The sequence below is a fragment of the Eleutherodactylus coqui genome, chromosome 2 (assembly GCF_035609145.1).
Source record: "Eleutherodactylus coqui strain aEleCoq1 chromosome 2, aEleCoq1.hap1, whole genome shotgun sequence".
NCBI classification, from domain to species: Eukaryota; Metazoa; Chordata; class Amphibia; order Anura; family Eleutherodactylidae; genus Eleutherodactylus; species Eleutherodactylus coqui.
In genome coordinates this window covers 284292606-284436784 of record NC_089838.1, presented here as the reverse complement: position 1 = coordinate 284436784, position 144179 = coordinate 284292606, and the positions used below count along the sequence as shown (strand labels likewise).

Genomic DNA, 144179 nt, shown 5'->3' with positions numbered 1-144179 from the left:
CTTAATACATTAGGTACATCTTCCTTCAGCAGGCTTCAGATTAAAGATTAGAATAGGAGACACCGGTCATTACAAATTCCCCCCCCCATCCTAGTCTTCAATCTGTAATATGTATACATCATATGTAAAACGTGTCTTGAGAATTTTAGCTTTTTTTGTGCATTTTAAAACCCTTTGGCAGTAAATGTAGCGGGCACTGATTCTTCACAGGGAATATGTTGGAAGTTTTTGGCTTTGTACATTGCTTGGGTACACGTCAGAACTTGTGAATGTATAGTCAGGCTTCTACTAGTGACTTGGTTAGCAAATGTTATCTTCAGAACTCCTTGTTTACCTGTTAGCTCTATTGACGTCACATTTTCTTTGCCAATTTGGATAAGAATTGATACTACTTGTAACAACCGTACAAAATATTGACATTGTGTAGGCAGCCATGGCAGGTGCATAACTTTCCATGTGTTATGGAAACAATCCCATTGATGTCTATATGTAGCGAGCCAGGGCAGGAGGACTTATGTCACGGTGACTATTACAGTCCATAACCCCCACCTGACTGCACTACAGTGAAATAATTGGGGATTCAATGTTATGTGCTGGTCTCCGCTCCTGGGGGCGGTTTGTTGTGTAGCGTGGTGCAGGTCCTCCAGTAGGAAGGAGCTCCAGGAAGGGATTAGCAGCAAAACTTACTTTTATGGTTGCTTCAGGTGGCAAACAGGGTGACAATCCATGCAGTCCATTCTCATATATCCGGGTTCAGAGGCGGTGATTGGAGATACAAAATTCTCGTATCCAGGTTTCGCACTGCGGCCCTGGGAAAACTCAAACAACGTTACATCTGGCACATGGCTCTTTCCTCAGGCTCAGGGTCGTAAGTATAGGGGGTGCAGAGGGTATGGTTTGCACCTCGGTCCAGGAGCCCTAGGGGGCCCACAAAGTCCCTCTTCCTCATATTGCAAACCAATACTATCAATGAAGCTTTATAGTTGGGGGCCCAGTTCCAGATTTTACACTGGGGCCCAGCAGCTTCAAGTTACGCCTCTGGTCAGAAATATGGTTATAGAAGGCTTTCCCTTAACCAGCTGTCTGCACTTGTTGCTACACCTCATGTGCTCTCCTTTCTGAAACTTCTAGAACTGAACAGGGGCTTTTATAGACTTCTCCAGAAGTGTTGAGCTAGACAAATGCTGAATCAAAGGGGATACTCTGATCTAAACTCTTTGGTACCCCAATCACCAACTTCAACGTAGCCATCAATTCAGCCCATACAAAGAGGATATTTAACCATTAGAGCATGTAAAAACATATAAAACATAATTAGCCTATTTTCCCAGAGTAAGAGCAGCACTTCGTATTGACAATACTACATATACAGAGATGTAACTATAGGAAATGCAGAGGTTACGGGCATACCAGAGCCCTGGAGTTTGAGGGATCCCAAAAGTTTTCTGCTCCCGTAATATAAATGAAGTATGGTAGTTGGGGAACGTATTACAGATTTAGCATTAGAGCTCAAACACACATTACAAATCCAACAGCAAAAAAGTCATAGTATGCCCTAAGCATGGAGCTATTCTTCACTGGAAATACTGCGCCCTGGCGTACAGCTGACTCTGCCATATATATGAGCCTTTAGGACTAGGAGCGAGCAATCAATCTACCCATCTATCTAATCTCTTCCATATCCTCCTTTCACCATCCTTGGAGAAAAAAAATCATATATACACACACACACACACAAACGTACACACTGTATACACCATTACTCCTTAGCCACTGACATCTATGTGCTGTGACTGGATCAAGCTAGCATGACGAACCCTATATAAAAGTTGGGTGATCGTCACAATAAAAGCAGTCCCACATCAAGAACATGGGCCACCTAGTATGTCCCTAGATGGATAATGGGGAACCAATATTAAACGGATAGAACAGTTACCAAACCAGAAGATGATATGAAGCCCCAAGATTTACCAGAACAAACAATAGTGACTTACATGGCATAACACACTGCCTGTCAGGTTAATGACCAATGCCCGTAGAGGGGAGGGTCCGGAATAAATATACTTTCATAATGGCTGATTGGTCAGCTGAGGGAGCCACCTCCTTGTTAACCAATCAGACCCTACACAACTGGGAGATGTGTTTATGTTGGCGCCCAACGCCAATTGGCAAGGCTCATGTGCCCACACCATGGCTGCATGGGTCAGGGATGACACTGGGATGTCACCTCGGACCATCTTCTTGATTGCCGCCAGTACATATCAGACAGAGGGGATGTTTCAGACTACTTTATATTGGGCAAACATAACAAATAGTTAGAACACGGGGAAGGGGTTGTTCGGAGACGTTACAACTCAGGAAATATCAATTTTGAGCTCCTGGCTGGAGGGGCACTTTAATGGATCTTCAGAACTGTTTTCAAAAACTGCAGTTATTACTGATGTAAGATTACATAACCCTTTTTCCATGATATGTTTGCACACACCTGTGTTAGCTATTAGATAGCTGTGTTGGCACTCCTAGTCAATGGGAGGTTTCCTAATACACACCCCTCTGGCAGCTGTACTACTATATGAAAGTATCTAAACATACGCTGATCCTACTTCATGAGGCGTCCACCTGAGCGCTGGATGTTTGTATACAAAGTGTCACACTGCTGCTTATTGTCAGCATGGTTACATTACAGGCTCTGGACACCTTTGGGGGCATTTTTCTTTTACATTAATACATATATTTTAGACTGAAAATCATTTTTGCAATAGAGGTTTATGTACAAATCTTGCTTTTGACTGCAACATCTATTTGGTTAAACGGCCATGATCTCAGGTTTCTCTGACCCGGCCATTAGAGTAGGATCCCGGCTTTCAGTAGACAGACAAGCCCCTACTCTTCCCGTTATGAGACACCTGTGCTGGCCTTAGACATGGGTCGGTTTATGCAGCACAAGGCTCAGGATACGATGCAGCATATGGAGTAACCAGAATATACAGTATTTATTTAAGAAGAAAGAAATAAGAATAAACAAATGGGGTAATAATTAGAGATGAGCGAGTATACTCGTTTCGAGTAATTACTTGATCGAGCACCGCGATTTTCGAGTACTTCCGTACTCGGGTGAAAAGATTCGGGGGGCGCCGGGGGGGGGGGGGGGGGAGGTGTGGCGGAGCAGGGGGTAGCAGCGGGGAACAGGACGGAGCTCTCTCCCTCTCCCCCCCACAACCCCCCACTCACCCACGGCGCCCCCCGAATCTTTTCACCCAAGTACGGAAGTGCGCTCGGGCGAAAAAGGGGCGTGGCCTAGTAGGCTCGCTCATCTCTAGTGATAATTAATAAACAATTAGATTTCATCCCTCCAACTTTCTAGCCACTACCTGCAATGAACTATACTCCTCGGAGCATTAGCTATAGTATAAAGCTACGATCACTACAGTCTAACAGAAATCCAGGTTGACACACAAATTTTTTTTTTTTTATGGCTCAGAAACCTCCAGAGATGTCTTTTGATTCTTCCCCTGTAAAATATCTCAGTCCATAAACAAGAGTCTTGAGCAATATTCCAGTGTCTCTCACAGTCCGATCTCCCTAAAACAATTGAGGGATGATGCAGCAGGCCTGCTGACTATTCACTAACTCTCTCTCTTGTTGTGTTCACAGCTGTAGTCCTTTTCAGAGGCCAGCCTCACTTACGGTTCACCGCACATGACGTCCCACATGCACTGCTGCATGTTAGTCCGTTATTTTTTTCTGCCTCAGCAGCGCTTCACTCAACTCCCTGTCTAGTGTTTTTGTCTCTGCTGCCATGCGCTACTCACTCTGGGCCATGGTGTTACTGCAACTTCCCTGGCCATACAGGTTACAGCTTCCTAAATCCTTGGTCTACTACTCAGCAAAAACAATGATCAACAATTTTTCTTGTTTTATTTCACAGCATCAACCAATCACACAGCATGCAGTGAGCATGCTCAGTTCTGTGCACGCTACGATTTTGGTACAATTTTGGGCGCATCTCTCCCAGTCTATGTCAATATTACACATTGATATGGGACACTAGATAGTTGTATAAAAATATTGCTATCCATGAGATGCTTGCTTGATTATCATATATAAAGGCAAATACATGTGGTCCCTCAAAATTAATTTGTTCCAGGATGACCTTTGTAAATTGAAAACTTTGTAAGTTGGGAACATAACTTTCAGTTCATGTAAGTCAGCATTTGCAGACATCATTGACTACAACATTGAAAAAAAGAAGAGATGTCATCATACAGACATTAGCAGGTATATTATGTAATGCCGCCAAGAGGCTTACATCGTGAAGAACAATAGTCCCATCAAACAGTGATTGACGCTCCTGCGTTGTGGCAGTCACTATGACTCAGCATCTCATTTCTTAATCCCACACACACTGGTATATATCACCGTCTTTAATATCACTGCCAGCAGAGCATTAACGAGCGGCGCAGAGACGAGGATTAAGGCTATTTCTTCTGCCCAGTGAATATCCCCCTGCATGAACTCCATACTGCTGAATCATGTAATGCTGCCATATTCTCATAGTGACTCAGCACATTGCTGATCACAGACAAAGACAGTTCTTACTGTAGTCTGGCTCTATGCAGTGAGAGGGTGACATCCCAGAATACACAGCTTCCTGGATAATCTGGTACATGTCTTTAGTCCTTCAATAGGAAGAATGGAGAGTCAGCACTGAGGTCCAGCCCCACCGTGCAGAAGATCACCCAAGGAGTCTCGTCCCAAAGAATATAGAAGAGTCAAAAGAAGAACGCAACGTCTCAAGGAGTCCTTGGTGTGAAAATCCCTTTAATCCTTCCATAGATGACCAGGGAAGGCAATGGCAAACCACCCCGCAAAAACAGTCTGCCAAGAAAAATGAAGATGTGACATCACCCTAGGAGTCGGTGATGATTGGTGCTTCACCAGGGGACTTTACCTTTACCTTTACTTGTAATCCAGAAAACTGTAAACCTATTGGAGGCCCCTGTATACATTACATGGTCGTTCAGTCTTGTTGGGGTTGATTGAAGGTGTATTGGCACCTTTAGATGCATTGGCATCTGGAATTGTCGTGTGTTTCTTCGCATTATCTGTCTTCCATTAACCCTTTAAGTGGTCAAGATATTTTTCAAAAGAAAGGGGGTATGACTACCTGACATCAGTTTGGACCCACTGCAATGATTATTGGAATACCCCTTTGATAGCGACCATATATGTATGCACTCAAGGGTGCTCAGCACTGCCAGCTTTAGGGGTGCTGAAAGGCCGTTTGAAGGGGTTTTCCAGTGAAATACTATGGATGACCTATCATCAGGATAGGTCATCAATAGTTGATTGGCCGGGGTCCGCCGCTCGGGACTCTGACTGATCAGCTGAGCGGGCGTATGCTGTCAGTGCCACAATAACACATAGGTCGGAGCGGAAGCCTGCGGGCCGACCTCTGTGTAGTGGCCAGCACTTGTAACTGCAGGCACGTCTCTCATTGAAATCAATGGGAGCAGTGCCTGTAGTTACAATCGCCGGCCACTGTATGGGAGGTCAGCACGGAGGCTTCCGCTCCAAATACACAGAGCCTCCACGCCGGCCTCCTTATAGTGGCTAGCGCTTGTAACTGCAGGCACGGCTCTCATTATTTTCAGTGCCTGCAAGTACAAGCGCCGGCCACTCCACAGAGATCAGCCTGGAGGCTTCCGCCCCGACCTCTATGTATTTGCGGCGCTGACAGCAGGCGCCCGCTCAGCTGATCAGTCGGGGTCCTGGGCAACGGACTCCAGCCGATCAACTATTGATGACCTATCCTAATGATAGGTCATCAATAGTATTTCACTGGGGCCGTACACTTTAGATAGATGTACCTCCCCAATGTACTTATGTCGTGGGTAGTGTTGCTATGCAGGATTCAGGATACGATGCAGCCGATGGAGTAACCAGAATATACGATATTTATATAAAATAGGATTCAACAATAATGCAACAAAACTGAATATGTGGTTGAACTTTCATTTAAAAGAGGCACTACCTATCGCTAGCTAAAACATAGGCATGATTATACCCTACGAGCAATTCGTAATAACAGTAACACCTCGTTAGCAACATCAATAACACTAGACCACTAACTGTACTATTGAAAACAATGGGTGATGCGATAACACGCTTCAAGATAGGACATGTCGTGATTTGTTTCCCACATCTTGTTGCAATGTGAGAACAAATTGCTCACGTGTATAAGCTCATTCAAATGAGTGGGGTTCATATTTGTGGGGTTCAAATGAGTGGGGTTCATATTTGTGCATCTCGCAACGCACAATTCTCGAGTGATTTTCTCCCTCATGTGAAGCCGGCCTAATGAAAAACGATGACCTTCCAGACTGTACTCTATTATGCATATATATACAGAGTGTCCTAAAAATGTACACATACGTCAACACAAAACAATATCTGCATAAATAACCCTACTGCTAGATTTATATAGACATCAAGGATAGCTGTGAGTTATGTTTGACTCCTGCAATCACATCAGGTGCTCAAACTGGTCACCATTAACATCCAGACACTCCTGATTTAGGTGAGCAACATTGCGGCTCGAAAGTCAAGCCCTTTTAATTTAACTTTCCTGATGGCCATATAATGGATTTAGCAATCATACGACTACTGACATCGTTAGAGACAAGACAATACTAGACATTGCCAGCATATATTCAATTTGGATTTTAAAAAGGGCATAGATAACCAATAGTGAAGTGTGTATACACCCTGTATACTATATAGTCATTAAATAACCAGCTAGTTGTTGATCCGGGTCTTGGAGTCAGGTAGGAACTTTCAAACATTGATCCAGGGATTATTCTGACTGCCATTATGGAGTCAGGAAGGAATTCCCCCCCCCCCCAAATGGGCTAAATTTGGTTCTCCCTCGTTGAGAGTTTCTTGCCTTCCTCTGGATCAACAAGGGGGGATGGAAGCAGGCTGGACTAGATGGACATTGTCTTCTTTTGGCCTAACATACTATGTTACGACGTTACAGAATGGCAGATTTTGAAGTACATGGCACAGTGACACCACTTTTGCTTAGGGGTTAGCACTCTGATACATTGCTTTAGAAAAGCTGGGTGCTTTATACATGTGCAATTTCCCTTTAAATATCACAATTCATGAACGTGAGTCTTAAGAAACTTAGCAACAGTTCAGTATCCTTCATATAAGCACTATATTCTGCAACAGGACTTCCAACTAACTAGAGTTTAACTCTTCACATCTATAAACCTTTTAGAGGCCACTCTCACTTACAGTTCCTTGGGGGCGGGAATCGCCACTGCTCTCGACCTCGGCTTTTCTGAGATCAGGAGGATGACTCTATCATTGTGTCCTCTTCACTATCTACTGGTTAGCCTATTCTCCACTCAGTCATTTGTAGACCTTTGTTCTTAGAGGCAGCAGCTGCTGCCTCTCTGCTTGGTCCTTGTGCTCCCCAGTGCCCTGCAGCTCCATTCTCAGCACTCTGGTTTTCAGTGCAGCAGCACAGCTCACAACCTGCCAGGTTTCTAGTGAGCATGCGCACTTCTGTTGTGCCAAAATTTGGTGCACATTTGTGCAAATTTTGGCACAGGTGGTAATTCTAACACACTTTTTGGTGCATTCTCAGCCCATCTCCATAGCAGCATTTAGGATATTTTCTTACACATGCATGCTCAGATTAGCTAAACTAGGTGTACATATATTTTCAATGTGAAGAGAGGGAAAAAGCATTGCCAGATACCTCCAGCACAAGTTTGTCTCCCGTGAGCTGAAGGTAAACACACCTGATTCTTCTTCCATCAGGACTGTAGACACAACAGATGTAGGAATATGATGAAGCTATATCAATGATGCCAACAAGAGATTAGTTGTAAGGACAATTTTTAGTTCTTTCCATGGGAATTCTCCTTGAACTGGGGGTGAACTTAGCTGAAATGCACTAACGGAGAAGGCCATGATCAACAGAACTGGAAAGTATATCTGAGTTCTGTCTGGTTCACTATATATGAATACAAGAGTGCATACATGGGGCCCGGGGCCGAGTAGCAGTTTTATACCTCCTTCTCTTCAGATTTCCAGCCCCAGTGACCGCTGTCATTTTAGCATGTTTAAACACAATCTTTATCACTCTCTCTAGGCTCATTAATAGATCATAAATAGCCTATTTCTGCCAACATCAGTCTGTGCAAGTCGAAAAACTAAAGGGCGTACTGTGTTTCATAATGGAGCAGCTTCAAACAGAACTGAGCATGCTTCGTGGAAACTTTTTATTGAGATGTCAGCACTATTAAATAAATTCTGTTGCACCACGTAGAGAGTCCAGGGACTGCGTAAATGAGCTGAATTGCTGCTGCAGCCTGCTGCTGAAAGGGTGCAATGATCTGCAAAGATGCTGCTACTAGAAAGGTAAAGGTAGCGGGAGCCTGAACCCCTGGATGAGAGAGGGGCTGTTTGGAGAAGGCAGAGAGCACTGTGTAGACTGCCTGCTACCAGCGAAAGAGAGTGTAGAATTGCACTATGCAGCCACAGATCAAGACCATTAAAGGTATCAAAGACTGTGTTGGCAACAAGTTGTAAGTGAGGTCGGCCTCAGTAAAACGGCTAGGTGTGCACACCACTAGGAGCAATATGTTAACAAGGAAGGGCTAATATTACAGAAACTGAAATTGTGTTAATCCCCGGTGCTTGAATCTGTGTTATGGACTGATATTTAAAGGTTCATTGAATGACATCATTGAATGGCTGTGATTGGTTAATCCAGCGCCGGCTTTCATTGGCTGACGCAGCGCTCAATTAACCAATAAGATCATTACCTTGCTGGAAGTGGGGTATTCAAGCCCCACTACCAGGAAGAACTCCTCTGTCGGTATGAAGGAGGACACGGAAGCCAGCAGCAGTGACGGAGACCAGCATGAGGGACCCACACGCCGGCTGCTAGGTGAGTATTGTGTTTTTTTTACATGCAGCCAAGCTAGGGCTTATTTTCAGGGAAGGGCTTATATTTCAAGGGGAAACACGGTATGTATATCCCTTACCTCTCGCAAGAGTTTCTGTCAGCATCCTCTCCATGTGACGTTACTTAAACGGAACATGAATATGTTAGCCCAATTTTACATGGGAGGTAATGCATCTACTTGACTGAAATGTGGTGTCCTTCACATTTGTGGCTACGTTTCTTCCCTTAGCGCTTTCGTCTTGATATCTACAACCGCCTTGGCAGAACACTCAGCATTAATATGCTGTTGGTTTGCAGACCTAGAGGGCAAATATTTACCTTTCCATAATTGTGTTAGGTGAATGATGAAACCATAAGCCAAAAACTGCTGGTAAAATAAGACTATTGTTTCTCTGTATGTCACATATTCATTATTAGTAGCTGACCTTATCACTCACTATGGGTAGAGATAATAAAAGAGAACAGCCAGCTGGAACATAGACCGTCTATTGTCTGGCATTACACTGGGCACATAAGAACAAGACTTTTTCTCACCATCTCATGTGAAGATCCATTGACCGATGGGTGTCAATTTCACCTAAAGACTCGAGAGCTGCAACATATTAGTGCTAAGCATTAAACTACCATGCTGCCGATACCCTGTCTAGATATACATGGTAGGGGTGACGATTGCCGATGCCCGGTGATGGGATCAAAGGGGGAGTGGTGGCATAAATTTCTGAGATTTCCATGATTTGCACTGCTGGAATGGCAGTGCAGGTGTATTGTATAGCCTCCTTCCCACTCCTCATCACGAGTGGACATGGCTGATGCCCGAAAATTTGGGATCAGCCTTACTGGAGGGGAGGCAGAACGCTTATCACAGATCAACCCTTTGCTGCCGCTTACCGGGAGGAGCGGTAGTAGAATCTTGGTGGTAAGGCTACCAGGATGGGGTGTGATGAGGAGGAAGACTTCTAGGAGATGACCACATACATTTTTTAAGGTCCTGAAAAAAGGTGACACATGGCGACCTTACAGTTCTTGTTGTCAGACCGGGTGACAACAAGCGACCGACCAGAATTCTTTTCTTACAAATGTCTCACAGCGTCTCTCAGCCAGGCACAATCAATCCCATGGCTTACTATCTCAATTCTTTTCTGCATACTTCACGCACATATACGGTAGACCCTTTTTATATTTGGAGGCCACCCCATTTCTTGGTGGTCAAATGGTCGTTAGAACTTTGATTGCTGAATATTGGCTATAATGTTGCAGTGTTGGTAATATTGCCTTTATTTGCTTACTATACTACTGTGTGTGCCAAAATTAATAGACGGTTGGCAGCAAGACCGGCCTGTTCGTTGTCAACAGAGGTCGATTGGGAGGTTTGTAATGTTGCTAAAAAAATCCCCTAATAATAGGCTTAGAGGCGTTCACACAGCTGTTGGGCCCTGATATAGATATTCTGCGAAAATCCAATGCCCAAAAAGTACATAATACAATATCCCTTTCCATAAAAATAAAACCGGATTATTTATGACCGCATCCTCCTGACACATACAACCCATGCATTTTATGACAAGGCAGACATATAGACATACAGGGCAGATTTATGAGAGCTGTCAAAAATAAATCTGTCTTCATTGTCCAAAGCAACCAATCACAGTGCAGCTTTCATTTCATATCCTTCTCTTGAAAAATGAAAGCTGCCCTGTGATTGGTTGCTCTGGACAACAAAGACAGACTTCTTTTTGACAGTTACACGTTTGGCTGCACTGTAGGAGCCCGTTGAACAACCCTAGAGCTGAAACATTGTAGTCTAACCCATATACATTTAGTCGAGATATTTTGCTCTTGGGCCATGCAAATACTATAACAAAGCCAAACCCTCCAACTTCCAACAATGAAAGTATGACAAACTCTAGAGCCCCTTGTAGCGCACCGTGGCAATATTTTTTATGCATTAGCTCATGCCTTTTTTACACTAAGCCATGCCCTTTGTATCCCTTCACAGTAATAGTGCTTTTCAGTGGCCCTCCTTACAGTAATACTATACGTCTAAATAACAGTCAGATACCAATTATGCACATTGATAGTAATTACAGTGCAGTTAAGTCCAGTGATAGTGATTACAGTGCAGTTACCTCCACTGATTACAGGTGATGTCCTCCCTGATTGGTGATGTCCACTTTGGTTTGTTTTCTCTCTGGACCCAGACCACCATTAAGACTGCTTTTAGCCACGACTCATCTCTGTACAAACTCCCTATCCTGCCGCTACTCCATTGCCATTACCTCTCCATAGTAATAGTGCCCCCTCTGTGGCCCCTCCTATAGTTCACCCTGTAACCTCTTTTAATTATGGTGACTTCCTGGGGCCCTCTTAATTACACTGACCCCCTTATAGGCAGCCAAAGGGGATCCAACATGCTACTAGATGTGTGTTTCTAACAAATTGTCCATTCAGTATATTTTTGGCACACACTGGGGCTGATTTACTATTCAAATTTACTAATTTTCTGGTGCAAATTGCACCAAAAACTGCCTTACATGCTTTGTGCCACTTTTACTGTGCATGTTTATGCATGTTTAGACACTTTTGGACCCTTTTTCCAACTTGCCTAGAAAAAGGGTGTGGCTTCATGACAAGGGGTGTGTGCAAAATGACGCCATATTGCGCCAAAATTTCGGTGGTGTAAACTAAGCCAACTAACAGGTAGTATGAATGCAGTTTAGACAGCCTTAAAATTCAACAGCGTTAGCATCTAGTATGAGTCACTATGATAAATCTGGTGCATTTTAAGAGAGTTGGCACAGTCTAACTTTTAGACCGTATTAGTAAATGTGCCCCATGGCATACCATAAATGCACACTATTCTGTATGTTTGCCTTGTGAATTTATGAATTTTGAAGCTGGTTCAACATGGCTGTTATATGGCGACACGTTAATGTCCGTATCGCGTCCACGGAACCCAGAGCTCCTGATGTTCTACAGAACGGGACCTACATCACCAGAGATCGCAGTAGAAGTCACAACAGAAATACTCTCATAATACTAACCGAATGGTTGAATCTCCTAGCAAATGACCGTTTCTTTTCTATACGGAATAAAGGCAATTATTTAGGTAAGAGGCCTCTGGCACCTTCTCGGAGTCTCCAACCCATCGTCTGGTGACTGCTCTTTTAACTAGACACACACATCTAGTGTATCTAATTGCTTATATTAATTAGATAGAGCACCCCAGCAGGATTGTCTGGCTTTATTTGATTAGGTTAATAGATTCTTAACCTACTGGTGGTCACAGACAATGATCCCACATCAGCCCACCGTCATGTACCTATCACAGACACGTTCCTAACCAAGCATCATCAAATTCCCAGCTCCCTCCAATTGCACATCATCTCCCTTTCTTTTGCAAACCCACTCAGGCATTGGCTATCCAGTAATGATGGGGTTACAAGCTCGTCTCCCCCTCCTCTAATTCCCGCTTATCCCCTCTCTATTCTTCTACAAAGCATGAAGCGGATTCTTCCGCTGTAACTGATGCAAGGATGATGAAACCTCGCATGATGCAAGAGCTCCTAGTCATTTCTGGCATCGGTTTCCTATACAGTGCAGTGTGATGTACAGAGGCACGGGGTCACACATTGTGCAAGGATCAATTACAGTCCTACTATGCTAGTGGAATAGCAGCTGAGACAGTTTTTGTTTTTCTGAACCATACATGTATATTACGTTACGATAGATAGATAGATAGATAGATAGATAGATAGATAGATAGATAGATAGATAGATAGATAGATAGATAGATAGATAGATAGATAGATAGATCATGCCTCCCTGCAGCTTATTTAGTTAACATAGTATGTTAGGCTGAAGGAAAACAATGTCCATCTAGTTCAGCTTGTTTCCACCTCCAGACCCCTTGTTGATCCAGAGGAAGGCAAAAAAGAAAAACCCAATGAGGCAGAAGCCAATTTAGCTCATTTAGGGGAAAAAATTCCTTCCCGACTCCATAATGGTAGTCAGAATAATCCCTGCATCAACGCTTGAAAGTTCCTACCGGACTCAAAAACCTGGATCAACAACCCTGCTGGTTATTTAATGTCTTCCTGTAATGTCATAGCACTCTAGAAAAGCATCTAGTCCCCTCTAAAACTCCTCTATGGATTTTGCCATCACCACGTCCTTAGGCAGAGAGTTCCACAGTCTCACTGCTCTTACAGTAAAGAACCCCCTTCTGTGTTGGTAATGGAACCTTCTTTCCTCTAGACATAGAGGTTGCCCTCTTGTTACCGTTGCGGTCCTGGGTATAAACAGATCATGGGAGAGATCCTTGTATTGTCCCCTAATGTATTTATGTAGTGACTCAGTACTTCATCCTGGTCCCCTCCATAAATGTCATACATGTATGTCTTATGTTGATGCACTGTGCAAACCTGTCTTGCCATTTCCAGTATGTGTGTTGCACAGCTGCAGCGCTAAAAGGGTTAAGAGTTCAATAAAATCCAAAGCCTGCATGTAAATGTATCAAGTCTGTCATGTCATGTGGTATGAGAGAAGGTAGAAATAGGAGTCATTGAGAGCGAAAAAAGGTTCCATCTTCTGGAGTTGAGAGAGGCTAAAGTACAGAGCCACATGCAGGCACCGTCAGCCTCCCTGTGGTGAAGATGGAGGACGAAGAGAGATATCCCGGGCTGTTTAAATGTGGGATATAAGTGGAGTGAGCCCCTAAGAGAGAGAGAGCAATTGTAAGTAACTACTTCTTCTCAAGGCTAGTGCACATGTACTACTTCACTGTCTAACTTTCCTACGCTGCTGTAGAGCCTAGATCACCGTGAGGAGGTACACCCTTTAATTGACACACCCTTGCGTTTTCCAGACTGGGTGGAGGTACTGCAAGATAATAATCACTGTTTCACATATGTGCGTCTTTGACCTTGTGAGAGTCGTGTGGAGGTACAGCGTTCTTAAGACTAGCCTTTTACCTGCACTGTAAAGTTTATAAGTGAACTGCCTTGTAATAATTGTTCCAAGTTTTTCAAGTAGAGTTTGCTGGACTCTAACCATTCCTAGGGACCTGTGGTACTAAGAAACTGTCTGAGACTGAGTTTATTATCCGCTGAGGGTAATACAGGTATGTGAAGGAACGGTGGCATCACCCATGACAACTACAACCCCCATTACCCCATGTGATTGGCATTCCCTATCCTAGGGGTGTCCCAGGTGGCCTGCAGTGATACTCTGGCCTTGGCTGTGTGTGTCTCTCCGGGAAGCAGTCTGGAAAGTGCCACCGTGACACGTCAACACTATACCCTCCCAGCTCCCCATTTATGTCAGGTGTCTGGGGTCTTCCTATGGGACGCCGCATTTATACATGGCCACCCCTTAACCGTCTTTTTTCCAGGGTGAATAATCCCGATTTTGATAGCCTCTCTGGGTATTCCAGTCCTCCCATTCTGTTTATTAGTTTAGTTGCTCCTCTTTAAACCCCTCAAGTACTGCAACATTTTTCCTGAGCACCGGTGTCCAGAACTGTACGCAGTATTCCATGTGAGGCCTGACAAGTGCTTTATATAGTGGAAGAATAATGTTCTCGTCCCTCGCCCCTATACCTCTTTTAATGCACCCCAAGACTTTATTAGCTTTTGCAGTAGCTGACTGGCATTGGTTACTCCAGTTAAAGGGGTTGTTCCGCGGCGAAATGCAAATTTTTTTTTTCAACCTACCCCCGCATTCTGCCCCATTAAAATCAATACCGTTTGTAATTTAAAAAAAAAAAAATCGCTTACCTCCTTCCCAGTTCACGCAGCATCTTCTTTTCTTCTTTTAAAGATGGCCGCCGGTCCTTTCCCAATGATGCACCGCGGTTTTCTCCCATGGTGCACCGCAGGTCTTCTCCCATGGTGCACCATGGGCTCTGTGCGTTCCATTGCCGATTCCAGCCTCCTGATTGGCTGAAATCGGCAAACGTTACGGGGCGGAGCTACGCATTGACGCGTAGAAGGGGGCGGAGCCAGAACGCCGCTCGTGCCCGGACCGACCAGCAGGGAGAAGACCCTTCTGCGCAAGCGCGTCTAATCGGGCAATTAGATGCTGAAATTAGACGGAGCCATGGAGACGGGGACGCCAGCAACGGAGCAGGTAAGTGAATAACTTCTGTATGGTTCATATTTAATGCACGATGTATATTACAAAGTGCATTAATATGGCCATACAGAAGTGCTTAACCCCACTTGCTTTCGCGGGACAACCCCTTTAAGTCTACAATCCACTAGTACCCCCCAGGTCTTTTTCCATATCACTTTTCCCTAGCAGTACCCCATTTAGTGTATATTGGTGACATCCCTTTCTCCTGCCCATGCGCATAACCTTATATTTATCAATGTGGAACTTCATTTGCCCCTTTTTCTGCCCAAGCCCCCAGCTTATCTAGGTCTATTTGTAGCCGCACATTGTCCTCCATTGTATTAATTATCTAGTATAATTTTGTATCATCTGCAAATATTGATATTTTACTGCACAGCCCCTCTATCAGGTCATTGATAAATATATTGAACAGAATGGGGCCCAATACTGAACCCTGTGGCACCCCGCTAGCGATGGTGGCCCAATCTGAGTATGAACCATTTATTACTACCCTCTGTTTTCTATCTCTGAGCCAGTTCTTTACCCATATACACACGTTTTCAGCCCAGACTGAGCTCTCATTTTATATATCAGCCTATTATGTGTCACGGTGTCAAATGCTTTAGAGAAGTCCAGATATACGAGATCAATAGAGTCTCCCAGGTCCAGTCTAGAGTTTACTTCATCGCAGAGTTTATACAGCCAGCAGTGGGGTTTGGGGTTTGCCAAATGGGAGCAGCTCACAAAGATACAGGATATACTCTGTGGCCTTCTGTTCTCACATATCCTGCCTTTTAGGGATTGTGGCATATTTAGTTTGCTGTGTTTTTTTGTTGATATAAAACAAAAACAAACACCGGAAACAGTAAATACACACAGTGTGTGTCAGCAGCCTCTGACATCATTCAAAGTTGTCAGTCTAGTCCAGAGGCGTAACTTGAAGCTCCCGGGCCCCGATGCAAAACCTGTAACAGGGCCTCCAACTATAATGCTTTATTCATAGTACTGGGCTCCCTATATGGAGAAGAGAGGCCTTATGGGCCCCTAAGGCTCCTGGGCCCGGGTGCAACCGCATCCTCTGCATCCTCTATAGTTACGCCCCTGGTCTAGTCTCTACAAATTATTTGCAGGCCTTACGCAGCTGGCAGTGTAGCTAATAAGTTACATAAACCTACACTAAAAAGTGAACAGAAAAAAATTAAATGAGAAAAATGAAATAAAAAGCAGACCTGTAGAAAGCCAGGGGTAGGGAATGTGCCGATAGTAGAGATGATAAAGGATGGGCTAAGATAGCACTTCCCACTAAAGCAAGCCACTGCCATTCCTTAGAAGTGGTTCTGCCCATGCGTTACATCTGTAGCACACAGAACAGATCATAGAGTGGATGACACTGCATGCCTCAACTACCACCACCTCCTCTTCCTCCCAATGGCAGGTACACAGCTAAATGGGGAAAATTGGCTTCTATCTCATAGTTTTTTTTCCCTTCCTCTGGATCAACATTGAGGGGTAATAGGCTGAACTGGATGGATATGTCTTTTTCCAACCTTACACCCAAGAGTTGTGGTACATTGATCCTTGCCTGTACCCTCCTGCACCCCTTAAATATGCACTATACAGACTATGTCATGGCACACAATTGCTGTGGCTCACCTGCCACTGGAGCTGCAGTTCAGCACCCCATGCTCAGTTTCCTCTGCTGCCCATAGACTGCACATGTGCTCCAGCGCACACTCCCTAATTCCATTCTAGGTTTGTGTAGTGAAGTTTTTGACTACTGATCTGAATCTTGACTACTCTAACCTTGACTTTAGCCCTGATTGTTGGACTTTGCTATTGTTTGGCATTTCCCTGGACCTAGTTTCTGCACATGCTCAGTCCTCCACATGTCAAATTACTATTTAACTGTGCGCAGCCACACCGCTGGGACTATCTGTGTGATGACTCAAACCCAGGACTTCTTGCTCTCAGAGTGGCAGCTCTCCCTGCTGAGCCATCCAGGCCTTTGGACAAGTTCCCCTGCATACCTTGACCTTGTTTCCAGATGCTACTATCCAGCCACTGTTCTAGCTCTGCCTGTTCCTGATTAGGACTGATTAGGACTTCCTATAATCCTCAGCTTTGGTCAAACTCTACTTCTGCCTGCTCCTCTGCTATTGCTACAAGACCTCCTGATACCAACTTCTGACTTTGCTTCTGACAATGCTACCTGCCTCATCCAACTGTACTGCAAACTGAGACCTCCCCTTGCTGACCCCTGGCTTCCCTTCTGACTATGTTACTCGCCTCATCCCTCTGTACTACAAACCAAGACCTCCCGTTACTGACACTTGGCTATTCCCTTACTACTCTCCAAACCTGTGCCTGCTATACCCGAGGCTCCAACCCAGTGCCTGAAACCACTACATCCTGTTTGGAGAGATCATGGGTGAAAACCAGGGTTCATCAGGTGCAGCTTAAGCACATAGCCCAAAACCAAACGGTTGTGTGGTAAGACCAGTTCTCATCCACCTGCCTGACAAAATAATTAGATTCTGGAACTAAATCCAATATTGTTATAGTTTATTGATACTAGATAGATGGTTCATAAAGTGATGATCCATGATGTCAGTGACCTTGGTGATATTGCACTTACCTGGGTTGTTGATCCAGGGATTATTCCGATTACTAGATTGGAGTCAGGAAGGATTTTTTTCCCCCTTAAATGAGGAAAATCGGCTTCTACCTAATTGTTTTTTTTGCCTTCCTCTGGATCAACATTGGGGGGTAATAGGCTGAACTGGATGGACAGATGTCTTTTTTCGGCCTTACATACTATGTTACTATGCTCTGCTGCTGGTGAGCTCATGGGGTTGATATCACTGTGGAGGTATCATACATCCATCTGCATTGCATTTTCCTATCTCCCATTTGGGGGTTTGGGATTAGAAGAAATCTGAGTATTGCTCCTGTTCCCAGTCATACCCTGTGGGTGCTTTAGGTTAAACAACAGCCAAACGATATCGTGTTATTTGGGTCACACACTTGAGGCTTACTGATACATGATCTTTAATGAGGAAAACTGGTAGTTATGGCAAGTCCCAGTTGGGTTGACCGACATATAATTCTAGGCCAGTGCTCTATTTTTGGACTTTTGACCCACATTAATAAAGGCTAGTTGCATTCAGCTAGAAACTTGTCAGAATTCTGTTGCAAACGCGCCTCATGGCGTTAATAGTGAAGATTCACTTCAAGAACATGAAAAAATCACCTACAAGTTGTTGAGTTATCATTTTCTATCCACTTGCTATAATCAAGGGTTTCTTACTTGTAGCTCCTCTGAGAAAGCTGAATGACAACCAATATGACCACTACTACAACTCCACAGGATCTTGTCTCAGTAATATGGATCAGGCCTCCTGTTGCTGATTGATAGGTGTCCCTGTGCTACTGTGCATAGGGAGAAGCCTGTCAATCAGCAGCAGGGGGAGCAGTGAATAGATGAATATTAATGAGCCACATCGGACTTATCTCTGCCAGGCTCTGCAAACTTACAAACATAAGTATTACAAAACTCCCGGACCGTCCTGTATAGGTGACAGGTCACTGAAATCAGTGTGTCTGTCACTGTATTGTGCGGCCCGCAGCTAGAACACCATTATGGACCTACCAGGTTCCCTTTAAAGGGGTATTCTGGGACCACACTGTTGTTGATCCATCCTTAGGATAGGTCATCAATAGTGGAGGTTCACATTAGAATCAAAGTGATCAAAGAGGATACAGTGCTCGGATGAGAGCTGCAGCCTCCTCTCTGGCCTCTCTGTGATGTCATGTTCATCAGACGTGGTCTGAGAGCAACTTCGTCCCATTCCAGTGAATGGGATTGAGTTGCAATACCAGGCATAACCACTATACAATGCACGGCACTGTGCCTGGTAGAGACTGATGTGACAGTGCCACTCACCAGAAGGTCACCGTCAGTCTAATCAGCTGATCGTGGGGATCTTGAGCGGTGGATCCCACTGATCAACTATTGATGAACTATCCTGAAGATAGGTCATCATCACTACTATTTCCCTAGAATACCCCTTTAAGAAGCGGTCCGCCCGTATGAGGATTCCATGTTTCTGAACAACTTACTTTATAATGTATAGTTACAGGAAGTGCCATTTAAGAAATGTCACACCCTCAGTGCTCCCTCACAGGTATCTGTGTATTATGCGCATATTTTTGACGGGCATAAAATACGCAGTACACAGCAAATACGCATGTACATGCATATCTGCTGCGTATGGCAAATCTCCTTAGCCTATATTAGCGTGTAAACCACACACACAATAGAACATGCTGTGTTTTCTTCATGTACGCAGTACGCTCGTGAAAAAAAACCGTATGACACGGGCGATATACGCCTGTGTGAGTGAGCTCTAAGGCCTTGTACACACGGCAGGTCTGGATTCCGCCTGTGGAATCCCGCATGGAATCTGGCCCTGACTGCGGCGGGTGACCCTGCGTACCTGTGTGTGCAGGCGGCTTTCTTCACCAGCATCCGTGCGGACCTGTCTTCTTCCGGCTTCTGTGGACTGTGAATGGTCCGCACGGCTCGCCATCGGAAATACGCAGTATGGAAGCCGTCCGTGCGGGAACCGCTGTTAAATGGGGCATGCTGCGATTTTTCATCCGCGAGCGGAAACCGCAATTTGTTTCCACTCGTGTGCATAAAGAAACATTTTTCCATAGCATGCTATGGAGGATTATTGCTGTAGTGTAGTGTGATAATATTATGGACCCCATACATTATTCAGCATACAGGAAGATTTAACCCTTTGTGAACATCAGTTTTTCGGTTGGTATCCAAAGGTAAGTTACCACGATGTGACAATATAAGTTGATTGCATCATTATTACACACAGACATTTATTTTCTTTTTGTCGAAAATGTCTTTTATTAGAGACTTGTACAATACAATACAGACTGGAGTGAAAGCATCATCACAATGTTATTCCTCTCCATCTTATATTCATTACAATCTCCTGAACAGAATTTTAATGAATGATATAAACGAATATCTAATAAAATATTTCCTAAATAAGTCTCTCTATTTTCTTTATTCACTAGCCTCAAACTATGAAACATTCAGATAAACTATAGTAAGTGCTTAATCATTAATGGGAATATCTATTCCCTAACCTAGCTATTGATGATTCTAATATCAATACAGTCCCCAACTAGGGTTGGGGGAACGAGAGGGAAAAAGTGAGAACCAAAAGATGAGGGATTAAGAAAAGAGTAGAAGATAGAGAAGTAAGAAGATGCTTGCCTCCCCTCCCCGCCACCGACCCAGCCCCCCCCCCCCCCCATCATCACTGTGAAATATACCCATCCGCCAGCCACTGGTCCAGCCTGATAGACTTGCGAAATGTCATCCAAATCTCCCAGGTGGCAAAATAAGAAGAATATTGAGCGTCGTCTCTAGCCCTCATCTCCTCCATACTGCCGATTTCATCCATTGCTGTCACCCAATTTAGTCGAGTCGGCGGATCTTGTGATCTCCAGCACCTAGGGATCACTACCCTCATGGCCTGGATGAAGAATCTCAGAATATTATTTTTGTTAGTGCTAATTGGCCCCGGCAGAACGGATAATAAGACAATTTCCGGCGTTAGAGTTATAGCTCCCCTGTTCAGAGTGTTGTACCGACCCTCTATTTCCGACCACAGTCTGGAGAGTTGGGGACACGACCACCAGATGTGAGTGAGCGTATCTCTCTCTCCTGAGCACCTCCAGCATACATCCGAAAGTCCTGGGTAGAATCTAGCCAATCTAGCTGGAGTGCGATACCACCTCGTTATGATTTTATAGTTCAGCTCTTGGTGATTGCCTGATACACCTTGTCCTCCCCAGTGACCATAATGTCATAGACAGCGGAGATTTCACCCTTTGTCCGCTGAGGCTCCTCGCAGAGCACCTCGAAGGGCGTGAGTGGTACAATCAGATCCGAGATTGGCCCCAAGGCTCGTATAAAGTGGCCTATCTCGTGATATTGGAACCACGCGCCTGCTAGGGCCCCCCCCCCCCAGGAGTGTGTTCAATGGTAACAGACCGTCTACCCCCACTAGGTCCCTTACTCTGGGTGTCCGTAAACCCATTCTTTCCAGCAGACATTTATTTTCTAATGGCACACAATGCACAGGCATTAGATTGAATGCTAGACTAACCCTCCAGCTGGCAGGGGCATCATTTTTTGGTTGATTAGTAGTTAGCAAATAGCAAAAGTAGACGGGAAGATCTGCCCTGATGGAATTTGTCTTTCTGACATTTCTGACTATGGGGACACGTTGATGGAGGTCTTGATCTAGAGCTGGATTGGGAATCGGCAGATATGTTATCATTTTTTATACATTATACTCCCCAAAGTAATCAGATACCTGAGTAAGAGTTAAAAGTAGTATTTATTCCCATATGTTAATATTAGTGGAGCTCCTTTGGCCCTGATGATATTGGATAATAATTTCTACTAACATCTGATACACTTCAGCTGGTATTTTCCTCCATTCATCCTGCAAATGTCTGGTGAGTTCTCTCAAAGAAGAAGCCCGTCTACAGTGTTGCAAGGAACGTTGTCATTGGACAGTTGAGAAATGGAAGAATGTTCTATGGAGTGCCGAATCACGCTACTCCATCTTCACATTAGATGGATGTACCTGGGTGTGAAGGATCCTGTTGAACGCCTTTTTCTGAGTGTGTTGTGCCAACAGTTAGGTACAGCGGAGGTTCTGTTATGGTCTGGGGATGGGTTACGTGGCATGGTCTCAGATCGGTGGTTGTAGTAACAAGAATAATGAACACATTAACAGAAGGTCAAGGTGTACCCTGACATCCTAGACAATAGTGTCCTGCCAACAATGTGACAATACTCTGGGAATGGTCGGCCATACTTCCAACAAGACAACGCACCTTGTCACACATCCAACGCTGTTTTATGTTGGTTTGAGGATATGGATGTTCCACGATTGGACTGGCTGCACAGAATCCTGACTCGAACCCTATGGAACGTCAGGTCAGGAAATATGAACAGTGTCCATCTTCTTTGAAAGATCTTGCCAGACATTAGGAGGATGAATGGAGGGAAATACCAGCTGAAGTGTATCAGACGTTAGTGGAAAGTATGCCACAGAGTGTATCCGATGTCATTAGGGCCAAAGGAGCCCCACTAAGTATTAACATATGGAAATAAATACTACTTTTGATTCTTGCTCAGGTGTCCAGTTACTGTTGCTAGGATAGTGTGTGCCATAGTTAAGGCTCTTTTACATAGAATGATTATCATTTAAATGGGTGAAAATGAACAATAATTGTTTGGTGTAAACACGGCCAACGATTGAACAGCAATTCGTTCGCTTAACGTTCATCGTTCATTTAATGTAAGCATAAAGATCATTGTTGGCTCGTTCACTAATCGTTTAGTTTAAATACTGATCGCTCAGTAGTTTTCATTCACTTGTACAGTAAATTAAACAACTGAACAATGAAAATACTAACGACCACCTGTCCGTTCGCGAGTGCGTTACATGCTCCGCCCATAATCACATGACGGTGACGTCATCAAAGGTCCTAAAACATAAACATGCAGAGCTTGACAGCAGCCATGTGCTTACAGGACCTGTGATAATGTCACCAACATAAAAGAAGTCACCGAAGCTCTGACCTCCACCCCTGATCACATGACGGTGACATCATCACAGGTGCTTCACTTTATTAAAAACTCTCTGCTGTGCTGCTTGTGATCCTTGGCGTACGGGATGAAAAATGTATATAGCAGAGCTGTATGTGATCTACATGTAGCAAGTTGTATGTGTGTGACGTGCATGTAGCAGAGCTGTGTGTGTGACGCGCATGTAGCAGAGCTGTGTGTGTGACGCGCATGTAGCAGAGCTGTGTGTGTGTGACGTGCATGTAGCAGAGCTGTGTGTGTGTGACGTGCATGTAGCAGAGTTGTGTGTGTGTGACGTGCATGTAGCAGAGTTGTGTGTGTGACGTGCATGTAGCAGAGTTGTGTGTGTGTGACGTGCATGTAGCAGAGTTGTGTGTGACATGCATGTAGCAGAGCTGTGTGTGTGATGTGCATGTAGCAGAGTTGTGTGTGTGACGTGCATGTACCAGAGCTGTGTGTGTGTGACATGCATGTACCAGAGCTCTATGTGTGACGTGCATGTACCAGAACTGTGTGTGTGACGTGCATGTACCAGAGCTATCTGCATGTGTGACGTACATGTAACAGAGCTTTGTGTGTGTGACGTGCATGTACCAGAACTGTGTGTGATGTGCATGTACTAGAGCTGTGTGTGTGACGTGCATGTACCAGAGCTGTGTGTGTGTGACATGCATGTACCAGAGCTCTATGTGTGACGTGCATGTACCAGAGCTGTGTGTGTGACGTGCATGTACCAGAGCTATCTGCATGTGTGACGTACATGTAACAGAGCTTTGTGTGTGTGACGTGCATGTACCAGAACTGTGTGTGATGTGCATGTACTAGAGCTGTGTGTGTGACGTGCATGTACCAGAGCTGTGTGTGTGTGACGTGCATGTACCAGAGCTGTGTGTGTGTGACGTGCATGTACCAGAGCTGTGTGTGTGTGTTGTACACATACCAGAGCTGTGTATGTGATGTGCATGTACCAGAGCTGTGTATGTGATGTGCATGTACCAGAGCTGTGTGTGTGTGACATGCATGTGGCAGAGCTGTGTGTGTGTTACGTTCATGTACCAGAGCTTTGTGTGTGTGTGACGTGCTATAATTTCCTAATAATTACTAGTTCTGTTAAAAAAAATAATAAACTATTTATCTTTGTGTCTAAACTGCCTGCCCAAGCAAACTAGGACACTGTTTGCTTGGGCAAACGTCAATCATTCCATGTAAAAGCGCCCTCACTCTGCAATGATTGTTATTTACAGGCAATTTGTTAATGACTGTTGACAAATCTATGACCCACCCTAAGCCATGGCCTAATGATTTACCCACCGTTCATGCCTGTAGGGTAACTTTTCTATTTTCTTTTTTAACTCAAATGCTCTTAAAAGGGAACCTTCTAGAGATAGAGAACACAGCAGCACTCCCAGGTAGACACCACTGGTGTGAGGCAAATAAATATGCGCAGCCTAAATAAGGAGCTGACTCCAAAACTTCAAGCTATAGTCAAAAGTAAGAGAGGCAGGACAGCATCATAAATCGGTTTAGTAAAAATTAATGCATCACAGCCGATGCTCCTTTATTGATCCGGATAAAAGAGTACAAACAAGCAGCGTTTCAACTCTATGCAGTATCTTTGTCAAGCTCGGCCCTAAAGGGGTCACAGGAGGTTGTCAAGAATCGTTCTGGTGAACTGGCGATGCACAATTAAAGTGAACTGCAGTTAAATGCAATGCTGGTTCTCCAACTAATGTGTTGAAACACTATGCCATTACTTAGCATAGAGACACATAAAGACAAGACTCCAATGGGCAAAAGAGTGCAAAAATTGAATCACTGAGCAGTGGGAAAGCATCTCCTGGTGAGATGAATCCAGATTTCTGTTGCACTGCACTGATGGGAGGGTTAGAATTTGGTGCAAGCACCATGAATCAATGAACCCATTTTGTCAGCGGTTCAAAGTATGTCAGTACCTCCATCTAATTTGCAGCACTATACGAAGCTTCCTGTCCACATGGGCCAATATTCCTACAGAGTGATTTCAAAACCTAATAGGAATCTATGCCACAATTAACTGCTGCAGTACTGAAGGCCAAAATAGGTAAAACGCAATACTAGAAGGGGTCTCTAATAAAGTGGCCATTCATTGTATATGAAAATTAGAGATTTGTGCCACACTGTGGCCAAAAGTGGAACTGCAGTCTCTTTACCAATCAAGTAAAAAGGTATAATTATTTTCAGATGCTTGTGTAGCGCCAAAATATTCTGCTTTGGTATACAGATATTATCATTCATGGCAGTCCCTGTTCCCAGTGGGGCTCACAATCTAATTTCCCTATCACACCCAGAATGGGGCCAGTTTTCATATAAGGTCGATTAACTTACAAAGATCAGTTTAACTTCTTGGAACTTATTGGTATGTTTGGGAATGAACCCAGACAAACAAGGGAGGAACATAAAACTCTGTGCAGGGTTTATCCAGGACCCCAGTGCTGTAGAGCAATAGTGCTAGGCTCATAAATAATAAATAGTCCTTTGGAGGGGTTCTAAAAACTAGTGCAAAGAAAAGTATTGGGGTCCCTGCAGCTGAACTGGATATAAGGGCAGGCAAGCAATAAAATTAGCATCTACAGCAAGCAGGTTGTAGATATCATTTACAGTAATTTCTAGCAAATCTGGAGGAGGTGAGAAGCCTAACCCCTTTTGGTAACCTGCACCCAATTTTAGTAAAGTGCCATAGGTCAGCATAAAGAGGCTAAAATTTGCAGATTATGGCATGCGCCAAAGTTTAATAGATACGCCCCAAAGTGTTTCCTACAAATAATCTTTCTTGTTCCGGCATATTCACAGCTTGGCTTTGGTGGACATAGAGAAGAGATGGCGGTGTTATAAGATAGCAGGGTATAGCAGGGCAGTGCATTCTCTCTCTGACGTCTGGCGATTCACCAGGTTGAGTGGTTCATGCTGATAATGCTCAATCAGGTGGACAACACTGGGAAATACCTGAGGAGAGAGGAAGACATTTATCAATCCACAGTACTTGATGGGCAAAGTAGTAAATTAACTTGTTCCAATCCAATTTGTATCCTGGTTTTCCTAGGGGGCTTACTCTCTTTCTGCTGCTATACAACGGCGCTATCTGCTGGCTAATGCCAGTACTGCATGAAGTGACACGTTGGATAGGCTCCGACAGCATAGAGGCTGGCAGTATACAGTAAGAGAACCCTGACGGACGTGTTCGAACATCGGAGCTGTACAGCCTTAAATCATAATGTGTTAAGACGTCAGACAGTGGATTGGAAAGGGTTAAATAGTCTGGTTTCACACAAGTATAAAACATTTTGATTATGTCTACAAATACTGGTCTGACCATGAGACCAAAACTAACAGCATGATAGGGATCTAAGAACTTAAGACCTGACTAGCAAATGTGCTCAAGATCATAACTTTTCTAGCTCTGCAAGACATGAAGGAGGAATGGCGATCCCACAGGAGGAGCAAAAAACCCAACAAAGCTGTAAGAAGCCTCAATCGTGGCCAATCATTGTGCTCGTTAGTGGACAAAATGTAATTGTCCCCTTCCCCAATGCACACTAATTGGTTACCAAGTCTACTGAATGCACACAAATAAGTGCAAGCGGTCTTCCAGCGTATGGTTGTCGCACCAAGTGTTCCGTCGAATGCCAAACCAGCGACAGACTGCAGCAGCGAGGGTTCTTCTGCAGACCAGCAGGGATGGCCCAGTTGAGGATCATGCGCACGTATTAAATTGCTTTAGAGAACCAAGGAGCGTAGAGCAAAATATTGAAAAAAAAAAGGCTGGTGCCAATCAGCGTTCGGGGAGGGAGGCGCGCGCCAAACAAGCAGACGTCTCCTTAAAAGTTGTAAGCTAGTCGTCGAAAGACAACGATTATCTGTTTACACCTGCGACTATTTTTAGGTGAGCTGAAATGAAGAGACTGTAGTCCAGCTAACGAAGAGAATGGCACTGAATGTACCACTCCACCATTTGTGGTCAGAGATTGGCCATCTGTGATAAACGTCACTGGTGCCGGTTGTGTGATCGTCTCTGCTGACCGGAGGAGAGGACAAGTGGCCAATACCCAACCACAAGTGAATACCACCATTATAAGTTGCATTCTCTTTGAAGATCATGGTCCACCATGACAACCCACCTAGTGACGAACAAGAAATATTCCTCTATGGTTTTGTTTTTATAGTTTTTGGAACTTTCTAAAGCGAGTTGGATCAAGGCTCCAAAACTTTACAAAATTTGCAAACACAATGACGTGACTTGTAAGCTGAGGCACTTGTTGTGCATCTCTAGTGACTAGTTACATAATGTCTTGTGATATAGGAGGTGCTGTATATCCGCCGCATACATGGAGTTACTGCCCACCTCCTGTCACATAGAAGCCTTTAGGCCAGTGTATTCCCATCAAGGGGTGGAGTGGCACAGTGTGTTTACTATTATGAAGCGGATTGCACAATGTGGCATGGTTTAGCAATATACTGCTATACTACCTGGCAGCACACAGTGTACTCCATGATAATAACACTTTATTACAGTCACCTGTATTACGCAATCATAACTGCCAGTGACACTAAACCGAACGTCTGTGTTAAGGTACCTTTACACGGGGCGATTAGCACCCGAATTCTCATTAAAATTAGCAAGTTCGGGCAATAATCGATGCGTTTACAAATGCAACACATTTTACCTCGATTCTGATATCCAAGCACAGAACGTTGTCTTATTTTAAAGCTCCATTTACACTGATAGATGATTGCTCAAAGGTCGCTCAAACTAATCAGCTACTATAGAATATGCAATCTGATTGAGACACAGCTGTGGCCACTAATAGAACAATACAGCTGCTTTGTATATGCAAACAGCTTTAGTGTTCTCCACTCTGACTGCCAGTGTCCCTGCTGTGAATTCACAGCAGGACACAGGCAAAGAGAATCTTATCAGTGCAGCCAGCTGATAACAGCTGATCCCTTAGTTCTAGCAAGCCAAAATTCAGCGATCAGTGACTCGTACACAAAAACTGCACGATGTCCCTGCATTTAGACAGAACGAGAATCGCTCAAGAGCGATTGTCATTATGTCTAAAAGGGCCTTTACCTATTGAAATCTATCGTTCTCTGATCTGAACACAACAAAACCCATTGTAAAATAATTCAAAGTGCAAATAAACCACCCTGATAATACGGCACACCGCCATATCACGTCGTGTTAAGAGTTAAGCTGAAGAAAGTCCCATCCGTACACACGGCCGCCGACAGGGCACTCAGCGAGAAAATCGCTCATCTGTTGGAGTCACTTGGTTTAAAGCAGAACTAAAAAAAAGTGTTGCCCATGTAAACTGGAGCCGCTCAATGTTTGAGAATGATTGCTGTCGGTCCACCTCCATTCACATGAATGACTATCTCTCCAGTGTAAGGGTGCGGGCAGACGAGCGTAGGCGTATTTACGTTCGCACGAGCGCAACGTATAATCGCCCGAGCGATCGTTTTTCACCGATCACGACCAGAGCTAGAAAGCGTATTTTCGTTTGTTCCTACTTTGCAAACGGTCTTTTCGGCGATTGAATATGCGTTGGCGCGTATTTCGGTCGCATACGTTCCGTTTTTTTTCGAATTGCCGTTTTTACGCGCCGTAAAATCGCCCATGTGAACGAATACATTCGAAACCATTGCCTCAGATGGTCACGTATATACGTTTGGTCGCAAAAACGCGCCGTTTATGCGCTCGTCTGCCCGCACCCTCAAGCACAGGTGCTGCCCTATAATAGTACCTTAAGGGTGCATTCACACGAACGTATATCGGCTCGGTTTTCACGCCGAGCCGATATACAGTACGTTGTCCTCATGTGCAGGGGGGGGGGAGGCTGGAAGAGCCCAGGAGCAGGAACTGAGCTCCCGCCCCCTCTCTGCCTCCTCCCCACCCCCTCTCCGCCCCTCTGCACTATTTGCAATGAGAGGAGGTGAGATGGGGGCGGGGCTAAGTGCCGTGAATTAGCCCCGCCCCCGTCCCGCCTCTCCCCATTGCAAATAGTGCAGAGGGTCGGAGAGGAGGCAGAGAGGGGGGTCGGGAGCTCAGTTCCTGCTCCTGGGCTCTTCCAGCCTCCCCCCCCCTGCACACGAGGACGACGTATATCGGCTCGGCGTGAAAACCGAGCCGATATACGTTCGTGTAAATGCACCCTAACAGAGCGGAATTTTGCAGCAGATTTAATGTGGAATCTGTGGAGATGCCACGTCAAATCTGCGTCAAATCCATGTCCCATTACTTTCCATGGAAATGCACACCCATTCACAAGGGCATATTTTCTGTCTGTATTTAATCCGTATTTTTTGCTGACCGGATACAGATAAAACACGGACTGATTAAATTAAATTGGTGCATTTTGTGCGCAAAAAAATGTAAAAAAATTCACAGCATGCCTTATTTTGGTCTGTATCCACATGTTCACAGACTAGAAGTGCCCATTAACGTTTATGGGTGCCTAAAAAAAAATTGAAAGTTTATTGTGTTTCTCTTAGCGCACACTGTTTTCAGTTGGGTATGATAAAAATTACATCATTTGAGTCTTCTTGTATTTTTTCTTGCACGTGTGAAAAACGGATGATATGTGGAAACAAAAAAGGTAACATGTTGGACTCAGGAAATTACAGGCCTGTGAGCCTGACTTCTATACCGGGAAAGATCTTGGAACAAATTATTAAACAGCATGTATACAAGTACTTGGATGAAAATGAAGTAATTAAGTAGAGCCGGCATGGATATGTAACAAACAAGTCATGCCAAAATAATCTAATTTCCTTCCATGACAGAATCACCAACTGGGTTGATCAGGGAAATGTGGTGGATATAGTATATTTTGACTTTAGTAACGCATTTGACAAAGTATCTCATATAGAGATGAGCGAGCATCCTCGCTAAGGGAAAATAGTCGAGCGAGTATCGTCCTTTTTGAGTACCTGCCTGCTCGTCAGAAAAGATTTGGGTGCCGGCGGGGGTGAACGGTGGGTTGCGGGAGTGAGCAGGGGTGAGCGGGGGGAAAAGAGAGATCTCCCCTCCTGTCCCCCCCCCCCGCTCTCCCCCGTCCCCCACTGTCCCCCAAATCTTTTCTGACAAGCCGGCAGGTACTCGAAAAGGACGATACTTGCTTGAGTAAGGTCCCTCAACGAGTATGCTCGCTCATCTCTAATCTCATACCATACTTATTGAAAAAATGGCCAAATATGGGATCAACAGGGCAACTGTTAGGTGGATTCACAACAGTGATCGTACTCAAAGAGTGGTCATAAAAGATCTAGAAGAGCTTGCACAGTGGGCAGCGACTAACAGAATGGTGTTCAACAAGGAGAAATGCAAAGTCCTACATCTGGGCAAGAAAAATGAAAAAAGAACATACAGACCTATCGCACGGGATGGGATTGTCAGCAGGACACAGTGCAGATGCGGATTTTGTAGCACCTTTAACTGCGGAATGTGTTCTGTGAAACATCTTGCTGAATTTCTTAGTTTTTTTTTCCTGCGGACTTTGATTGGGGTTTATAACTCCTGTATGTTATAAATACGCAACAATAATTCTGCAAGAGGCCCCTAATTCCGCAGCAGAAAGTAAAGGAGGTGCAGAATTCCAGCTCCATAGGAATAACATTGTGACGCAGAAATGTCCCCATGGACTAACTCAGTCCTGTGTGAAAGGTCCCTTAAAGATACATAATGTAATTCATCTTCAAGAATAAAACTATGGGGATATAAATTAGTATTGCTCCCCAACACATACCTCCTCCTGTCACTTACCTCCTCATGCCGCTTGCCCTCTTTCCCCAGTGAAAACCCACTGCCGCCCACTGCTCTTATGGGAATATTGTAAATGTGGTCGTGGTAGAGAACCGCCAGAGTATACGGCTGCATCTGATTCTGTGAAGAGCTCAGGCGCACCAAGAAGCAGCCGTCCTGCATGATATACAGACAACAGGGTGTCACAGAAGCATCAACGGATACAAGACAAATACTCCAACTTACAGTAATGGTGCCCACACCTCCATTCCCACGGCAGTGGCCGGGATTGGTATTGCAGTCTAGGATCCACTGTAGTGGGAACGGAGCCGCCTGCATTCAGCAGCAATTAGCTCTGTGATTAACGGCAGAAGCCCAGTTAATAGTTGATCAGCGGCAGACCCCACCGATCCTGGGGATACGCCATGAATCATTCATAACTGGGCAACCCCTTTAAGGAGTTTTATGACTTCATAAAAATAGGAACTACAGCTACAATAGGGTCCCTTGTGCATGAATGTATGGACAACATACAGTTGCAAGAAAAAGTAAGTGAACCCTTTGGAATCACCTGGATTTCTGTGTTGATTGCTAATAATTGATGGTCTGATTGTTATCTAAATCCCAATGATAGATAAATACAATCTAACTAAAATAATAACACACAAAGCATTGTACCATTCATGTCTTCTGCTGAGCACACCGAGTAAAAATCCTAATGCAGGGAGAAAAAGTAAGTGAACCCTTCAATTTAATTTCCAATAAATCCCTCTTTAGCAGCAATCATCTCCAGAGAACTTTTCCTGGAGCTACAAGTAAAATTTGCACAATGTTGAGGAGGAATTATGGACCATTTTTCACTGCAAATGTGTTTCAGTTCATCAATATTTCTGGGATGCCTTGTGTGCATAGTCCTATTCACCTCATGCCGCAGCATCTCGATGGGGTTAAGGTCAGGACTCTGACTTGGACATTTCAATACACGAATCACCTTCTTTTCAACCAATCTGAGGGTGCGGGCAGACGAGCGTAGGCGTATTTACGTTCGCACGAGCGCAACGTATAATCGCCCGAGCGATCGTTTTTCACCGATCATGACCAGAGCTAGAAAGCGTATTTTCGTTTGTTCCTACTTTGCAAACGGTCTTTTCGGCGATCGAATATGCGTTGGCGCGTATTTTGGTCGCATATGTACCGTTTTTTTTCGAATTGCCGTTTTTACGCGCCGTAAAATCGCCCATGTGAACGAATACATTCGAAACCGTTGCCTCAGATGGTCACGTATATACGTTTGGTCGCAAAAACGCGCCGTTTATGCGCTCGTCTGCCCGCACCCTTAAGTTGATTCCCTCTTGTACTTTGTCCATAACTGTGACTCAAATAAGAATCACACTACATTTTATTACTAATCAACGCAGAAATCCAGGTCACTCCAAAGGACTTCCTTACTTGTTCATGCAACTGTACATAAGATATATCGATAGCATTAGCTAACCTACCATAGAGGAAGGGCACAAGGGCACAGGACCACTATGGCACTCCTAATGGGAGAGGGTCTGCACATAACTACTTAATCTCCTGACCGGGGTACTTTCACAATGAGAAGCTCACTGCATACAGATTTATACAACCTTCAATGAAGGCGTTGTCTAGTTGTAAACTATTGATGGCCTATCCTATTGATTGACCACGAATAGAAGATCATCGGGAGTGTGCTGCCCAAGATCCCTGTTGATGAGCTGATCAGCAAGGCAGTGTGCTCGTGGACTGAGCTGATTTCTGCAGGAAGCAGACAGCTCTGTTCCTACTGCAGTGTTCAGGTTTGGTATTACAGGCATTGTTCCCACTAAAGTGAATGGGTGTAATACCATGCCTGGCCACTGCAGTGGGAACAGAGCTGTCTGCTTCCTGTAGAAATCAGCTCAATTCATGAACACACGGCTCACCAAACAGCTGATCAGTAGGGGCAGTGGCCCCCCAGATCTACTATTGATGGCCTATCCTATGAATAGGTCATCGATATTTTACTACCAGACAACCCCTTTAAGCTAATTACTAGCTCTACTAATCTATATACAGTGATCTTCCCCTAGTGCTATGGATATGCAGGGACAATTATATTATTTAGCAATTCAGAAAAACAGAGGTAGAGATATATTAACATTAATCAGCGCTGAGTTGTGGCCCTTAGTTTTACTACACTGGCATTATCTTCAGTAGTGATATACACTAAGCCTTCACTTGACAATGTCACATATGCACCATGTTGTGCAATGGAAGCCAGTTATTAGGACTAGGTGGAGATACAAAGGGCGTGCCCGGACTCATAGCTCGTTTACAAGAATCTTTATGTAAGTCCTCAGTTGGTAATCTGTACCTTATTAATTCTGCGAAGAGCTTTCTCAGCTTCTTTCCGCTCCATCTCACCTCTGTACCAAGGTCTTCCCATCACTCCCTGATCCTGTATACAATGCAGCACAGCATTCATTAATAATAATGAGGCACAGAACAGTAAAGGCCCTTTTACACACAACGCTTATCGCTCAAAAGCCATCATTTGAGCGATAATCGTTGTGTGTAAATGTGCGCCCATCATGCACTTACCGTGCACTTTTCATCCATCGCTGAGTTCAGCTCAGCTTCAAATCTCTTGTTCCAGCTGCTGTCCCACTGGAGAACAATTGTGATGTATTTAGAGAACAGACCACCTGCTGTTCTCTAAATACATGCAAATGAAGCTAGTTAGCTACTAATGGGCTAATTAGCCCATTAGTAGCTAATGAAAAATGATCACTCAAAACTGTCATCTGTGTGTGTAAATGGGCCTTTAGAGAAGGGGAAGGACGTAACAAAGAACAGGCTTATTTATATACCATTCACAGTCTATGGAAAGACAGGGGACAACCCTTATGGGAGCTGTAAAAAATGACAGTAGTTGTTGTCACCTGCACACAATTTAAAGGGGAAATGATCTTTACCATTTCAGGTTATAAATGATATAATGAACAATTATACGAGTTTCTAATATACTTTCTGTACAGGTTGCTCACAGTTTGCTTACCTAAATCTAATAGAAACTTTCATTGTTTACTTATAGTGGATAATACTCTGTCCTGGTCTTGTGATGGGATCTGTCCCGGTCATGTGATGGGATCTGTCCCGGTCATGTGATGGGATCTGTCCTGGTCATGTGATGGGATCTGTCCCGGTCATGTGATGGGATCTGTCCCGGTCATGTGATGGGATCTGTCCCGGTCATGTGATGGGATCTGTCCCGGTCATGTGATGGGATCTGTCCCGGTCATGTGATGGGATCTGTCCCGGTCATGTGATGGGATCTGTCCCGGTCATGTGATGGAATCTGTCCCGGTCATGTGATGGAATCTGTCCCGGTCATGTGATGGAATCTGTCCCGGTCATGTGATGGAATCTGTCCCGGTCATGTGATGGAATCTGTCCCGGTCATGTGATGGAATCTGTCCCGGTCATGTGATGGAATCTGTCCCGGTCATGTGATGGGATCTGTCCCGGTCATGTGATGGGATCTGTCCCGGTCATGTGATGGGATCTGTCCTGGTCATGTGATGGGATCTGTCCTGGTCATGTGATGGGATCTGTCCTGGTCATGTGATGCAGGGTTGCAACATGTGACAAGACACAGTTCTGATGTGCACTTGGATGAACCTCTCACAGTCATGTAAAAATTGGAAAAGCCTTCCTGAAAATACCACTTTGTTATTACAGATTTTACATTTACGCCCCAAGTAAAAATATTTGGCGCATAACTCAGGAGCCATACGTGCATCCTAACACCTTTCTTACGTGACTGATCTTAGCCTATGGCTACATACAGTGGTATGTAGAAGCTGCAGAAGAGAAACAGCGCAACATTTTTAATTAAGCCCTATTGTAAAAATGATTGTCAGCCCTAAACACATACAAGTGAGTTGTGGTTTTTATGTTAATCCCTTTTGTATATGTATATATATATAAATTGTATTGAAGAATTTTTAGCACTTTTATTAGCTTTTTTTGGGGGGGGGGAGTCAGTAAGTTCTCTGTTTTTTGTGATTTTTTTTTCAACATTCTCCATGCAGTAAATATTATATGTTAACTTTGTTCTATGGGCTATTACTGTTAGGGCTTATTTAGACGACCGTATATCGACTCGGTTTTCACGCCAAGCCGATGTACGGTGTCCTTGTCTGCGGGGGGGGGGGGGGGGGGGGTGAAAGAGCCAAGAGCAGGAACTGAGCTCCCGCCCCCTCTCCACCCCTTGCCACTATTTGCAATAGGAGAGGGTGAGACGGGGGCGGAGCTAAGTCCCAGCTCAGTTCCTGCTCCTGGCTCTTCCATCCTTTCCCCCCCTGCAGACAAGGACACCGTACATTGGCTCGACGTAAAAACCGAGCCGATAAACGGTCGTCTAAATAAGCCCTTAGTGCGATACCACATTTATACACCTTTTGCTATATTTTACTATTAATACGTAATATAAACACTTTTTTTTACAAAATGCCTTCTTTTTGTGTCACAGCATTTTCATTTCACCATACCCATAACTGTAGGTTAGGCTTGTTAGCCCCATTGTAGTATTGATATGACTTCTGAATTACTCATTATTCCCGGGTTAGGCAAGGATGAACAGAAAGTCATTCCAGCGTTGTTTTTTAGTTGGTTCGTTATTCTTGCAGTATTGATCACAAGGGATAAATTATGGATTAATTTTACAGTACGGCTCATTACAGAGATTCCTAGGATTTTTTTTTCAAAAATAAAACTCTATAAGGGGAAAAAAGTTTTTGATTTCTTTTTTTTCTGTAAAACCATTTAGATGCTGTGATTAGCATTGACTGTGGCATCTGGGGGGTTAAACAGCTGAGTCGTGGAGTCAATAAACAGCCTAATTAGGTGCAAAGGAGTGAATTGATAGGCAAGTGCTCATCTTCTCACTCCTTTTCTGAAAAATTAGAAAAGAATCCATAAATCACTTTAAAGGGCTTGTCCAGTAGAAAACTACTCGTGGCCCATCCGCAGAAGAGGCGATCAATAGTAAATTAGTGGGGTCTGCCGCCCAGGATCCTTACCAATCAGCTGTTTTGTGAGTCAGTGTGCTTGTGTACTGAGATGATTTCTGCAGAAAGCAGGCAGCTCCATTCTCACTGCAGTGGCCAGGCTTGGTATTACACATAAAGTTCCCACTGAAGTGAATGAGACTTTGGCGTGTAATACCAGGCCTGGCCACTACAGTAAGAATGGAGTTGTCTACTTCCTGTAAAAATCAAAGTGTAAGAATGCATCGCCTTGTGACTAGCTGATTAGTAGCTGTCCTGGGCGGCATACCTCTACTGATGTACTATTCATGGCCTATCCTACGAACAGGCTATAATTAGTTTACAATTGGGACAATCCTTTTAATTCCTGTTATGAAACTTTTTGATACATTTAGATTTGTGTTGTAAGTTAATGGGAACATTCTTGATTACATGTAGAGGCAGTGAACCAGTTCTTACTTGACCCTGAGTTTGCTAGAATTGTATCTATTGTAGGAAATCCTGTGAGCTAAACAGTAAATTATCAGGACCAGTGGGAAATCTACTAGAGGGGCAAACAAGGCCATGGTTGTGGGGCACATGGTAGAGGGGGCTCCACATGTGAACTGTTTGACCTGCTTTCTTTCATGATAATATTCTGTATTCCTGCAGCAGCCACTAAGGGGGCGATTAGCATTTATACACCATATGCAGTGAGCTCCACCTAGTGGTGGGTGCATGCAGCCAGACGGTTGTCATTTGTAGGTCTATCACAGTATAAAGGGGAGCACAGGAATTGAATCTGTGTCTGAAAGGAAGCTGGAACACCCTGGAAGGTATGAGGTTATATTCACAGGACAGACGTTTCCAGCTATAAAACCGCAGTAGAAATCCGCAGCTATTCTGTCCAGGACTGAGGGCTACAGGACAGCAGTAGCAAAAGTTTCCCTCATCCCAATTTTTCCCTTTGAGGAGGGGGGTATTTTGAATTTAGCTATGGGACACTATGCTATCTAGTATACCCCACTGATCAGCGCAGGAGAGAGATTTGTGCTATAAATATTGTGAGGGACTAGCGTTTAGGATCGGTAGCAACCTGGGCATAAGCAGTCAGAGACAGTGACACATAGGATAAAGTCTTTAGTCCAGGCTTTGCCTGGGTTTATTTCCAAGCAAACAAAGCAAAATACAGGCCTTTACATCAGGCAAACATAAAGCAAATCCTGCTCGTCTGAGCACTTACTATACATGGAGCGTCCCTGTCTACATACTGGTAAACAAATGGCTCCTGCACACAGCCAGCCAGGACTCTCAGACCTGCAAAGGTCTCAGCTCTCCTCCTGGCCCTGTAGGCCCAGGCTTTATAAGGCCTGGTACCAGCCCCACCTGGTACGTGGGAGTGACCATCCCACCCTTCACTTTGGTCACTCCAGGAAAAGCCGGCCCGGATTATGCGGCTTGGAGCCACTTACTTGCTACCACGTGTCAGTAACTTAGTGTTACTGACACCATACTGCCGGCTTCCTCCACCGAGCCCAGGCTGCTCGGTGGCACGTATCTGTCCAAGCGCTCCCCAAAGCAGCATAGGAGAGCATCCTAGGCGAAATATACCTGCCCTCCAGCACCTTGCCGGTCACCGTCTCACAATATATATAGTTCACATAGAATGGTCTACAGTGCTGTATTCTTACTAAGTAAAATTATAGGAAAAATCTCAAAATTAGGATTGTCAAGTTTTGATCTTTGGGATCTGGATGCTAAGACCTCCGCTGATCGCTAGAACGAGGGGCTGCAGCACTCACCTGGCCGCTGTGCTCCTTTGGCTGACTTTACTGCCTGTTGTCTACTATTCGCAGTTAAAGATGGACGAATAGAGGTTTATAGAAGAAGAACGCGTGCAATACAAAACGTGGTGCCCCAATAACTGCTTTAAATGCATCACGGGTAAGGATGAGCGAGTATACTCGCTAAGGCACTACTCGTTCGAGTAATGTGCCTTAGCCGAGTATCTCCCCGCTCGTCCTTAAAGATTCGGGGGCCGCCGCAGGGCGGGGAGCTGCGGGGGAGAGCAGGGAGGAACGGAGAGGAGATCTCTCTCTCCTGCCCGCTCTCCCCTGCTCCCCGCCGCAACTCACCTGTCAGCCGCGGCGGTCCCCGAATCTTTATGGACGAGCAGGGAGATACTCGGCTAAGGCACATTACTCGAGCTAGTAGTGCCTTAGCGAGTATATTCGCTCATCCTTAATCACGGGGCATTTGCTGTAGCGCTGATTTAAAACTACGAACATATCTGTTATTCTCGTGCAGCAATAAGACAATATCTTCCCTAGTGGCTGGGATGTTCGTCGGTCGGTTTGCTGCTGTTCGGCCCCCATAAGGCCCAATACTCACGGACGGATTTTCGCAGCATAATTCGAGGCCAGACTCCCGCCACGAATTCTGCAGCAATGTCTATCCATAAACATGATATATGAAAAGATTCTTCCCTGCCCATGAGCGGAAATCAATTGTGATATTCCGCTTGCGGGGGAGAATCACAGCATGCTCTATTTGGTGTGAAAAATCGCATGGACGTCTTCCATTGCAGTCAATGGAAGCCGTCCATCCCACGGCACTTCTACAGAAGTATCACGGGAATCCGCGTCATAGCCCAGCGCCGGTACGTCAGGAACTGCACATGCGTGTCGGCCGAGACACTGGTGGCGGATCCGGACAGATGAGTATGGGTCCTTGGGAGCCTCTGCCAGGGCACCGGGTCTGATTCCGATGCGAGATTTCGCAGTCAGAATCTGACCCGGCTGTGGGCATGAGGCCTAAAGTAGATCAGCAGGAACTTGTGTTCCTCATTTGATTCAGGTAGTAGCGAACCAACACAATGATAAATTTTCCTTTGGACTTTAAACTTCGACAAAAATTTGCCGTCGCTCAGTTCCTTTGTCACACCAAAGAATTTCCAAGCTGTTTGAATTGTACAAACTGGCGAAGTGAAGCATGCCCGACATTCTTCAGACTGAGAGACACTCAAGTTTGACAAGAACAGCTTGGAAACTCTTGGAGGAGGGGAAGCTTTTAGATACAATGCAAACAACAACTCTGAGTGTCATCCCCAGCTTTCTATTGGCCAAATGAACAAACCAGGTTCATATTGCAATGCTCTAAAGTGACCACAGGAGACCCCTGCACTATAAAGTGGTCCCAGGAGACCCCTGGACTATAAAGTAGCCCCAGGAGACCCCTTAAATATAAAGTTGTCCCAGGAGACCCATGGACTGTAAAGTGGCCCCAGGAGACCCCTGGACTATGTTGCTTTGGCGGAAAGGTTTTACTATCAACGTTTAGAACTTCCCATAAACCACTAGAGACTCTTATGTCAGGGTCATCTTCCGCATCTAAACATTTCCTGGAAAATATGAGAAAGTACAACTCATGTTTTCAAATAACATCATTTGGTGTGACAAAGGAATTGAGCGATGGCGGATTGTGGTCGACGTTTATCATTGTGTTGGTTCAATACTACCTGAATTACATGAGGAACACAAGTTCCTACAGATCTACTTTATGGGGGACGAACAGCTATATTTGTAATTTTAAATCAGCGCTACAGCGAATGCTCCGTGACGCATTTAAAGTAGTTATTCGGGCGGCACGCTTTGTATTGCACGCGTTCTATATCGGATACCCGGGCTAGTAATATATAAATGTAATTGATACTTTAAATGAAATAAATCACGTAATAACCCACACCCTCACCTCTGACCGCTGCCTCGGTTTTCCTTCACTCCCTATAAGAAAGCAATAGGTTGTTGTTTAGAGCTCTGACCACAATCACAGCCCTCTCTAGTGAGGGGATCACCCTGTACAGTATATTTGTGGTCACAGGTGTATTGTGCATGCGGCATCTAGGATCCATTAATTAAAAGCTTCTGCACTGCTGGGGACTTTATATGTAGATCAGTCATCAAGGGGTGATTGCCCCTCACCTGTACATATATACGACTGGTGCTGCACCATGATAGAGGGATCTTTAAAGGGGTATTCTGGGTATTTAGTATTGATGACCTATCCTCAGGATCCCGGCCAATTAGCTGATCCTCTGGCCTGCTGTCAGTGCAGTGGAGCCAGATTTCCAGATCAGTGGTCAAAGCTAGAAGTGTAATAAAAAGGCTTTGCTTCCATTGAAATCAATCAGAATGATGCCTTACATTGCACTTCTGGCTCTGACCACAATGAGGAGCTGGATGTGTAATAGAAGGTATTGCTCCCATTGACTTCAATAGGAGCAAACATTTCCTGCTCCGACCACCAATGTGGACTGGCAGCTCAGCTGATCGGCAGGGATCCTGAGTCACAGACCCTTGAGGATAGGTCATCAATGCTAAATACCCAGAAACCCCCTTTTACTTGAAACTTCAAAAGCATTCACAGTGATATTATTACTTCCAGCTAATGGCAAGAGAGTCACTAGTCGCGTTGGCACATATCATAATCGGGCACAAAATGTTATAATAGTCTCAGTTGTGTCCTCAAGGTTGTAGGACCTTTCAAGTGTGGCATTGGGCACTTGGAAGGTCCTACAACCTTGAGGACACAACTGACACTATTGGAAGGTCCTGAAACTGAGTGGTAGAGGGGCCTACACTTATGAAGGCACTTAGGTCTCTGAATTGCACTTACAAGAACTGTAGATGGCACTTTTGGGGCAGCAAGTGAGACTTAAAGGGGCTTTGGCTTGCACTTATGGCAGCTGTTTGGTTGGCATCTATGGGGCACTGATTCTTTCTCATTGTAGGGCTGTGGCTGCTGTTATTATGGGAACTCTCTAGCTGTGTTATATGGACACTTGAAAAGGGGAAACATCTGGTTGGCAGTTATAAAGCACTGTATCTAGGGTGAACTAAGGCCGATACTTACAAAAGCACCATGGCTGGCATTTATCAGGTCAGTGTAGCTGTCACTTATAGTTCACTGTGGATGGCACTTATGAGAGAATTGTAGCACTGATGGACAGTAGGTGAGCCATATAGAAATTTTGGCTTGTACTTAAGAGAGCTGTTTGGTTGGCATCCATGTGGCATAGACTGAGCTGCCAGCTATGATATGTGTAAATGGATCATACATAAAATACGATGCAACATGCATTTGCGCACGCCAGGGTGGTATTACAAATATCATCAACAATACCACTATGTCCACCATCATCAACCCTCTTGTACAGTATATTGTGTGCCACTACTGTGGATGTCTTACTGGTTGCTGGAACTGGGTATACTGGTGTGTGTGTCCTTCTAGTTATTACTCCACTATACTCCCAGTCTGACGGAGAAGCATATTATTTATTGTCCATGAAGAATAAAAAACCTGTGTTTTATGGATGTGGACAATCCAGGATGAGATGCTAAACGTACTTTCTGTCTTCTTACCTGTAGGGACATCGCTGTGTGTGCTGGACTGTTGAGAAGAAAACAAGGAAGCATTTTTTGCCTGGATGCCATGCATTCTACAGACCTCCTACCCAAGCCAGCATTTCCCATCATCTTCTATTCTTCACATGCATCTGTCTTCTGTTGATTCTCCAAAACCCACTGATAGCCAGGATTCACCTAAAAGTCCTTTTACACAGATGATCTGCTTGTGCTAACGACCACTGACCAACAAATAACACGTCAGCCAGCGCTTCTTACTTGTTACTGTGTACATGGGCAGATCATCTACTCTGTGGGGACAGGATCGGTCGTCCCCATACAGCTGTCATTGATCGTCTGTACGTCTCCTTGCTTACATAGAGAGTTGTGCAGCCGATCAATGAGCGCTTCTATGCTCACATATTCCTTATTTGCATATATTTCCCAGAGGAGCACGCATGGCCTTATAAGTCTCCTCACTCACTCTCTAGGTGCTCTCCTTAAGGAGTGGTAATATTCCTCCTGACTATGCTCACATAAACATGCTCATTAGCCAATGAAGAAGAGTTTACTCATTCGTCGGCTGATCGATGGTCCCTTTGCATGGCCTGATTGTCGAGGGAATGAGCATTTGGAGGATCAATCTGATCCAATAATTGGTCTATGTTAAAGGCTCAACATGGGCCTTTTGCAAGGGCAGATAATCTGCCTGTGCTAACAACCACTGACTGACAATGAGCGTGTCAGTCAGCGCTTGCTCCCTCTGTGTACATGGGTAGATTATCTGCACTATGGAGATAAATTGATGGGTAACAGGATCACTTATCCCCGTACAGCTGTCACTGATAGGCTGCACATTTTCCCTTTTACATGAGGGCTCTTTCCTACGAGCGTAGGCGTTTTTTTACGTGCACCCGCTGGCTCTGTAAAAAAGCGTGAACGGGCGCACAAATCTAACATTTGTGCGTACGTTCAGACGGCACAGGCCTGACACATATACACCGAGGCCGCAATGCCATTGCCTCTCCTTCCCTCCCCCTCACCGGCTCACCTCCTCTCTCCTTCCTCCGGCTATTTGCAATGGAATTGGGGCAGGGCGGAAGCAGAGCTAAGCGGCTGCCCCCTACCCTTGTATGCAGCTAGCAATTGGAGGGAGCGGAGCAGGACAGAGCTTAGCTTCACCCCCATCCCGCCCCTCCAATCGCAAACAGACGGAGGGGAGGAGAGAGGGGGAGAGAGTTTAGCCGTCACGCCACTAAACTCCCTCCCACTTCCCTTCTCCGGCCGCTGTCATTGGCTCCCATAGGAGTCTATGCAGCGGCTGACATATTCAGGGCACAAAGACAGTTCCAGGACTATCTTTGCTGCCCGGCGTAAAAACGCCCAGCGCTATATTTGCCGGCCGGGTGCTTTTATGCCACGGGAATACGCCTGTGTGATCTGATGCATTGGAATCCAATGCATCAGATGGGAGCGTAAATCGTCCGGCCGTGAAAACGACGGCTGATATACACTTGTGTAAATAAGCCCTCAGATATGAAGTTTGACCAGCAAGCATTTTCATACTTGCACAAGCAAGGGATCAGCTGATGAATGAGAGTTTGCATATTCATCAGCAGATCATTGGTCCATTTACACAGCCCAATTGTTAGGTGAACTAGCGTCATGTTTTCGCTGGTCAACCTCTTTATGGGCATTTTGTCTAAGTGTACACCTGTCTTCTGACAGCTACATTATAATGGTGGCTACAAGTGCCTCCAAATAAAAAGAGGACATCTCAAAATACTAGATTTGCACACACACAAGGCCAATCTGAATATTTTCTATAATAGATAACAATTTACCGCCATTGATCTTATTATTAGTCCATTACATATATTTCACTTTTCATACCGTTGTATCCAATAACGTCAAGTAGAGATCTGCAGGGAAGGATAAAACAATCTCGTCAATTACTAGAGGTGACTTTAAATAAGATCTAAACGTTTGATTCATGGTGTCGCAGTCATAGGGATACACCTTGGGTGCAAAATAAGAGCGAAGAATGCTGGCACACCTATAACAGTTCAGTGGGCTTAGAGGTAGAAGGTGCTGAGCGGCTGAATCACAGAGTCAAACATCTGCGGCATTCAGCTTTTGTAGACTTGTAAAAAACTTCTTTATTGAGTCATAAAAATAACAACTGAGGTGGATACATTCCAGCCAAACAGGCGACAGCAGGTTCAATATATGTGAAACGGCTTTATGCCATCGTACTCAGTGATGGGGTCACTGAGCTACAATGGTCCACATGATACTGCAATTACAAACCTACTTCAAAGGGGTTGTTCCACAATTGACGTTTATCACCTATCCATAGGTGATAATCTGATTGGTGAGGGTGTCCCGCGTACCGCTCTTCTCGTCACCGATGGCTCACTGCACCCACCCGCAATGACATAGAGATTGAATGGAGCAATGGACACACATGTGCAGTGCCACTCCATTCATTTCAATGGGACTGACGGAAATAGCAGAGTCTAAGAACTCTGTTAACTCCAGCAGTCCAATGAAAATGAATGAAGTGGCACCATGTATTCTTGACCGATCCTCTATTCAAGCCCCTCCTCACTGCAGGGGGTGCAGAGAGCCCACAGTGAGGAGGAGAGAGGAACCTCCATTCTCCAGTTTGGTAGGGGTCTCAGCAGGGGTTAATTGTGACACAACCCCTTTAAGGAATATGGGAAAGCTTGAGAACAAGAAAGAGATGAGGTAAAAGTTGTCCAGCAAGGACAACCTCTTAACTAATGTTACTGTCTGTCATAGGCTGATAATGGGGTACCTGGCCGTTCAGACCCCCTAGTGACCAGCCGTTACTGAAGGTAGAAACTGTTCATACCCACAGGACTTTACCTACAGCGTTGCTACAAGGAAAATGGATGATCAACCAAGTATAACATGGTCATATTGAGTCTGCCAGATTAAAAGCTGCTCTTTGTAGTGACTGTAAGTGTTATGGGCTTTTTACACAACCCAATAACTGGGCATGAATGTTAGGGCCTATTTTGACACAACAATTATCGCTCAAAATTCGCTCAAAAGCCATCTTTTGAGTGATAATCGTTGCATGTAAATGTGCCTATCTTTTACTTTTCAGTTTGGCATGAAATCCGTCGTTTGTCAGAACAGCTGATAAGAAGGACCGAGCGCTGTGCTCTGCCATGGGAAGAGCTGATTACATTGTCTCAGCTGTCAGCCCCGTGGCAGAACAAAGGGAATGTATTCAGAGAACAGCAGGTAGTCTGTTCTCTGAATACAGCCCTCCGCGGCTCACACGCTACTAATTGGTACTAATAGGCATTAGTACCAAGTAGTAGTTTTATGCAAAATGATCACTCAAAAGCCATCTTTTGAGCAATCATCTTTGTGTCTAAATGCACCTTTAGCTAAGATGTTCGTGTTCCTGAGCAATCTGCTACCAGCTTTACAAATATCATCAGGGGTCTCTTGTCTCACCCAATACACAAGCAGGGAGAGACCTCTCAGTCTATGTAAGCTGGGCAGGAAGAAGCCGACGGGGCTCCGCTCCATGACTCCAGGCCCCTTCTGTGCCAATTTTCAAAGTAGGTTTATTCTGAATGCCGCAGAATTTCAGAATAGCACATACACCCCTGCAATGGTCTTGCTTGTCCAAGGTTCATGGTTTGGACAGTATGATGATAGGTTACCTTTTAAATGGGTTTTCTGGGATTGAAAGACTGATAACCAATCCTCAGGATAGATCATCAATAGTTGATTGGCGAGAGTCTGCCATTCGGGATCCCCAACAAGCAGCTCTTCCCCCCCAAACTGTCAGTGCAAATAAACTGGAAACAGATAGCGGTTTCCATATGGCAGTATATGAGAGCAATATGCACAAAGCTATCTGCTTCCAGTTCTCTTCACACTAGGGTTTTCTGGGATGAGGAGGAAGAAGAGGGACAGCAGGAGAAGGTTAGCATTGTTGCCTTGCAGTGAGGGGTCCTGGGTTCAAATCTCATCAAGGAGAACATCGACTTTGAAAAAGTCCATACAGATGTCAAACATGGTCAGATTTAAACCAAGAACTACAGCACTGAAAAGCAACAGTGCTAATGCCTGAGCCACCATGCTTGTTCTTCCTTTCCTGGAGAGAATAAGAAACACAAACAGAACATACATATGTTGTCCTTGGTCAGATTTGAACCCAGGACCCCTGCACTGCAAGGTAACAGTGCTAATGCCTGAGCCACCATACTTGCTCTTCCTCCTTCCTTTCTCTCTTCCTTCTTCCTCCTCCAGAGGAGAAAAATAAAGTGAAAGAGAAGGGAAATGAGGAGGAGGAAGAGGAGCAGGAAGAAAAGGAGGAGGAGCAGGAAGAAGAGGAGGAGGAAGAGGAGCAACAACATCTTCTACTTCTTTGGAGAAGGAAAAAGCTTGGTGGCTCAGTGGCTAGCACTGTTGCCTTGTAACATTGGGGTTCTTGGTTTACATCTGGCTATAGGCAACATCCTCATGGAGTTTGTATGTTCACATTGTATTTCCTGTTCTCCTCTAAAGAGAATGCCTGACTTTTGACATCATGTCTATTTTAGGTCCGTTACTCTGTGTTGATTATTATCTCACTTGATCTTTATTAACTGCTTTTCATAAACTGGACTCCAAATCTCCTGCATAAACATAGAGTTAAAGGGATATTCCCATTTTAACCAATCATGGCTGAGATGGTGGCCGGGACTACAGAACGAAGGAAATGCATCGGAACAAAATTATTCAAATTGTTTTGATTCAGATGTTGCTTAAATTTTGCTGTTAGATTTTCTAAAACAGGTTATTCTCACCATCCATTCCTCTTGGGAAGTTGTTACCGCATGGTGGTGGTGAACGCAGGACTGTACCTGGAAGAGACATCCTGCGATCGGGAGGAGGGAGAGGGGGGCCGTGCTTTTTGGGTGGCACCGGTCTGCCCTGCTTTGGTGCTGCAAGATAAGAGAACGATTGTATTGCCAATATCTGTCCAACATATGATGGACATATCTACCACTACATCACCTATCAATGTATTTCTAGTACTATTATTGGTGAAGGGGATACAGAGAAGTTTGAATCATTATGTCAAACCTACAAAACTTCTGTCTACTCATTCTGCCCCCCATAGGGATGACTGACTGATCAGGACTGGCTTCATATCATCAAACATCTAGAATACAGATGATTAATAATAACTCACGTGGTCGCTGCTGCCAGGGACTCTGGGTAAAAAGAATGATATCGGTTAATGAGAAGTCCAACTTGTTACTTTTATTAGTATATTGCATATGAATTGCTATCTCTTGTAATATGTCGCTAATCAACATAATTGTTACAATGATAATATAGTTCTTAGACACATAGAAACTACTTATTTTACATATAGGGGTTGACTCACCAACTGAAGTTGATGCCGGCATGGTAATCAGCTCTTATTGCTGTGGAAGCTGCATCTTACCATGACGTTCATATGGAGAGAGGTTGTATTTAGGAGACAACCCCTTTAAAGGAGTTTCCCATTATTGACATTCATGGCTCATGCCATAAATGTCTGATCGGAGAGAATCTGTCATCTGGCCAAACCCAAGAATGGAGGTGCCCAGTTCTTATATGTGGATTTGCTCATGTGTTCTCTCTCCATTAAAGTCTATGTGAAATATGAAATCAGCCTCCACAAAAAAATCTTGTGTATGTGGATCTGCGATAAATTAGATTGCAAATACATATTGTGTGCAGAGCTGCAATATATGTCAGTCTCATAGACTGGGTGCAACAAAGAAAAGTGAGATGTGACCTTGACAAACCGCAATCACACTGTGCCATCTTGTGGCGGTATAAAAGTTCAACAATAGGTTACAAACACTGAAACTAAAGCAGAAGTTTGTCCAACAAGCGAAGAATTTTGTATTAATCTTGGAAATTAGGCATCATGTTTGCAGCAGGTCATAACAGCCAAACGGTGCTCAACCAAGTACTAAATACACTTGTCATAAAGGGGTTGAATAAGACCTCATGTCCACAGCACGCACAGAATCCACGCGGAAGCTGCAGGAAAATGGAGCATGCTGCGATTTTTCATCAGCCAGTGGAAACCGCAATTGCTTTCTGCTCACGTGCATGAAGAATCATAGCGTGCTATGGAGGGTTATCGCTGCTGAATCTGGAGGTATTTGCCCACGCCAGGATTCTGCAGCAATAATCCGCCCGTGTGCATGAGGCCTAATCCTGAGGGTGCATTCACACGAACGTATATCGGCTCGGTTTTCACGCCGAGCCGATATACGTCGTCCTCGGGTGCAGGGGGGGGGGGAGGATGGAAGAGCCAGGAGCAGGAACTGAGGCTCCCGCCCCCTCTCTGCTTCCTCTCCGCCCCTCTGCACTATTTGCAAAAGGAGAGGCAGGATGGGGGCGGGGCTAATTCCTGGACTTTAGCCCCACCCCCATCCCGCCTCCTCTTATTGGAAATAGTGCAGAGGGGCGGAGAGGAGGCAGAGAGAGGGCGGGAGCCTCAGTTCCTGCTCCTGGCTCTTCCATTCTCCCCCCCCCCTGCACCCGAGGACAACGTATATCGGCTCGGCGTGAAAACCGAGCCGATATACGTTCATGTGAATGCACCCTGAGACTGCAGTAGTCATTAAATGGGGCACTTTGTGTAGAATTTGGAGAAACCCCTTGTTATATTAGTTGTGTTGAGTTATTTTAATTGTCCTTGTGTGATTGTTTTTTTGCTAACAGCTTTCACGGGTGGTGGTGCGATGCAGGTTCAAGATGGCGCAGCAGCTCAAAGACAAAGGCAGCATTTTTTATAAAAATAAACTTAACTTAAGGCAACTTGTTTTATATCTCTCCATAGGAGAATACTGGTAACTTATACATTACATAATTTAACTATAAGTCAGACTTAACATATATCTTCATACAACATTCTCAGAACTCAGCAGCATGCTCTGCTTACATCGGGGCAACAAGGCACTTCAACTCTCTCAGTACTCGACATCGTACTCTGTACTATTCCTCGAGATCCGCAGCATGATCAACCTCGTTCACCGTTGGTGACGGAGTACATCACTAAATTTCACAGCTCCGTGTCACTGCAGACATGTCTCCAATGCACCGTAGGTGAGAATGTCATCTCATGTACACTTTCATCTTACGTAGTCTTAAACTGGTGCATAATACCCCTACTCAAACAAGCGCAGAACACCGCTGTATAGACTGTCCCCTTTACAATACAGCTTACATCCTGAATCACTATACATCCTCCTCCCCAGCTGAGTCAACCTTGAGCCGGCTACCTGAACCATGCAGGGATTGAACTCGCAATCTTCAGGTCATGAGAGAGAGCTTAGGACTGCATACTGCTGTCTTAAGACTCTGCACCACACTCTGCAGTCCTAAGCTCTCACTCACGACCTGTAGATTGCAGGTTCAATTCCCGCATGGTCCAGGTAGCTAGTTCAAGGTTGACTCAGCCTTCTATCCCTCTGAGGTCGGTAAAATGAGTACACAGCTTGCTGGGGGGTAATAAACAAATTAACTAAAAGCACTGTGGAATAAGTTAGCGCTATACAAATAACAAGTCCCTTCCCCCTATACATCACATTGCTCACTATCTGCACTGCACACGTTGCCACTAATTTACATAACCCTCGCATCACAGTCCCTTCTGGGGAAATTCTCCCTCAGTTGTATCCATAAGTCCGTTATTGTCCCTAGTGTGCGCACTAAACTGTCATTGGACCGGTCTCACTTTTCCTGCAGTTGTCATTGTCTCGAATTCATAGTGCCGCCTGCTTCTTTGGGGACTGAGTCCCTTGTGGGGAAAGGAGATTCCCTCTCCTTCCATGCGGCATTGTTTCATGTTTGCCCCTCCTAGGTCATCAGTCCCTTTAGTTGAACTTTTCAGCCCTTTCCTGCGCTGCTTGCCAACATGGGGACAGCACGCACGCCAACCTCCAACACATGGCGGCCGCTGATATAAACTGATGCTGCGTCTCCTACACACTGGCCTGGCCTTCTCTCTGTGTGCTGCTGGGTAGCATTCCCCTTGTCTCTGCCTGGAGCTGGTCTCATCTCCTTTTTCTTATATGGCCAAGATGGCTGCTGGCCGTGACACCAGTGGGTGGGGCTTGGGCGAGGCCTTCAGCCTCACCCAAAGCTTCAACAAAATGGCATTGTCTAGCTTTTCTTTTCTCAGCTCCCTGCCATTGCTTTCTGTGGGGAGCAGGACCTTCCCTGATGGTTCCCTGCGGCTAACAATAGCGCTCATCAGCGCCCTCCTCCTCTTCCCCAGCTGCGACCCTGGCTAGCATAGGAGGCTATCTCGTTCCCCCAGCAGGAGTCCCTGCAGCCCTTGATAGCGGCTACATGCTGCTCCTGTGTAACGCTATTCCCCCCCCCCAGGGGCGTAACTATAGGGGATGCAGGGGATGCGGTTGCACCCGGGCCCAGGAGCCTTAGGGGGTCCATAAGGTCTCTCTGCTCCATATAGGGAACCCAGTACTATGAGTAAAGCATTATAGTTGGGGGTCCTGTTACAAGTTTTGCATCGGGGCCCGGGAGCTTCAAGTTACGCCTCTGCCCCTAACACAGATGAAAGTTAAGCAAACAAATTTGCAAATAAACATAATTTGCAATGGGGGGGTTGAATAATTTAGATTACAACTGCATATATCAATCCCTTGATAGGACCAGAGACTACGTATCCATGGGCATCCCAGAGTTCAGGAGATGTGTCTGTGGGTATACACCATAACAGTTATATTAAATTTGAAAAAAACATTTTTATTGTAGACTTTGAATTCAAGTCTCACATAAATATATTTGACGCACAACTCAGTCACCTTAAGTGCCATTTTAGCCCCTTAGGCTTTCCTCACACAGATGTTTGCAGAAACACAGCGTTTTTTTAAAGCTGCGTTTACTGCGGTTTCAGCAGCGCTGGCATGCACAGCTGACAACGCAGCCAAGAAAGCTGAAAAAAAAAATCAATACACTCACCTAGCAGGCGCCGTCCGGGTCCCTGCCATTGCTCTTCGGGCATCCGGGCAAGAGATAGCTCAGCCAATCAGAGCCAGCGCTGGATGCACCAATCATCCAGCTCTGATTGGCTCAGCCAGCACTCAAAGAACCAATCAGAGCAATCTCTTGCTGGAGGCGGGGTCTTCAAACCCCGTCACTAGCAAAAGATGCTCTGTCACGATGACAAGTTCCCGGCAGTCTGCCCGGAGATCCGGAGAGCAGGAACCTGGACGATGCCTGCTAGGTGAGTATTGATTTTTTTTTTTAGGTAGTGCAGTACTAAGAAACCAAAGCCCATTCATTTTAAAGGGCGACGCGCAGCTTAAAACATAAAAAATGCATCGCTGTCAAAGCGAAGCGTTTTGATGCTTGTGTGAACAGCCCCATTGAAATGAATAGGAGCGTTGTACAGCGTTTAGCGCAGCGCTGAAAATACAGCGCTAAACACTGTACAAAAACGCCTGTGTGAGGGAGGCATTAGGCCTCTTGCACAGCGTTTTCTCGTCGCCTGAAAATTGCTACCATGTAAAGCATTGCATTCCAAAGAAGTCTTTTACAAGGTTGATTTTTAGCCGCGAGAAAAAAATCTCGACTGAAAATCACCAAATCGTTCACACACTTTGGTGACTATTTCGAGTGACCATTCAGATGATAGTTGTCTGTGTTTAGTTCAGCTGTTAATTGTTCAGTCTTGTACTGTCTAACTATCAAACAGGTTTGGAAAATCTTCCTCGCTGTCTCTGAACATTTTTTTCTTAATAAAAGGATGATCTGCTTTAAGTGCAATTTATACAAGACAACTATCGGGACCCAACAGGGTAATGAGCCAGAAATCACTCATTAGTTGCTAATCACTTTGTTTCAGCTCACTGAAACTAAGTGACTGGTGAGTGACTTCTTGTTCAATGTGAACAGGCAGTCATTCATCCTTGAACTGCCTGTTCACAGTGAATGGAGGGGGGAGGCTGGAAGAGACCTCCAGTATACTCTGCCTCCATTCACTGAATGACTATCGCTACTGTGTAATAAAGTCTATTTCGGGTATTCTTCTTGGTGGTGTTTTGCTGGGACCCTTTGATCTACGGATCGTAAGTACTCACTGAGATGAAACTATTGTTTTTATAAAGCAGAGTAAACTGATTGAAGATGGCAGGCTTCTGGGATCTGTAACACTTACCTGCTGAGTCCTGTCTGGTATGGGAGGTTTCTGTAGAGGAGGTTTTTGTAGGGGAGGTTTCTGTAGAGGAGGCTCAGCTGCAGAACGACCTAAATGGAAACGATGTGAAACATTATAGTGTGCAAACTAAGAAGATGATAACTATGTACAGGCACCAGGTTTGTACACCACTGTGTTAGATGCAAGGCTTCCCATCGAATACAACCGCAATCCACAGATACCCTTACATGATGCCCTCTTTTACATGTAGCGGTAGTCTTTAAATGATCTTCAATACTTCTGAGAGAGCGCGGCATCATAAGTGATCCTGACAGGCGTATCACAGAATACGGTCAGGGCCAGATTATAGGGAGGTCAGTCATATGCGACACATGACTTGGGGTCTTCATGCCTCCAACACCCATCCTCCCTGATGGCCATTTGGTGATCCTATCCAGCTCAAAGGTAGTAGCCACATGTGTCAGGGTAGAGGATGTGCTCCTGCTTTGCCACAAAATTGATTTGGCTTAGGGCTAGATCTGGAGGTTGCACCTGGAGATACCCAGTTTTCCCCCTTTAACTCCATCAATCAGGATCTAATCTTTTCTCCAACAACCCATCACAATTACCCCAGTATTAGTCTCAGTAGTGAGGCTGCAGATACTTACTGAGCAATATCTATAATGCAATACATGGGGGTGTAGAGGAAGATGTGGTCGTAGAACAAAGCAGAGGTCAGGACAGGCAGAATACTTTCATAATGGTAAAACAGGCCAAGCGTCAAGGCAGGTTGCAGACAGTAAATCATGGCCAAATAACAAGAAGAGGTCAGGAATAGAGAATACAGGAAAGCTGAGTTTATCAAATAGAGGTCAAAATCAAGAGAGAAGACAAAACCACTAAACACCTTCACACAGAATGAAGGACTCATTGCTATACACTCAACACTGCAAGAGAAATCCTTAAATAGAGCACACTTATCAAGATTGGCCAGGGATGGGAAAGCTGGGTATGTACGCTGGCCCTCTAGGTGGTGGGCTGGGCATGCACACCCTTTAAGCGGCAGTGAGGGGAGGCCTTTGACAGGTGAAGATGCAGTATCTGCAGTGGGTAACAGAAGGACAGGGACTGCGACCGCCAGCAGGAGGTGCATGAATTTGGCGGCCATTGTCCCAACAGATAATAATGTGTATAGTTCTCTCTTTTGAAGTCTATGGAAATTGTAGTCTTAATAACTCCCATAAACATCTGCGTATGCAGAGCTAGCTCTCCAATATATTGCTGTAATAGGAGTCCAATGAAGTCTGAGTCCTAGAGGTGAGATGGAGACTCCCACTTTTTTTTTTCTTTTTTTGCCTAGTGGCCTCCACCCAACATCAGTCCAATCCTGATGCCCATCTACTATCAAGCAGATAAAGGGAATAGTGTATGAGTACTGAGGGGTAATTGTTTCAATACCAGCATCACTGAAGTATTACCTAAATAAGCAGTATGATTATCTTGTGCCGTCCAGACACATGGCAAGGGTCTACTCTGCATATCACATGGTGGAGGCTCGTACAAGTCATCATCTTCCTCCTGGTGAAGAAATCACAGAACTGTGACACTGACACAACCATAAAATAACTATATATGGAGGAGAACATGCCGGTACTTACCTCTACCAGATCCTTCTCTGCAAAACACAGAGAACACAAGTTATTATATAATGGCAAAAAGTTTGCAACTTTTACAGCATAACTGGGGAGAAACAACTATTGGGTGCAGTTTATTCCCTGTCTATGACTGGATTAAGGTCATCATGATGAGATCACAGTTTATGTCTAGTGATGAGCGAGCATTGCCCTTAGCGAGTACCTGCCCGCTCGAGACAAAAGGTTCGGGTGCCGGCGGCGGCAGGGAGCTGCGGGGAGAGCGGGGAAGAACGGAGGGGAGATCTCTCTCCCCCCCGCTCCTCCCTGCTGACTGCCGCTACTCACCGCTCCCCCGCAACGGCACCCGAACCTTCTGTCTAAAGCGGGCAGGTACTCGCTAAGGGCAATGCTCGCTTGAGCAATTGCCCATAGCGAGTATGCTCGCTCATCTCTATTTATGTCTCATAAAGCTCTTGACTCTAACCCAATAAATGTACCCATTGAATCTGTATTGCCACATTTACTGAAGAGCCAGTAATGAAGTCATCCATTAGATGCCATAACTTGTCTGGTTATGCCTTTACCAACTATACTTCTTGCCTGAGCCAACTCCTCAACGGCCCAACCTCATTAAGTAAACAAGGTATTGTGTGACTCATCCGATAAATATTAAGTATAAGTCAAAATTAATTTCATTGTTTGCCTGTTCGTGGTGTAAAGGTGCTTTTACATGGAAAGATTATATTCAGATTCTCGCTGGATCACAGGAATCTAAACGCTTATTGATCAGCGTAAATGCGGCAGCGACTGAACGACGAACGAGAAATCGTTTGCTTATTTTTCGTTGTTCAGTTTCAGCAGGTATAAAAATTAAATGACGATCGGCCCGCGTAGAGAGGTTATCGTATATCTATGAAGAACGGCCTGTTTACTGTGAACGGAGGAGGATGGACGCGATCTCTGGCCTTTCATCACTGAGTGATCATCACTCTTGTATGAAAGCACAGGAGCAATTATCGTTGGGATGACTGTTGGGCGCCAGATAATTGTCTGTTGTGTAAAAGGGCCTTCAGGTGTAATTTTAAAGACTAAACCAATATTGTGGCAAAGAAGTATTGTCTGAGATGAAGAAGCGTTTTGAGTCTACAGTTCCTTTGCAAAGCTGTGCTTCTAAAGTAGCAGACAACAGACAAACTCCTGTTAGTAAGACTTCTGCGACAGGCAAATGGGAATATGGCTGCAGGCAGAGGCGTAACTATAGGGGATGCAGGGGATGTGGTTGCACCCGGGCCCAGGAGCCTTAGGGGGCCCATAAGGCCTCTCTTCTCCATATAGGGAGCCCAGTACCATGAATAAAGCATTATAGTTGGTGGCCCTGTTACAGGTTTTGCATTGGGGCCCAGGAGCTTCAAGTTACGCCTCTGGCTGCAGGGTCAGACTACACAGGAGTTAGTTGTAGTCTGTTACCATATAAATATATGGGTCTACATAGGAGCTGCACCCATAAAATAATTGATATTTTTAATGAATATTTGCAAAGTTGCTTCATTTTTCATCTTAGATGCATTGGAACACTTGGTTGTAAGGGACGATCTTTCCTATAAACTGAGGCTGCACTTTTGGAGAAATTCAAAGCAGGAGCCTCGAAGACTGATCCTGGCCCCTCCGATTTTGCTCCATAACAAATATCTATGACGTATCTGGGAGTGCTGTTGGCATATATAAATATATGCCATAACCTTTGTACTGATTGTGAATGGCAATGACAGTTCCTCAGATGAATGTGGAGATCCGGCTGACTAGTTGCAGCATTCTGAACATAGTTGGGATTCTTCTAAGAGTCCGTTTACACCCAATGTATAGTTTGGACAAGTGAACGATGCCAGAGATCGCTGCTGCAGCCTGTGTGTACATCATTCAGAGGAGAAAACTGTATATGTGAATTAGAACGACTGTATTATCGGTATTTATAACAAATGACTAGAGATGAGAGAGCATACTCGCTAAGGACAATTACTCGATCGAGCATTGCCCTTAGCGAGTACCTGCCCGCTCGGAAGAAAAGGTTCGGCTGCCGGCGCGGGTGACAGGTGAGTTGGGTCAGTCAGCAGAGGGGAGCGGGGGAGAGAGAGGGAGAGAGAGATCTCCCCTCCGTTCCTCCCCGCTCTCCCCCGCCGCTCCCCGCCCGCCGCCGGCACCCAAACTTTTTCTCCCGAGCGGGCAGGTACTCGCTAAGGGCAATGCTCGATCGAGTAATTGCCCTTAGCGAGTATGCTCGCTCATCTCTACATATGACTAGTGAGCGAGCCAACGATGATTTTAATGCCTGCATAATATGAGCAAAAAGTGAATGATTCATCATTCGATCGTTCAATCATTGGCAGCGTTTACACTGAATGATCATCATTAGAGATGAGCAAGTATATTCGCTAAAGGCAATTGCTCGAGCGAGCATTGCCCTTAGCGAGTACCTGCCCGCTCGAGACAAAAGGTTCAGGTGCCGGCGGCGGGCGGGGAGCTGCGGGGGAGAGCGGGGAAGAACGGAGGGGAGATCTCTCTCTCCCCCCTGCTGACAGCCGCTACTCACCGCTCTCCCGCGCCGGCACCCGAATCTTTCGTCTCGAGCGGGCAGGTACTCGCTAAGGGCAATGCTCGCTCGAGCAATTGCCTTTAGCGAGTATACTCGCTCATCTCTAATCATCATTCATTTTCACATCTTTGAACGATTTTTTAAACGATAATCGTTCCGTGTAAAAGAGACTTTAGTAAAAAGCCAAAAATAATAATTAAACATATAGTAATTTTGTAATATGGAGTTATTATAGGAACTGCCGGGAGGAGAGTGGTTTACAGGCAATATATTCAACACGGTTGAGGGAGCAGAATGGTAATAGTGCTTACACCAACTTTGTGGTTTCTGCATGTGGCCTCCAGCAGTTGGAGCCTCATTAATCAGACATTTAGGGCATTTACTACGGATTTGCAATAAGTTGTATATATTGTAAAAACCCTTTTAATGAGTGACATTAGTTTTTAGGTTACCATATTGGTAGAGAGGACGAAGACCCGAAGAAGACCTGAAAGAGTCATGTAGATATATATTAGAATACGTTATACCATAACAACACTACACATGATAGAATAAACATATACTTACTGCTTCCTGTTGTTTCCATACATGATCTGAAGGAAAAGGGAAGGAAATATAGTATTCAGATCTTGTACAAAAGAAAGACACTTAAAGGGATTGTCTCACAACAGATGACCCCTTTCATGTGGGAGCCGCTGCGGTGATAGTATCATATGGTGGCTCATTCAATGAACAGCCGTGTATGTAATATAATGTGTCCGCCATAATGAGAGTTCCTACTGACCAGCGTACCCGTATGATGATGGCTGGAGCGTTTGGTCAGTGGTTATCCACATGGGACTGCCTCTTTATCTCAAAATGATTTCAGCAGAATTGGTGACCATCTACTGTGTATAGGAGCCTCTTGACTCCCCATTGCAGATATTGGGGGTTGATAAGGATCGGGCAGCTGGATTTCAACATGTCTGATCTTTTTGTTCTTGGGGAGATAAGCCACCATCAGAGATGTCTGAAAGTGGCTCACTCTTCTCTTTCCATTAAAAGCACTTGAACGCTCGGTCGATCCAGTCTACTGCGAGCATTGATCTCTGTTCTTCATATACACAGTGAATTACCACTTTATTACAGACACCGGGCCTTTCAAAATCGGAGCTTTCCTATACAGAAATTAGACCTCTAACTCCGGAGTGCAGCAAAAAATCAAAAAAGTGACAAGTTTTCCATAGATCAGTTTCAGTTTGAATCCACATTAGGCCGAATACACACAGCCGTGTCGGATCCCGCAGCGAAATCTGACCCGGTGCCTGGCTGGTGATCCCTGTGGACCTGTCCGGATAATTTCTCGTCTGTGCTGCGGATGTGCCGACATCACGCCGGTGCACATGCACAGTACAGATGACGCCGTGCTGTCGCTATGCGATAACGTGGGTTCTGCGGCCCAACCGCAGTGACAGCTGCAGACAGGCCGCAGATCGGACGACTTCCATTGACTTCAATGGAAGCCGTCTGCGCCAAATCTGCACGGAAATAGAACATGCTGCGATTTTTTCCCTCCGCGTGTGTAAAATCGCAAGTGATTTCCGCTTGTGGACAGGGAAAAGCGATTTTCTATAGCATGTCTATGGGCAGTATTTGCTGCAGAATCTGGAGGAGGTCGCCCACTCGGGATTTCACAATGCACATACGCCTGTGTGCATTGGGCTTTAGAATGGGAAAATCCATCAATCTGAGTGACTTCCAACAAGGTCTGGTCATCAGTCCTAGACTAGCTGGGGCCAGGATTTCATACACTGACAAACTTGTGAAGTTTTCTCTTGCAACCGTCTCAAGATTGTCTGAAGTGATCGAGAAAACACATCCTGCAAAAAGGACCCTGCGGATGTAAACAACTCACCGAGGAACGGGGCAGAGGAGGACGTCAAGAATCGTTCTGAAGGACAGGTCAAACAATTGCATGTCAATTCCCCAACAAATGTGTCTGAGCACACAACTTATTGTTCTTAAGTATGGATGGGCTATAACAGCAGATGACCCATTCCAGCGCCAATGGTGTATAAGAGCAAGAGAAAAGCAAGACTCCAGTGGGAAAAAAAGCACGAAAACAGGATCACTGAGCAGTGGAAAACCATCACCTGGTCAGATAAATCCAGATTTCTGTTACACCATGCTGATGAGAGAGTCAGAATTTGGCACAAGCGGCATGAATCGATGAACCCTTCCTGTCAGCTGTCAGTAGTTTAGGCTGGTGGATTAATGGTGTGGGTAATGTTTTCTTGGCACACCCTGGATCCGATACCCCGGCACAAGGTTTTCACAATCTAGTGTAATCTATGCCACAATGAATTGCTGAAGGTCAAAGGAGATCTACCGGTCTACTAGATGGGGGTCTCCAATAAAATGGCCATTCACTACATTTTGTTTTGTCTACTAAACTCCACTGCACCTACTACTAAAGAAGTCCATAAATTGGGGTGGTGTGCGTTCTTACTGGGGACTCATGATGCCAAACTTGTTCACCTCAAATAGAACACACATCCAGTGCCTAAATAATGCGGACATGAGGGGTCTACACATTATTATCACCACAGTTCTCATATAATACAGTAGTGCACCATACAACTAAAAATGCCACCCAGTGCCCAAATACTAGTTGTATGATGAGATAACGTTCATTCGCGTCCATTGCACATACTGCTCAATAAGACTAGCTTCCCTCCAGAGCCAGATGTAGCTTTGGATATAAGAGGACTTTCCATAATCCCTCTCATACGATGTGGCAGCGAGCCATGTAGTCTCCAGGGAATCTTCCTCCAATGATGACATAAGGGAAAGCTGCTCTATCAGACTAAACATATAGAAACCTCCTACCTAGGAGCTCAAAAGTGCAGCAGACTACTTTGGATTGCAGTGGTGTGGGGAGCTCATGGGTTGTTCCATCTCAGCAAGTTTTCCCCTATCCACAGGATAGGGGAAAGGTTGTTGATTGGAGGAACCCGACCAATGGGACTCCCACTGATTCTAAGATCTTGGCCGTTTCGAATCCTGAACTTCTGTCAGCAATGACCGCGCATGCACAGAGTCTCGGGATTGGTAGGAGTTCCAGTGGTCAGACCCCCATCGATCAGGAAGTTCCTCTCTCTCCCTCCCTTCCCCTTCCCGCCAGACAAAAACTTTGCCAATGACGCGTGCTGCGTCACAGCGGGAAGGAGCCAAAAACTGGGGCCGGGTCGAACACGGCTTGATGCTCGTTCGAGTAGCGAGCACCATTGAGTATGCTAATACCCGAACGAGCATCAAGCTCGGCACAGTATGTTCACTCAACTCTAATAATAGTTGATTTTTGTCATTTAACAAAATGCAAATTTTCTTGTTACACTTGCACATAGTCAGGGATTTTGTAGGATTATAGTCAGGTATATGATCCACCAATTATACTAAAGGGGTTCTAATGATCATCATTCCCATATGCAGGTGGAAACATAGACATTAACCGAAACAGAAAATGTATTGGCTGCAATGGAAGATGGTTTGTTCGCCAAACGTCTGTGCCTTGTCATAAGTATGCGTGTATATATGCATGCCTCTTCGGATCTATTTCATGAAGAAGAACCCTGCGTAGGTTGGAAAGCTCGCTATAACATCATGTATTTTTGTTAGCCATTAAAAGGTATCATATCTACAAGATTACGTGGTTTCTCCTGCTGGAAAAATCACATTAAGAACTATCTTCAGTCTAAGGTCCTCGGGTGGAAATTCCGCCCGCCTGTATAGGATTGCATTACAAAACGCAATGCAGACAGCCGTGGAAAACAAATCACAGCATGTTCTATTTCTGTGCGGGTCTCGCAGAGGCCCGCACAGAAATGTCAGTAGTGACAGGCCGCCTCTGCTCTGTGCATGCGCTGGCTGGCCAGCAGCCGGAGCATAGCAGGAGACGGAAGACGCCGGGAGCGGGTGAGCCGCAGGTCTCTGCAGAAAAATGTAGAACTCTGCAGAATTCTCACAGCCGGATCCGACCTGGCCGTCTGCAGGTGGCCTTAAGAAGGACAAGGAGTCCTGGAAGTGATTATATGGCCCCACAGAGTCCTGATCTCAACATCATCATGCCTGTCTGAGATTACATGAAGAGAAAGAAGGATCTGAGCGAGCTTACATCCACAGAAGATCTGTAGTTAGTTAGCTCTCCAAGATGTCTGGAATAACCTCCCTGCTAAGTTCCTTCAAAAACTGCGTGCAAGTGTACCTAGAAGAACTAATGCTGGTTTGAAAGCAAAGGGTGGTCACACCAAATATTGAATTCTCTTTTGTTCATTCACCTTGCATTTTGTTAATTTATAAAAATAAAGTATTTTTTAAAAGCTCTCTTACCTTGCAAAATTTATTCCACATCTGCCTCACACTTTTGTACATTACTGTAAAAATGGAGGTCAACTTAAAAGGGGGTTTCAAGAACTTAAAAAAAAAAGGCTAAACGGCCTTAGGGCGCCTACCCACTGGCGATTTTTTTCCCTGCGAAATTCGCAGCATTTTTTTCTCTGCAGGGGTCTATGGGACTTGTAATGTTAAAATCGCGATCGCGCAAAATCGCAATTTACCGCGAAATCGCGATTTTGCGCGATCGCGATTTTAACATTACCATTACAGTCCCATAGACCCCTGCAGAGAAAAAAATGCTGCGAATTTCGCAGGGAAAAAAAATCGCCAGTGGGTGGGCGCCCTTAAAATAAAGAAGATTGAACACTCAACTGTCCCGCCACTCCCCATCCAGCGAAGCAGCGCCGGTGCCCACCGTACGGAAGTCGGAAAAAATGGCAGGCGGTCATGTGCCGTACATTGTGCACATGACCATTCAGTCACTCGTGGTCGAAGAATCACTGCTGAAGCCTGGGTGTGGCTGAGTGGTCATGTGCACCATGAACGGCACGTGATTGCCCGCGATTTCTTCAGGACCTCAGATCTGCAGCGCTGGATGAGGAGCGGCGGGGACAGATGAGTATTCAATTTTTACTTATTTTAAGGCAGTTTAATTTTTTTTTAAGACCTGGAAAACCCCTTTAAGGCCGAGACATGTAAGCGATTGTGTATGGAGGCGCACTAGCAGTTTCCTTGGAAGTAGAAGAAAAAAAAAAAAGAGAGGGCGTTGGGAAGGTAAAAGGTGCAATAATCTGGTAACTGTAGTGTATGGAGGTTTACATATCAAAGAAGGAAGCGGAAATACATTCACAGAACCAGCATTGTGAGGAGAGACTCACGGGGGAGATATATTAACCCTTTCCAGTCCAATTTGTATCCTGGTTTTCCTAGGGGGCTTACTCCTTTTCTGCCGTTACACAACGGCGCTATCTGCTGGCTAAAGCCAGTACTGCATGAGGTGACACACTGGATAGGCTCCGACAGCAGAGAGGCTGGCAATATACAGTAAGAGAACCACGACGGACGTCTTCAACATCAAAACTGTACAGCCCTAAATCATGTCTTTAGACGTCAGACAGTGGATTGGAAAGGGTTAAGACTGGCATTTCATACCCGTCAGCGCACAATGCGCCCAATATATGAAAAAGCGCATGTCTCTTCATATATATACATCTGTGCCACACAGAAATCTAGGCCACCTAGGAACTAGAGTAGTTTCTGGCATTAATTATACAAAGTGTTGGTCTGAGAAGGCCATGCCCTCTTTTGAAAAGCCACACCCCCTTTTCAGGAACGTGGTGCAGAGTGGTGTATGTCTCGATAAGTAACAAAATTTAGGGTTGTGACAGGATGCCAGGAGTTGTAGTGGATGGGAGATACATTTCTCCCAGACTCCTGTCATTCTGTGAAGCAGCAGGGAGCAGACTACTAGATAATAAGACACTCCAGTGGGTGGAAGTCAGAGGCAAGGAGGTGCGAAGTGCTGGGTGCGCTCTGCTTGGAGAATCAAGACACCCCAAGGTGTGGAAGCTGTTATGCTGTGTGAGTACAGGACTATGGCAGAACTTGTGTTGCTTATGCAGTTAGGCTAGGACATCCGGAATAAAAAAATCACAGCGCGCCCTATTTTTGGGGATTTTGTTTAGAAATCGCCCATTATTTCCTGTAGGAGCAAAAAAAAAATCACATTGCACTCGTAAGTAGATACAAGTTTCATGCAAGTGCAGTTTTTCAGTTTTTACTACTAAACAACATGCGATTTTCCTGTACATGCAGTCACCTATGCCGCGATGCGATACATTTTTCTCGCAAAACGCATCGCATTGGTGTGTAAAATCCTAGATTTAAGGGTGGTTTCACAGCTGCACCTGGGGTTCCGCTTTTCTGCTACGTTTGGGGAGCACAAAAGTGGAATCTCTGCGTCTGAACGGCTTTGTTTCAGGACAGAACCGAACAGCGCTGAACGGACCCCATTAACTATGATGAGGTCAATTCAGTTTCTGCTCAGGTAGTCATCAATTTTATCAAACTACTAACGACCACTTGTCAGTTAGTATGTGAGTGCTTCTGATGCTCTGCCCCGCTGACATTATCACCCCCCCTCCCCCTGTGACGTAAGGCAGGTCCTACAACATATATAAAACACAGATCCTGACCGACAGAAGAACAACACAGTTAGGGCTCTTGGAAAGGGAGGACAAAAATAACAAAATGAGAGTACAACTAAACCATTATTATCTCAGACACAACTCAGCGGCCGAGACAGAAGAGACTGATCCACCGCCACCACAGAGATCCGGTGAGCTAAAGGACCTGCAGTGACATCACTGCTGTGGGTGGAGCCATTGTGCAGTTTGGTAGAAAGTATTGTATGCTAGATAAACCGACAGCAACTACTACCAGGACCTGTGATGACATCACTGTCATGTGATCACCTGTGCGGGTGGAGTCAGGAATCACATGACGAGGGGTGATCACTGTATCCAGGAGTCTAGTGATGTATGGAGTAGCTGTGTGTGTGATATGTGGGGTCAGCATGCATGTAGTAGAGCTGTGTGTGTAATGTGTGGGAATCAACATGGATGTAGTAGAGCTGTGTGTGTGATGTGTGGGAATCATAATGAATGTACCATGTAGCAGAGCTGTTTGTGTAATGTGCTGTGTGTGTAATGTGTGGGAATCAAGATGCATGTAGTAGAGCTGTGTGTGTGATGTGTGGGAATCCTAATGAATGTACAATGTAGCAGAGCTAGGTATTATTGATGCCACCGGAAGCTAGGGGTTTGACAGGGCTTGCATGGAGGAAAGCCCCTGTCACACCCCTAGCTCCTGATTGGCTAAATAGCTGAAGGTCGTAGAAGCTGCTACAGTGGATTTCTGCCTGAAGCGCCGTGCCATATGAGTGAGCCGCGCTCCCTGCGTGTTAGCTGGCGCTCAACTCCACCGCAGTTACCACAGCTATCCACCTGTCTCGCGGCCCCGGCGATGTGCCCTCGCTGCTGTCCTCCTCCTGGTGTTTGTGGCTGCTGCCTATCACTGACAGTCCCCCGCCGCTGTTTCCTTCCTGCTGTCCTACTGCAGTGTGGCGGGGGACGCATGTCATAGACTGTCCCACACCGCAGTGGTCATGCAGTCTGTGGCCGATTTTAAATGTACACGTGGGTGGGTGGGCGGCTTCTTGTCCGCCGCCAGGTAGGCACTTCACAGTGGTGTGGCCACCCTGCTGCCAACCCCGCTCTGCGCATGAACACAGAGGGGGGTGCCGCTACTGCCGGGGCCGCTGTCTGCATTTAAAATTAATCCAGCTGTAGGCTTAATGTTACTGGCCTGCTAGGACCTGCAGCCCAACAAGCTGTCCAGCCAATCAGCTACAGGGGGTGTCAACCCCCTGTCAATCTTGACTCCACCAGTACTTCCTGGTAGCGTCAAGATAAAATAATACTGCAGAGCTGTGTGTGTAATGTGTGGGAATCAAGATGGATATAGTAGAGCTGTGTGTGTGATGTGTGGGAATCATAATGAATGTACAATATACAGAAACACTGGTACTATATTTTCCTAATAATTACTAGTTTACCAACATAAAGCACCCTCCAACCAAAAATCCAATAACATGACATAATATAAGAGGGAGTCATTTCTCTCCTTCAGATAGACACATTAGCGCAAGAGAAAGCAAATTATTTACTGCACTTGTACATGGCATGCTGTAATGTGCATGTATGTGCTAACCTGCATATCTGCCTATACACAAATACAACACTGGGGTAGATTTACATAGATGGCATTTTAGATGGTGTCATAAAGTGTGCAAAATGTCGCCAGGAGTGTAAGGCTCTTAAGAAATTTGGTGCATTTTTGGGCTGCCCATGCGCCAGCGTGTGGTGTAAAATTCAATAGATCTCATGGATCACGTGGTCCCGCTCACGTTTAGAAAAGTGTCGGAGGTCAGTGTAAAAAAGGCAAAAATCACAAATTTGCATGCCAGAAATCTGGCGTAAAAACCTTAAAGGGGTCGTGTCAAGTTATTCCCTATCCACAGGTTCCCAAGTGACTGTAGGGTAGGTCACGCAGGTGCGCCACTGCTCCATTCATGCCTCGGAGTTTACAGAGTTCAAGCGTTTCAGCAATTTCCATTGTTGCCATTGACGTGAATGGAGCAGCGGTGTACCTGCTCAACCCCTGGGATGGGAAGCCGCTGCTGTAGTTACAGGCCAGCCGGCCAGTAACTACAAAGAAACCCGAGTACTTCAGCCCAGCACATTTTTCATAGCTCTCACTGAAGTGAATGGGAGCTACGGAAACAGCGCAACACAGCGCACTACGCTATTTCTGTAATTCAGGGAGTTGCGGCAACAGTGTTGTGCGTTGTGGTACGCGGTTTCTGTAGCTCTCGTTCAGTTCAATAAGAGTCTTGGGACCGCGCTGGGCTGAAGAACACGGGTGTTTCCCAGAGGTGGCCGAAACAGAGGGCTGGATTTTCCTATCTTGGCTATGATAAAACCAAGATGGGAATACCCCTTTAACCCTTTGCAATCCAATTTTAGATTCAGGGTTTCCTAGGGGGCTTTCTCTTTCTGCCATTATACAATGGCGCCATCTGCTGGCCAGAGCCAGTACTGCAATATGGGACATGCTGTAGAGGCCCCGACAACAGAATGTCTTTAGACATCAGACAGTGGATTAGAAAGGGTTAAGGTATGTTCACACAGTGGAACATTGCCAATTTGCCCCAAAATCCTCCTGGTATCCGTGCCAATTGTAGAGCAAATTCGCCTCCCATTACTATCAATAGGACTCTACGCTGAAGTCTATAGAGAGCAGATCTTTTCCACACGCACATTTCAAATCCGTGTGCGGAGAGAAAAAAAAAGGTGATATGTCGCTACTTGATGCAGGATTTGCGCAGCATCCATGCTTGGAACTCTGCTTGCGGAATGGCTCATTGAAAAGGGGTAAATCTACTGGCGGATCGGCAAGTATAATACACATTTCCCCAAGGGTTCCTTCACACTAGGGATCGCAATATTGCCATGAGAAAATTGCAGCAAAATCGTCTGTTTTTCCCGCAATTTTGAGCGTTAGCGCTGCTTTTTCTTGCTAAAACATTGCTGCTGCTCACGATTTTCTTGCATGTTTATTTTGCGCAATTTCTTAGTGGGAAAGTCAATAAGACTTTCAAATGTTAAAACCGCATGGCACGAAAATCGCAACTTCGTGCTTTGTGATCCTTTGAAAATGAGGCTGCATAGGGAAACATCGCAGATAAGAACATCGCAGATAGAACGGACATGTCGCAATTTTTTCTCGCATCGTCGCATGAGTGAAAACATCGCACATTTGAAGGAAACCATTGAAAAGCACGGGTTTTTATAATTCTGCGTTTTTACTCACTCTCGCATCGCGCGATTTTCTCGCCAGTGCAAAGGCGCCCTGAGGGTACGCTCACACGGGATGGAAATGCTGCGGAATTTAGCTCTGTTTTGGATGTGGAAATTCTGGGGGGTCAACCACGGAATTGTCCGCTGTGGAAATTTCGCAGTATTTCCTCCCCGTGTGAACGTACCCTCAGGACGGCTTCGTATCAGCGGTAGCACATTTGCGCCTGCCTGAGCTCTGCATTTTTGCGGAACGATCAATGCTTTTTTACGCGCACATCAGCGTATTTCACTGCCCCAGCAGGCCATGCTCATTTGTGCGCAGTAATCGCACCCGATTGACTTCAGTGGGGACCTTTGCTGTTTGTTTTTTTTTGACCAACAGAAATGCGCAAAAAACGGAAATGTGAACGCGCCCATTAAAATCAATGCGTTCTATTCTCTGGGTCTTGCACAGATATTGTGGACGCGCAAACAGGCCGCGATGTCAGCCTGCGGTATCATCACCCGGGCGTGTTTGTGCACGGATCTGTGTGCAGAAACTTTGCACGCGCAATACGCAGCGAATAGAACCCATTTATTCACATTTGCGCATTTTGCAAGCAGATTTTGGTTGTACAAAAAAACCCAGAACATACTCTATCTTTCTGTGTATTTCTGCGCCAAAGACCCACATACCCCGTTTCCCTGAAAAGAAGACATACCCTGAAAATAAGACATAGCATGATTTTCCAGAATTTTTGAGGATGCAAAATGATTTTTCAGGCTTTTTGAGGATGCTTGAAATATAAGCCCTACTCCAAAATTAAGCCCTGCTAACAGTTAATTAAAAAAGTCAATTTAAATAGCGTCCAGGCAGCTATACATGTAAAAAAGTTAAACCTTTTTGAACAAAAAGTAATATAAGACACTGTCTTATTTTCGAGGAAACACGGTAGACGTCAATGGGAGTGTGCAAATATGTGCGAAACACAATAAGATATAGGAAATACCTCGCTATTGCCACGTGTAAGGAAACATGCCCTTCGGGTAGAAAAAGTGCGGTAAAATGCGGCGATAGGTGAACAAAAAAGCCTCATTCAGTACGCAAAAATGCAGCTTCCGCCCGTGTGAAGCCGGCCCTAGGCTATATTTACGCAGGCGCTTTATACGGTTCGCATTACTCGGACTGATATCGCGCTTGCAAACATGCGATTCTCCCCGCGTTTGCGATGCGCATCGCATCTTGTTTCAAAAGTAAAAACAGAAAATCGCCTGAAAACCGTATTCACATCCGTGTGCGATGCCGGTTTATTTTTTTTTTGCCTCCTATAGAAAATAACGGGCGATTCCTGAACAGAATATGCAGCGAGAAAAGTCGCCCTTGTAAATAACGGATTCTTTCCACGTGCGATTTCTCACAACGCACAAATATTGCGCAAGAAGATCGCCGTTGTAATTACGCCCCGATGAGGATTCCATACCCAATCTACGCTAAATCCACACCTGGCATGCCGTATACTCATTTGCTCATTGAAAAAGGCTAAATCCACGTGGACTTCTGCCGCGATTTTTAAAAACGGAATCCGTTTGTAAAATCCGCATGGGATTCCCCCCCAATCCCTCGCCGCGCTGTATCCGTATATATCCAGTGTATACAGATGTGCCCGTGCTGTATACTGTACCTGCAGCCGCCCGTCTCCTTCTGCGCTCGGCTCCTTCTCTACAATGAGCTTTGTTCGCATCATTTGGCTATTATTTGCATATTAGGGTTTTGAGGAAGCAACAAGTATCAGATAACAGAATGTTTTTTTTTTTTGCCTACTGACTGGCATAGAACTGCAAATATGGAAGTCTGCCCCCTGTGACCCCCAGATACTGTGGCACTACAACTCCCAGCTGGCAGCTCCACAGGTGGCAGATCTCTGACACGTGACTCCTTTGCAGTGGGCGGGGACTCCTGTGATGGACAGTATGTAGATGAAGAGGCGTGGCGTTGCTCGGGTTGCGCGACCAGGTGTATTTACATAAGGGGCGTGGCCGTAGAAGCGGAAGTCGCTCTGGCTGCAGACACAGTAGGTTGTGAGTGGAGAAGGCCAAGTTTGGTGGAATGTGTATGGGAATGGCTGGAAGGAGCCCCAAGCAGAGCACGGGGGTGGGGGCTGTAGTGTGGGGTGGAGTGAGCGAGAAGCTCATGGAAATAGTGGGGAGGGTTGGGGTTCATGTGTATAAAGGTGATATACAGGTAGAGTGGGTGCCCCCTGCAGGGCCCTCTAAGACTTCTGGGTAAAGGTGGGGGAGGGGAAGGTCTGTCTACATTGAGCAGTTTTTTTCTGTACTGATGATGCAAATGTTGCGCTGCGTGCGGTGAAGTGCAATGTGGCGCTGCGTGTCAAAGCGTTTCTTCCAGTAGATGTGTGGATTTTGGCGTTTGTGTTTCTATGGTTTGTGCAGGAAAAAGAACGAAGAGCCCCATTACCGTATACGGGACGATTGTACGAGCGTCTGACAATGCTCCCCGGCGATAATGGCCCCCGTGCTGTCCTATAAGAGCGAGGATCTGCCGATCGCGCTGCCCGCCTCCGTTCACAGCGATCAGGCGCTCGTCCATGATGAATGACGGCCTCTTTACACGGAATGATCGTTTGATTTTTCACGCCTGCAGAAACTGACAAACGAATTATCATTCATTGTTCAGTCGCTGCCGGCATTCATACTGATCGTCATTCAGATTCCTGCGCTCGCATGGATCCCTGCGCCAAAATGCCTTCCGTTCAGAGCCGGGGTGTTTAGTACGTAGCTAAAACCCTTAATTACAGCAGTCAGAAAGTTGCCCTGTGGGACTACAAGTCCAAGCAGCATTGCTGCCAATAGAAAGGCCTTTGACGGACTAGTTTTTTTTACGCCCAACAGCTAAAGACAGCGCGCGGACCCGTAGGCGCAGTAGGAAAAGACTCGTCTCCTGGCCTATTCTTGTCCGTGTCATGGCTGAGAACTAGGATGTGCACATGTATGTCAGAGTGCGGGCAGTCTGGGTATGTGGCAGCGCCCGGACAGGTGCCCGCGTGGTGTCTGATCCAAGAGGCAATCCGGGCACATGGCAAGTGTGTCGGAGGCGTTAGATACATGCTGCGCTCCCATCATACCTGATATGTTTCTCTCTACTGCTGGTGTATATATGTGTTATATATACGCTGCCAATAATTATCGCACCCCTAGATGGAGGAGGAGTTGTTGTTTTACTGTAAAACTCGTCCTGCAGTTCCATCTCAGACAGATATACAAATGATGAGAGTTGTGGTGATTAGATGGACGGTCTTGTCACCGGAGGCCCTAAAACTGCTTCCCTGCTTGGCGTATGACGTATCTGGAGACCTACAAGTGAGCGCCAGTCAGTCCCCCCTAGTGGTGGTAGGAGGCACAATGACAGCTCAGCTACAGTTCAGGACATCCTGCAGCCACATGTGTTCCTCTCATGGCGGCTTCCAAGAGGCATTTCCCAGCAGGCTAATGCTCGGCCGCACACACAAGGGGGTCACAGGAATGTCTGCACAACATGGTCACACTTCTGTGGCTGCCCGGTCACCAGATCTTTCACTAATAGAACATGTATGGGACCATCTGGGACACCAACTTCTACAGCCTATGAGTTTACGCGATCTAGAGCAGTGGTGGCGAACCTAGGGCACACGTGCCAGAGGCGGCACCCAGAGCCTTCCCAGCTGGCACCTGCCGCTGTCGGCTGCTCACCACATTAGTAAATACCGGCAGGGGTGCCGCAGCTCCCCTGCTGGTATTCACTCAGCAGCGCTGCTAGAGGCATTGATCGCGGTGCACACTGTGATGTCAGCATGTAGCCAGGATCCTCCTCCCCCCCCTCCTCTGATGCCTCATACTTGGTTCCGTGAGAGCAGGGGAGGGGAGGAGGTGTCCGGCAGCACGTCACAGTGTGCTCCTGGGATCAATGGCAGCAACAGCACCAAGCACTATTACTACAGGGGCCACTGTGGGATGTCGCTATTACTAGAGGGGGCCACTGTGGGATGTCGCTATTACTAGAGGGGGCCACTGTGGGATGTCGCTATTACTACAGGGGCCACTGTGGGATGTCGCTATTACTACAGGGGCCACTGTGGGATGTCGCTATTACTACAGGGGCCACTGTGGGATGTCGCTATTACTAGAGGGGGCCACTGTGGGATGTCGCTATTACTAGAGGGGGCCACTGTGGGATGTCGCTATTAGTACAGGGGCCACTGTGGGACGTCGCTATTAGTACAGGGGCCACTGTGGGACGTCGCTATTACTACAGGGGGCCACTGTGGGACGTCGCTATTACTACAGGGGGCCACTGTGGGACGTGGCTATTACTACAGGGGGCCACTGTGGGACGTGGCTATTACTACAGGGGGCACTGTGGGACGTGGCTATTACTACAGGGGGCCACTGTGGGACGTGGCTATTACTACAGGGGGCCACTGTGGGACGTGGCTATTACTACAGGGGGCCACTGTGGGACGTGGCTATTACTACAGGGGGCCACTGTGGGACGTGGCTATTACTACAGGGGGCCACTGTGGGACGTGGCTATTACTACAGGGGGCCACTGTGGGACGTGGCTATTACTACAGGGGGCCCCTGTGGGACGTGGCTATTACTACAGGGGGCCCCTGTGGGACGTGGCTATTACTACAGGGGGCCCCTGTGGGACGTGGCTATTACTACAGGGGGCCCCTGTGGGACGTGGCTATTACTACAGGGGGCCCCTGTGGGACGTGGCTATTACTACAGGGGGCCCCTGTGGGACGTGGCTATTACTACAGGGGGCCCCTGTGGGACGTGGCTATTACTACAGGGGGCCACTGTGGGACGTGGCTATTACTACAGGGGGCCACTGTGGGACGTGGCTATTACTACAGGGGGCCACTGTGGGACGTGGCTATTACTACAGGGGGCCACTGTGGGACGTGGCTACTACCACTGGGGGCCACTGTGGGACGTGGCTACTACCACTGGGGGCCACTGTGGGACGTGGCTACTACCACTGGGGGCCACTGTGGGACGTGGCTACTACCACTGGGGGCCACTGTGGGACGTGGCTACTACCACTGGGGGCCACTGTGGGACGTGGCTACTACCACTGGGGGCCACTGTGGGACGTGGCTACTACCACTGGGGGCCACTGTGGGACGTGGCTACTACCACTGGGGGCCACTGTGGGACGTGGCTACTACCACTGGGGGCCACTGTGGGACGTCGCTACTAGCACTAAAGCCGCTCTGGGGGAGGGGGGGTCACCCTTACTGCTGGGGCCGCTCTGGGGGGGTCAATGTCACTGCTGGGATATGTTTACACAAGGTAGAAATGCTGCAGAATGTCCTCAGCGGAAATTTCCGTGGCAAATTCCACAGCATTTCCGCATCCAAAAGAAGTCAAAATCTGCACCCCGTCTATTTTGAAACAGCCTTGTCTGTTTAAGAAAGACGGAGGTAAAAATCATACGTGGTGATAAGCCCCGCCCCCTGACATGTTGGCACTTTACAATAAATGAGTGGGTTTTGAGTTGCATTTTGGGCACTCAGTCTCTAAAACGTTCGCCATCACTGACCTAGAGGCTCAGTTACAGCAAATGTGGATGGATACCATATGGAACCTGTAGGTTCCATGCCCACCCGTATCACATCTTACATCCAAGCTAGAGGCAGTACAACAGGGTACTAGAGCCTCCATGCCCACCCGTATCACATCTTACATCCAAGCTAGAGGCAGTACAACAGGGTACTAGAGCCTCCATGCCCTCCCGTATCACATCTTGTATCCAAGCTAGATATGGTACAACAGGGTACTAGAGCCTCCATGCCCACCTGTATCACATTTTGTATCCAAGCTAGAAGTCGTACAACAGGGTACTAGAGCTCTCATGCCCAATGTATCACATCTTGTATCTAAGCTAGAGGCAGTACAACAGGGTACTAGAGCCTCCATGCCTGCCTGTATCACATCTTGTAGCCAAGCTAGAGGCGGCCATACAGGGTACTAGAGCCTCCATACAAGGTGTCAATTTTTCACAATAAATTCTCCTTCCGCTCTGATATTGTAATCTTATACTAATCACACAGAGAAAGTTTCATTCCGTTCGGACAACTTCTAGGGAAGGGATTGTTTTTGACAATGAGTGTATATAAAATCTAATATATATTATCTGCATGGGCAAGTATCTCGGCACTGCACTGTAATGAAAGCTGCCTGAAAAAAAAAATCTGTTGCCCATAGCAACCAATCGCAGCGCAGCTGTCATTTTACCTCAGCAGTATAAGAATTGAAAGCTGTGCTGTGATTGGTTGCTATGGGCTATGATTTTCTTTTGGACTGCTTTCATAATACCATGTATAGCTATAAACCATAGCGAGAAACGTATAAGGGATGTGAACACTGCCCTGCTTGTACTTGTAGTCCCACAGGACATCTCTCTCACTAATCTAATGTATAAAGGGTTGTAGCTATATGATAACCACTGTGGATCTGAATGGAGGGATACATGTGAGTGACACGGCTACGGGTTTGCTGTGTGATAACCAGTATCCCACACTTGTAGTCACCCAGCTTTCCTGGAGGACTGATTTGTAAATCAGGCAGCAGCGGAGGATATACGGCTAAGAATGTGACTACTTACCTGTGAGGGAGCTGTGATGGTGGCCATAGCGGCTGTCACACAGATATGACTTATGTGCGGGATATGAATGGGGGGAGGATCCCACTCCGGCGGGTGGGAAGTGAAGCAAGCATTTCACAAGCTCTGTGTGGGCTGCTGGCAATTTCCGTGCTGCGACTTTGGTTCCATTTGTTCTTCTTTCTAATCGGGGGATTGTTATCTGTGGTTGGAGGGTGGAAATAAGATGCAGAACACGAGGGCTCCTGGCTCCGCTCATCCCATCTCCTGGGAACGTTCTTTACCCAATCATCTGACGAATGCGCTTGTGCGTTGGGCGATCGCATCTCTGCGCAGAGGGTCAGCCGCAGCACGTCGCTCCGTATGAAACGGGGAATATTCTGCTGACAGTGATGAGCTTCAATGATGGCCAAACGATCGTTCCTCAAAATCAGTAGGCCAAAGTTACTCGAGCGTATGTGTATCTGTGGAATGAGCGATGATTTTTTGTGCCCTCACTGGTGTATATTACTAACTAGAGATGAGCGAGCGTACTCGGTTCGGGTGTTTTTGCACTCGAGCACCGCTTTTTCCGAGTAACTGACTACTCGGACAAAATGATTCGGGGGGCGCCGGGGGTGAGCGGGGGGTTGCAGTGGGGAGTGGGGAGAAAGAGAGCTCCCCACTGCTACCCCCCGCTCCTCCACGGCGCCCCCTGAATCTTTTCGTCCGAGTAGTCAGTTACTCGGAAAAAGCAGTGCTTGAGTGCAAAAACACCCGAACCGAGTACGCTCGCTCATCTCTATTACTAACCATTTTCAGTGAGCAAGGCGTGTGTATTTGCGTTTAGCAAAAAAAAAGAACAAAAAAACCCCCCTATTTGAAATGGGTGATTAGTCTAATGAGTTCCAGATGTGTTCTTTTTTCTGCAAAATTATGGGGTGTTTCACGCATCTCCTAGCGCACTTTGCGCAAATTTGCTCATTCCCCATTGAATTTTACAGGGATTTTTGGTGCACAAATGCACAGAAAAGTAGACCATAGACCATGCTGCACATTTGTCTGCGTGACCAAAATGCGCAGGAAATAGACGTACGTGTGTGAACCCATTGAAATCATTGGGTTGTATTTACTGCATATTGCATGTGCAAATACACCCAGGCGTTGTCCTGTCATCACTACTTTATCTACGTATAGCCGATATTAGTCGCTGTCCCGTGGCCTTTGGACTCTCTTCCCCTTTAGTGTGAATGACAATGACCCCATATAGTGTTTGTGTATACAGACAGGTGAGCAGTTACCATGACTTCTCACACCTTCTGTCCTTTGTTTCCTACCTGTTCAGGTGATGATCCCCTTTCCTGTTAAACGGAGGAGGAAGGAGACGGCCGCTCCCACTGAACCGGCGGCCCTACCAAGATTTCCTGATATCTGTATATTTTTGGTGGAGCGAAGAATGGGAGCCGCCCGGAGGGGCTTCCTCACATCACTGGCACGGAGGAAAGGATTCAGTGTGGCACATGAGTACAGGTATAATGCACTAACCTTCAGTATGGCACAGCCGGGAATGGTGGTGGCTGCAGGAAGCCAGGATTTTATAACTTAAGGGGAATGCGTCATCTGAAAATGATCTATTATATAAATCACGTTTTTGTGTTAAACACATGTTTTCTGGGTGACGGATGCCTGACGACCTACTATTGACGACCCATCCTGAGGATAGGCCATCAATGGTTTACAACGCTACAACCCCTTTAACCCACTAATGACTGCAGTATAGGTCCATTCAGAGCACTTTCTGAGCGGTGCTACACTAAGACATTGCATTGCTACACCTTCACTAAAGCCTTAGGCATCGGGTAGAGATTGGATCTCAGTAACGCTGGTATCTGGCTTAACACCTTAGATGCCACAGTCATAGTAACCACGACAGCTAAGGCATTTGACAGAACAAAGTGATACCCACAGTTGGCCTATTGGTGAAACTCTGCCCGATATCGTACCAGCAGAAGCGAGGCGTTTTTTTTTTTTTTATAGAAAAACGCAACCCATCACTTTGAGGTTGCGATCCTCTGGCGTGACCTTCAGCTGTGTCAGAGAATCAGCAAGTGTTTCCCATTGTTTTCAGTGAGCATCGCATGGAGGCTCTAGTACCCTGTTGTACTGCCTCTAGCTTAGATACAAGATGTGATACTGGTGGGCATGGAGGCTCTAGTACCCTGTTGTACTGCCTCTAGCTTAGATACAAGATGTGATACTGGTGGGCATGGAGGCTCTAGTACCCTGTTGTACTGCCTCTAGCTTAGATACAAGATGTGATACTGGTGGGCATGGAGGCTCTAGTACCCTGTTGTACTGCCTCTAGCTTAGATACAAGATGTGATACTGGTGGGCATGGAGGCTCTAGTACCCTGTTGTACTGCCTCTAGCTTAGATACAAGATGTGATACTGGTGGGCATGGAGGCTCTAGTACCCTGTTGGATGCCTCTAGCTTAGATACAAGATGTGATACTGGTGGGCATGGAGGCTCTAGTACCCTGTTGTACTGCCTCTAGCTTCCATGTAAGATGTGATACGGGTAGGCATCGCACGTCTTGCAATTTGCTTTCCTGCCCCATTGAAAACGAGAGAACGCTCAAAGATAGGACATCTTGCAACACACAAATCTTGCGCGATTTTCCCAACCGTGTGAGAGCGGCCTTACTCGGCTATATTGATGAAGTCAAATTGTCAGTACGTGTGGCGTTATGGCTGTATGAATAGGGCCTCCTTTACTAAAACTGTGACAGCAGGGCCCATTCACTTATATTTTCTGTCCATATGCTGTCTGTACTTCGTATTCAGACATTCAGGGGTTTTTTTTGTTATGCAGACTGACGTGTAAAAAAAAAAAAAATCACAGCATTTCTTATTTTGGTCCATATTTACAGACGAAAATCGCTCCAAAAAAGTCTATGGGAGCATTAAGAAAAAAATTATACATGCGTACTGCATTTTTTTTTTTTACTCGTATTGTAAGGAGACATTGAAAACAAAAAGCGACATCAGTTGGATATTTTATTTTTTGTTCTTGAAAAACGGATGACATATGGACCTAAAAAAGCACTTGTGCAATATGTATATACCCCCACAGTGAAAATGGTCCATTTTTCACTGATTGAAATCACATATGCATGGGCCCTCAGACTGTCCATGTTGCCCATAGCAACCAATCGCAATGCAGCTTTCACTTTTACAGAGCAGTTTAAAAAATGAAAGCTGAGCTCTGATTGGTTGCTATGGGCAACATGGACAGTCTTGCTGTCAGACAGTGTTGATAAGTTTCATAGTATGAAATTGTCTCCTTTTCTTAGAACTCTACAGCCGCCGTTCCTCTTATTTCTTCTGGAAATGCATGAATAAAATGACAGTTGGGTGTTAACATTCCCCTTGTCAGTAAGGTGGGAGCGTGTAGGGACCCGTCGTGTTGACAGGGAGAATAAGATCCAGTTGCCAATTTATTTATACATTTTCAGGAGGAATTACAGAGGAATGCCATAATACACAGAATTCTATTAAACATGCTCCAGAATTGATGCTTCGGGGGGCAAAGTACAAGTATTTACTGACCACACGTTGGGAGAGCAGACGAGTCCCCTGTAAACGGCTAATGCCAAATAATGTTTTGGCAGATATGTACTAACACAAGTCTGCAGAAAAGTGTAAAAAAGTGCGCTGACCGCTGTTCTGTTCGGGGTAAAATGTAACTGCTTTGATGAATTTGTCCCAATCTGTTCCGATGAGTCATTGATCCCCACATGTCCTTATTGCAGCGCTGCAGTGACACATGTAGTGTCGGAGCAGAACTCTTTTAATGATGTCCTCACCTGGATTGAAAGGAAAGCCGGGAAGCCAATGCAAATGGCTGAAGACCAGGAGATGCCACACATCTTGGACATGAGCTGGTTTACAGAGAGCATGAGCTCAGGACAACCTGTGCCGGTGGAGGCCAGACACCGTTTAGGGGTAAGGAGTTTTTGTAACTTATTATTCTGTGTAAATGGCCACGTTCAGAGGATTTAGGAACTAGCAGGTAATGACCACGGGCCGACAGTCAGGTAAGCCAGGGGTCCCCAACTCCAGTCCTCAGGGACCACCAACAGGTCATGTTTTCAGGATCTCCTATAGTAGGAACAGCTGTGGCAATGTCTGAGGCACCGACAATAATTACATCACTTGTGCAACACTGAGGAAATCCTGAAAACATGACCTGTTGGGGTCGCTGAGGACTGGAGTTGGGGAACACTGAGGTAAGCGACCATACGAGTGCTCATGTCACCACGACGGTTGTCAGCATTCGTGCAGGGCGTTTACACTGAAAGACTGTTTACATGTAACCGTGGTCTTTGTTTGTTTCCCCTGCTTTGTAAATTCTGTGGAATAGGTTGGCGCTATATAAATAAAGATTATTATATGGCCCTTTTATACGGGCCAATTAACGCTCATTCATCAGCTAATCATGTCGTTTAGGTGATTGTAAAAATGCTCGCTGTTGAGCTGCATGTCTTCCTGTGTAAACGAGGAGATGTGCAGCCAATCAGTAATAGCTCTATGGGGACCAATGATCGTGTTTATGATCAGTCGTCCCCGTAGAGCAGATAACTTGCCCCAGTACACGCAGGGAACGGGCGCTGACTGGCACGCTCATTGTTGGTCGTTGCCTGTATAAAGTGACCTTTAGCACATCATACTGCTATTTCATTCAAACTCGGTAGGAGCTGAATGCTCTTGGGTTGTCTATTATCTCTCCTAGTTCCTCCATGAATACGTGGCTCTGGCAAATATGCTAGTTTGTGTCAGTGAGAAGAGGGTTAATCATCAGATGGGCACCTGTCTGCCAGCGCAATAAAGAGAATTCAGCATACCCAAACCGCCTTCTGCATATTCCAGTGCCTGCCATCTGTTGCCCTCATGCTTTTTGGGCTCCATTCACATCTCATTTTCATCTGCACTTTCAGACGTTCTCCAGGAAAGTCCTCATGGAAAACGTGAAACATATCCATTGGCCCTCATGCGCCCTGCATATGTCAAGTGTCCTTTTGGCATTCGCTGGGCCGATACTTGTCGGCATACTTTCTTTCCTATACTATATAGAAAAGTGTAGTCTACTATTCTTGCCCGTGAAGAGGGGCGTTATAAAGATAGACGTATACCACACTTTTGTTTTCATTCACATGGGTGTGTTTTCACCATGTATTACGCAAGTGTATATCGCATGTGTAATATGCTGTTAATGGAGGCAATGAAAATCACACTTGCGTATAGTCTTTGCGTAAGAAAAATCGCAGCTCCTTCTATTTTATTGTGTATTGCGTGCGTAAGAGCCCTATTGTTCTCTATGGGTGCGTATGATACGCAATGCCAACGGAAGTACTAGCGTAGCAGTTGCATTCTTCACGCATTTTGCTAGGAAACATGCTAATGAATTTGAAAAAAAAAACTGGAAGATCATCATTCTAGTCTCTTTTTTTTTTTCCTGCTTGCTTCTTTTAGGCGTGCGTAACATACGCAGTATATACTCTGGTATACATGTCCAAAAATATGCATACGCAGGGGAAATTGAACAATACGCATTTCAAATGCTGCAGTATTTATGCAGCGTTTTACGCCTAAGCGTGGGTGAATGAGCCCTTAGTGTGAATAAAAACTTGTCCTGTTTTTGTTATGTGCAGGGCTCATTTCAGTATAGTTGTCAGAGTGCTAGGATATAGCCTCACGAGTCAATTGTGGGGTTCATCTGTTGTAAAGCCCACTAATCCATAACCCTTTAGTGACAGCCCTGTAGTGTTTTCACGTTTTGCCGCTGCAGGACGTGTATGGAGGGAGATCGTGGGGTGATTTCTCTCCATACATCCGGCAGCTGAAATCCGGCGGCAACCGCTCCAATAAGCCACGCAGCTCATCAGGGCTGTTAACACTCTGAATGCCGCTGTCAGTTCTGACAACAGTATTTAAATCCCCTGAACGATGTTCGGGGGAGCCGTGGGCGTGTCATGGCAGCTGGGGGCTTTCTCAACGATCCTAGGGCTGTCATGACAGAATGCCTATCAAGCAAGCCCCATGGGGTGGCTTGATAGACTGCCTGTCAGACTGCAGTATGATGTAATGCTGTGCGCTTTTTTTGGGCACCTTGTCTTCAAGAAAATATGCAATAAAAAGCGATCAAAAAGGTTCCAAAATGGTACCAACGCAAACTACAGGGCGTCCCACAAAAAATGAGCACTCACACAACTATGTTGATGGAAGAATAAAAAAGATATTGCGCACAGAAGATGGCAGCAGAAAATAATTAAAAAAACAAACTAATTATCTTGGGAAAAAAATAAAACTATGTAAGCTTGGTATAGTAATCGTACCGCTCGGTCTCGTGATTAGCGAAGGACCTAGTGATGTGCCATGCCAGTATAGCATTAAATTACACCTTTTAGCAAATTGAACTGTTGGTAAGCAGCCAGCACAGTTTGGCATTTTAGGCTGGAGAAGACAGACATCATATTGCCTGAAAGACCGAGAGAGAGGCATAAAGAAAACTAATTTCCAAAGTGAAACAATATTTTATATAGATGTTATCTTAAGTATTTGTCGTAAAGTACCGTATATACTCGAGTATTAGCCGAGACAATAAGTTTCATCACAAAAAACTGGGAAAACTTATTGACTTGAGTATAAGCCGAGCTATACTCGAGTATATACTAGGTAAAAAAAAAAACCTCCATACTCACCTTCCAGCCGGTGTCTGTGTCTGTGCAACAAGCTGCTTGAATTCTCCCCACTGTCATCCACCTGCTGTCCTCTCTGCTCGGCTCTGTCAGTGTTGTGTAAGTAAGCGCTGTGATTGGATTGAGCGCCAGCCAATCACAGCTGGCGCTCGATCCAATCACAGCACTTACACAGCACTGATAGCAGGGGATTTGAAAGCAAAGCAGGGAGATGACTGCGGGGAGAATTCTAAAGCAGCTTCATTGGCTGTAAATGATCGAGCAATGGCTGTGATTGGCTGACGCTCAATCCAATCACAGCTCTTACTTACACAGTGCTGACGTCGGGGGATGACCGAGCCGAGCAAAGAGGACGGCGGGGGATGACAGCGGAGAGAATTCAAGCAGCCTGCTGCACCGCCGCCGGGGACACAGGTGCCGGCTGGCAGGTGAGTATGGAGATTTTATTTTATTTTTTTTAAAGCCTTCCCTGACTCGAGTATAAGCCGAGGGGGGCTTTTTCAGCACAAAAAAATGTGCTGAAAAACTAGGCTTATACTCGAGTATATACAGTATGTCCTTTCTGTCGTCGCACCACGATGCGCCAGTTGGGAGCTGGCGTAGCTTTCTGGTATAATTTATGCCAGTTTCTGGTGTAAATTGTACATAAATGTGTCGCCTGGAGCGAATTCACACTTGTTAGAAAAAAAAAAGTGGTGACGGCAGCTCAGAAAGCCAGAAAGTTGTAAACTTTTGCGCAGGTTTGACTCGCACTAAAATTTGAGCCCTTTTTATGCCAGAGTTCTGATGTAACGCCCTTTATAAACGCCCCGTGGAGTTTTCTATCAGGCTAATTTGTAGGAAATTACTTGTAAATAATCTTTTATAATAAAACATTTGTTGGGAATCGTTGGATTTGCTGTTTGATAGCGCTACGAAAATATAAAATCTGATGTGTTCTATTTCCAGCACAGTAATGACTTGACTCCCCGTCACACATTTGTTCTTTTTCTTAAACTATAGATTTTAGAAACTTGCGTGTCCAAAGACACAGACGTCCTTCTAACCGTAGCGCCATATGCCTGCCAGCGACAAACGCCACTAACCCATCAGAATGCGGAGATTATAGTAAGTACCTGACTGCATCCGGTTTTCCTCCACCGGATGGGGCTTCTGATTATGTATTTTTACACACTGCTTCTGCGATTCATAAAGCATACAATACCGTTGCTTGTGAATGATTGAGGAGTGTTTTTCAAAAAGGAGTCAAGTCACAAAAATTAGTTCTAGAGAAAATCGAAAAAATGAGAATATAATGTAAAAGTTAAAAAAAACCTAATTATTGTAGTTGGACCATATGAGATGAAATTTACGTGGTTGTTAAAACTCTAGAAAACAGACACAAAGAGATTTGTAGAGTGTCATAAGGCACAAAATCCTTAAAAGTGGACTTGACTCATTCTGGAAAAACGCTCCAGTTAAAAATGAAACATTTCTGAATGTAAATTGCATTTTCTTTACACACAGTGGGATTCTGTCTGGGGGTCCCATCGCTGGTACTCACAAACGCATTGAGATGCCCCCCCCCCTTCTCCCCCAAATGGAACCATTGGAACTAGAGATGAGCGAACGTACTCGTTTAGGGCGATTTCGCAATCGAGCAGCGCTTTTTTTCGAGTAACTGACTACTCAGGCAAATAGATTCGGGGAGCGGCGTGGTGGAGCGAGGGGTAGCAGTGGGGAACGGGGGGAGCGCTCTTCCCCCCCCCCCCCCCCCCTCCCTCCCCTCTGTCACCCCCCGCTCACCCGGCGCCCCCTGAATCTTTTCGCCCGAGTAGTCAGTTACTCGAAAAAAGCGCTGCTCGATTGCGAAATCGCCCTAAACGAGTACATTCGCTCATCTCTAATTGGAACCATTCACGGTCATTAGTTAAAATGGACACCACTTGGGTGTCTGACAAGGATTTCATTGTATATTTGGAATACAGCAAAGTGATGATTGTGTTATTAATGGTATGTCATGAATGGGGAAAGAGATTTTCTGGGACTGTGATGGCAAGGCTAGAAAAGACATGGCTGAAACAGTGTGTTGTCGTTATTTAAAGGGCTTTTCCAGGACTTTTCTAATAGTTGCTAAGGGCAGGGAAAGAACTGAAATTGAAATTTTAAGAAAAAATTGCATTCGGCCATTAAATGTCCAGCACAGCCGCCACGGACTCAGAGGCTCCTGCTGTGGTCACATGAAGAGTGATTGGGTTCATCGGTCATGTGAATGATGAACGACACATGACTGTTGCAGGAGCTTCCAGGAGTCGTAGGACATTTAAAATGGGAGTACAGTTTAGGGTTTTTAAAAATAAATTAAATAAAATTTTGTTCTTTCTCTGCAACTTTTTGAAAAGTCCCAGAAAGCCAAGTAAGTATATATTTCTCATACTAAGGCCGCCTGTCTACGGGTGGGGCAGATTCTCGCGAGTGGATTTCCGCCGCGGGAGATCATTTAAAGTCACCGCGATGAACCTATCATTATGATTGGTTCATCGGGAAAATTGCGAGCGATGGATTTCCTGTTCTGCTCGTGTACATCGGGCTGCGCTTTCCATAGTTATCCTATTGAAAGTGTTTCAAGCGTGATCCGCGTGCGATTTATCGCCCAGTGGATCACGCTATGAACTATCGCCCGTGGACAGCCAGTCTAAACTGCGGGACAATAAGCACTGCACATATTAATGCTATGATTTTGGATGGGGTTTTCAAAATAATCACTTTCCTTTGCCCAAAATTCAAAAAACAAAAAAAGAGCTGGATTCATCCTTTGTTTCCCTACTTTAAGGGCAGTTAATAGACTTATCTCTTTTGTCGCCAGTCCTCGGCTGTGAGCCAGCTCCAGTCACATAGAGCAGGCTGCTGCAGTCCTTGCGCTCTGCTGGGAGATCCGGCACGGAGGTAGGTTTTTCCTAGTGCCGCTCTCCTCCATTACCCAGCTTGATTATATAAAGTGACCTCTTGTACAGAAACAAACAGTAAGTGAGAGCAGGTTGTGGTTTGCAAATGTCTGCAGTTTCAGTGCTGCAGCTCTTTACTAGAATCCGTTATCTTGGTGGTTAGATAGTGATGGTATTTAACAATAATCTTTTCATTTTCTGTACATTTTGGTGATATGGGTTGTGGCAATACTCACTTTCAGGATGCCCTGGAGAAATTGGGAAAAGCCGCTGCTCTTCGGGGCTCTGAAGTTCGTAGTCTGGCTTTCACAAGAGCTGCATCGGTGCTCAAGTCTCTACCGATAAGGCTACAGTCTGCTGACCAAGCAAAGAACCTGCCCTTTTGTGGGGGGCACTGCCAGACGGTCATCCAGGTAATGTGGCGGACAGGGACAGAAAATGACAGCTTGGTGTCCCTGTGCAAGAGTGATATGTTGGGTCCCCATACCCTCTAGATATGGGAGAGGTGCCTCTCATAGCTCTTCGAATATAAATCTGTCTGTAAGCCCTACCCTGAAAGTAAGCTCCATGTGCATCCCAGAAAATTATACATCACTTATCAGGAACTGTCATCTCCGGCGCAAGTCTTTCCTGAAGCTCCAGGACACTTTTTTCTGTAGAAAGCAGGCAGCTGGTGGATTTGAATCCCCGCCCCAGGAAGCGCTGGCTGTGATTGGTTCTCGAGCACTGGCGGAGATTTTAATTCTCCATAGGAAAACATGGGCTGCAAAAAATCGCAAATCGCGGCTGTGTAGAATATGCCACAATTTTGTAGTCTCTCAAAGTCACAGACTACAAAACATCGCTGATGTGGAGCAACCCATAGGAAAGCATGGGCTCCACATACATGCGATTTGTAGCACTGTCACATTACGACAATATCGCCCGTGTGGAAGCGGGCCTAATCTCTTTTCTCGTTTTGCTTTTTTGCAAAACAAGATAAAGTAATACCAAGACACTTCTTTACAGAAGGGAATTGCATGAACTGCAATTCCCTAATACATACAAATTGTCAAAATTGCTACAGTTCTGGTCCATATAGAGGAAACTTGTCGGCACTTTTGGGGGCTCAAAGAGACTGCCTTTTAGGAACTGCTGTGCCTACATGTCACACTGTATGTAGAACTTTGGGGTTTGAACTTCAGTTATATACACACGTAGGATGTTTCCGCTCCCCATAGTCACCACCGTTTCTGCATATATTGCCATCTCCCTTCCCCAGTAATAGCACCCACCACTGTAATGTCCTGTCATCACACAGCTCCTTCTCCTCTGCGGTACTGGAAACTGATGAGCCGTAGCTAGAACAGTAGCTAAAGGCCCTTTTACACACTATGATTAGCGCTCAAAATTCTGCAAAATGGCCAAAAATGAGCAATAATTGTTACATGTAAACGCGGGCATCGTGCAGTTTTCATTTGAACGATGGATTTTAGTTCACTTAAAATCCATTGTTCAGCCGCTGAAAGGCTGAGCGTTCCATTTGAATGCATTTCTCCTGTCTTTCAAAAGACTGCAGAATCTTCTCCCTGCAAGGAGGACAATGGAATGTGCAGAACACATGCTAGGCTCTGCAAACAACTCCTAGAGGTCCTTTTACATGCAAATGGCCATTAACACTTTATGCAGATAGATCACTAAATCTTTCAGTTGTTTGAAGAATTATCTTTGCGTGTAAAATGGCCTTTAGACTCCAACCAATGTGCTTGATTCCAGTATCGTTGTTGGCTCATCGGTGCCAAGTGCCCTGCTCTACTAACCCAGCCTCCTCTACAGCCCGCCTCCCATCTTCTTGCCTGATATCATCCTCACCCCCATGGGCAGGGCTAATATCAATTTCCCCATTTTGGCTTCATTAAAACAGCAAAGTAATTTAATGAATCGACAAACCTTATTGATAAATAGAGAAATATTCCTCATGTATTCCTGCGTAAAACAGTCTCTTAATGCAATCCTTGAGTAAATGCACAAATAATGGCTTTTGCAAACGAGCATTGTAGCTTTATACATCAACGTATAGCAATGCAAGCTAATGGCGGGCAGTGCATGCTCGAGAAAGCGGAGGTCCCTCCTTCAGCGTCTCCCCTCGTCATACGGATTACTACACGCTGTATGGACTTTCTTCATCCTGTGTATTCTGGCAACTGTTGTTTTTGCACGGTGTTCCCACCACTGAAGGTTTGTCTTGTATGCACTTGCTGCTATTGGCTTGTATCGCTATACATTGATATATACAGCTACAATGTCCTTTTGCATAAGCTATGTGCCATGCGTTCATTCAAAGATGGGTCTCTGTCCCAATACGTCAGTATGAGGTTGTCCGCTCAGTATCGCCATCTGTCAGCCAGAGTGACAATTGTATCCCAATCTGCAGAACTCTGGCTTTGTCTGCTCACCAGATAGTACATGGCTACACAGAGGGTCTGCTCCAGCAGACCAGCCCTCCTTAAACCCTTAGCCATGGGACCGTTTTCAGTTTTTCCTCATCACCACATTCCTAGATCCATAACTTTTTTAGTTTTTCCATTGACCTAGCCGTATGAGGGCTTAATGTTTGCGAGACCTGTTGTATTTTTTCCCAGCATCCTTTTGAGGGTACATATGTATTGTATAATGTCTATTACGCTTTCTTTTGCAGGAGATCCTAGAAGATGGGGTGTGCCATGAAGTGGAGGCGCTTCAAACCAATGAGCAGTACCAGTGTATGGAGGTGTGGGCACAGGTTTTGGTAATTCTGTATATATGGATTAAGGTGTTGAGAAGCTGCCACTATGCACGCCCATAATGGAGAGGACCCGTCCCTCTTGTGCGGCGGCACACAGCGAACGGCCGGTTTGCGGGGAATGGAAGCGAGTGTCGGGATAGAAATTACCGATGTAATGACCTTTATACTATTTATTGTTTAGTTTATTGGGTGCTCCAAAGTGACAGTATCTTTAACCCTTTAAAGACCCAGGGTGTGTTGGTGCTGAAGGACACTTTTGTGATTTTAGACACATGGTGGTTTTATAGCCCTGTTTTTTGTTTTTTTTTCCATTTCTTGGGTTGCCAAAATGATTTCTGCTGTATGTCTCTTTGGTGACCTATAGGCCTGTTTTTAGGACCTTTTTCACTGAATTTTTTCCCCCTTTTTATTTTTTGCTAGAGGTAACGTGTACGAAAACGATTTTTTTTTATAGTTCTCTCTTTAAAATTAGTACATGTATGCAAAAATAAACTTCAGAAATGTGTTCCCCATTGTGATTTTGGACGCTTTTGTATATAATTTGTACAGACTCCAAATACAGTGTGGATATGGTGACTGTTTCGATTGGTGCAGGCAGTGGGTTTTTTATTTTTGTTGGGTTTTTTTGGAAGGGGGGTGAGGTGGGGATGGTAACTTATTTTTTTTTAAATCTATGACATTATATAAGACCTCCTGGGGGACATTCACAATGTAATTTCTTATTTCATACACCTCCACTGTAGCTGGAGCATCCGTAAAAGCAGAAGTTGCAGGAGAAAATATTCCCCTAGTGTGACAGTAGTCAATGACAGAGCTGATATGGGTCTGCTAGGACCCTCCAGCTCTGCCATGCAGGTAGCACATCATCGCCAGGTATTCTCCACATAGCGCTGAATAAGCCTGCAAAAAAAGGAGGTAGAAGTAGTGAAAACCCACTTTTGTCTTCTCCGGGTCCTTGGTTGTCACTGACAGCCAAAGACCAGACCTGACATGCTCTGCTAGATTGCTGCAGCTTTAATCCAGTACCGTATATTTACTATCAACCAGGATTAAAGCCCAGGACCAAGCACCATATGTTTACGGCGCTTGGTCCTTATCGGGTTAATGGTTTTTTACATGCTGAAGATGTATATTTATATGCCTCTCTGGCTGGTTCACACCACATTTAGTCAGTTGGCAGTATGTAGCTGGTGATCAGTGTCCAGATGTATACTGTACAGTATCTATAGACTTCTATGCATCTTATATGTCCAATTGGCTAGTTTACACCGGTATAGCATTTTTGAGTATTGAAAATTGTTGGCTGGTATGCTTTTGGAGGACAAGGTCACCATACAGTAATGTACCTTTGCATTAATAAAGACTAGAGATGAACGAGCATACTCGATAAGGCTAACTACTCGAGCACCTGCCCGCTTGTCTCTAAAGATTCGGCTGCCGGCGCGGGTGACAGGTGAGTTGCGGTGGTGAGCGGGGGGGATAGAGTGAGAGAGAGATCTCCCCTCCATCCCTCCCCGCTCTCCCCCGCCCCCCCGCTGGCAGCCGAATCTTTAGAGACAAGCGGGCAGGTACTCGAATAAGGCACTACTCGCTCGAGTAGTTTGCCTTATCGAGTTTGCTCGCTCATCTCTAATAAAGACCTCTGACGTGTCGTTATAACTTATCAGAAGTTTTTAAAATGTTCGGTTCTACTTTTAATTGCAATCCCAGGTAGAATTGGTCTCTGATTTAGTGGTAACATTACACACCTCTACTTTGCACCTATGGTGATTGTGATCTACTCTCTTTACTGTATAGCTCCTAACAAGTATTTTTGGTGTTGGGGTGCACACAGCAGAGCGCTGGTACAAAGATGGCGTGCGAAAACTGAGTGACTTGGACAACCCGAATATTAAATTGACTGCAGACCAGAGAGCAGGTAGAGGCTTTGTGCTGAGTGCACATGGAAGGATGTTCTGTCTGTGTAGTAACTATATTGGTATTTTGCACACAGGGGTAACACATTACACGGATCTTCAGCGGCCTGTGACTCGCGAGGAGGCCGATCGCATGCAACATTTGATAAAAAATGCGCTGCACAGATTTGTCCCCGACCTCGAGGTTATAATGACTGGTGGATTTCGCAGGTAAAGGAATATTTATTGCCGAACTAAGGCCGTATTTACATCGTAAACGCGATATCTGTTTGAGAAACTCGAGTGCAATGTGTTGTGCGAGAAAAATGCATCGCTGTACGTGCGAGTTTCATTGCATGAAAAAAAATCGCATTTTGCTCCAGCACTTTTAGTGTTAAAAATGACATCACTTCGCACTCCTACATGTCCAGCGAGTGCGAGGTTTTTTTTTTGTTTTTTTTTCTTTTCTGCCTCCCATAGGAAGTTAATGGTGGTATTGCCCAAACAATAGGATATGCCACAATCTGTCTCACACATGTAAATAGACACACTGCAAATATTTCTATTTCCCTTGTGAGTTTTTTGCGTCTTGCAAATGCGCAAAACTCGCATAATAAAATCGCCTTTGCAAATACAGCCTACGGATAACCATGTCAGTGAGCCCTGTTGACATATGAGGCTTTCCATTCCTCTTAAAAGATAAGTTGCAGCAGCTGTCGCCTTGTTTGTAGAGACTTTCTGATTACAGCACCTAAACCCCTTGCAGCCATGCCGACTATGCGCAGTGCTTACCTGCTGCACATCCTCTTCAGATCGATGCTTTCTGTGGGAGTTGCGTATTCTACAATACTTTCTCAGGAGAGTTGTAGAACTGCTACGGAACCTTGAGAAGCAGATCGGGGATCGGCTTATTACGCTCTGCTTACAGCCGCTCATCTTTTGGTTTTCTGTGCCCAGATTATTCTTTGTTTGTCCTGGCACCTGACAGGGGGAAGCAGCAGGGGCATGATGTGGACTTCCTCATAACACACCCTGATGGAGAAGCACTAAGTGGCCTGCTGAAAAAAGCCGTAGACTGGATGGATAGCCAGGTGAGCAAATAACAAATGCTGTTCGTTTACAACTCCCCCGCATAATCCATCTGTTTCCCAATGCAGTCACCACACTAGTTTGCAGTCTGTACAGCATGAAAGACACCCTGGCCGTCAGTTGTATGCCTGGTCTAGACGCCTAAATGGGGCCTAAGCATGTTTACATCCCACAGAAAGGTCCTAAACCTAAGGGCATGTTTGCACATAGTGAAAAATGATGCAGGTTGTCCGCAGCAGACAATCCGCACCAAATTCCATATGGAAACCGCAGCAGAAAACCTGTCAAAATCTGCACCATTGGTTTCACCCCTTCGATTACAACTCGCACCATTTTCAGCTACAAGGCAACATGCCCTAAAACGCACTTTCTAACGAATCTCCTTATGTTTGCGCTGCAATGTGCAGCAGTTTTGACGAGCCCTTTTCTTATTTCTGGTCCTCTCGTGGAGATGGGGAGGTCATACTGCTAAAGCAGCAACTCCAGTCCTCTAACTCCCAACAGGTCATGTTTTCACGATTTCCTCAGTATTGCACAAGTGATGTAATTGTTGTTGGTGCCTCAGACATCGCCACAGGGGTTCTTACTGTAGGAGATCCTGAGAACATGACCTGTAAGGGTGCCTTGAGGACTGGAGTTGGGAAACGCTGTGCCACAGGCACAATGAAGTATTGGATGGCTCCTATTGATTTTAGCAGGCATATATTAATGCAATGCAAATGGTCTTTCAAAACAAAGCCATGCTTGCCTCAGATGCCCTTTGTAATACCCTATTAGGATCCCCCTGTGTAAGCTATAGTTGATAACATCCCTAAACCCGTCAGGAGAATATCAGAGGAGTATACGTATCTTCTGTAGACTTGCTTACACAAAGTAGTCTACTGGGCAAGCTCTAAATATTGGGGAGGATGCACTTCTGTAAATGTAGATTGGTTGTAGTTGTAATGAAGTTTTATGTCTTTGCATGCTCGGTTAGTGCAAGAAATTGTCTAACAGATCGAAGGGTGATCCATGCAGGTACCATGGTGCTGTAACTAGAGGGCATGATGGGATTACTGGGAGCCTGTCATGTCCTATGAGCATCATAAACTGAATTTATGGACAGGGGCTGCAGGTTCTGGGGGGGGGGGTGCTTTTTATACTTGCCTGGCTCCCCTTTCCTTCACTGGCCGCCTCTTGGTCATTGAGTGGACTCCCCTCTGCTTCCAGTGCATGCACGCTCACACTATGCTTTGCAGTAGGGGACTGCATTATGGGGTTTTCATTTTGTGAAAAAAATCCATTTCAATGTTGTGCTGAATATGGGGACAGGTGATCGATCTTCTGTATGTCATTGCAGGGCTTACTGCTGTATCACCATACAAGGGTGCGCTCTCGTGTGCAGGCTCATAGACGTAACGTACCTATGGACGGTCATGAAACCTGTTACGCTATAGTCGCTCTTCCAAACCTTGACACTTCAAAGGCTGGAGCTGGAGTTGGAAGTGATGTGACCTTCCCCGGTGCCCGTGCCTGGAGAGCTGTCAGAGTGGATTTAGTAGTCACTCAATATGATGAATATGCCTTTGCCCTTCTGGGCTGGACAGGATCAAAGGTCAGTGATGTGAAGCTTAACCTTAGTATACAACAAAATGTCATAAGATAACTTGCAAACCATGCCAACCTCTAACCACTGATTGACGGCTATCTCCATGCACATTAACCCTTTCCAATCCACTGTCTCATGTCTAAAGACATTCTGAATGAAGGCTGCACAGCTCTGATGTCGGAAGACATCCTGCAGGGTATTCTTACTGTATATTACTGGCCGCTCTGTTGTCCGGGGGGCTTCTCCAGCATGTCCCATACCGCAGTACTGGCTCTTGACAGCAGATGGCACCATTGTATAATGGCTGAAAGAGAGAGCCTCCTAGGAAACCCTAAATCCAAAATTAGATTGCAAAGGGTTAATAGGCAGACAGCTGTGGGTGGCTAGCTGTGACTCCTGAATATCCATATAGTCCTCTGTGTGGCTACTTTTAAAATCCCTCCAAGCTACTGTACAGATACACACAGCTAGCATATCACTATAATCAGCACTACCTAATGTTGCACAAAGGGGTGCAAAAACGATGCTAAATTTCCTTTAACCCATTTGCTGTCATAACTCCTGTGAATACTCCAAGGATTTTGGTTGGTACTGAAGCTCTCTTCCATTCACTTCAATGGGAGAAAGTTGCAATACAGCAGCGGGCCGATACAAAGTGGGTGGTATATTGATTCTTCTGTCCACAGCTCCTACAGATCAGTTGGTGTGGTGTTGGACCCTCTCCAATCTGCTGAACTATCCTGAGGACACAGCATCAATTTTGGACCAGAAACCCCCTTTAAAGGGGTATTGGAAGACTTTTACTATTGATCATCTATCCTGAGCTGCTATTGGACCAGCTGTCAATCTGGATGGAGCTGAAAGCTGAGGGTGCCTTCACACTGCCGATAAAATTGCGCAATGCAAGAGTGAAAACACAGAATTATGAAACCAATGATTTTCAATGATTTCATTCCCATTTGCAATGTTCTCACTCATCTGATGTGGAGTGAAAAAAATGCATATTTCTACGTTTTGTTTTTTTTTGTTTTTTTAATCTCCCATGATTCCTATGGAGCCTCCTTTTTATCACATCACATCGCAACACACAAACTTGCGATTTTACCATTAGAAACTCTTATTGTTTTATCACGAGAAAAACACAAGCGGCAGTAATGTTTTTGCAAGAAAAAGCATGGCTGGCACTCAAATCTCATGGGAAAAATTGCAATTTTGTTGATTTTTCTTGCGGCAAAATCATGATCGCCAGTGTGAAGGAGCGCTTACAGTGGCTTGGGTTGGTGATTGCAGGCATAGCTCCCATCGAATTTTGTGGGAGACTGAACTTGCAATTACCAACTGGGGCCACTGCAATGTGAATAGAGCTGTCAGATTGTATCTTCATCCCCACTATTGCTGGCTGATCACCAAAATCCTAAGCGGCAGACCCCCACTGATCAACTATTAATAACTCTTCTGAAAATGTGGCATCAATAGTACAGTCCCGGAAAACGCCTTTTGTGTTTAAGGTAATACTAGTAATTATTAGGAAATTATAGTACCAGTACACAGCTGTGCACACACAACACTGCTACATACATTGTTCATCCCATACAACAGGGATCAGAAGCAGCACAGCACTGGAGATGGAGCTGTGATGACATCACTGTCATGCTCCGCCCTTGATCACATGACTGATGCTCATCCCGAGTGAGTGAATCACATGCTCCACCCTTGATCACATGACTATGATGTTATCAAAGGTCCTTCATCCCCAAGTGAGGGAATTGCATGCTCTGCCACTTATCACATGACTGTGACATCATCACAGGTCCTGCATCCTTGTGCAGATTACGGGCGGACTACAAACCCCCTGCAGCCTCAGTTGCTATGGAATACTAAGGAACACCTAGCCGCACAGCAGCCGTGTGCGTACAGGATCTGTAATGATGTCACCGTCATGTGATCAGGGGTGGAGCATTAAACTCTCTCACTGGGTATGAAGGACCTTTGATGAGGTCACCAGCACGTAAGTCACTCGCTACTCACTCACGGGCAGGTCGTCGTTGGTATTTTGATGAATAACTGGTAAGTATGCAGCGCCACTCTTGTCTAAAGGCTAGATCTGGAATTGCTTCTTTTAGAAGCTTACTTTTTGTCTCTAATTTCATGCAACTTCCTTAATAATGTAAAGTGAGGCGTTCACTGTTTTTTACACATTGCTGTGCCACAGATATACAATCATTCAGGTCTTATGTGATTGAGCGGAGTATAAGTTTGCACATAATCTGTCTTGCAGCATTTTGAAAGAGAATTGCGTCGATTTTCTTGGCATGAGAAAAATCTGTCTTTAAATAGCCATGGACTTTATAGTACAGAGAAGGTAAGAATTACTATAGAGCATACTGCCCCCAATGATCAAGCTAATATTCACACTGGTGCGATCAGGTTCTGTTTAAGCCACTGGCCAGGGCAATATTTGTATGCATGGAATTGAATGGAGTTTCATCACTTGCATGTTTTGAACCGTAATTTTACAGGCCTGATATGGCTTTGCCTACTGCAGCATGTTCTGTCTCCTTGTAGTTTCTCTGTTTCCAGCCTTACATCTGTAGCAGAAAATGTGTCAAAAAATAAAGCAAGTACATCTTGTAAAACCTGCAGCAATGGTTACATGCAGTTCCTGGACATGGCTCTCCACAGAAGCGGGTCTTGAAATATTTCATGGAATACCATTCATGTCCCCCAAGCTTCCCCCTTCTGTGTCTATGAAAGCGCGCTTCCTTAAGGAGATTGAAGTGCGAGGTTCTTACTCAGAGTTTTTGTAGGATCTCTCCTTCCTTTCAAGATGTTTGCTGTTATTTAATGGCAACTTTCCTTGTTTACTTCCAGCCTGTTTGAAGAAAAAGCTCTGAGATCTATAACTGGCAATAAGCCGAGCATCTGGGTGTCCACCACATAACCAGGACCAGATTTCTATGTACTGGAAGTAAACAATGACATTTCCTATTGAGCAACAGCAAGCAGAGGTCTTAAAGACTAAGGAATTCATAGAGAAATTGTATACCCTTTCACAGTCCTGGATTTCTAATTTAGACTATTTGGGCGTTTGCCCAGACCGCCTGCATTTTAATAGACTAAAGCCACATTACACTCAGATATGGATAAATGATTATTAGCCCCTGCCTGTTGTACCTCATAGTGTGCACCCGTATGGGGAGGGCATCTCGGGACAGTATTCAGGGACAGTGCCAATCCCCTCCTGTGTCCCTGCCTCTCCGCTGCTTTCCGTTTTATCTAGCAGTCAGCTTGTCATTGCTGTGGTCCTGAGGCTGCCAGCTTTGTAGTTGCTGTACTGCCCCTTTCAGGAGCTGCTAGAGCTATTTTTTTTTTTTTGTCCCCTGTATTAACCCTTTCCAATCCGCTGTCTGACGTCTAAAGACATTCTGATTGAAGGCTGTACAGCTCTGATGTCAGAAGACATCCGGCAGGGTATTCTTACTGTATATTACTGCCTGCTCAGTTGTCCGGGGCTTCTCCAGCATGTCACCTACTGCAGTACTTTCTTTAGCCAGCAGATGGCGCCATTGTATAATGGCAGAAAGAGAAAGCCCCCTAGGAAACCCTGAATTCAAAATTGGATTGCAAAGGGTTAAACTTTTATATCAATCGCCTGTTAAGAAAAAGAATTTAGATCACTATTTGGGTCTGTTTAGATGTCATTGCAGCAATTTTTCAGTAGTCACAGCAACAACCTACAATTGGACCACACATTGTGTATAAGCCCTGGCTATAGGTATGAAGAAGACCGGGGCAAGTGCTGCGACAAGCCCAGGTCCTATGTTCCACTTCATGCACCCTGAGCTTCCATTATGCAAATAGCATTTGAAACTGAAACGTGAAACAATATCTCAACCAGAAGCCTTCTGTGCTCATATATATCTTCTTTTTTTTTTCTTGTAGCAATGCTCCATCCCAGCAACCTCTGAGGAAGAGATATTTGCACTCCTGGGTCTGCAGTACGTGCCTCCCCAATACAGAAATGCTTGATTATCACTGTCACATTTGTAGCAGAATTTATCCTTTTCCAGGTACCAGTTAATATCAATTTGCACTGAAAAAATATTTTATAAAATGACTTTTAAAGAAGTGTTTGAGTCAAGTATGGCTTATAGTATAGTCTGAGGCAATGCAACAGAATTCCTGCACATCAGCACTGCTTGGCATGTAACTATTGCAGGCAAGTGATAATTCTACAATGCTGTCACTTTTAAGGTAGGTGTTACACAGACTTTTTAAAGTAAGAGACTCCAATTCTTAAAGTTGTGCAGTTTACACACACTCGGTAAAGGGTTTATCCAGAAACTCAAATACCTACCCGATCCATTGATGCATCTCCACTTCTGAGCGGGTTCTGTCATCGCGTCACATGGCATGAAGCTCCCTCCATATTGCTAGAATCGGTGATGTCATTGCAGGTGCCTGGCTGTTCCGCTCATTTCAGTAACTAAACCAGCCCCATTCTATGTCACAGTTGATAGAGGGCTGGCTTAGGTATTTAAATGAACTTAACAGTCACCCCCTGGGATGTCACTGACAATGATTGGTGTATGTGGCAGACCTGATGTTAGAACGAGGACAGAAGTGGATTGGATATTAACCACTTTTTAATATGATGCCAAGATCTAAACTCTAGTCCTTAAATTCAAGCCTTGACAAGTGTTTGAAGTCCTGTATTACTTGTGTTTCTGGCAGTGAAACTGTTAATTGACTCCTCACTTGGCCAAGCATATAAGAGACTATATGGAGTAAAAGGTAGTTGTGCACTGCACTATCAGTTATACTCTCATGGTCACTTTACAATGTGTGGTTTTATTTAAAAAGGCCACTGGAATATCCAGAAGTTGTGGCTTACAAACTTCATACCCCGAAGACTCCCCCATGGCCCAGATAAGATAATCACACAGAGTCAAGCTTATGTAAAAAATGGTTTATCTGTTCCATTTTTGTATAAAACACACGGGAGAAACCTAGCCAATCAACACACAGATTTCATTTACAAGACTTCAGGTACTTTTTTTTTTCTGTGAAACTTTGAATCTAAAGAACATACAAAGGTTTTCCTTTAAGTCTACACTCTATTACCTTCCGTTTATCTATTTCTTTTAGAAAAAGTAAAATTTTCAACGAAAATAAACAAAACAAATTCCACATATCCCCATTTTTTCTGTCCCAGTTACAGTACAATGGTAGAGGGCAGCAGGTTATGTACTTTATGCAGTTTTCTGCTGTCCCTTCTTTCCAATGAGAGATTTGTGGATATGAGGAATAACACCTGCAAAGAAAAAGTCAGAAAAAGTCAGAAAGTCACCGGCCTGTATATCAACACATCAGAGAACCCTAAAATATGCTAATGGGGTGTTGCATTAATTCGTATCAGTCAGATAATCGCTCCCTTTGCCAGGTGCATGTCCATCCAAGTGTTTTCATTCTGCTGTATACTATGTTTATGACACAACATAGAACTGTTTTGATGGAGCACAAAGCAGACTTTAAAGTTTAAAAAAATGCAACTGCAGCAGTAAATATATTAAAATTAGTGCAAAGGCAAAGTGTAGTTGTCAAATCGGGTTGCTGCTCTTACAATAGGAGTCTGGCAGTTAGTTGCTGTGGGAAACCTCACTTGGTGATTAACTCTTCACCAGTGTGTAAAATGCTTATATACTAGGGCAATATGCAAATACAAGATCTAGTAAAATATACCTCCTCCTGCAATGGTCGCCTTGATGAGGGAGTCCAACTCTTCATCACCACGAATGGCTAGCTGCAAGTGACGAGGAGTGATACGCTTCACCTTCAAATCTTTAGAGGCGTTTCCTGCTAACTCCAACACCTGGTTTTAAAATTAAAGATTAAATGCAAAAAAAAATGATTTTATATTTTTATACAATCAAGTATTTTACTGTATGAAAGAAACTTACTTCAGCAGTAAGGTATTCCAGAATGGCAGCACTGTACACTGCTGCAGTAGCACCAACTCTTCCGTGGCTTGTAGTGCGTGTCTTCAAGTGTCTGTGGATACGGCCCACTGGAAACTGAAACAAATATTCTGTTAGAAAGCATGTACTAATGCAAGAAATACAGCATGTCAATGCTCTATTTCTCAAAAGCAAGTAGTCTCTGTGATCAGCTGCTGTCTGATGTCGTTCTTGAAACTAGATATTTTTGGCCTTTACATTGATGCTTATTAAAATGACTCAATCAGGTCTCCTAAGCCGCCCCGTCTGAGGGAAACACAGGAGAGAGGCTAAGGTTGGGCATTTGGTATTTTCATCTTAAAAGCTGTATAAATGCTGCCTGGACTCTTAGAAAGCCTCACTGCACCCACACACTGCTGACTGACAGCTGTGTGTATACAAATTTAGGGGAAAGATGTCAATCACAATGTGGAGGTGGGAAAAGCAAAAGCTAGAGTCCTTGGCAGAAAATCTACTTTAGGGCTCCCACAGACTTGCGTTTCCGTTTTTTGTGAACGCGATTGTCAAGGGGACTTTCTAATGTTAAAAACGCAACGCAATGCACCAAAAACGCAAGTTGCGCTGCGTTGCATTTTTAACATTAGAAAGTCCCATTGATAATCACTTTCACAAAAAACGCAAATGCAAGTGTGTGGGAGCCCTTATGATTAGATTGTGGTTTTGCATACATAAATGTGTCTTTGCAGCATAGGTCAGTACTTCTAAACCAACTACCAGACAACCTCTTTAACATTAGTAAAGTAGAACATCAAAGAATCTTGGGCCCAAATGATCTGAAACAAACTATATATTACCTGTAGTCCTGCTCTCTGTGAGCGAGATACAGCCTTGGCCTTCGCCTTCCCACTGTCCTTCCCAGCCTTACCACCAGCCTGCAGGAAAAGAAAATGAAAATTATGTACACAGTTATGAAGTTTCTCTGCACTTAAAACTTCAGCGAGGAAGTGCTGCTTCACAAGTCTAGTAAATTCTGGTATAAAAGTGTGTATCCAGACATTGAACACAACTTTTTAAATAGTCTGACAGCTAAATACAGAATTTGACTGGAGCTGCACAACCTCGCTCGTCAGTAATATGTTGCAACCTCAATATTTCCCTATGGAAAAACATGCGATCTGCCCATGCTGGATTTACGTAAACTGGTCACTAGAGACTTTCCCTATAGGGAAAAACAACTCGCTATGATACTGTAATTTTACCACAACTCCTAAGTAACAATTGGAGCCCTAGCCTTAAAGGGGTTGACCAGTTATAAACTAGTCATGACCTATCTTTAGGAAAGGCTATCAGTAGTAGATCAGACAGTCTGCTGTCTCAGACCCCTGCTGATCAAGCTGTTCTCCTGGCTAATGTGCTAGTACACTGAGCTGATGTGTACAGGAAGCAGGCGGCTCCATTCTTATTGCAGTTGCTTGGCTTGGTACTGCCGGCAAAGTTCCTAGCAGTTCTCCCATCACCTGACCCACAGCACCCACTAAAGGGCACCAGGTGAAGGGTTGCACTGACAGCACAAAGAATTGCAAAGTGGGCGGAGCTCTGTAACCGCTGAAATCAGCAGCAGATACAAGCTTTTTAGGAAATGCTGAGGATTTTGCTACAATTTTTTTTTTTCACTGTGGAAAATCTACAGCATTTCCACTACATGTGAACAAACCCTAAAGGAGCCTAAAACTGGTAGAAATTGCAGATTTAAAATACTAACAGAACGCAGCTTGAAAATCATTCTAGACATTTGTCCATATTTCCATGCATGAAAGTAACTTTTTTGTTATATATAAAGAATATACTTTGGCCAGTGTCTTTTGTGGTTCTCCTTATCCCGGTTACACTGCCCGTGGCCTCTGTCATCATCTGAAAACATGGAGGATTGTAAGGGTATGTCCACACTGGACAGAAATGCTTTCTGTCTGAAAATCTGCAGGGAAGTACAGCAGCAAAGTGGATGAAGTTTGAATTCAGAAAAAAAACAAAACTGAAAAACTACTCTATGCATTCGACATTTAAGCTGGATCGGGCTATTTATACAATTCCATATATAGGACATATAAGGGCCACTATTCTGTGTGTTATCTTTTGCAGAAAAGAATTTGGTCTTGCTGGTTTGTTTGTCCTTCCACTGCCTTACTTTTCTTACCATATCAATACGGCAGGAGTGTTAGCCACTGGAGCTAGCAGTAGTTATTGTTGTGTCCACTAATTCTGATATTTTCTGTCCTAGTACGACTTATTGCATTTGTGTGGTTTATTTATATACACATTGTCAAAAAATTTATTAATCACCTAGAAAGTTTCATTTGATTCCGACAACTCCTATTTGTTATAGCATTGATATAAGTGATTAGAATATGAGAGCAAAAGAATCATTTATTGTGGAAAACTGACCCCTTGAAGGGAGGCTCTAGTACCCTGTTGTACCTCCTTTAGCTTGGATACAAGATGTGATACGGACGGGCATGGAGGCTCTAGTACCCTGTTGTACCACCTCTAGCTTGGATACAAGATGTGATACAGGTGGGCATGGAGGCTCTAGTACCCTGTTGTACCACCTCTAGCTTGGATACAAGATGTGATACGGGTGGACGTGGAGGCATATCAATCCACATTTGCTGAAACTGAACCTCTAGATCGTGCAAAACTTGCAGGCTGTTGAAGTTGGCGTTCCAGATGGTGCCAGACATGTTCTATTGGTGATAAATCTGGGGAGCGGGCAGCCACAGAAGTGTGACAATGTTGTGCAGACAGTCTTTTTATTTTCTGTGCATGTAATACCTTCTGCAGTTTGAAGAGACTTTTTAATTGCATATCTTTCTCATGATGTTTTACACAAACCATATTTAAAACCTAAAAGGGGTTTTCTGGAACTAAACTACCGCTTGGTGGGGAACCGGAGTTGCAGACAGTTGACAATCGGCTGATATGAAGTAACAGCAGCACTTGGGTGAGTGCTGTGGCCACTTCAGCCCATATGAAACGCAGCACTGTACATTTTATAGCGGCTGTGATTGTTATATCTGCTCAATACCGTTCACTGGAATGGGACTGACTTGCTCCCAGGCCATGCGACTAATGAAAGTGACATCACAGGCCTGAGAGGAAGCCATAGTGCTGTTAACTTCAGGATAGGTCATCAATAGTTTAGTCCTGGAAAAACCCTTTAAGGAAAAAAAAACTCCTTTCACTTTATATGTAGCATTTTGATAAAGGCACAAGCAGAAATTTGTATATTTATAAAAATGTTCATATTTTACAGGACTTTCAATTAACACATGGACGCCGTCCTCCACCAAACCACCCCCCCCCCACCCAAAACAAGAGGGCAACACTGTGTGTGAAATTGGCCTAAATTATTCCCGCCTATAGATATATTTTTTTAAAGGCACCCTAGAATTAGGGTGGTTTCACATCCAGTAGGAGGTTCCCTAATAGATGCGACTAAAAATAAGCTGGGCAGACTTTCCGTTCTGTCCAAAACCGTAGCACAGGTATGAAAACAGCCTTATACAGGCATTTTTAAGTTATAGTCACAAGTGGATGCAAAATGAAGGAAGAGTTCAAATCTATGCCTGCTCATAGTAGGTGTAGATTTACTTTTTTGTCTTTAGGGCGTTTTATGTTTATTCAGACATGTACAGTTCTTTGTAAATTTTGCTTCAGCATACTTAAGAGTGGCGTAGGAAATACCAGTCTTAAAGGGGGTTTCCAGGCAAAAATAATAATGACCTATCATCAGGATAATGCAAAGCACTGTCATGACAGCTGGAGACCTACTGAGGTCTGCCATATTAATATTCCCATTACACCAGATGCTGAGTGTAATAGGATGATGCTGTGTTTATAATACACTGCAGTACAGAAATATTGCTGTTTATTATACAAGTCTACACATGTCAGAACTATTAACCTATCACATTTAGCCTGCACTGTGAATGTAGTTACAAAAAAATCTACTGCACTGGTGAACTGTTTTTTGTTTATTCTAACCAACCTCCAAAAAAAGATAGAATAAAAAGCGAACAAAGGTTATGAGTCAGATTATGACCGTTTATTTTACTACTGTAAAAACTCCTAGATAAACTGAGTATTTCTAGAATAATACTGACCCACAAAAAAGTTGAAACTCACTGTATAAGTGAAACACAAAAAACTATAGTGAACTTGTGGTTTTTGTTATTCCACCCCACTTTTTTTGAAAGCTTTTGAATTATATAAAACTTAGGACATTAAAAAATTTGTCCCGCAGAAAACAAGTTCTCATTTGGATGTATTGACAAAAAATAAAGTTATGACTGTTTTGAAGGTGAGCATGAAGAAAACAAATGATCAATGTGTCCTGATGGGGGGTAAATATACTTTTCAGCTCATTTTTAATTTCACTGTACTAAAAATGCCTTCCATTGTAAAATGTAGTCACTGAGCACAGAAGCCATTCTGTACTAGGAGAGCAAACTATCCCACGCCTGAACTGGTCTCCATGCCATTTGTAAAACAGTAAGTATTGTGTGCTGTGAAACCCCAATATACCACTATATAGTAATGTACCTCTGTACAACTCCTACACATACTGCAACTTCATGAACCCTTGTCCATAACTATAAAGTCAAATTTACCATGCTGTATTTTGCTCTGGAGAGATGACCAACGGCTGTAAATGGATGAAAATACACAGAACTGTAAAGATTTTTAATCATGTCAGAAGGCAACTTACACAGATGGATGTTTATCATCAATTTTTATTACACTGGGACTAGTGGCTGGTAAGTGATTTGTGATAAACCTGCTGGAATGTAAAGAGGTTATTAATAATGACATGTCGTTGCTATAGACAGTGATGGGCATTTCATAGATCACTGAACAGGAAGCAATGGGGGACTCCAGATTCGGGGACATTACTCATCGAACTGAAAGTATATTAATTGTTTTGCATGTTGAGTATTCAGTAATAGAAAACAACAACCTCCGGCATGTCCGTGGATACCAGGATAAAAGCAGTATTTTATTTTGACATCATTGATAAAAACATTTTCCAAAAAACGTTTTTTGGCGCTTACATGTTTCGAATAACATTTCTTATTCATAGCATATCATGTCAAAATAAAATACTGTTTTTATCCTGGTATCCATGGAAGTGCCAGACGTTTTCTACTGCTGTGGGGTGTGCCTGCACCTGTCCGTGCACCTGATGGTGGTTGTATTCGTGCGGTGAGCTGGCATTTTGGATTTACATTGAGTATTCTGTGTTTGTAAATGGTCAGCAGTTGAAAAAATATCCATTTGTGCACATTGGTGCTAATTTAAAGGGGTTGTCCCGAGGCAGCAAGTGGGTCTATACACTTCTGCATGGCCATAATAATGCACTTTGTAATGTACATTGTGCATTAATTATGAGCCATACAGAAGTTATAAAAAGTTTTATACTTACCTGCTCCGTTGCTGGCGTCCTCGTCTCCATGGTGCCGACTAATTTTCGCCCTCCGATGGCCAAATTAGCCGCGCTTGCGCAGTCCGGGTCTTCTCCTCTTCTCTATGGGGCTCCATGTAGCTCCGCCCCGTCACGTGCCGATTCCAGCCAATCAGGAGGCTGGAATCGGCAATGGACCGCACAGAAGCCCTGCGGTCCATGAAGACAGAGGATCCCGGCGACCATCTTCAGCAGGTGAGTATGAAGACGCCGGACCGCCGGGATTCAGGTAAGCGCTGTGCGGGTGGGTTTTTTAACCCCTGCATCGGGGTTGTCTCGCGCCGAACGGGGGGGGGGGGTTTAAAAAAAAAAAAAAAACACGTTTCGGCGCGGGACATCTCCTTTAAGGGTTTTCTGCCAGATTTTTGGTGGAATTTGGGCTGGAATAACAGCGTACTATTTTTTTTTACAACATGTAAACAAATGATTTGCAACAAAAAAATGGAAAATTACAAATGGGTCTGCCAAGTTTTATTCTTGCGAATTTAGGAGTAGTCTTTGTTTCAGATGTTTCCAAAACATTTATGAAACTAAGGCCCAATACCCACGGGCGGATTCTAATTATAAAATCCGCATGAGTCTCCCACACGGAAGATCCACAGCTCTAGGCGCCTATAGTGATGCAGTCAATGGAAGCCGCCCGATTTGCAGCACAGCTACAGCTGTCACTGTGGACGATCCGCGGGAAAGCAGATTTAAAAAAGAAAAATTGTACTGCGCATGCGTCTGCGGGCGCGGCTGGATTCCGATGCAGGATTCAGCAGTGGAATCTGTGCATGCCCGTGGACATTGGGCCTAAGGCTGCCTTCACACCTGCATTAAAATTTCATGATTTTCACACGATGCGAATGTGAGTAAAGGTGCAAAATTATGAAACCAATGATTTTCAATTAAAAAAAAATGCAGCATGTCCTATCCACGTTTTTCTTTTTTTTTGGTCTAGCCTATGGAGCCTCTTTTTTATCCTTTCATAATACACGAGCTTGCGATTTTCGTGCAAAGCAATGCGTTTTTAACATTAAACTCGTATTGACTTCTGCGCGATAAAATTGCCACTTTTCACAAAAAGCATCGCTGATCAAAAATAACATGAACAAAAATGTGCTTTTGCTGCGATTTTCATGCGGCGATCGCCAGTGTGAAGGAGTCATCAATGTCAGAAAACGTAAGCGCAGATTAGACCAAGTACAACTTGGCCTAAATAGCATAGGTAATTGGTTGGTGCATTTGCCAAGCTTGGCGCAATTCTATTGGGCCATTTTTCAGCCTGAGGTAAGTTTTGAGCTATTATTTTGGTGCATCTGTATGGATGTTGATGCAACTAAGCATTCTGTTGAAGAGTTTACAGTAAGAGTAATGCAAGCGCCAAACATTCTTTATGCCGCTGTGCACTCCTACTCAGACACTTGGTGTAAAAATCACAGCAGCACGCACTTCGAGGTAAGCTTTGAGTGAAGTCAAACAAATTCCCATTTTGGCACAGCTAGAATAAATTGTGGCACATCTCAGCTTCTTATGACTCCTCAATTGACTAGTTTCTGGCCTATGTCAAAATTTGGCAAAATGTACATGCGCTGTTCACTTCTTTCATAAATATGGGGTAGATTACAGCTGTTGGAAATTAAAACTGGCACAAATCTTTTATTAATAAAAAAAAAAAAAAAGCTCCATTGTGTTTGGTAGGTGCCCAGTAATAGGACGTTAAGCATATACAGTTGGCTAGCTCTGATGACTGGGAGAACAGCAGCAAACCCCCCTGCAATCAGCTGGGGGTAGGTATTTCTTGTTTTTCTGACAGCACAATCCATGTTATGTGGGCAACAGTAACATTGTTTAAAGGGGTATTCTAAAGAGTAAAACTTTTTCCAAATTTTCACCCATCCACTGGATGGGTGAAAATTGATAGATCTGACTGCTAGGACTCCTGAGAGAGAGGAGGACCCATGTCCCCCTTATTTCTTAATGCAGGACTGCTTTGCCTTACCTATTCCTGTAACACTGCAACAAAGGTGTCTTTGGCCACGTTTCCATTTATTTCATTAGGGAGATAACAGTGTACAAAGCGTTTGGCTATTTCCAGCAGTTCTACTGAAATGAATGGAACAGCACTGCACTTGCCACTGCTGTTCCCTTAAATTCATTGGGGTTAACGAAAATAGCCAAGCACAGTGCTCGGCTATCTGCCCCCCTAAAGTGAATGGAGCCGCAGCCGTGCATGCACGACCAACGACACACTTGTAGTAACATTACAGAAATGCTGAGAAGCAACGCTGCATTGAGAGATGGAATAGACATGGGTCTCCTATTGAATTCAATGGAGGGGTCGCAAAAGTATCGTATTTCATGACTTAGGCCTCATACACACAGCCTGATTTTTGCTGCGGAATCCGGAGTGGCATCTGGCTCCGGATTCTACAACACTAACCCTCCAAAGCATACTATGGAAAAATAATTCCTCATGCACACGATTGGAAAGCAATTGTGTTTTCTGCTCACGGATCAAAAATCGCAGCATGCTCCATTTTACTGTGGTTACCACACAGACAGCTTCCATTATAGTCAATGTAAGCTGTCTGGGCCATGGATTCTGTGAGAAAAGCAGGAGTTTAAAAAAAAAAAAAAAAAAAAAATCTGTACTGCACATGTCCGGGGGCGAGTCGTGCGGACCATCCACAGTACAGAGAAGTCGGAAGAAGACAACGGGTATGCAGGGTCACCCGCCACGGTCAGGGCCGGATTTCGGGCGAGATTCCCTACGTGGAATCCGTATGTGCCGTGTGCATTCAGTCTTAAGTAATGAACCAAAAATAAAATAGGCCCCCAGTTTTATTTGTTTTGCTATATACTGAAGGAAAAAAATAAATAAAAACCTGACATGGTGTATAGAACTGCACTCAGATAAGACTGGTGATGTTTCTTCTTGTGACCCAACACTGATAAGTTTTTATTCCGTGGTGTGACTTGGGCTCTATTCACATCGGGGGTGGAGGCTCTGGTCTGAGCCTCTGGCGCAGATCTAGCGTGAAATGTTGGCTGAAAACGTTGCGCATCAGGGCATTTTTGTCTGAAAAAAATGCTGGATAAATGCAGGAACCGAATGGACCCACTTATAGGCAATGGGGGACTGTTCGGCACAGTTTGGTTATGAGGCGAATCTGTCCATACAGGGAATTCCAGTTTCCTGCTCCTGTAAAGGAGCAGGAAAATGGAATCCCTGGCGCAGATGTGAATAAAGCTTTACAGCTAAGAGCAAAAATATTTTTCACATATAATGGCTAACAAAAATTTAAGAAATTATGTTAAACAGCCAGCTCTCCAGACTAATTCAGTCTCTTCCTCAGCTATTGGGGCTCATTTCTATTACAATTAGAAATATTCATTCCTCTGTTCCATACTTAGAGCAGAGAGACTGAAATTAAGAAAAAAAAAAGGAATACAATGTTTCGGAATCCCTCCCCCCCCCCCCGATGATTTTTAATGGATTAAAAAAATACTTTGTTTCCATTTCAGTTACATATTTAAAACCAGTTTTAAAAATGGAAATGAAACTAAATCAAATTTCCATTAAAAAAGCAAAACTTTACTTAAACCCCCCAATTAATTTTCATTTCTGTTTCTAACGGGAACAAGCCTTAAAGTATCTACACAAACCTACAGATGTATATTATATACACACACACAAGAGCACATAATACTTAAATGGGGTTTCTTCCTTAAATAATGTGCAGTCAGGGCTTAGATTAAAATAAAGCGCACACAACCCGGTCCAGCAAGAACAGTTTCTGGTGCATGTGACCACTCAGCCAATAGGAGGCTTTAGCAGTCATGTGACATTCTTCACAGTATAACCGCTGAAGCCTGTGATTGGCTGAACAGTCATGTGTGCACAAACAGCAGCTTCTTCCAGACTGAGACAGCGAGGATGGACCAGGGACGACCTCTGACCCGTGGACGTTGTTTACATTTTTTATTTGAACCCAATCCCTACACATAATTTCTTTTTCTGCTCGAAAACCCCTTTAATCAGCTGTTATCGGGTAGAGGTGATGCAACCATGTTCCACAGTTTGTTTTTTCCAGTTACAATCTCCTATTGCGGTTTCCTACTTTAATGTACTTTTGCCTAAAAATGTAATTATTCCAATATTTTCTCAGAAAAGGTCACCCCTGAAACCATATCATGGGATGGATATATATATATATATATATATAAATAATCTCCCAATCCCATAATATGGTTTTGGGGGTCAGACCTTTTCTGAAAAAAATATTGGAATAATTAAATTCTTTGTCTTTAGGCAAAAGTCCATTAAAGTAGGAAACAAGAATAGGAGATAGTTAAAAAAAGTTCTCCCCTGCTGTTTCCATTGCTGCTCGGTGTTTTATAGTTAGACGTGACTTATAATTGCAGAAGGTTAGGGACAAAAAAAACAAAACCCCTAAATCCCCCCTCCCCCCCCCCCCCGGACTGGTGACAATTGTCTTATAATGTCACCTCTGCCCCTCTGACACCATCAGCCACAGTGACACTTAGAAGTGCAGGGAAGTGTCACAAGTGGCGGCAGTGACCGGCGGCTGCTGTAACGAGCCCCGTGTATTCTTCCCTCCTCCATGTCGCCGTAGCGGCGGCGGGTATTACTGCACGGGACGTGAGGGCGGATTACAGCCCCCAGCTAAAGGGCGCCGCTGCTCTCTGTCCACACGGAGAACAATACCGCCCTGAGGAGAGCCGAGCCGCGGGCACCTCACACCCCGCCCGGCGGACGCTGCACACCGCCAGGTTCGAGCACATCGCTCTTCCCGCCTTTTCCCCCTACCGGGATATTTACGTGCTCTTTGAGGCCGTGGTGGCGGCAGCTCCCAACACTCCCAATAAACCCTGCCGAGGTAATCCGAAATAATTACCATGTTGCGGTACTTCAAGCGTCGCCGTTAGAAAACCCGGATACCGTTGCCCCCGTGTCTACGCTCCTCAGTGGTGCCGGTACCGCGTACTCTCAGCCTCTCACACACACAACACAATAACCCCCCCTCCTCCCCGCTTGTCAGGCCCGAGCGAGAGGACACAGTGCAACCAATCACAAAGCGCCTTCCTCGTTTGAAACCCCGTCTTCACCAATCGGACGCTGCCTTCTTCCCCAGGTGCCTAGCGTGAGCCCGCCTCTTTTACTTAACGGCTGTTTCCCTCCCATGGCCCCTCAGCTTGATTTTGCACACGGCACGCTAATGAGTGGGTGTGATCACAGCGCGTCAGCGGGAGAACTCGAGCCAATCATAACAGACGTTTACCGCTGACTGATAGGGACGTTCGCCAATCGTGTGAAGAAACGTGCTGTAGGCGGGCGTCTCGTGAGCTCCACAGGAGGATTAACCAATAGGATGAATGGATTGTAGAGGGGGGCGGGTTCATCACTTTCCCGCCCTCATTGTCTTGTTTGCTTTAGGAAAAAGCTAAAATGGCGCCTGAGCTTTCGCGGCTGATAGTGAAGGCAGAGCGTCCTGTGGACGTGTATCTGGCACGGCACAAAGTCCTATTGTTTTTACCTCACCCAATAAATAAATAAATAAGCCCTATTGCTATATCGCACTGAAAAAAAGTACTCAACACGTCATTACCAGGGAAACGTTACATGAAAACACAGCAAAAACACGGAAATAACTGCAGATTTGGTTTTAAAATAAGATTTTCTATTTACAAATAATGTGACTGAGACAAAAACAAACATTTGCAGTTTCATTAAGAAATCAACCTGATGAATAGTGTACATTCAGATACAGCGGACATGTTGCATTGTTTTTTTTACCACAAACCTGTAACCAAATGCCACTAAAACATGACCGCTGTGTCTGAATATACTGTAGTAGCGTAATAATGTGTATATAACACGGCTAACATAAAGCAATGACTAGGGCTACGTTTAAACTGCGCAAAAAACAGCATGAAAGCCACATCGTCCAGCAATTATTTGGAAGAATCTCACATTTTGCATTTAAAGATGGCTAACGCTCCATAGCAACGAGGTTTAAGGGCGCCTTCACACTTGCGATCGCGATATCGCTGCGGTTTTTCTTAACACAAATGTGGAAAGGACTTTCTAATGTTAAAAACGCAACGCACAAAAATCGCGAAGCACAAACTTACGATTTTTGTGCCTTGCGTTTTTAACATTAGAAAGTCCTATTGACATTTGCGTTAAAAAAACGCAGCGCGATCGCAAGTCTGAAGGCCCCCTCAGTGTCGTGCGAGGGCTGCAAGAGTCACAACATACGCTACAACTTTATACCCCATAGGAAACCACTCAGGTCATGGGACCAAGCGTTACTATCCAAGAGCGCGATCACATCAGCGTTTTTTTTAATCGTGTAATAGGTCGGCAGGTTTAGCGCGTAATATGCGGTAATAAACGGTACATTATTTACAACAGTGCCTCTCACACACAGCGCGTGTACGTGCAAAAAAGAATGCGACATGCTCTGTCTTGGCGCGTATTACGTGCGTATAAACGGCAGGATAGTATGTAGGGATTTGTAGACACGCAATATATTGCATGTTCCCCTCACGGGAGATACGCCTGCAGAAAACGCTCATATGTGTGAGCCCGCATGCACATAGCTAACGTCACACGGGCAAGCGTGAATCGCGGCCCGATATTGCACTCACCAACATGCGATTTCCCTACGTTTGCGAGGCGCTTTTATCTCAAAACCGCCTTGTATCACTTCGGGAAAGTAACGCTGACAGCCGCGGCGGAGGATCGCAGAGTTTCTCCCATTGTCTTCCCATTGACCTCGCATCGCGTTCCCCTACTGTAGTAGGTGGTGTGATGCTGCTGCCGGCCCCAATGGGAAAAAAATGGGCGCTGCGATGCAAAATTACGCACAAAGATAGGACGTGCCATGATTTGTTTCCTGCATCACATGCGATGCGGGAAAAAAATCGCTCATGTGTATGACCACATACAAAAGAATGGGGTTCATATTCGTGCGAGATTTGTGCTTCTTGCAACGCAGAAATCTTGCGCAGTTTCCTCTCCCGTGTGAAGTCGGGCTTAGGCTACTTACACAAGGGCAAGCATGATATTGGACTAAGAAATTTAGCCTGATATTGCGCTCGCCAACTTGCATTTTCACGCCGATGCGAGGCGTTTTTTCTGACAACACTTCTGGCCATCACTTCCGTGAAGTGCCGATCCTGCGGCGCGGCTTTCAGCCACATTAGAGGATCGGCAAGTGTTTCCCATTGTTTTCAATGGGAAACCTTGCATCACACTCGCGTTCGCATCTCATGCCGTGCGAAGAGTTTTACTGTCCCCTCGCTGAGGAAGGCGAAAAGATAGGACATGCCACAATTCATGTATATGACTCCAAAAGAATGGGGTTCATATTCGCGTGAAATTTATGACTCTCGCGATGCACAAATCTCGTGCGAGTTTCTTGGCTGCGTGAAACTGGCCTTAAGTTGGAAAAAATGCATGCAAAAATATTAAAACTTTATGGCCCCATGTCCACAGCAGCGATTTCGCTGGCCGACGCTTCCCATAGCATCGCTGTGGAAACGCCAGCACCTGTCCACGAGTGGAGAATCATTGCGATTCTCCGCTCAAGGCGGGCAATTCGCAGCATGCTGCGAATAGCCCAGATTCTCCACGGTCAGCCTATCTATTCGGCAGCGGCTCCCGTGGCGGAGCTTCGCCGCGGGATACCTCATCGCCCGTGGACAGCCGTTCTATTTGTTAGCACAGTCGCTGTTTCTCAGAGAAGCGTTTTTCGTAATACTTCCCAGAACTGCTTCTTTAAGTGTGCTTTCACACAGGGGCGAGAAAATCGCGCGATTTTTCGTCTGATGCGAGAATCAGTAAAAAAGCAAATTATATAACCAATGATTTTCAATGTTTCCTTCCCATTTGTGATGTTTTCAGTGATGCGATGTTGCAAGAGCAAAAAAAAAGGCTGCATGCTCTATCTTTCTGCGACTTTTTAAAAAAATCTCCCATGTTTCCCTATGGAGCCTCCTTTTTATCACATCGCAACAATGCGATTTTAACATTAGAAGGTCCTATTGACTTTTGCAATTAAAAAAAGCTGACTTTTTTGCGCAATTTTTTTCACGTGCGTCAGCAATGCAATGTGAGATTATTCTAAAAAAAAAAGCATTCCTGACGCCCAAAAATCGTGTGAACAAAGGCGCGATTTTCTTGCGGCAAAATTGCGATCGCCAGTGTGAATCCAACATAAAGGATGTTCCTATTTTATAAAGTGGTACATATTGTTAGGATATGACACCAGGTGGGAAAGGAACCTTTTGAAACCGCGAGGATCCTGGTTATGATGGAAATGCTGGGCTGATTTAGTTCTGCATCCCATTTAGGCTAGTTTTACACAGACGATCGCGATTTTGCAGCAAGAAAATCACGGCTAAATGGCATCTTTGTTCCCACGATTTTTGGGCGTCAGCAATGCTTTTCTTTAGAATAATCTCGCATCGCATTGCTGCCGCCCGCTATAAAATTGCGCGATCAAAAACGCATTATTTTTTAATTGTGCAAATCAATAGGACTTTGTAATGTTAAAATCGCATCACAACGCACAAACTTGCGTCCTATGTCTTTTATGTGGATGCACTGTGCAAATCGTCTAGTCTACTGTCATGTGTATTGCACAGCTACAGCATGCAAGAGGTTAATGTCTGAATGTGGCTGGGATATGTCTTAAAAAGTAACAACTTATGTCCTGTCACGTGACGTCTGTACCCTATAATTATGAGTGATTTGGGTGCAAGGTGTGAGTCTTTCATAATCTTGAACGGCTAGGAGAGGAGTGGGGTACCGGCCACATGGGGGTACCTTCAACCCTCATTTAGTGAAGTGATGGAAGAGGAGCAGAGGCGTAACTTGAAACTCCTGAGCCCCAATGCAAAACCTGTAACAGGGCCCCCAACTATAATGCTTTAGTCATAGTTCTGGGCTCTCTATATGGAGAAGAGAGGCCTTATGGGCCCCCTAAGGCTCCTGGGCCCGGGTACAACTGCATCCCCTGCATCCGCTATAGTTATGCCAGGAACTACCTCTGAGGAGAGCAAGAAGTGAGGAGTCCGCCGTGCAGAGCTACCTACCAGAAATCTGAGTAAGTGTCAGAGGAGAGTTGTGTCAGTCCTCTGGAGTGATTCAGAAGTACCGGACTGTGTGTGTGTCCAGGAGCGGAGTACTGTAGATAAATGAGACTACAGGCCCGGTGTCATCCTGAGTTTGCCTCCCTGACCAGTTGCTGTCAAGTTGCTCTTTTCCTGCATGTGCGAGTAAGCTGTATTGTACCAAGAATCTTCAGTAAAGTTCCCACCACTGAGTTCACAAGTTCCAGTTGTGTGTGTGGACTCTCATTATTTATACCGCCGAGACAACCTCAAGTCTACCACACTTATAACTGCTGTCCCAGCTTTGCCTGGAAGAGTCCTAGCGGTGCCTTGGCCAGGTTGCATGCGTCCCTCCAGGGAGGAGTCTGGTAGAGTCACCATGACAAGTTGCAACTCTACCCCGCAAGCTCCTGTGTGGGCCTCGTGTCTTGGTTATCGTTGGGGCGTTGCAGTTTATTATGGGCGCCCTAAGGCTCCTGGGCCCAGGTGCTACTGCATCCTCTCCATCCTCTATAGTTACGCCAGTGGTCAGCACCTTGAAGGAGGAAAGATGTGACATGTTTATGTCCCAGAGGGCATTGAGGTAACAGCAGGAACAAGGAGTGACAACACACATATACATTTTCTGGGCAGCTGCCGTGCCTATGTCACTGACAGGGCTTGTCAAACTTTTTCTATTCAGGCCTCACAAGCGTGCAAACACTCCCATGCAGCGTCAAAGAAATACACTTATACTAAACCTAGCTGTGTATCTGCAGCTGATTTCATATTATGCAGCGCTCCCATCACCTCCTCCATAGGCTTCCCGCTGTCAGCGCTCCCCAACTAACGGTTTCCAGCGGCCTGTAGTGGCCTCACCTGACCAACATCACCTGACCAGTGGCGCTGCACCTGACCAGCCACCAGGAACTAGAAGCCGGGGAGCGCTGACAGCATGAAGTCTATGGAGGAGGTGAGGGGAAGCCCCACATAGTATGAAATCAGCTACAGATCCGCACCAAAGATACAGGATAAAGATTTTTGGATGCAGAAATCCTGCAGAATTTGCAGTGGAAATTTTTGCTGTGGACATTTCACAGCATTTCCGCCATGTGTAAACATACCATAAGTCAGCTTAAGGCATGCTGCCACATTCAGAGTGGACTCAGTAGTAATAGTGGCCTCATTAGTAATAATGACCCCCACAGTGGCCTGAGTAGTAACAGTGTTCCCTATATCAACCCCAGTAGTAATAGTGTCCCCTATATTGTCCGTAGTAATAACAGTGTCGCCTACAGTGGTCCCAGTAGTAATAGTGAGCCCCACAGTAGCCTCAATAGTAATAGTGACCGCCACAGTGGCCTAAGGGGTAATACTATTACTACTGGGGCTGATATAGGGAACATTATTACCAATAGTGTCCTCTATATCGATCCCAGTAGTAACAGTGACCTCCATAGTAGTTCCAGTACTAATAGAACCCCTCCTGAAACCCACATACTTACCCTCCTCCTGGTCTTCCGAGCACTGCTGCTCCTATTCACAGCACTGCTGCGGACGGCATTGTGTGTGCTCCCAGCAGCGCCTCCTCCTCTGACCTTTTATACTGCAGAACTAAGGAGAGGAGGTGAGGGGAGGAAGATCCCGGATGCACACAGTGCTGTCAGTGTGTGCATCCGGCTGTGGTGCCGCAAAATGATTACTAGCTGGGAAGCTGCGGTCCCCCGGCTGGTAATCACCTTCTTGGTGACCAGACGTACCGAATGGCTAATGGCTGTCCCGCTGGGGTCCCGGCAGAAAGCGGGACACAGGGTCCCAAAGCGGGACTGTCCCGCCTTAATTGGGACATCTGGTCACCTTAATTATGCAGTAATACAGGTTTATTACAAATGATCTTGGAACCCCCTCATAAGTCACGTTTAATGACACTGAGATACATATAACATATTTTACGGCATATAAGACGACTTTTTAACACTGGAAAATCTTCTCCAAAGTCGGGGGTCGTCTTATACGCCGGGAATACGCTGTAGAAAAAAAAAATCAATACTTGCCTCCCACGGTGTTGCTGCAAGCTTCCAGAAAGCTAATGCTCTGATTGACTAACTCAGCGCGGCGTCAGCCATTCAATGATGTCATTGAATGGCTGTGATTGGTTAACCCAGAGCCACGCTGAATTAGCCAATTAGAGTATTAGCTTTATGGAGGCGGGGCATTCAAGCCCCGCTTCCAGAAAGCAATGCTTTATCGGCATGGAGGACCGAGCGCCGCCGGAGGTGAGTATTGATTTTTTTTTTTCTACACCGTATTCCGGGCGTATAAGTCCTCAGTTGGGGGTCGACTTATATGCCCAGTCGTTTTATACTCCAGAAAATACGGTACTTGATATCAATGGAAACAGAAACTGAAAAGGTTTCACTTAGCAAAACTGTCTACCAGTAATACTGTCCTTGTTGCCCAAAGCAATCAATTACAGCACCACTTTCATTTCTCAGGCTGCCTTGATAAATTTAAAGTGGCACTGTGATGGGCTGCTATGGGCAGTTTTGCTAAATGAGGCCCAAAAAGTTATCGCTAGGGGAATATGAGACAAAATGGCTACCTACAAAGATAGAATGCTTTGTTTCCTTGATTTTCATATCTCCCAGCCTGTTATTAGTGTGCAACATTATTTTCGAACAAAGTTTGGTGAAGATCCACTCAGCGGGCGCTTAATTCGTAAGTGGCACTCTAATTTAAAGGAAAAAGGTTGCATCTGTAAGTGAAAATCATCCCGCCATCCCCCAGTAACATAATAACATAGTATGTGAGGCTCAAAAAAAGACATATGTCCATCCAGTTTAGCCTATTACCCCCAATGTTGAGGAAGGCAAAAAAACAAACCAATCAGGTAGAAGCCAATTTTCCCCATTAAAGGGAAAAAAATTCCTTCGTGACTCCAGTCTGGCAATCGTAAGAATCCCCAGATCACTGACCCTTCTGAAGTAACCAGTGATATAACATGTAATATTGTTACACTCAAGAAAGGCGTCCAAGCCCCTCTTGAACTTTATCAAATTTGCCATCACTCAGTTCCAAGGCAGAGGGCTCCATAGTCTCACTGATCTTAGGCTGCAGTCATACGGGGCAGAAATCCCGTGGAAATCTCGTGGTATGACCGCAGCAGGTCTGCACAGAAATACAACAAGATTTCCGCGACAGAAATGCAGCTTCAAAACCCGCACCGTTCGTCGTGGGTTTTGAAGCGGCTTCGCTGTCTGTATTCCGCTGCGGCCGTCTCTCACCATAGAGAGAGAGAGGCCGCCACAGAAACTATGATACAATTGACATGCCATGGCTTTGAATTCCACGTGGCATGTCAATATCAGCGCGGCTTGGCCGCAACGGGTTCTCCGTAGCGTGTGGATGAGATTTTTGCAAATCTTGTCCACTTTGCTGGTTAAGCTCGGGCTTAAAATTTCCACCCCATGTGAACCCAGCCTTACAGTAAAGAACCCCCTTCTATGTTGGTGTAGAAACCTTCTTTCCTCTAGACGTAGAGGATGCCACTTGTTACAGTCACAGTCCTGGGTATAAATAGATGATGAGCTCTGTATTGTCCTCTGATATATTTATTCATAGTTATTAGGTCGCCCCTCAGCCGTCTTTTTCTAAACTGAATAACCTCAATTTTGATAACTTCTCTGGGTATTGTGGTCCACCCATTCCCTTTATTATTTTAGTTGCCCATCTTTGTACCCGCTCAAGCTCTGATATGTCCTTCTTGAGTACCAGAGCCCAAAACTGTTCACAACTTTCCATGTGTGGTCTGACCAGTGACTTGTAAAGAGAAAGAAAAATGATCTCGTTATGTGCCCCTAGACCTCTTCTGATGCACCCCATGATCCTATTTACCTTGGCAGCAGCTGCCTGACACTGGTTGCTCTAGTTGAGCTTACAGTTAACTAAAACCCCCAAGTCCTTTTCCATGTCAGTGTTCCCCAATGGTTTCCCATTTAGTGTGTAAGGGTGACATGTATTTCCTCTGCCCATGTGCAGAACCTTACATTTATCAGTGTTAAACCTCATTTGCCACTTTTCTGTCCAAACCTTCAACTTATCCAGATCCTCTTGTGTCATGTGCAAATATTGCTGTTTATTGTACAATTCCTCTACCAGGTCATTAATAAGTATATTAAAAAGAATAGGGCCGAAAACTGACCCCTGTGGTACCCCACTAGTAATAGTTACCCAATCAGGGTCTGTACCATTAATAACCACCCTCTGCTTTCTATCACTGAGCCAGTTACTTACCCACATTCTCACCCAGACCAATCATTCTCATTTTATATACCAACCTTTTATGCAGCACATTATCAAACACTTTGGAAAAGTCCAGATACACAAGATCCAGTGACTCTCTCTGGTCCAGTGTAGAATTTACCTCCTCGTAGAAGCTGATCAGGTTGGTCTGACAGGAGTGACCCCTCATAAACCCATGCTGATACGGAGTTATACAGCCATTTTCCTTGAGGTACTCTGGGATAGCATCTCTTAGAAACCCTTCAATTATTTTACCCACAATGGAAGTAAGACTTACCGCTCTGTAGGTTCCAGTGTCACTTTTTGACCTTTTTTTGAATATCCTATATTCCATGGACGTAAGCACTTTTCAGTCATGCTTTGTATTTGCACAACCAAAGCTCACTTATGTCTGCTGTTTCACTTGCTCTGACGTGTTTTTAAGTGCACAAATACACTACATATTTGCGCATGCAAAAAGGAATGTAGACAGATTCATTGAAATGGTTTGCAAATAAGCAGGTTTCCTAAGTGCTCACTGTGTATTTGTGCCCGCCCGTTCACTTCAATGGCTTATTGCAGTGTGTAATACGCCCCAACAAGGTCATGCTGCATATTTTTTCAAGCGATTGTGCAGCATCCTGTAGCGTGACCATGGACACAAGGCGTACGTTGAGGAGCTGGGAGGGCAAGATGCTGACTTGTCATAGTGGCACTTACCACACTCCCTCCCGGCGGGACTCACGTAGCCTTGGCCAAGGCAGCATTCGGCCTCTTCTGGACACCCCTAGAATAGGGATGCCCAATAAATTGAAGAACAGGGATAGCAGATGTCACGAGTTATGCCACCATTCCATCACCCACCGGTATGACCCTCAGCAGTAAATAAATGGAGCCGCAGATAGAAGTAACATACCTCAGGTCCCTGGGAATGGTCAGGGCCAGGCAAAACTTTACTGTAACAGCTTCTTGCATACAAGGCACAAATGACAATAATTTGCAGTGCAGGTATTAGACAGACTTGAGAGTACCTCCACCCGATGATCCCAGAGTTCAGGACTACCAGATGTGACAAATAAATGGGTGTACCTCTACACGGTGATCCACTAGACCTGGACGGCCGCGTAGGAAAAATGAATAAAGAGTACCTCTGCACTAGGCCTTGGAAGTAGTACCTGCTTCTTACTCACGCTCTCTCTCCCTTTTCAATTAGGGCTCACTCTTCTCTCATTTCTGGAACATACACTCTCAGGGAGCCTCTCTTCTTCCTCCATTCTTCCCCACATAAGGTTTTAAGGTACCCCCATGTGGCTGGCACTCTCTCTCAGAAACCCAGAAGAAAGGGAGTCTCCCTTTCCCACTCTCAACCACTCACATTTATAGCCTCACTCATACCACGTGACAGGACATAAATTGATACATTTACAGGCAATCCCCAGGCTTTTGCAAACACTTAACCCATCACATGCTGCAGCTGTGCAATACATATAACAGAATGACTAGACAGATTTGCATAGCCCACCAACAAAAGACATGACATGTATGACATTATGGAGGGGGCCAGGAATGTATGTACTGGGCCACTACAATTGTACATCGTGGAAAAATATATGCTTATGTGAACGAACCCATTAAAATCAATTGGTTTTATTCACTGTGTATTACACACACAAGACATCTCAGTCATTGAAGCTGTTACAAAGGGAAATACAATCCCAATATGATGGGTAACTTTTGTTGGTTCTTTCAAAGGAAAGTCAAGATCCAAGCATCATTTTCACCAAAAACAGTTGAATAGTAATATTATGGCGCGTCCAAACTGTTATCATCTTAAGTAAAGGAAATGGTTTGTAATTTGAAAGTGAGACGTGTGGCTAGTAGTGATGAGCGAGCGTACTCGCAAAGGCAAACTACTCGAGCGAGTAGTGCCGTATGCGAGTACCTGCCCGCTCGTCTCTAAAGATTCGGGTGTCCGTGGGGGGCCCCCACTCCCCCCTGCTCACTCCCGCAACTCACCGCTCTCCCCGCTGGCCCCTGAATCTTTAGAGACGAGCGGGCAGGTACTCGCATACGGCACTACTCGCTCGAGTAGTTTGCCTTAGCGAGTATGCTCGCTCATCTCTAGTGGCTAGTATCCAATGTTACCAGTGGGATCAGCAGGTTTTAATTTTATAGAAACATATCAATTACTTACTTGTTATAAAACATTTTTTTTAATTTGTTGCACAGTGTTATTAATATAGTTGAAGAACACTTTAGGGTTAGTTTTACCCTCTTTTGGCAATAAGTTTCTCTGTCTCTATTTTTGCTGCTTTTATCTAATTTTTACATAATATATAGTTTTCCTTATAGGTTTTTAGTGCTTCTTCGCTGCTGCCTTCTTGTTTTAGTAGTTTAAACACTTTTGCTGTTTATTGCCCCCTTTCCATCTTTATTGAGCCACATAGTTTTTTTCTATTCCTAACCCTTTTATTCCTGTAAGGTATGAACCTCTCACAGTAAGTAATTAGGATGTTTTTAATCATTTCCCATTTACTGTCTGTACTCTTATGTTTGAGGACATTGTCCCAGTCGGTAAGTTTAAGGGCACCTCTGAGCTGATTGAACTTTGCTTTCCTAAAGTTTAGTATTTTCGTAGCTTCCCTATAAAACTCTCTCTTGAAAGACAAGTTGAGATTTACTGTTATGGTCACTATTTCCCAGGTCCCCCCAATTTGTACCCCTGTTATTCTGTCATGTCTGTTGGTTAATATAAAGTCCAAAATGGCTGGCCGTCCCTCCAGCTGGGTCCTGTAGAAGTTGGGTAAGGTCATTTTTAGTAGTTAACAGAAAGTTGTTACCTCCATGAGATCCGCGGGTTTCTGCTTCCTAGTTTAGATTCGTATAGTTAAAGTTCCCTATAATAGTTACCTCATTGTGATTTACCGCTTTATCTATTTGCTTCAATTATAGATTTTTAGTAGGCTTTGTTATGTATGGAAACAATCCCGGGGATTTCATACTTGAACGCTACAGGTATGGCTTCTGCTGCAGCTGGAACAGGAAATTCCAGGTTTCATCTTCCGACAGGAGGGGCCCCTCCATTTGAACAATGATGTCAACTGCATAGGCAACTGCCAAACACATGAATTGGCCGCACAGTTGGTGACGATAGTGAACTTCCTCCTTGGCCTCCATGTTCCCCAGACCTTACACCTTGTGGTGCTTTTCTCTTGGGGAGTGTTAGAGTCTACATGCCCCCCTTACCACAAACCATGTATGATCTGCGGCATCACAGAAGTCCTTGCATCAGTCAGTCGTAATACACTACAATGTGTATGGCAGGAACTTGACTACAGGGTCTATGTATATCCAGTGACGAAGGGGCAAACACTGACCACCTCTGATGGGGAGAACATTTTTGATTGTTTTAACAAAACTTTTTCATTTTCTATTTCCATTAATATCAGATTTCTGTATCTGAGTGTCATTAAACATGAGTTATGAGGGGTTCAAATCAGCAAGATCATTTGTAATAACCCTGTATATATAATTCCCATTTGCTATATATTTTTTACATTTTATTTCAGAGGGAAGTGCTGATGAACTTTCAAGTAATTAAATGACGCCGATAGAACAGATTCATGAATCACATTAGTCATAGTGCTTAATGTGAGACGTCTTTTATACAAGCTAATATGTGACATTTCGGAGCAATATAAGATGACTAATGGCTCTTTTACACGGGCTGAGAATCTCACGATTTTCCTTCTGCCTGATGGAACACGCTAGTGACGTCATCACCAGCTCTTCCACACTCAGGTGGCTTCCCGAATGTGGAAGAGCTGGTGATGACATCACCGGCTTGTTCCATCAGGCAGAAGGAAAATCGTGAGACTTTCATGAGGAAAATCGTGTTTAGATTCTATGATTCTCATTGAGAATCATGCAGGCCTCGGACACTTATCGTTCACATGCCTATGTGAAACTCTAAACGATCAATGTTTAAAGGGTACGATAAATATCCGAGTCGGTGCTGGTTTTATGCCACCTGAAACTGAACGACCAGCAAGAACATCATGATTCTCACTCATCATTCAGGCGTTTGCCCGCGTTTAAACTGAACAAAAAAAATTTGTTCTAGAAGCTTTTCTAGGCTGGACCTGGGAGAGTCTATTGATCTTGTATACCTAGACCTTTCTAAATCATTTGACACCATGCCGCATAATAGGCTAATATATAATATGAGACAGCTCGGTCTGGGTGAAAACAAGCGTAGCTGGGTAAAGAACTGGCTCAGAGATAGAAAGCAGAGGGTGCTAATAAATGGTTCATAATCTGATTGGGCCACCGTTGCCACAGGGTTCAGTATTGGGCACCATACTGTTCAATATATTTATCAATGACCTGATCGACGGACTGCACCGTAAAATATTCATATTTGCAGACAAAACAAAATTATACACGGTAAAATAATACAACAGAGGACAATTTACTTCTGCAAACGGCCCTAGATAAGCTGGGGGCTTGGGCAGAAAAATGGCAAATGAAGTTCAACATCGATAAATGTAAGGTTATGCACATGGGCAGGAGAAACGGATGTCACCAATATACACTAAATGGGGTACTGCTAGGGAAAAGTGATATGGAAAAAGACCTGGGGGTACTAGTGGATTGTAGACTAAATGGAGCAATCAATGCCAGTCAGTGGCTGCAAAGGCAAATAAAATCTTGGGGTGCATTAAAAGAGGTTTAGGGGCGAGGGGCGAGAACATTATTCTCCCACTATATAAGGCACTAGTCAGGCCCCACATGGAATACTCTGTACAGTTCTGGACTCCGATGCACAGGAAAGATGTTGCAGTGCTCGAGGGGTTTCAAAGAAGGGCAACTAAATTAATAAATTAAATGAGAGGACTGGAATACCCGGAGAGGCTATCAAAATTGGGATTATTCACCTTGGAAAAAAGACGGCTAAGGGGCGATCAAATAACTCTGTATAAATACATGAGGGGACAATACAAGGATCTCTCCCATGATCTGTTTATACCTAGGACTGCGACGGCAACAAGAGGGCATTCACTACGTCTAGAAAAAAAGCAGGTTTCATCACCAACACAGAAAAGGGTTCTTTTCTGTAAGAGCAGTGAGACTGTGGAACTCTCTGCCTGAGAACGTGGGGATGGCAAAATCCATAGAGGAGTTTAAGAGGGGACTAGATGTCTTTTTAGAGCGCTGTGATATAACAGGATATAGAAATTAAATAACCAGCGGAATTGTTGATCCAGGTCTTGGAGTCAGGTAGGAACTTTTAACCCTTTCCAATCCACTGTCTGATGTCTAAAGACATTATGACGTAAGGCTGTACAGCTCTGATGTTGAAAGACATCTGTCGGGTTCTCTTACTATATATTGCCAGCCTCTCTGCTGTTGGAGCCTATCCAATGTGTCATCTCATGCAGTACTGGCACTAGCCAACAGATAGTGCCATTGTATAACGGCAGAAAGAGTAAGCCCCCTAGGAAAACCAGGATACAAATTGGATTGGAAAGGGTTAAACGTTGATCCAGGGATTATTATGACTGCCATTATGGAGTCGGAAAGGATTTTTTTTGCCTTCCTCTGTATCAATTAGGAGGATGGGGAAACAGGCTGAACTAGATAGACATTGTCTCCCTTCAGCCTAACATACTATGTTACTATGTTAATATGTAGAAATGGAATGTGTTTCAGCTTTAAATGTAGAAAATGTGGATGATGGGATACACGGACTGTGGATGATGGGATACGCATATGATGGCGGACTACTGTTGAAACATCCTGTGTGAATGTCCAGGAATATCTCTTTGCAGGAAATCATAGAAATGTAGTTTCAATGACCTCTCAATGAAGAAACGTTTTGGTTTTGTTTGTGTTCTAGGCTTCATGGGATTTATCTTTGCACCTTCAGCTTTTGATTGGCAGTCATTATATTTATATGGACATACGTCATATCATGATAAGCAAACCTGATGGAGCAAAACTAATGTCATTTTCAGAATCTATGACCCTAAAGCACCCCACAAAAATTGGAACATCTCAGTCACCAAAAATTGTGTTACCCAGTGTTATATTTCAGTTTCATTCGTTCATCATTCAGTAAATCCTATTCAATTGTTCCGTCTGAACAGGGCATTTGGAACAAATGCTTTACTGCATTGAACTTTGTAAGGCAGTAGATAGTGAAGTCGCCATTTACCGCACCACGTTACTAAAAGTAGGAGCTAAACTGTTACCATTTCTTATGTTATGGACTGCCAGGGTTCTGGTGACAATAACTAGGACTGCTAAATTAGTTGCCAGAAACACCTATTTCTGGCCCCTCCATAATTTTCATACATGTCATGTCTTTTATGTTGATGCACTGTGCAAAGTGTCTTGTCTGCTGTTATGTGTATTACACAGCTGCAGCATGCAAGAGGTTAATGTCTGAAAGTGGCTGGGATATGTCTGGAAATTGTAACAAGTTTGTCTGGTCACGCGATATTTGTACACTATAAGAATGAGTGATTGAGTGCAAGGTGAGGTTCTTTTGGTCTTTCATCATCTTCAGTGGTTGTGAGTGGAGTAGGGGTGCCAGCCACATGGGGGTACTCTCAACCCTCATGTGGTGAATTGATGGAAGAGGAGGAAAGGTATCCTGAGGCCTGCTGTGCTAGGAATCACCTCTGAGAGAGAAAGGAGTAAGGAGTCTGCCGTGCAGAGTGTCCGTGGAGTGTCGTGCTTCTCCTCCAGGATTAATTCAGAATCCTGGAGAGTGTGTGTGTCCAGGAGCGGAGTACTTGAGATAACTGGGACTGTAGGCCCGATTTCATCCTGGGTTCTCCTCCCTGACTGATCACCAATAAGCTGTCCTTCCTGCATGTGCAAGTAAGCTGTATTGTATTCCAATATACAGTAAAGTTCATCGGTCATCACCCGTTCCCAGTGACTAAGTTATCAAGTTCCAATCGTGTGTGTGGACTCTCTTTATTCAACCGCCGAATACTCAACGGTGTGAAGGAACGGTGGCGTCACGCGTGACAACTTCAAGTCCACTGCATTTATTCAGGTAACCACCACCTGGCGTTGCCTGAAGGAGGCCTAGCGGTGCCTTGGCCAAGATTCCGAACGTCCCTCCGGGGAGGAGTCTGGTAGGGCCACCGTGACAAGGGACACCTCTACCCCCGCCAGCTCCTCAGTGTGGGCATCGTATTTTGGTCGCTGTTGGGCGCTGCACTAAGTTTTGCATCGATAAAAATTGTTCTTGTGCTATTTTACCATGTTATGTAGTAACGATGTTTATTTGCAGGTACTGTGGAGTCCAAATAGATAACTGGGTGTTCCAATAAATAATTGCATTGGTGACAGTAGGGGATGAAATACATAGAAAAAAAATAATACCTCTTCGCAGACATGCTGTTTTCCCACTGCCGCTCTGGTCCTAGTCGGTTTACTTTGGCTGCATTGGTCACGTGCTTGTTTCACACGTGACCACTGTAACCAATGGGAGGCCCCCACACGGGACCTCATTAATCACGTCCCATAAACAGTCTAGGGCTTCTATATATTAGAAGCTCATGTGACTGGTTTATGGGATGTCACTGGGCCAGAAGACCCAGTGATATCATTGGCAATATGCAACACCAAAACGAAGCTTCAGCACCAGCAAAAATACATTCATTTTTTATAGTTTGACACATGGGGTGGGTAAAGGAAGAAAAAAAAGCCAGAAAACCCCTTTAAGTGCCTGTTATGTTATAATTTATTTAATTGATAGTAGGTCACGGGTGCAGATTCTGTGCGTAACCCTGCTCAATGGAAAGAGGCTCGATAAAACCTTGTCAAAATAAAACAGATTTTCCCCAAGACAAGGCTCCTAACCTTACACCCACCCCCTCCCTTCTACCCTCCCTTTCCTCTCCCCCCACCCCCTTTCTCCGCACATACTGGGGCAGAAACCCAAAGGAAAGTAATTTTAAAAGCCATAATGGACTTACTGATGGAAGTATATCCTAATACTTTTGTACTATGCAATCTGACAGACAGCCTAATATAAATGCATGCTTATTACTACAAACTCTGTATGTGAATGGAGATCCTGTTTAATTAGAAAAATGTTTAATAAAAACTTTTTTATTTTTCCATCGACAAAGTTGTAAAGGGGCTATTTTTTTGCGAGACTTCCTGTAGTTTATCTTGGTACCATTTTGGAATATATATGACTTTTTAATTGCTTTTTATTGCATTTTTTCTGGGAGACAGGGTGACTGAAAAAGTGTGTTTCTTTTTTTTTTCAGACAATGTTCACCGTGCGGGCTAAATTATGCATTACTTTGATAGATCGGACTTTTACGAATGCGGAGATACCAAATATGTATTTTTGTTTTAGGATTTAGATTTATCTATTATAGATATGGCAAAAGGGTTTTTTTTTTTTTTACAATTATTGAAACTTTATTGACCTTATTTTCACTTTTTTTTAGGCCCCAGAGGGGAGAACAACTAGCGATGCTTTGATCGCTCCTGCAGTATGATGTAATCGGGCAGGCAGTCTCCCCACAGGTGGCTTTCAGAAGGACCCTGGCTGCCATGACACTCGCACGGCTCCCAGCGATCTTATCGCAGGGCTGCCGTACTGGACTCCCGAACATCATTCGGGGGATTTAAATGCCAATGTCAGAATTGACAGTGACATTCAAAGGGTTAATAGTGCTGATCAGCTGCACAGCTGATTGCAGCTATTGCCCGCGGGTGTCAGCTGACGCCCGCACTGTATGAAGAGAGGTCGCCTTGCAATCTCTCTTCATACATACCCTGACCCCACAGGAAGTAACTGTACGTCCTTTTGTGGGAAGGGGTTAATGAATGGGCTCTATCCTGCGTATTGCGCTGTGTGAAGCTGGCCTAAGTGAAGTAAGCAAATTCATTCTCTTCCATAAGTTAAAGTCTGCCATACATATGGCATTTTATCTGAATGACTTGTTTGGTCGTGTTGAACAGTTCAGATCAAACAACTGATTGATCTCTATTAGAGATGAGCGAGCACCAAAATGCTCAGGTGCTCGTTACTCGGGACGAAATTTTCGCAATGCTCGAGGGTTCGTTTCGAGTAACGAACCCCATTGAAGTCAATGGGCGACCCGAGCATTTTTGTATTTCGCCGATGCTCGCTAAGGTTTCCATGTGTGAAAATCTGGGCAATTCAAGAAAGTGATGGGAACGACACAGCAACGGATAGGGCAGGCGAGGGGCTACATGTTGGGCTGCATCTCAAGTTCACAGGTCCCACTATTAAGCCACAATAGCGGCAAGAGTGGCCCCCCCCCCTCCCAACAACTTTTACTTCTGAAAAGCCCTCATTAGCATGGCATACCTTAGCTAAGCACCACACTACCTCCAACAAAGCACAATCACTGCCTGCATGACACTCTGCTGCCACTTCTCCTGGGTTACATGCTGCCCAACCCCCCTCCCCCCTGCACGACCCAGTGTCCACAGCGCACACCAAAGTGTCCCTGCGCAGCCTTCAGCTGCCCTCATGCCACACCACCCTCATGTCTATTTATAAGTGCATCTGCCATGAGGAGGAACTGCAGGCACACACTGCAGAGGGTTGGCACGGCTAGGCAGCGACCCTCTTTAAAAGTGGTGGGGCGATAGCCCACAATGCTGTACAGAAGCAATGAGAAATATAATCCTGTGCCACCGCCATCAGGAGCTGCACACGTGGGCATAGCAATGGGGAACCTATGTGCCACACACTATTCATTCTGTCAAGGTGTCTGCATGCCCCAGTCAGACTGGTAATATGTACCTTAACAGTAACCGCGTTGGTGGTAATGTGGTGGTGACTGCGGACCTAGTAGCGCGGTTGTATTTTGTTGGTTTTCGGAATGTGGCCAGGATTAAGTTGGCCGTGGCGGGGGATGTTTTTGAGGCACTACGTGTCCTCTCCACGTGTCCGTGGTTATATGCACCTTAACAGTAACCGCGTTGGTGGGAAATGGCCTCGCCGCCATCATGTCTTTGGGAAGCCTCTGTTTCCACACCCCAGAGACATACCATTAGCAGCGGTATAGGCAGAGCCCATAATTCGTAACATTTCAGCCGTAGCATTAGGACAGGCCCCACTAACATATCACTAGCAGCATTATAGGGGGAGCACAGTATTAGTTCCATTTCAGTAATAGTAGCACTCAAGACAGGCCCCAGTAACAATTCCGAAGCAGCAGTATAGTGGGAGCGCAGTCTTCGTTCCATTTCAGTAATAGTAGCACTCAAGACAGGCCCCAGTAACAATTCCGAAGCAGCAGTATAGTGGGAGTGCAGTCTTCGTTCCATTTCAGTAATAGTAGCACTCAAGACAGGCCCCAGTAACAATTCCGAAGCAGCAGTATAGGAGGAGCATAGTCTAAGTTCCATTTAAGTAATAGTAGCAGCCTACACAGGCCCCAGGAACAATTCCGAAGCAGCAGTATAGTGGGAGCGCAGTCTTAGTTCCATTTCAGTAGCTGCAGTATAGCCAAGGCCCAAGTTACATTTACGTAGCTAAAGTGTAGGCCAACCCCACACACCTTTCTGTACCATGAGTGCAGGCGAAGAACATAGAAATTGCTATGATTACACTGTAGGTGAGGGCCCAAAAAAATTGGTGTACCAACAGTACTAATGTACCTCAGTAAAAATTGGCCATGCCCAACCAAGATGGCAGGTGAAACCCATTAATCGCTTTGGTTAATGTGGCTTAAGTGGTAACTAGGCCTGGAGGCAGCCCAGTTTAATGAAAAATTGTTTCAAGTTAAAGTTCCAACGCTTTTAAGCTAATTGAAACTTATAAAAATTTTTTAGAAAAATTATATGAGTGAGCCTTGTGGCCCTAAGAAAAATTGCCCGTTCAGCGTGATTACGTGAGGTTTCAGGAGGAGGAGCAGGAGGAGGAGGAGGAATATTATACACAGATTGATGAAGCAGAAATGTCCCCGTTTTGGATGGTGAGAGAGAACGATGCTTCCATCCGCGGGTGCAGCCTACGTATTGCTTAGGTATCGCTGCTGTCCGCTGGTGGAGAAGAGAAGTCTGGGGAAATCCAGGCTTTGTTCATCTTGATGAGTGTTAGCCTGTCGGCACTGTCGGTTGACAGGCGGGTACGCTTATCTGTGATGATTCCCCCAGCCGCACTAAACACCCTCTCCGACAAGACGCTAGCCGCAGGACAAGCAAGCACCTCCAGGGCATACAGCACTAGTTCAGGCCACGTGTCCAGCTTCGACACCCAGTAGTTGTAGGTGGCAGAGGCGTCACGGAGGACGGTCGTGCGATCGGCTACGTACTCCCTCACCATCCTTTTACAGTGCTCCCGCCGACTCAGCCTTGACTGGGGAGCGGTGACACAGTCTTGCTGGGGAGCCATAAAGCTGTCCAGGCCCTTAAAGACTGTTGCACTGCCTGGGATGTACATGCTGCTTGATCTCCGCACCTCCCCTGCTACCTGGTCCTCGGAACTGCGCCTTCTGCCACTAGCGCTGTCGGATGGGAATTTTACCATCAGCTTGTCCGCCAGGGTCCTGTGGTATAGCAACACTCTCGAACCCCTTTCCTCTTCGGGAATGAGAGTGGGAAGGTTCTCCTTATAGCATGGGTCGGGCAGTGTGTACACCCAGTAATCCGTAGTGGCCAGAATGCGTGTAACGTGAGGGTCACGAGAAAGGCATCCTAACATGAAGTCAGCCATGTGTGCCAGGGTACCTGTACGCAACACATGGCTGTCCTCACTAGGAAGATCACTTTCAGGATCCTCCTCCTCCTCCTCCTCCTCAGGCCATACACGCTGAAATGATGACAGGCAAGCAGCATGGGTACCGTCAGCAGTGGGCCAAGCTGTCTCTTCCCCCTCCTCCTCATCCTCCTCATACTCCTCCTCCTCCTCCTGAACGCGCTGAGATATAGACAGGAGGGTGCTCTGACTATCCAGCGACATACTGTTTTCCCCCGGCTCTGTTTCCGAGCGCAAAGCGGCTGCCTTTATGGTTTGCAGGGAACTTCTCAAGATGCATAGCAGAGGATTGGTGATGCTAATGATTGCAGCATCGCCGCTCACCACCTGGGTAGACTGCTCAAAGTTTCGAAGGACCTGGCAGATGTCTGCCAACCAGGCCCACTCTTCTGAAAATAATTGAGGAGGCTGACTCCCACTGCGCCGCCCATGTTGGAGTTGGTATTCCACTATAGCTCTACGCTGCTCATAGAGCCTGGCCAACATGTGGAGCGTAGAGTTCCACCGTGTGGGCACGTCGCACAGCAGTCGGTGCACTGGCAGATTAAACTGATGTTGCAGTGTCCGCAGGGTGGCAGCGTCCGTGTGGGACTTGCGGAAATGTGCGCAGAGCCGACGCACCTTTACGAGCAGGTCTGACAAGCGTGGGTAGCTTTTCAGAAAGCGCTGAACCACCAAATTAAAGACATGGGCCAGGCATGGCACGTGCATGAGGCTGCCGAGCTGCAGAGCCGCCACCAGCTTACGGCCGTTGTCACACACGACCATGCCCGGTTGGAGGCTCAGCGGCGCAAGCCAGCGGTCGGTCTGCTCTGTCAGACCCTGCATCAGTTCGTGGGCCGTGTGCCTCTTCTCTCCTAAGCTGAGTAGTTTCAGCACGGCCTGCTGACGCTTGCCCACCGCTGTGCTGCCACGCCGCGCGACACCGACTGCTGGCGACGTGCTGCTGCTGACACATCTTGATTGCGAGACAGAGGTTGCGGAGGAGGAGGAGGGTGCTTTAGTGGAGGAAGCATACACCGCCGCAGATACCAGCACCGAGCTGGGGCCCGCAATTCTGGGGGTGGGTAGGACGTGAGCGGTCCCAGGCTCTGACTCTGTCCCAGCCTCCACTAAATTCACCCAATGTGCCGTCAGGGAGATGTAGTGGCCCTGGCCGCCTGTGCTTGTCCACGTGTCCGTTGTTAAGTGGACCTTGGCAGTAACCGCGTTGGTGAGGGCGCGTACAATGTTGCGGGAGACGTGGTCGTGCAGGGCTGGGACGGCACATCGGGAAAAGTAGTGGCGACTGGGAACTGAGTAGCGCGGGGCCGCCGCCTCCATCATACTTTTGAAGGACTCCGTTTCCACAACCCTATACGGCAGCATCTCAAGGCTGATAAATTTGGCTATGTGGACGGTTAACGCTTGAGCGTGCGGGTGCGTGGCGGCGTACTTGCGCTTGCGCTCAAACACTTGCGCTAGCGACGGCTGGACGGTGCGGTGCGAGACATTGGTGGATGGGGCCGAGGACAGCGGAGGTGAGGGTGTGGGTGCAGGCCAGGAGACGGTAGTGCCTGTGTCCTCAGAGCGGGGTTGGATCTCAGTGGCAGGTTGGGGCACAGGGGGAGAGGCAGCGGTGCAAACCGGAGGCGGTGAACGGCCTTCGTCCCACCTTGTGGGGTGCTTGGCCATCATATGTCTGCGCATGCTGGTGGTGGTGAGGCTGTTGGTGGTGGCTCCCCGGCTGATCTTGGTGCGACAAAGGTTGCACACCACTGTTCGTCGGTCGTCAGGCGTCTCTGTGAAAAACTGCCAGACCTTAGAGCACCTCGGCCTCTGCAGGGTGGCATGGCGCGAGGGTGTGCTTTGGGAAACAGATGGTGGATTATTTGGTCTGGCCCTGCCTCTACCCCTGGACACCGCACTGCCTCTTGCAACCTGCCCTGCTGCTGCCCGTGCCTCCCCCTCTGAAGACCTGTCCTGTGTAGGCGTTGCACACCAGGTGGGGTCAGTCACCTCATCGTCCTGCTGCTCTTCCTCCGAATCCTCTGTGCGCTCCTCCCTCGGACTTACTGCCCTTACTACTACCTCACTGCAAGACAACTGTGTCTCATCGTCATCGTCCTCCTCACCCACTGAAAGGTCTTGAGACAGTTGCCGGAAGTCCCCAGCCTCATCCCCCGGACCCCGGGAACTTTCCAATGGTTGGGCATCAGTGACGATAAACTCCTCTGGTGGGAGAGGAACCACTGCTGCCCAATCTGAGCAGGGGCCCGAGAACAGTTCCTGGGAGTCTGCCCGCTCCTGAGCATGTGTCATTGTAGTGGAGTGAGGAGGCTGGGAGGAAGGAGGAGTAGCAGCCAGAGGATTTGGATTTGCAGCACTGGACGGCGCAGAACTGTGGGTGGATGATAGCTTGCTCGAAGCACTTTCTGCCATCCACGACAGGACCTGCTTACACTGCTCATTTTCTAATAAAGGTCTCCCGCGTGGACCCATTAATTGGGCGATGAATGTGGGGACGCCAGAAACGTGCCTCTCTCCTAATCGCGCAGCAGTCGACTGCGATACACCTTGATCAGGAGCTCGCCCTGTGCCCACACCCTCACTTGGGCCTACGTGTCCTCGGCCACGTCCACGTCCTCTAGGCTTACCCCTACCCCTCAGCATGCTGTATTACCAGTGATTTCCCAGGCAGGAAATAAATTGGCGCAAGCCTGCAGGACAAATAGAATGTTTCCCTTTTTGGGAAACGGGGGGCCCACTGACTATATTCAATCAGATAAGATATGTGTTGCACAGAAATGCAGTTATATGAAGTGCAGCAGAGCGGAGACTTTTCACAGGCAGCAAATAAATTGGCGCAAGACTGCAGGACAAATAGAATGTTTCCCTTTTTGGGAAACGGAGGGCCCACTGACTATATTCAATCAGATAAGATATGTGTTGCACAGAAATGCAGTTATATGAAGTGCAGCAGAGCGGTTACTTTGCACAGGCAGCAAATAAATTGGCGCAAGCCTGCAGGACAAATAGAATGTTTCCCTTTTTGGGAAACGGAGGGCCCACTGACTATATTCAATCAGATAAGATATGTGTTGCACAGAAATGCAGTTATATGAAGTGCAGCAGAGCGGAGACTTTTCACAGGCAGCAAATAAATTGGCGCAAGCCTGCAGGACAAATAGAATGTTTCCCTTTTTGGGAAACGGAGGGCCCACTGACTATATTCAATCAGATAAGATATGTGTTGCACAGAAATGCAGTTATATGAAGTGCAGCAGAGCGGAGACTTTTCACAGGCAGCAAATAAATTGACGCAAGCCTGCAGGACAAATAGAATGTTTCCCTTTTTGGGAAACGGAGGGCCCACTGACTATATTCAATCAGATAAGATATGTGTTGCACAGAAATGCAGTTATATGAAGTGCAGCACAGCGGTTACTTTTCCCATGCAGGAAATAAATTGGCGCAAGACTGCAGGAGAAATACAATTTTTCCCTTTTTTGGAAACGGAGGGCCCACTGACTATATTCAATCAATAATATATGTCTTCTGGCCCTGCCTACACAATTCTCTCCCTGTAGTATTACTGCAAGGCGCAATGCTCTGCAGACAGCCGATTTTGAAAAGAAAAAAATATGCAACACTGCTAACAGCAGCCTGCACAGTACTGCACATGGATAGATGTGGCCCTAAGAAGGACCGTTGGGGTTCTTGAAGCCTACACTCACTCCTAACACTCTCCCTACCTAAGCACCACTTCTGTCCCTGTAGTATTACTGCAAGGCGCAATGCTCTGCAGACTGCCGATTTTGAAAAAAAAAAATTTGTGCAACACTGCTAACAGCACCCTCCACAGTACTGCACACGGATAGATGTGGCCCTGAGAAGGACCGTTGGGGTTCTTGAAGCCTACACTCACTCCTAACACTCTCCCTACAGCAGCACCAGCAGCAGCACTTTCCCTCAGCTAACTCAGTCACAAGGCATCTGAGGCGAGCCGCGCCGCGGGAGGGGCCGACTTTTATACTCGGGTGACATCTGATCGCCCCAGCCACTCACAGCAGGGGGGTGGTATAGGGCTTGAACGTCACAGGGGGAAGTTGTAATGCCTTCCCTGTCTTTCAATTGGCCAGAAAAGCGCGCTAACGTCTCAGAGAGGAAACTGAAAGTAACCGGAACACCGCGTGGTGCTCGTTAAGAGTAACGAGCATCCCGAACACCCTAATATTCGCACGAATATCAAGCTCGGACGAGTACGTTCGCTCATCTCTAATCTCTATCATAATCTATCACCTGGTCTGGGCCTTTATTAATGGGATGCTGAACTGTCATTTAAAATGAACAACTTTTCAAGTACAGCATCCAACAACAACTGAAAGAATCCAACATGGCAGGTCAACTTTTGACAGTTAATTGCGGTTGCTTGGCATCTGTCATGTGTCAGATCAACTTTTTCACAAATATCTGCCATCGGTTGGCATCTGTCAGGCCGTTCATGTCATTAAAAGGTACTTAGGGTTGGCAGCAAATGGTTTAAATCGACCTTGCAGGTGTTTAAAATCCCCAGTATACGGCCAGCTGTACTGGCATAATATCCTCCAAATTTATGGTAAGCTCTAGAGAGAAGTAAGTGACATCCTTTACAACTTCCACAATGTCATTCTGCTTCCGAGCCACTAAAAAGATAATTGTGCAGACATGGAAAAAAATCAACACAAGACTCAAGGTCAAGCAAGCCTAACAAAAAGAGATCATCCAAAAGTGCATCTGCTTCTATTTTTTCAGTTAATCATGTAAAATGTTATAATGTTAAATGTTACTTTTTTAAGTTATTCTCTGGAGTTTACTTTCTTTTTTCATTGTTCTGTTCAGCTGTTTTTAATGACATGTAAATATGTATGTGTCCTTTTACATGGGCAGATATCTGGCCTGAATGAACACTGAAGACCACTCCAGCGAAAACACATTTTTCCTTCGCTGTAACCTTCACTTGATTGTTATGGAGGATTGTCATGGGGTGTACAGATCTCAGGTACGCTGGGGGTCCCAGCTGTAGAGCCCCCAGTAATCAGACATTTATTCCCTATCCAGTGAAGAGGGGACAAATGTCATTAATGAGAACACCCTTTAAAAGTTTTTAAGAGGGCTGGACAAGGGTAGGAGAAAGAGGCTGCCAGCAGACAGTATGTGCAGGTAGTGGGAATAAAACACGGACTGGCAGCAGACGGATGGGCAGCCTACTGCTCCGTCAACAATCATCTGCCAGAAGCATCAGCCAAAGTCAGGCTTAAACCTCTTTGGTCTGGTATAATGCTAAGCCCCATTTACACAGGACGAATGTCGGGCAAACGATGCCCGACACTCGTCCCTGTGTGTACTCGTTCCCGCGCTGTTACACAGGAGCAAGTATCACTGGATCACTCGCAGAGCGGCCAGCAAGGGGCCGGGGCGGCAGGAGGAGATTTCTCTCCTTTCTCTCCCCTGCCCCTCTCCATTCACTTAACACAGCGGGCATTCAGTGTAAACAGCAGCAGTTCAGTACTGAATGGCTGCTGTGTTAATTGAATGGAGAGGGGCGGGGGAGAGCGAGGAGTAAATTGTCCTTCAGCCGCCCTGCTGCGAGCCAACAATACTCGCTCCTGTGTAACAGCACGGGAGCTAGTATATGCAGGGATGAGTTTCGGGCATTAATGCTTAGGCTAGTTTCACATGGGGATCACGATATCAGGCCGAGAAACCCATCCAATATTGGTCTCTTCAGCGTGCTTTTTAGATGGGGGATGCGAGGAGTTTTCCTTTCAAAAATGCCTACCATCCGTAACTCACCCAAATCACCACAACGGGCAGATCCCCCTGTTCGTGTCCGGCCCATTGAGGCTTGGTCCCACGCACCGCCCGGGGCTTAGTACTTAGAACTTAGCTAAAGTTAGTACTAATTTCATAGACAGGTTGCTCGCGCCTCCCCAACCCCCTCCCCTCATACCCCCCTCCCCCTCTCTTCCTATCCCCCCTCCATTCCTACCTCCCCCTCTCCTCCCCCCTTAGTCATCATGAACGCATTGTGGCGTTCCCATTTCTTCTCATGCCTTGTTCGTTTTTGTCTGTTGTCAGTTAATATTATTGTTTCTCGGAGGTCGGCTTTCCAGGAGGGTCTGCCATATTTGATCTCAGTAATGAAGTGTATGACTTTGCTCTTGGAATACCGATGATGGCACCCCCGGGTTTTATTGTATAATAAGTTATGGATATTCTTTTACCTGGATTAACATTATCCTGTCTTTCAGCTTCAGTATAGTTAAGCATTCAGTATTCAATTGTCCATTCTTTTAATTGTGCGATTCTCCGATTTCTCAATTGCTACACCTTGTGTAATAATAATTTTCTAAAAACTTAATAAAATTTGATTTAACAAAAAAAAAAAAAAAAAATGCCTACCATCCCTTCAGTAAAATTGCGATCCTCCATTGCTGCTTTCAGCCGTGTCGGAGGATAGGCAAGTGTTTCCCATTGTTTTTCGGTCCCATTGAAAACAATGGGTGATGCATTCTGAAGGAACGCCCAAAGATAGGACATGCTGTAATTTCTTCCCGCACCGCATTGTGATGCAGGAAAAAAATTGCTCATGTATATGACCTCATTAAAAAGAATGGGGTTAATATTCATGCAAGATTTGTGTGTCTTGCAACACACAAATCTTGCGCGATTGTTGTGGCCTAAGGCCTCATGTCCACGGGGAAAGTCATGCCGGTGCGAATTTCTGCTGCGGATGCACTATAATTGTCTTTTTTTTTCATGCGGGAGATCAATCGAGATATGAGCTTTATGAGCTCCCGCACATGTGATCCACACTAAAATGGAGCATGTCGCTTTTTTTTTCATGCACGTAAAATCCGCAAATCACTTAAAATACCATCCGCGGCTATTTAATTAACTGCGGATGGTCAATGCTTTCCTATGGGATGCGGACTTGCGTTTTTTTCAAGTGCGGATTTGCTAAATATAATTTTACTGTGGATATAAGGCCTTAAGGAGCTGAGGTTCGGTATTATTGTATCTTGTCACCACCAGAAATGTGGGTGGTGACAAGATACAGGCTGATTGACAGCCTGGGGATGCCCCCAGTTTTTAATTGGCTGCAGGGCTGCCTCGCCCTGCTTGGGCTCTCAGGTCCTGGCACTAACAGCGGCTTCTTCTTCTTATCTGGAAGTACAGCGGCCTCCCTGCACTGGCAGCACGTGGGACCAAAGAGGGGCAGTGCGGCATCAGGCAGTCTTACTGCCGTGTCCCCGCTCCCCTCCAGCTTTCCTTCCCCACAGCCTCCCCGTCCTCCTTCCTTACTCTCACCCAGCGCTGTGCTGTCCAGGCCGCACCGCCGCTCCCTCAGTGTCTACAGCCGCCGCTCTCTGAAGCCGCTGTCCCCGCCACCGGATAAGAAGAAGAAGCCGCTGTGCTGCCGGGGATGCTGCTCTTAGTGAGTGGCAGGACCTGAGAGCCCGAACAGGGGAGGCAGCCCTGCAGCCAATTAAAAACTGGGCGCATCCCAAAGTTGAGTTTGCTCTGGAAGTGACACAACTATGAAACCTCTGGCTGTAGCCCGAGCCTGGCTTGTTCTAGTCCCATTCTGTATGTCTATGATAAATGTTCAAATTGCCCAAATAATGCGGTCGAACAAATTTCAAACCGATTTAATATTGGCCGTGCATTATTTCCTATAGGTGGTTGAGTTTTATGGTAATGAATTTAGCGTGATTGACAGAACATACAATTAATGTGTTAATGCCTGCAAACAAAGTTCTTGTACAAACCTGTGTGATAGCCATACCAGTGCTACTTTCATGGGCCAGCATGCTAACATATACAGGCATCCCAGTGGAAAATGACACCAGGCTTACAACCTATTAATGATGCCACTGCCAGTGTGGTTCATTTATGATGTACAGGCGAACCTGCTGGGCCTCATTAATAAATTGTAAGCCTGCATGGTGCACCACACGTATCAGCGGGAATGGCACTCTTTGTATGCCATTATGTATGCCATATGCAAGTATAATACTAAGCAGCCGCCCCCCCCAATATGTGGTCGGTGTGTGAGTGGCAGTTCATCAGCAATCTGCACTTGTGCAATTCTTCACCATATAGCGGTCTGCCTGTCTGCATTCTATGGGGAAGTGGTGTATACCTGCCCTTTTGCATGTATGTATCAGTATATCCGTAAGTATGGTCGCTGGCAGTGATCTTCAAGTTGATTTGGGCTCCCCATGCCAAAAACTATATAAAAGAAATATACTCACCACTGAGCTGGACCGCCGTTTCGGCAGTCCGGCGCTGTGCCATCTGACAGGTGACGTCCCATAGACCTGTCACGTGGGCTTCCACTATAGAAGCCCCAAGGCAAATTTACGGGACGTAACTGATGACACCCCTGCCGGCCTCTCATTGGCTGCAGCGGACACATGGATAAACAACCCACATCACCACTGTAGCTGATGTAAACAAAAACCGGATCGGCAGGCAGCAGCAGCGGGTATGTATGTGTATTCTTTATTTTACATACATCTGCCAGCAATGTCAGATAACCCCCTAAGGTCGAAGTGGCGAACCTATGGCACGCGTGCCAGAGGGGGCAATCAGAGCCCTCTCTGTGTGCATGCGCGCCAATGTCTGGTCACCATTAAAGTGATTACCAGCCAGGGTACCGTGGCACTGTTACAGGTGCACAACTTGACGGCACTATGTGACCTTGGTTCCACAGGAGGAGAGGAGTATGGAGGAGGCATCCAGGCGTACACACTTCTGCCCACAGCAGTGCAGAGCAGAGAAGCAACGGGACTTTGATGACCAGAAGGAAGTGTGTATATGGGTTTCAGGGGCGTGCTATTACTACTAGGGCCACTGTGCAGTTCACTATTAGTACTGGAGCTGATATAGGAGACACTATTACTACTGAGGCCATTATAGGGGGCACTATTATTACTGAGGCCACTGTTAGGGTTACTATTACTATTGGGGCCACTGTGGGGGGGGTCACAATTATGGTACTGGTGTATCTTGTCTCCACCGGAACTAGGGTTGGAGACAAGGGGTTGGGCTGGGTCACTGACAGTAAAGGTGCTGGTGACGCCCCCCAGTAGTGGATTGGCTGTTTCCCGCAGCATGTCTTGTGCTGGCTCTGGTTGTGTTACTTATTACTGCTGAATATAACAACCTCCCCCCAGCTGTCAGCAGGTCAGGTCCCTGGTGTAGCATGTGTTGCACCCCCGTCTTAAGCTGAGCTGCAAGAGGAGTGGAGCACAGCGGCGGGGAGACAGACCGTGCAGGAGCTGCAACAGCACAAGGGGCAGCGGCGTGGTAAGTGAAAACAGAAGCTGCAAGGGGAAATGAGGGGAGGCCGACTGGGAAAGTTACTGGAGGCGCCAGGGGGAAACTTAGGAGAGGCTGCTGGGCCGGGAGCCATATCTGCTCCTGCCCTCTACCTGCACCGCTGAAGCCGGGGCCGCTGTCTCCATGGCTGGATAGAGGGCCGCGGCGCCGCTGACAGCTGAGGGAGGGGGGAGGTCTAACACAGCTGGGACATGAGCAGCCAATCCACAGCATGTAAATGGAAAATATTGTAACTTTTTATTATCTATAGAATGAATATAATATTTATTATGTGTCCTGGTGCTCCTGAGATAATATTTGGATTATGCTCTTGGTTTTAATCAGGCAAGTGAGAAATTACAAAACTGGCACAAAAAATGCACTAAATGAGTGTTTTTAGATAGCTAATAATCCCTTAATAGTACAAGAGATTCTGGATTACACTACCCATAAAACATGTGCAATGTTCCAGAACTGTAGCAAACAGAGGAGTGAATACATTTGGATGTCATTGTAAGTGCAGTAGATGTGTACACAGTGGAAGAACAAAGGGAGTATATTTTATAAAGGCCAGGATATTTGACTGAGAGGAAATAATATACTACTGACTTATAGAGGATACTGGATAAATAGTACAACTCGCTGCTGGTGAAATAAGACACTGGTGTCTGCTGTAAGTACCACCTCACCCCACAATATACTGAATCTCTCCTCAAGCGGTCGGTCTCTAGACGTCTCATGTTTGTCATATGTTTGTACATTTTACTAGGTTCACAGAATTACAAAATTATTGTACGTGGGTCAAGCAAGGCAAAAAAGGAGAAGGCTGGTGCATCTAAGGCTTTTCCAAATATGTGGTCCTCAGGGGTACCCCAGCCTTTCTGCCGCCTGAGGCGAAAAGCAAAATGGCGCCCCCCCCAAAAAAACATTACTTCGTTGATGGCAAAAAAAATATACAACCAGAACTAAGCTTAGTATATAAATACAGCACCAGAACCAAGATCAATAAAGGGATAAACTGTAAAGTCAAGCCAGCACCTATTATTTATTAAAATAAGGGGAGATTATGAATTTTATTACAGGAGACGTTATGGGCGGCTAATTATTATTACAGGGGACATTATAAATGTTACTATAAGGGGCATTATGGCTTTTACTATAGGAGACAATATGGGAATTTATTACTACAGAGGGACAGTATAGCTCCTTATTTCCCACAGGAGGACAATATGGCTATTTATTACTACAGGGGACATTATGGCTATGTATTACTACAGAAAGACAGAATAGCTCCTTATTTACTGAAGGGTTACAGTACAGCTATTTATTACTAGAGCATGGCTAATATGACCTGAACAATGGTAAAGTATGATGGGAATTGTCAGTTCACAAGCAAGAATGCTACTACACATCATCACTCTGCAAACCATACAGTGACTACAGGACTGATCAGAGGTAGCCAGTGGCAGAATAAACAATGAAATTGTGACTCACACTTGATGTCATATCTAATTAGCAATGTTGTTTTCTTCTCCATCCTGTGCAGACCAACAGTAACACTTCTCCTAAGTGTGCGCACACTCCCACTGGCAGTGCTGATTGACCGAGCACGGAAGGAATGGAGACGGGTAAGTATGGAAAGCACTCCCCGCACTCCTCGTTTCCTGTCCTGTAAGCACAATAAGTTATGGTGCTTATAAGATGTGACAGGTTCTCTTTAAGTAATGGGTAATCCAATGATTGGTATGGTCTGACAGCCGTGGAGAGTAACCAACCAGAGAAACTATTCAAACTGGATATGCAAGAACCATCTGATCTTAATTAATCCTTTTGAATCTTCAGGAGGTCCTAGGATAACATGGAGGAAGGGAAGAAAACATACAGGTTGTCCCACTCTGACCAGTAGCAAAAGCATCCAACATGCAAGTAGTTAAATAGAACATCCAATCTTTATTTAAGGCATAAAAACAGCACCAGCATATCTAAAACAACCAGTGGCAGTTCATTCATTCTACATAAAGTCCCTAGTCGTAGCAAAACGCACAAGCGGTCACTGGTTGTTTTGTATATGCCAGTGCAGTTTTTAATAGCGTCAACAAAGATTAGATGTCTTATTTGACCACTAAAAAAAGGGGTGGTACCGTGTTAGCCAGTAGAGCAAAATGTGATTGTTCTCAGTGAGAGAAACCAAGTAATCTTGTAGATATGATACCTTTTAATGGCTAACAAAAATATATGATGTTCTAGCAACTTTTGGGTATTCTATTGATTCTTCATCAGGCTAAAATGGAACTGGTTTGGATGGGGCACATATATAATATACAAATGCAGAGAAGACACCCCTCTTGATTGAAATACAAATGTTCACACATAGACATTTGCGACTGTTTTGCACTCAAAACTTAAAACAACAGACAAACTGAGCTGAGACATAAATACCTAATCAGTCTACTGAGCTCAGCAATGTGACAGTTTTATGATGTGGCTTATCTCTCCTTCAACCTGCACATGGAAGGAGATGCAGCACCACCTGTTGGATGGCAACGTTATTACAAGTAAAGTTCTGAGTTTTTATGAAGTTTAAAAAAAAAATTGATTGGGAAGAGGACATCCATCTTGACCTCTTTCAGACCTTTCATATTTTCCACTTATGCAAGAATTCCGGGCTGAGGTTCATTCCATTCTTGAGGGTATCAAACATGGCCATAACATTGTACTCCCAAATTCTTCTGTGACGCTGCGACTTGAAATTGCCCTTCACTATGATAACTCTCATCTGCTGTATGCTGTGTTCCTGACTACAAAAGTATTTGACTAATTGCACACTGGTTGCTTTTGCTACTAATGACCTTTACACCATTGTTGGAACAGGACCCCTGCAGGCTTGTTTTGAAGAATCATATCTCGTACAGAGCCTCGTGTGGTGCAGAGTGTGAAGGCAGCAAAATGCAGTCCTAAGCTCTTGCTCACAACTTGAAGGTTGCGGGTTAAATCCTTGCGTGATTTAGGTAGCCGGCTCAAGGTTGACTCAGCCTTGCCATCCTTCCAAGGTTGGTAAAAGGAGTACCCAACTTGATTGGGGAAGGCAATGACAAACCACCCTGCAAAAACAGTCTGCCAGGAAAACGTCACGATGTGATATCACCCTAGGAGTCAATCGTGACTTGCACCAGGGGACTTTAACTTACCATCTCCTACAGCTGGTTTCCTCCTTACTTTGTTCTCCTCTGACCACCAGAATGACAGAGCATCGACTTCCACAATCCTCCACACAAATCTGGAAACCTGAGTCATTGGGGCTTGTTTACTAACACTACTTAGATTTAAGGGCCCTTTTACATGGGCTGATAAAAATTATTCAGATCTAGTACTGGACAATTATATGAAAAATCTGGGGTGACATATTTTCTTGTGAGAAAAAGTATTGGACTCTCAATTCCAGCTTGCTATCACCATTTCCACAATTCTAGTGCCTTTCTTCAAAGGTTTTTGGATTTCGTGTCTCTCCAACTCTGTTGACCTACTGCTGTCCCACAGTCCATCTGGATCAACACCAAGTGGAGAAGAGATGGCAGGGAAAAAGTCTGTATAATTCAAACTTTGCAGTTCTAGCACATTGATATGCTGTTGATATCTGAACTCTGCCAACTCCCTCTCCTTATACTACTATATTATCGGAGAAGGTTCCCCATTCCTTCAGTAACACGTTCAACGTTACTCTTATTATTGCCAAAGGCTTCATATGGATTAGAAAGGGCTGAGGAAAATCTAAGTCAGTAACTTCCTTCAGTTCATTTTGACCTTCTGGAAAAAGGTGGGCTGTTAGCTTCCATTTCTTGCCCCTGTGTAGTAGAGTTTCTAGACAAAATGACATTTGGTGACAGTAATTGTGATAAGAGATTTCCTCCGTGAAGAGCCTGTGTAGTTTAGTCCATGCAGTAACAACATACTGCAGGAGTCCCAGAGAGACAAGTAATTCCCAGGTGGTCACTGGAATCACATAACCCAATTGAGAAGAATTTCAGGAATTTTTTGGATAGAAAGGAATAACTAACTGTAATGCTAGCTGGTTTATATATACTGTATACTGGGGGACTATGTAGAGAATGAATGATTTATCCTTTACTGAAGTGGTCATTTAAGCTTCCCATCTCTATTAGGGATACTTTCCATATGGCAAGGGCACTCTGGAAATGGGCTATGACCCTTAACCTCTTCCCTAGAGCAATGCCTGTAGACAGAATCCCAAAAAAGAAAGGCATTTTGTGGGATCAAGCACCAACTTTCCAACTGCAGTCAGTGTTTGAGAAGAGAGATAGAATACCATCACTTTGACCTATAAGAATATCTGCATCTAGGCGAAAAACTAGAAGGCCGTCCAGATAAACTAGACAGGTTATTCCTGATGACCCCTATTTGTGATATTACCACCTTCATCAACAGAGAGAAAGTGTACTGGGCATTTGAAAGACCAAACACCATCACATTCCATTGACAGACCCTGCCCCTACAGTTGTCTGTGCTTGGGGGCTATGATTGTAATCACTCTCAACAAAATAATCTTGTAAATATAATACCTTTCAATGGCCAACAAAAAGAAATGATGTTAAACAGTGCAAGCTTTCGAGACTATTTAGGTCTCTTTCTGAGAAATGGTGTCTAGGGAAACTATGAAACTAATCTTTTAAGTCCAACTTATATTGTAGCAGTGCAGTACACAGAAGGGCCTGTAGAGGGCTGCAGACAGGACTTCTGGTGTTGGGGTTAACACCAAGGGGTGGAACAGGAACTAGATAAAAGCTCAGTTTCCAACAAACTCAAGCGAAAGTTACAGCTTGGCAGTGCAGGACACATATTATTATATTTCACAAGACTTCTGCTCAATTCGCAACCTGATTGGAGATTTCCACGAGGAATCCGCTGCTTCAAAACCCGCGGCACTTAGCCATGGGTTTCTGAAGCGGCCTGGCCGTACACTTTTCAGCTGTGGCCGGCGCTCATCTTGGGATAAGCAGCCGCAGGCGGATTTGCCACGACAAAATTCCAGACGGAATTTCTGCGGTAAATCCGCCCAGTGTGAACCCAGCCTACAACCCAGTTTGCATTGGTGGCTCGCTCTCCATGCCTGATGTATGCCTGCACAAGATCTGAGCCTACAGGTTCCTGATATGTAAATTTGGTACTAAAATTATAGTTACACAAAGAACAATTTACAGGGGTTTTCCAGGGCTTAAAGGGGTTGTCCCGCGAAACAAAGATGGGGTATACACTTCTGTATGGCCATATTAATGCACTTTGTAATATACATCGTGCATTAAATATGAGCCATACAGAAGTTATTCACTTTCCTGTTCCGTTGCTGGCGTCCTCGTCTCCATGGTGCCGTCTAATTTTCAGCGTCTAATCGCCCGATTAGACGCGCTTGCGCAGTCCGGTCTTCTCCATGTTGAATGGGGCTGCTCGTGCTGGAGAGCTGCTCCTCGTAGCTCCGCCCCGTCACGTGTGCCGATTCCAGCCAATCAGGAGGCTGGAATCGGCAATGGACCGCACAGAAGACCTGCGGTCCACCGAGGGTGAAGATCCCGGCGGCCATCTTCGCAAGGTAAGTAAGAAGTCACCGGAGCGCAGGGATTCGGGTAAGTACTATCCGTTTTTTTTTTTCAACACATGCATCGGGTTTGTCTCGCGCCGAACGGGGGGGCTATTGAAAAAAAAAAAACCCGTTTCGGCGTGGGACAACCCCTTTAACTATTGATGACCTATTCTCATTAATAGTTGATTGCCGGGGTCCGCTGCTAAAGATCCCCGCCGATCTGCTGTTCACCAAGCCTGCTGTATTTGCGTACAGGAGCCGAAAGCAGATCGCTCTGTCAGTAGTGCAGCAGCCCGGTTTGGTAGTGCATTGAATTCAGCTCCCATTGAATTCAATGCACTACAAACCTAGGCAGCTGCACTGCGGCCAAAGCTGACTCCTTCCAGCTATATCTGCCATGACAGCAGGCCTGTCACACAGGTGATCGGCAGGGATCCCAAGTGGCATACCCCCAATTAACTATTGATGACCTAGCCTCAATATAGGTGATCAATAGTAAAGTCCAGGGAAACTCCGTGATGACAAATACTTTGTTTCCAATTTGTGGTGCAGTTTTATGCAGCCTTGGCTTACCAGACAGGCAAAATGCACATGACCCCTAATGAACCTGTCACCTTCCACTTTGTATGTCAGCTATTTCTAGTGGCCTTAGGGCTTATTCACATGGGCATATGCAATTACGGTACATAAAATATACAGAGTTTTTACTGTATGTGTGTATTTATGCGATGATGTCTTTTTGCAAGCGTATTCACTACGTTTTTGTTTCATGCACGCAAGAAAAAAAGCAAAAGGGTCCAAATTTTTTCCGCTGTCTCCTGGCAACATACGTAAAACGCAGTGAATACATATATAAGGGCTTATTTACACGAGCGTATATCGGACGGCGTTTTCACAGCTCCGCCTCCGTCCCGCCCCCTCGCATTGCAAACACCGGAGTGGAGGAGAAAGACAGAGAGCCGGGGAGGGAAGGGGGGAACTTCTCAGATGGAAGCGTATATCGGCCGGCCATGAAAACGGTGGCCGATATATGCTACGTAAATAAGCACTTCCTGTGTATTTGCTGCATTTCATAGACTTTAATGGGCAATTTAAGTAATAATAGGGACCAAAATGGTACATGCTGCAGTTTCTTTTATTTTCCACATAAAATTTGCACGTAAAAAATGCACCTCTGAATACCCCGTTCATATCACGTGTGTAAAAAAATAAAATAAAAAATCCTGTGTAGTATGCACTGAAAATGAGCCCTTTCCCTTTTTAAATAAGATATTGAGGAACGTATAATGAAGTGTGCAGCTTGCGGCCTCCTGCATATGGCAGAGCCACAGCGGAATCCGGCTCTGGCAGCAGCAGCATCCACGCGTACCTGCCATTCAGCTGTTTTTTCTGTACTGCAGATGATTTCCGCGGCTCGCTGCCGCGCATGCACGGTACAGATGCTTTTTTGAATTTTTTTCTTACCCACCCCGACATGGATTGGACAGCTTCCATTGAGTTCAATGGAAGCTATCCGCGCCGAATCCGCATGAAAATGGAGCGTGCTGCGATTTTTTTTTCCCTCCGTGAGCAGCAATCGTAATTAATTTCCGTTCGTATGTAGGAAGCAGAGGAACTCTATATGAAGTAATGGGCGGTATGCGGTGCAAACGCCAACCATGGATTCTGCAGCAAATATCTGCCCGTGAGCAGGAACCCTATATGCAGAATTATCTGATTGTTATATACAATGTTTTTTTACCATACTTGTGACAAGTCATTTTAAAATAACACATGAAAACTTGCAGTTTTCATACTTGCCACTAGGTGTCAGAATGTCAAAAATAGATTATGGGATGTCTTGTTTCACTGCCACGATGAGGTGTCTGGCTGAAACAGTAGCAGGTTGAGGATCAGAAATATTTCATTCATTCAATCTTGCAATCATTAAGGGATTTTCTGAGATTTAACAAAGCAGCAGATAATGGTATAAAATAAAGAACAACATTTATACTCACCTGTCCAACGGCCTCCCCATCCGGTGCTGCCATGCTGGTCCGTTCTTAAAAGTGACTGCAGTGGTCACATGCCATTCATCATCAGCCATGACTTGACTCAGTGGGCATCTGTATGAATGGTATGGAACCGCTGCAGCCAGTGATTGGCTGAGTAGTCACATGAGCAATTAACGCCAGGGATCAGAGAGGCATGGTGCCACTGGATGGGGGAGGCCATTAGACAGGTAAGTATAGAGTTCTCATTTTAACTTTATCTACTTGCAGTTTTTGTTATATCTCAGAAAACGCATTTAAGCATCACTCATAAACTCTTAACCCTTTCCAATCCATTGTCTGACGTCTAAAGACATTGTGATTTAAAGGGGTTGTCCCGCGAAACAAAGTGGGGGTATACACTTCTGTATGGCCATATTAATGCACTTTGTAATGTACATTGTGCATTAATTATGAGCCATACAGAAGTTATTCACTTACCTGTTCCGTTGCTAGCGTCCTCGTCTCCATGGTGCCGTCTAATCTTCAGCGTCTAATCACCCGATTAGACGCGCTTGCGCAGTCCGGTCTTCTCCCTTCTGAATGGGGCCGCTCGTGCCGGAGAGCGGCTCCTCGTAGCTCCGCCCCGTCACGTGTGCCGATTCCAGCCAATCAGGAGGCTGGAATCGGCAATGGACCGCACAGAAGACCTGCGGTCCACCGAGGGTGAAGATCCCGGCGGCCATCTTCACAAGGTAAGTAAGAAGTCACCGGAGCGCGGGGATTCGGGTAAGTACTATGCGGGTTTTTTTTTAAACCCCTGCATCTGGTTTGTCTCGCGCCGAACGGGGGGGCTATTGAAAAAAAACAAAAAACGTTTCGGCGCGGGACAACCCCTTTAAGGCTGTACAGCTCTGATGTTGGAAGACGTCCGTCAGGGTTCTCTTACTGTATATTGACAGCCTCTCTACTGTCGGAGTCTATCCAACGTGTCACCTTTAGCCAGCAGATAGCACCGTTGTATAATGGCAGAAAAAGAGTAAGCTCCCAAGGAAAACCAGAATACAAATTGGATTGGAAAGGGTTAATACAGGTACATTTAAAGGGATTTTTCAGGACTAGAATATTCATGACCTATCCTATATCCGATCAGTGGGAGTATGCCGCACAGGACTCCTGCCAATCAGCTGTTTGAGGAGGCCATTTATTTTTCATGTGGCCTTTCACAAGATCAGTACGATAAAGACCTAAATCACACTATGTAAGGCCTAACACACCCCAACACACCTCGCTGCCACCACTGACTGTTTCCGACAGGTAGGTCAGCCACCACACACACAAAATCACCACACTTCGGAGTTATGGATCCCATAAAGCATTCAAAGAAGACTAGTAAAGTTTAAATCTTTATTTTAAAAAAGAGCTGGCAGTTCTTAGCTAAAAAATGTACAAAATATGGTTAACGTAAAAGTTAAGAAGCATACAAGTACATACTGTACAAACGGTATAAAACAAAAAGGGGCAAAATAAGAGAAAATTCCAGTCTATGGGGAGTACCACAGAAAAATGCTCAGCTGACATGCAATGTCACTCCTTGAATCTGACACTTGTGTAAGGAACCCTCCAAAGAACCCCCTCCCCGCTGGCCTTTTTATGATGTCACCAAAGGCGGGTTGCATATATGCATGGATCATCTGTAGGAAACCCTGATTTAATGTTTTGTCAATATTTCACTGGGAGGCGCTCCAATGGGGAAGATATGG

At 45.3% G+C, this 144179-nt stretch overlaps 3 protein-coding genes across 6 annotated transcripts; 1 reads left to right on the top strand and 2 right to left on the bottom strand.

The window, feature by feature from the left end:
• Nucleotides 1-24308: 24308 nt before the first annotated feature.
• SH2D6 (SH2 domain containing 6) lies at nt 24309-71922 on the bottom strand. Its single transcript, XM_066593111.1, has 14 exons — nt 71874-71922; nt 55998-56023; nt 55883-55917; nt 52865-52881; nt 52685-52784; nt 51228-51316; nt 46230-46251; nt 45841-45978; nt 42896-42924; nt 41021-41048; nt 39351-39382; nt 32945-33028; nt 30589-30744; nt 24309-25772 (listed from the first exon to the last, which is right to left on the bottom strand). Exons 1-14 carry the CDS (start codon nt 71898-71900, stop codon nt 25656-25658), a joined length of 900 nt encoding a protein of 299 aa, XP_066449208.1. The 5' UTR covers nt 71901-71922; the 3' UTR covers nt 24309-25655.
• POLM (DNA polymerase mu) lies at nt 67244-93006 on the top strand. 4 transcript variants are annotated; one of them, XM_066593107.1, is made up of 12 exons: nt 67244-67275; nt 73195-73379; nt 75663-75855; nt 79611-79715; nt 81775-81945; nt 84210-84281; nt 86094-86214; nt 86290-86422; nt 87180-87282; nt 88620-88874; nt 91147-91230; nt 92811-93006. In XM_066593107.1, exons 2-12 carry the CDS (start codon nt 73198-73200, stop codon nt 92895-92897), a joined length of 1506 nt encoding a protein of 501 aa, XP_066449204.1. In that variant the 5' UTR covers nt 67244-67275; nt 73195-73197; the 3' UTR covers nt 92898-93006. The 4 variants fall into 4 exon arrangements, with proteins under 4 accessions (XP_066449204.1, XP_066449206.1, XP_066449207.1 ...); XM_066593109.1 differs by having other exon boundaries at nt 67251-67282; XM_066593110.1 differs by having other exon boundaries at nt 67261-67279.
• Nucleotides 93007-93822: 816 nt separating this feature from the next.
• On the bottom strand, nt 93823-105406 carry H2AZ2 (H2A.Z variant histone 2). The gene is made up of 5 exons (XM_066593112.1): nt 105248-105406; nt 95680-95757; nt 94829-94942; nt 94611-94740; nt 93823-94182 (listed from the first exon to the last, which is right to left on the bottom strand). The coding sequence occupies exons 1-5, from the start codon at nt 105248-105250 to the stop codon at nt 94121-94123; spliced, it is 387 nt and encodes a 128-aa protein (XP_066449209.1). The 5' UTR covers nt 105251-105406; the 3' UTR covers nt 93823-94120.
• Between the last annotated feature and the right edge of the window lie 38773 nt (nt 105407-144179).

Excerpts from the sequence above, each read along its gene's own strand:
- SH2D6 (XM_066593111.1), bottom strand. The coding sequence starts at position 71,900 with ATGGCCACCATCACAGCTCCCTCACAG. Across the intron at positions 46,252-51,227 it reads TACCAGACAGGACTCAGCAG|AGTCCCTGGCAGCAGCGACC; the intron begins GTAAGTGTTACA and ends CTTTTTACCCAG. Across the intron at positions 39,383-41,020 it reads ACACAGCGATGTCCCTACAG|GGAGTGAAGGAAAACCGAGG; the intron begins GTAAGAAGACAG and ends GCTTTCTTATAG.
- POLM (XM_066593107.1), top strand. The coding sequence starts at position 73,198 with ATGATCCCCTTTCCTGTTAAACGGAGGAGGAAGGAGACGGCCGCTCCC. Across the intron at positions 79,716-81,774 it reads ATCAGAATGCGGAGATTATA|GATGCCCTGGAGAAATTGGG; the intron begins GTAAGTACCTGA and ends ACTCACTTTCAG. Across the intron at positions 84,282-86,093 it reads AGCAGTACCAGTGTATGGAG|CTCCTAACAAGTATTTTTGG; the intron begins GTGTGGGCACAG and ends TTTACTGTATAG.
- H2AZ2 (XM_066593112.1), bottom strand. Across the intron at positions 94,943-95,679 it reads CACAGAGAGCAGGACTACAG|TTTCCAGTGGGCCGTATCCA; the intron begins GTAATATATAGT and ends TATTTGTTTCAG. Across the intron at positions 94,741-94,828 it reads TGGAATACCTTACTGCTGAA|GTGTTGGAGTTAGCAGGAAA; the intron begins GTAAGTTTCTTT and ends TTTTAAAACCAG.